Here is a 140,045-nt window from a genome sequence, read left to right as displayed (position 1 = left end):
AAGTAGATGACATATATGAGCTGAATGTGTAGGCTGATTCCTGTTGTGTAGGTGATGAAACATGTCCTAAATCTCTAATAATCCTACCTGATTAGGTGTGATACATGTGAGCTTTGGTGTGTATAAATGACCATATAATGCATAACATCACATTCTGCCTCCCTGCCCATACCAAGCTTATCTTGACACTCTCCCAACACATCATTTTCCAATACGTCTAGTCTAGTTTTGACCCAAATACATTTTATTGCCTGTTCACACTATTCTGACTTTCTTGCAGAGAAAGTGCAACTGCATTTTGTGAAAGTGCAAGTCGTACTTTGTTTCCATTACAACATCAGACATGCAGCATTTTGTTTCCATCATAAAATAGACATAGGTTACATGAACAAATTGTAGACACACGCGTGCATGTTGCATGTACCACTGGTTTTGCTTTTTGTATTTTGTTTGGCAAGGAGAAGACTTGCTTGCACTTGCTTTGGCAATGGAGGCAAATGGAGCCAGAGGCGGGGCTAGAGGCAACCTGGCAGCTGCCTACATAGCATGAAAGCTCACTATCCTATTCATTGTGGTTGGTCGGGTCACAAAAAATGTGGTGTCTCTCCTGAATTTTCCTCAGCTTTAAAGCACTCCACTATGCCTAAAAGGAAGCGAGGTGCTTTCCATCTGCCTTAAGACCATCTCCCATAAATTTAACAACAAAACAGGTATGCTAACAAAATATGGTGTCCACATGTCGTTATTAACATGTTGTGTTGAAGAGCAACACAAATGTGTCTGAAAATAACACTTTTTCAACAGTGCAGAACCAGCAGCAGATTTCAAGATATATCTATTCCCCTGGTGACTCCTGCATCTGTTGGTATGCAGCATAATGTGTGTCCTGTCCCCACAACTGTACATAATTATATACCAATGCCTACAAGAATCACCATCTGTTTGTGTAAGGGTGTTTTTATCATTTTCTTTTTATTAAATGTTTCAACTCCAATGAATTTTAGTAGAGCATCACAACCACCCTCTTAAATAATGAATGAAAGGTGATGGAGTTTCGTTGACACATATGTTGGCTATATTAATGTGTAGTTATTAATCAGCTGAACTTTGAGAGATCAGCAGATCAGCAGTACAGATCAGCAGTACAATGCACAACAGACTTGTAGTTCTATTCGTGTAGTGCATTTTCCATGAATGTCTGAATATGATGAAGACATCGTGTATTCCTGATGAGTACCAGTTGTACCAGTTGGAGGTAATAGCTGTTTAATGGTTGTTTTCTGTCATGCTGTGATCTGTGTGCGACACTGGAGGTGTATTCAGAAGACATTCAGCGCTTACAATTACTCTCTGTTTAATGAAGTGTGGAAATTTGCCTTAGTGTCTAGGAGTCACCGAGCAAATGTCTCAACAGAACAGAACTGAGGCAGAGAGAGAAAGAGAGAGAGAGAGAGAGAGAGAGAGAGAGAGAGAGACAGAGAGCGAGAGAGAGGGTGCAGGTGTATGTGTTGGCACTCATGCTGGTGTGTGTGTGTGTGTGTGTACCTTTCGGTGCGGTTGGACTGGCGCCTGCAGGGCACCGTGTTGCGGACGCAGGTGCCGGTGCCCGGGTCCACGTTCTCCACGATGACGAAGGGCCGCTCCTCCAGCGTGGCCACAGTCAGGTGTCGGTCGTCCGACACCTGCTCCAGGAAGCTGCCGTAGCGCGGCCACACCGGGTAGCGGACCTGGAGGATCCCCCGCGCGTACGTACCCACCTGGAGAGGGAGGGTGGGGGTGGCGGGAGACAAAGAAATTAGCATGCGCCGGGTGTCCGGGTGACTCGGCGGGTCAAGGCGGGTACCGTGTGCTTGTTGTGGGTGTGAATCTCGCCTGTGACCTTTGCTGCGTGTCTTTCCATCTCTTTCTCTCTCTCTCTCTCTCTCCCCACCTGTCTTGTCTTTTCCCACTTCATAGGATAAATTATTCTTTCTTTTAGAAAGGAGAATTAGCATGTGCCAACTTGGAGGGAATGGTGAGAAGATGAAAGAAGAATAGAGTTCATTAACGCATACTAAGGAGACTTAGAAGTCTTTGAGTAAAAAGTTTTTGAAAGAAAAAGGCAGAAACAGAGACAAGAGAGCAAACCAGCCACATTAAGTTAATAATACATCCCAGCATGTTTAGCACTCATTACATGTTGCGCTCCTGTTCTTTTTGGTGATTGATTATTCAATTATTTATTGACTTTTTACAACTGAATACTCATATTGAAATGTCACTGTTTCTTAAATGGAAAAAGTTCAATTGATTACTTATATTTAAAGAATTCTAAAGACCTATTATCTATGTTTTGCTGTATATATATTTTTTTTAGATATTTGCTGTTCTTGTATAACTGCTTTAGCAACGGAAGGAACATCTCACTGTGCCAATAAAGCTCATTGAACTGAATTGAATTGAATTGAATTGAATTGAATTGAACTGAGAAATACAGAGCCAGAGAGCCAGACTCTTTTCAGCTAAGCATAAGAGGAAGCTGTGAGCATCAGTGGGAACCACTTCGGACCTGAATCCCTGTATATTGTCACATCCGAGTTCAAAGGCACAATGAGTAATCCCCTCTGTGTCAGTGCTAAGCTCTGTGAAACCCCCTGTCTGAGAGCCTTAACAGGACTCTGCTTGTCACATCAACCCGTCCTACTGAACCGCACTGAGCTCAACCAGCGCTGAGTTATGTGAAACTCTCTGTCTTAGATCCTTAACGAGCCCGTTGTTTTCGTACCAACCCCTGATCTGTTCCTAGAGCTCACTACTGCCTTTATCACACATGGCTGATTTACAAACCTCCGCTGATGTATGATGTGCATTGCTGTGCAGCGTTTCTCTGCGCTGCCTGTGAATGATAGCTGAGTGGATAACACGGATGACAGTTGTGGAGATCAATCATTTCTATCTCTCTTTTACAGCCTTCCTGTATTTCTCGCCTTCTCATTTAGCACCTTCAATAGAACCTCTTGTCATCTACCTGTCATTCTCACCGTCTTAGCACCCTATATTCTATAGGGTACAAGGTTAAAATAGCATATTAATATCTTAGAACTTCCCCAATACTTCATGTAGGAAATAAAAGTAAGCCTTGATTTTCTGTTGTTTTGGTTTTTTTCACACATGGACCTTATTCCCAGGCAGCTATGTTGAAATTCACTCGGGGAGTGAAACTCTACCTGGAAGAGCAAGTACAGTGCAGCTCTGTCCTACTGCTGTGTACCGAGATGCAATATCATACAAAACACTGGGAACTGGGAAAACATTTATCATTTCACAGATCCCCCGCTGAAAAACGTATTAGAAACAAATGGATCTCAAGAATCTGAAGGGATATAGGTGCGCAGTTGGAGGTGATATATTTCGCCCAGTATAGCTACAGTATTGAATCTAGCCTAGGTAGCATGTATGTTCCTATCTACAAAATCAATAGGAAAACCTTACCATACAAAGCCTTTGTACAGCTGGCGGCAAACACCATCGCCTTTGTCTTATTTGCATTTAAAAGTAACAGAATAAGGTCAGTAGAGGGATGGTAGATCTCTGTAATAGAGAAAAAATGGCTAATATCTCGACCATTTGTGGCCAGTGACCCAAAACAAATAGTCTAAGTCTCAGTAAATGGCTTGGAGCAATGCAAGTTTGCAAGTTTAGTACTCAACATCACAGTGAGAAAGTGGTACTCGCACTATTCCATTTTCTATACATTTAAGTTTCCCACTTTCCTCCTTTTCTCTGTGCAGATTCTACAGGTGGAAAACTAGAGGAGGGAACAGGAAAAGGAGGGAAAAGGCAGAAAAGGAAGGGAGGAGGAGGAGAGGGGCCAAGGAGAGACAAGGAGACCTTCCCCGCCCCAGCCTCCCTCAGATTGCGATAAGGAACAACAGCATGTTGAGCTGTCAGGGTGTCACTGGAGGAGAGGGGCTTGAAAAGAGCATGCCACGCCGCAACCTGTCGCCGTAATGGATGAGCTACATGACATGAGCAGGAGGGGAGAAGGAGAGAAAGAGGAGGAGGGAATAAGGAAAGGAGGGTAGAGGGGACCGAGGAAATGGAAGAGGGGGTGGAGGGAAAGAACAGGTAGTGAGAGATCAGGTTGTAATGAGGAAGGAATGAAACGGAGAGAGGAAGGGGAGTAGATCTACTGATTTTAGACGTGTGTGTGTGTGTGTGTGTGTGTGTGTGTGTGTGTATGGTAGTATTATAGGTGGCAGGTGGCTGCTGATAGTGTGAGAACAGCAGTACTACATAAAGATACACACACACACACACACACGTGCATGCACAAACATAATCACATCCAAAACATTTAGACATATGCACACTCACACACACACACACACACACACACACAAACACACCACATGTGTGTACACACAGGCCACACTTAAACACAATTACACGTCCATGTTCATACACACACACACACACACACACACACACACACACACACACACACCACACACATATATACATACACAGCAGCCAGGAGGTGACATTGATAAACTAGGTTGGTCTTTCCAGGGCAGGAATAAATGAGTTCAACTGTAGCTGTGAGATTACACTCTGGACTCTCTGTTTAGTCTCACTTTTTCAATACGCCCTTGGGAAGTGTGTGTGCATGTGTGTGCATGTGTGTGTGTGTGTGTGTGTGTGTGTGTGTGTGTGTGCTTGTGTGTGTGTGTGTAAAGAGAGAGAAAACCCTTGAGAAAAGGGTGAGGCACAAGAAACAGTTTGGTGTCCACCAGGAGAAAGATACCACTTCACACACAGACACACATCTTTGTGTTATTACACATTTTTTGACTTACATTTTCTTCCTGACCCCTGACCCTAACTTAAGCCCCGACCAATACACATCTAATTGTTACCTGTAGGCCAACCTTAAAGGCAAAATCCACCCTTACACTGTTATATACCATCGATCTGTGATATTCAATACATTCCAGGTAGGTAGGGAGGTAGTGGTAGAGGTAGTGATGCAGTTTTCATCTACTTCTGCTTCCGTTTTCCGATTTCCTACATTTTCCAAAATGCCTTTCGACAAATAGTTGCATCCAGCTATTGATTTTACCTGTAGGCGGAGAGAGCGATAGCGATAGTGTAGTAAGAGCAAGAGAGCAGCTTCCAGTTGAGAAAAAGCAAGTCGCATCTCTGACTCTTTTCTTAATTAGGTCCTCTACAAAACACTCCTGACAAATATCCACTTTTCACTGTTAGTATCAGATTTCATGCCTATACTCCACAATGCTCATAACATATTTCATGCATTTCATCCTTCTCAGTATAACTATCCCATGGTGCACTGTTCCAACGCACTGCTGAACTCTCACCACCCCTTTGTACAGCTGCAACCATAATATATGCAATGCTGACTTTGAGTATGTGATTGAATGCTGAATCTATGTGAATGTATTTGATGAATGTATTTAAAATGTATAATGTTATGTATTTGTAGAGTGATAGATTGTATGTCTTGCTCTGTCCCTTGTGCTGTATTTGAGGTTCTGTTGCCCCAGTATCATGGGTGCCAGTATGTATTTGTAATTCAGATTCGGGTGCCCAGTACCTTGTCCCAGAGCCTCTCTCGGTCCAGAGCGATGATGACCATGGAAGGGTTGGTGAGAAAGCCTTGGCTGTTGAACGACAGGTCCTTCTTGTCCCACGTCACATTCAGCATGTGCCTGCAACCCACGTAAACACACACACACACACACACACACACACACACACACATACAGCGAAAGTAAATAATATACAATCAAGAAACTTTGATTCTACATGCAAGCACACAGGAATTTGCATACTCACGTACACAGATGCACACACACACACACACACACACACAGACACACACATGCACACACACACACCTACAACGAGCACCTCCTAATTAAACCTAAAGCTCCCCTGGGAGGGCTTAATCTAATGTGGGAGAATGGAAGTAGCTCATTAGGGGATGATAGAGTTAGCTGATTGGTGGAGGGCAGGATGTGCCTGCTGAGACGCTTCTCTGTCTGTTAGGAGATTCAGCCATGACAGACTGAGCTCTGAATAATGAATCCAGGTCAATTTACATTTCAGACCACATGGAATAGAGGGGCAAAATACTTAAGTAGTTTCACTTCTCGCCGCGTGCTTGTAAGCTCACGTGAAAAGTGTGTGTGAGTGTCTTTGTGGGTGTACATGTGTCTTCTAAAGCTCTCCTGTCTTTATATTAATAAGACAGCAACAGTCTATATCAATATCAATTTGTCATATAATTGGTCTGTGGCTGTACCTCTGTTAGCCTATACCTGTATATATTAATTACACGCCATACATGTTCCCTCTCACCTGAACAGAGTGTAGTTGTCAGACTGTTTAGCCGGCGTGTTGCAGTCGCTGTGTCCCTCAGGAACAAACCCTTGCTGCTTCTTGAAGCTCTCTGCCCCTTTAGCCACAATGGCGACGCCCTCCCTCACCCTCTGCCGCAGGCTCTTTCTCCAGTGGTCCGTTATCACGCCGATCACGCCGACGGGGAAGCTGATGGGCGGAGGGCTGTCGGGGTTTCCCACAGCCATGCTGGGCAGGATCCAGATGTAGCCCGGCCCCAGCAGGCCACACTCAGCCGCCTGACGGAACAAATACTGCGCCTCCTCATGGGAGCAGTAGGCTAGCAGGACCTGAGAGTCCACCTACAGACAGAAATGACTGTATCTATCAATGGAAACCCAGAGGACAGAATCAAATCAGCCAGCAACATTAACCCTCAGTATGACTCAATGTGGAAAAGGTACAGGGCCAATTCATGAGAACAATAAGCTAGCAAGACCTGAGAGACCGAATCAGAATTGGAAAGCAAACTACAGACACCAAGATCAAACCCTTAATGCAGCCCAATACATAAGAGACAAAGGAGTGATTTGTTAAAGCAGTAGGGTTATACAATGAAAATGACCTACAAAGATAGAGATAATTGACACTTAGACTACTTGAAACCTGATACTATGACTAAGTCCAAGGGGAAATTAAAGGGAAATTGAGGAATGACTCATAGCAATTACAGAAAAACACTGGCAGTGAAGTATGATCACACAGGCTTTTCATTTTTTTTTTCTTGATTTTACATCATTGATTTTTTCTTTTCTTTTCCTTTCAGCAATAACATGCAGTATATACAGTATATTTCGTCCTACCTGCTGCAGCATGCGTTTGGTCCTCACATCATTAGCCCCAACGGACATTTCCAGAGACAGGACGTCCTGTAGATTCCACAGGAAGTAGGAAGTGTCTGTATAGGAGTGGACTATATCCACAAAGGTGTCATATCCTGGCAAAAAGCTGGTGATCACCACAAACTCGCCCCAGTCGTACTCCTCCATAAGCTGAAACAGGGACATATTAAAATAAAGAAATAAAATAAATATAATAGTAATTATAATGAGTCGCTGAGATGTGATTCAATCAAATGTAGTTATACAGAATCATTGCAACCATAAAAATTGGGATGGAGTGCCAGCCCAGATAGTGTCAGGTCCATTGTCAATCACAGATTTGACCCTCCACCCATCAGGGTGGAGGGTGACAAGCTGTTTAAAATTAAAAAGAAACTAAACTACTAAATTAAAAAGAAGAATAGTATTTGTAAATTGTGAGCGATGGTGACCGTAGAAACACAAAGCACTGCTGTACCTTGAACATGCAGACGATCTGCTGCTCCAGAGAGGCTCCCATCTGCAGGAAGGTGGATCCCTCAGCCTATGAAGGGGAAGAGAGTCTCACTGAGAGAGTATCACTCCTGTCAAACACAAACCTTGTTGTGAAAGCACAGTAATAAGCAGGGTGAACTCCGTAATGATCCTGAGGTTGAAGGGCCAACCTGCTGCCTGTGTTCCCATGCATGTTGAAGAGGCGTTTTCAAATATTTAGAAAAACAGCCTTATTTCACTTTCAGACTGACAAACATGCATCTACGAAATAAAAAATAATGAGCCACGTACAAGTTAAAAATGTGAAAATCAGCAAAGTTTTTCCACGACAGCATGACTTTCTGTCTTTCTGTCATAACAAAAGAGAGAATCAGTGGGCTGTCAGCTAAACCAAAGAGGATACAACAGAGGCTTATCAAAATACACTGTAGGTCTTGCACTTGTCATATCACTTGTCTGTCACTCCTCATTGTAGCAGCACCTCTGCTCATTTCACCAATACTTGGGTAATGCATGTTGATCACTTATTCTCTTGAGAGTCTGATCAGTATCCATAACTGTCATTCAATCAATATTTTCTCGCATAACCATTACTGTTAACCATCTTGCCACTAAAGCCCACTGAATTGAACTGAAAGGAGAGATGGGAAAAGAGAAAGGACAAAATGGAGAGTGAGCGGTGCTTGGACAATGTTCTCTACCTGGCAGTTGAATTCGCTTTTATGAAATGTCATAAAACCCTCATAAATATCCACCATGACGTATAAAAGGTCAGGAGAAGTTTACAAATGCCCTCAGTGACAAAACATATGCCATAGCAGTTTTTGACATTTCTGACAGCAGATTTGACATCAAAAATGTTTATGATCTATGAAGCACTAAAACCCATTTTGATTGGGAGTGATAGAGATGCAGCTGTCAAAGACACACTCGCACCCTATAGCAATGAAGCTGCAGATGCAGAGTGACGTGTCGCCGGGACCGGCTACCATGAATACTCATCTTACGGCCTGCACCTTTATAGACGCTCACATTTCATGGCAGGGCTTTGATTGTCCAAATTGAGGTTCTTCTGGTGCATGTTTCTTTGGAGTTGCACTCAAACGCTCAGTCCTGCTGCTCTCTTTCTGTCACAAAGGGGCGGGCCCAAAGCTAGTTAGAGCCCAGAATGGATAGTGCATTTGCATACCTATGTGTGTGTGTGTGTGTTGACACATGAGATGGAGAGTTATTAGAGCTCACTGAACCTGCGTCCTTCAAATAACATTCTGGATCAGACAAAGTAGGCTATGGGGAGAGGCTGAGCAATGCAAAGAGGAAGGACATGGAGAATGTAAGAGTGTTAGAGAGGCTGGATATGGACCGAAAGGAGCAGAAAACATCAATGGACAGAGAAGAAACCATTTTTTAACCTTTCATTTTAACCTTTAACCTTTAAGGTGATGCCCTGCTTCACCTCCATACAGTTGCATGCAGTTACACACCAGTGCTGCCCAGTACATCCACAGTCTACTACTGGGGCCACTGGAGCATTTAGGGGTTAAGTGCCTTGCTCAAGGGCCACTTGACAGTAGTTGCTGAGGGAGGGGAGAGCATCATTCACCCATTCACCCATTTACCCACATACACACACACACATTTTCCTAGGGGATTCAAACCAGCGACCTTCCAGTCATATGTATGGAGATGGAGGAATCTTTAGTCATACATGGGAGAGAGAGGGAATAAGAGAGAGAGAGAGAGAGAGAGAGAGAGACAGTAGATGAGAGACTAGTGTTAAACTGTCAAGTGCCATATGGGACCAGGTCTCAGATCTCCTCAGTCTGTGAGTTGACAACTGTCATCTCTCCTTCCTGTTCCTGTTCTTCTCTCGTACAGCTCAGAGGCTCGGCAAAGCCCCAGGGAGCTGTGAGCCAGAGGAATACCACAGGAATATCACAGCTACACTCTCTCTCCTTCACTCAGTTTACCAGCTTTATCTGTCTGGGGCTGTTTGAGCCGCGCTCGCGGAGGCTGAAGCTCCATTAGACCACTGCCTGTGCTACACACCAAACTAGCTGTAAGGCCTGTCACCTTGTGTTGACCTGTAATTGTAGCGCCCCCCTTGGGCCAAACAGTGTAATTCTGAAAATGCGGTGAGCGGAGCGGTGAGATGCATCATTTCAAGACGTTTCATCAAAATCCAATCAGTCGTGTCTGAGCTATCGAACAAATAAACAAATAATGCAGCGCCCCCCTTTGGGCCAATCAGTGTAATTTTGCAAATACCACAACATAGTGGTGAGATGCATCATTGCCCCGAGTTTCGTCAAAATCCAATTAGCGGTGTCTTAGATATTGAACGAACAAACGTACGTAAGGAGATTCCACATTCCCCCTCACAGTGAAATCAAATGAGGATTACTACAAATTACCTTTCTCTCTCTCTCTCTCTCTCTCTCACACACACACACACACACTGTTTACCACTCTCTCTCTTTCTCTCTTTCTCTCTCCCCCTCTCTGTCCCCGTCCATTCTCTCTCCTGTCCACACCACCCTCCCCCCTCCCCAACTGTCTCGTTCTCACCGCTTTGGCAGTGCGGCTGTCACACACAGACATAATTAGCGGCCCTACTGCAGGAGCGTATGGTAATGTGACAGGAAGATGGTGGACATGGTGGTTGCTCACACACTCCTCTCCTCCCCCGGGAAGAACTGTGCACCTCCCCTCAGCGGAAAGACTGGCACGGGTCAAACCGTAAGCAGGTCACACACACACACACACACACACACAGGCAGGCTCACTCACACACTCACATACGTACACCGCTGAATCTGACACATATCATGTCATCCTACACTTCAGCCCTTCCCATAAAGTTTGTACATATGTTGGCTGTCGCGTCCGTCTCAACCACATCTTGACATACAGTGAAATGGATCTAGAAACCGATTGATGATGCACACACACACAAGCACAACCGTAAGAACATCCTGAACCAGATGTTCCCGTTTATAACCCTCTCAGTGTTTTCAATGCAGCGACATAGAGAGGCAGGCTTAATCTGTATTACGTGATTGCAGACAGTGCTACGGTTAGATACAGTGGCAGCCTCTGCGTGTGAGTTGTACATTAGTGATAGGTTAGCTATAGGGTCACCCTGCCGCAACACTCCCACAAGCTCAGCAACTCACACGAAATCACATTATCTTAAATCTGAAACAATCCCTTTGCTCTTTTTTTATTGATAGAAAATGTATACTTTACACGTCAGCAATTTGTTTTAACAGATAATCACACGGTAATCACAAATTAGAGATGCATATAGCTAGTAAGCACGCAAATGGCAAAGTGAATGTGGATGTCCTCAGTATTATGCAGGTGGGTAACCTTTTGAATTTTCAGCTCTGGAGGGAAGTTTTCCTGCCTTTCCAGCCGCCTGGATAGCTTATCAACAACTCCCACTTTTTGAATTTCTAAGTAAAGCCAACTGCTAATTCAGGAGTGCCAGGCACAAAAAAAAAATCAGCCACCAAAGAAGCGTAGAATGCAGTTTCCTTCAATTTTGACCCTATTCTCGGGTGCCACCGCGTTGGTAGTTTGACTGGCTGTCTTATTGAAATGGGCCATGCTGTGAAGCTTTGCGGTGGCATGGTCATTAACATGGTATCTGGCAAGGTTTCATTCCCAGCGCTGGAAACCAGTTTCCAATGGGAATACTGAGTAGCGGCTCTGGGCTTCTGGTGACCTGGTTATGGAATTCTGAGTGCGGTTTCTGGACCACGAGAGAGAGAGAGAGAGAGAGAGAGAGAGGGAGAGAGACAGAGAGAGAGAGAGAAGTACAGAAGGACAGAGAGAGACACAGAGAAAGCGGGTCAGTCTGGCCACAGAACCAAACCCAAATATAAACTACAGTGTGATCTATGGAGAGAGAGGTTTGGCTCGTTGCATCACTCTAGTCCAACATCACAACGAACAGCAGAGTCTGACCAGAGACTGCAGCCAGGACTGGGACTTTAACTCTCAAGTTATAATCGCTACTCACAGCTTCAAATTGTAATAAATAATGTTATCCACTGGAATAATCAAACTCAGCAATGCAGTCTTATTATGTTCAGGTACTTTGCCTCAAAAATCCATAAGATTCATGGTTAATACGCAATTTTATTCCCATTTACTGACAAACACACAAAGAGGTCTTAGCTTTGTTTAGTCGAGATTAGAATAGGCTTGGCCCTTAAGACCGCTGCTGTGACTTGCTATCAGAGCACTTTGCTTGCTTTTGTACATTTTTGTATGTTGTCTGTCTGCAACTTTTATGTTCATTTTGATGCTGCTTTCTAGGCAAGGTCGCCCTCGAAAAAGAGATTCTTAATTTCTCTGGCGGTACCTGGTTAAATAAAGGTTCAATAAACAAATACAGATTTAATTTGAATGCCGTTATTATCACTATGTACAACCGCTATCACTCATTATTTCAAGTTAATAACTGTAATCAACTTAAAAGTTTGTCTCCCTTCAAACTAGTTTCTGTGTAATCAAACAAGTTAACACATATTTTCTCAAAAATACCTGTCAGATTTCAGTGTTTTTAAATGTAACAGATGAGAGTTGTCGTCAAAATTGCTATAATCTGTTATTTCTCAAACTTAATTATAGTGCATCTCAACAGTGGAACAAAACAAAAAAGTTTTGCTCAAATATATTCCAATGTCATTAAACAAGTAGTAAATGTGACTCCATTGTTTTTACAAAAGCAATTACGTTCTTTTTCATAGCATAACTACATACTGTATGTAATTTGTCAAAGGCAACATATAGTGTAAACCAGTCTACACCAACAAAGAGCAGAGTTTTGATGACAACGGTGGCAATGTCATCATCATCATCATCATCATCAGAATACTGATTTATCAGACAGTAGAATATTGTACCAAATAAACTCCACAGTTTTGTTGTTGTCACTGAAGTTTCACATTCTCTAATAATTTATTTCAGCAGAGACCTCCTGGAGTAGCGAATGGTGCTGATCTATCCTCCTGGGGAACGTGTCTTCACACACACACTACACACACACTACACACACACCACACACACACCACACACACACACACACCCTTTCTGTTAGTGTTTGTTGTAGCCTCTTGGGCTCTGTTCCTCCCTGTTGTCTCCTGCTCTACCAGTCCCATGACTCGACATCTGGATGCAGCACCCTCTAATGATCACTCAGCACACTGCAATGAGTCATAGCCAGCCAGCCAAGCACACACACACACACACACACACACACACACACACACACATACAAACACACACGCACACATACACAAAGCACACTCAACCTCTGATTTCCAACTCCTCGGAGAGACGCGTTGCGATATTTTGCTCTTATTCTCGCAGGCCCTATTGAACAGTTTTTCTGTCTTTCTCACCCGCTCCTCCTTCCCCCTCGCTCGCGCTCTCTCATTTCCTCCTTTTCTCATTTGCTTGATATATGTGCCATCTGACAAAAGACACACTTCCTCTCCTCCCTTCAATCTTTTCATCTTTGTCTCGTTCCCTCCTTCCTTGTTGTTTGCCGTGGAGAGATCACTGAGACAGGAACCATAAATAGGCGGCCCGGGCGCGTGCTTCTTTTTAAACCCGCCATCAAAGATACTCATCATCATCAGGCTATTGATAATCAAGCGCTATTGAGGTGCTTTTATCCCCTAATAGAAACACGCACACATATGTTTTTCTCCAGTCCAATCCACCTGCCCCATTGTGTCAGACACCTCTGACAAGCTGTTTTTTCTCCTTGCTGACAACAAAGGCGTCTATAAGAGAGAGAGAAAGAGATAGAGGGAGGGAGAGAGAGGAGTAGGAGGGGCGCTGAATGAGGCCTTCGACAGGCAGACCTCAGAGGAGAGTGCTTTACTCTTTGTACTATATAGAGAACTGTCACTCAACACTTTGGGCTCGTCAGACAAACGACCGCTCGGTGCGATAGATAACATCCCATCTGCACGTCTGTCTTTGTGAAGGCTCATCGACTCTTGCCTCCGTCAAGCAGAGAGGTTAAATAACCCAGATTGAATCAGCCGTGATCAGGTTCACCAATTGCGAACCAGAGATTGTGGATAACTGACAAAGTTTCCTACAGCTATTTTTGGATAGTCGGAGACGCTTTAACTTTCCGCAGTGGAAGTACTGCGTGAGAGGAGTATCAAAAGCACATCTGGTGTAAATACGAACTCCTCCGTGCCATTTTAAGGTGCAGCGGGAAGGCGTATAGGGGAGAGCGAGGTTGCGAAAGGAAGAGGAAGATGGAGAATGAGGGAGAGAGTGAATGGTTAGAGTTTAGCGGTTGAGTGATAAGTGCTGCGGGGAGCATCGCCCTCCTGAAGGGTCTAATTAACGGTTTAATGGGGTCCTGGGGCTCAGAGAGAGCACACCGGGCCATTGGAGAGAGGAGCACAGGCCTCTCCCTCCTAGCCACTGCCTTAATGGATTCAGCCAGCACACAACAGGACTAAAAAACTGAATTCAAATGTGTCAAAGAGTATAGGGTGATAGAGGGGAAGATGGTAAAAGTGCAGGGAAAGAGACAGTGAGGGAAATATGGAGAGGAGGGATGGCAATTTTCAGAAGAAAAAGACTCAAGGTGAAAAGTGGAGAGAGAGAGACATAAAAAAAAACCTGGTAGATGACAGTAAGATGGAGAAAAAAGCAGGATGAGAAAACAGAGAAGAAAAGGACAGGAAAAGAGAGGAGTGGAGAAAGACAGGGAATAAGAACAGAAAGAAAAAAGAGGGAAGGGAGACTTATCTGTGGGAAGTTAGCAGTCAAACACTGCCTTCAGGCTGCTGTCAGCCAAGCTTCATCTAAGCATCTCTCTCCTTCTCTCCGTCTCTTTCTGTCTCACTCACTCTGCCTTTCCCTTTCTCCCATCACAATACTGCAAATCAATCACTCCCCTGCAGCTACAACTCCTTCTGTTTAATACCCCTCCATGACGCGCCATCCACAGATACCTCCGATTAACAGGCGACTGGTAAATACAGGCTATGATTTTACAAATCCAGCCTGAGGGTGTGATCCACCGCTCGCAAACACCAAGCTACACTCTTCAGCCGGGTTTGGAAGCTTCTCATGCCTGGCTAGGTGTGGGAATGAGCCCATTTGGCTGTGTGAGTGTGTGTGTGTGTGTGCATTCATCTGTGAGGGTGCGCATTTGCATGTGTGTTTGCATGTGTGAGAGAGAAAAAGAGAAAGTCAGAGCCGGTTCTATAAATACAAGGTGTTGATGATGGCAGTGAAGTGAGTAAAGGAAAGAAGGAAGGAACGACGAGGGGAAGGGATGGAGGAACCAGTCACAACTCAAAAGTGGGGAAAAAGTAGAGATAAAGAGTCTGTCTAATATCATCAATCACCTCATTACAATCTAACTAAACAGCTCAGCGCTCTCCGTCTCCATTCATCAATGATATACATGCTAAATCATAGCGGGGAAAACCTGCCGCTCCTCAAGTGTGCGGGGATGATTGATTGAGGCCCAGATTGCCCGTAGCACTTGTCTTTCCTCCCAAAGTTTCCCCTAGCACATCAGCTCAGACTTTCCCAGCCAGGGATTATAGAAGTTGATGAGGGTCGATGGCTGCAGTCATCGCTGACGTTCACCCATCCCTATTGCTCATATCCAAATATTTGCATGCAGCGCGTTGCTTGCCAGAGTAGGTATCACAACTCTGACCTACTTAAGTAGTTTTATGCTGAATGACGCTGGTGTGGAAGAGTTATGACTAAGGCAGGCTGCTGTGAAGGGCTGCTGCTGTTGCTGTCAGGGTTTACCTTACAGGTTGATGTTAGGGTTGTACTAGGTGCTGTATTATGGTTTGTGAATGTTATTACTTTAAATTTGTGGGTTCTGTCTTAAAGACCCCATGAAATGGCATCCTTACTTCCTTGATTTGATGTATTTCTTGTTGAAATAGGATGTTGGGGCAGGATATAATGCAGTGAGGGATCATTCAAAAGTCTAAACCAATGGAATATGAGTCAGGGAGAAAAGGGAAGTTTGATTTGATGGGAGGGGCAGAGGGGCAGGATTGTTAAAAAATGTGTGATGGTTTTATTGGTTGGAATTTAAATTTACGCCTACTAGTGCAGCATGAGGTCACCATGAAAGATTCTCTGTTTTCCAGGAAGTAAAAGTAATGGGTCATTAAGATCATTAATTGTTAACTCCAGCGTAGTTATGGGTCAAAAGATCAAAACGACGATTAGGGTTTGCAGGCTACACAGTACCTTGTGTGGTATGACCACTGCAGAGCCGCCACTGATGCCCACGATGGGCAGAGCTGTCTGAGTGGAGAGGAAGTCCAGAATCTGAGCCACTTCTGCCACCTGAGGAAACAACAGACAGATTCCCCATTTGTATACATGAAGTGGGAAAATACTGCTCCAGCATTAATCATGTCAGTTTGATAGTATGATTCTTATATTCACCGTGAGGGTGTTTTGTTAACAAAACCAAACTGGGTCGAGAAGGGAGACAATTTAGATCAAGTTGGAAAGTTATTCAGCCCAGAACCCAAAGTTATATTTAACTTTTAGATGAAACTTTAATGATCGCCATGGTGAAACTGGAAAACTGAGTCATGGTCTGGGACCCAGGCTCGTCAAACCATAACAGCACTCATTCACTGTTGGGACTCAGCATTAGCAAATAATGTTTATATCATTATTACTTTAAACTCTTTCTTTATTGCACTGTCGCCTCGTTTTGCATGTTGGTGAAAGGTAACTGTTTGAATTTTGATGACTTCAATGCCGTATCATCATGCATTCCTCACACCTAAACTCCCTCTTAGTAGCTGGTGGGGGTGGAGGCAGTGAAGAAGTTCATCCATCGTTGATGAGTCCAGCTTTCTCTGGACGGAGTGTTGCTGTTTAGGAGACAGTTTTGTATTTTGTTCTTAAGTTTTGATTCGTCACTTCTTGGGCAAATAGGGCGAATTTAGAGTCTCACTTGGGGGATGTGAAGTTTTTCTCTGTTGCAGCCCCATTTCGCAATTTAAGCTGATAAGAGGGCTTTATTTTTACATAGAAATGTTGCCTTGTGCAGCTTTAAGAAACACTGATTTGGGTAATTGAACAGCATGACTCTGGAAAGGATGTTTTATCTGGAAAGCCAAAACTAAATCGTTTTTCCTGCGTTTTCACCTGAGCGCCGGCACCCGAGCCCACGTCATCCTCAAACACCACGCCGTGCAGCCTCTCCGTCGCCATGGTGTCGCAGAGGCGCGTGAGAAGGTCGCGGGGGTTGGTGTCGTTGACCAGCACGGTGACGGGGTTGACCACCACGGGCAGGTCGGCGAAGTTCTCCCCGCTGAGGCGACCCCTGACCTCGTTCTGGTAGCTGGAGCCGCTGAACACCACCGCCACGTTGATGGACGGGTGGACGACGAGCGGCCGGGCCCGCAGAGGGGGCGGGCAGGAGGAGAGGAGGAGGAGGAGGAAGAGGAGGAGGAGGAGAGGAGGCCGAGGAGAGGGAGGAGGCTGTCCCCGAGGAACGGCCATGTTGGCACCCTACTGCCTGGAGAGAGGAAGGGAGGGAGGAGGTAGAGAGAGAGAGAGAGAGAGAGAGAGAGAGGGAGGGGAGGGGAGAATGGAAGGAAAGAGAGCAACAGTCAAACATGCAAGCTGCTTTACTTTTATGATATTTTTGACATAATGCCTCATAATCCGTCAGTACATATCCAGCCCTTATTTCTCTCTCTCCCTGTCTGTCTCTCTGTCTCTCTCTCTCCCTCTCTCTGACCCTTTTGTATGACAGTATTAGCCCTGCATTTAGAATCTTGTCTCATGAGGGATACTGTGTGTGTGTGTGTGTGTGTGTGTGTGTGTGTGTGTGTGTGTGTGTGTGTGCGTGCGTGTGCGCGACTGTGTGTGTATGTGTGTGTGCATGTAATCCTCCATAATCCAGCCCCGTGTCATGACTGTAATCACCTTTTCATCTCTATACACCACTACTTCGGCAACACACACACACACACACACACACACACAGAGCTAGCGGAATGCCAAAAACTGTAACCCATGTCCTCGACCCTCATCATCAGGATTACATTACTTCAGCCAGTTCCTCTCCACATGGTGTGATGTCATCAGGCTCTCCACAGAAATAAAGGAAGTAAAACAGCTAGAGCACCAATTGCTGCTCAAATCAGTATATTTCCACACTTCCCAAAAAAAAAAACCACGCTGGGTTGTTTTTTCAAACCAAATGCTGGGTTAAGCCTGCTGGGTCATTTTTCTGGGTTGTTTCAATGTTGTTGGTTTAACCCCGCAGGCTGGGTCAGCAGCTGGGTCAGCCTCGATGCAGCTGCCAAAAATACCCTTATGTGGCCTGTCAAGTTGTCTAATCAAATTCACAAACTCAACACAACATAGTAATTGATTTTCATAATTGATGGAGACATCCAATTACAAAAACAAGGATGCCATTGACAGACGGGTGTTCCAGCGTTCTACACCATCATCTACCCAGCCGCTGGTTTACCTCAACCCAATTTTGATGATTTTTTATGTTTTATTTTAATTGAAGGATTATTACATTACATGCTCTTCTATGGGTTGAGAAAGTTCCCTGCCTTCTTGGGCTTATGAAACCAAAAATGCATTGATTGATATTTTGGAGATACAAGATTTTTACCTGACAATATATGTTGAGCTGAGCTGAGTTTACTATATTCTTGCTCACAATTACTAATAGAATCAAAGCAGAATTTACATGCAAATGAGGGGCCTATATAAAATATATGTAAAACCTTTAAAAAAAAACCCACAACATACACATCAAGAAATAAATATACCATTGCTTTTGGATCAAACCACTATTTGATGTTTGAAGATCTTTCCTTGTTTTTGTGAGCATTTAATCAATACCTTTGAACCTTTCATAAGGACAGGTGGTCTTATGGCAAAATATGTTCCGTACACACACACACACACACACACACACACACAGACAGACAGTTAGTTGATATGCGCTTCCTGGAGTGTGGGTTGGTTGATCTCCATCTCTGTGGTCATCAGAGACATCTTGATAATTAACAGCACCTCCTAGCTTTGGATCAAAGCAACGTTCAAAGCAACGCTGGCTTGAATGCGTCCCACCCCGTCTCCCTGTTCATGCTCCTGGCATATCAATCATTCACCTTATTAAGGTTTTAAGCTCCCAGGCTTGAAGTGCCTACAGCAATAGAAAAACAGTTGAACCTATGAAAGACAATCCATCCCTGTTATTACATGTTTGATGACAGATTAACGCTCAGTCAATACAGGGTCAGATATGAGGCAGGCATGACAGACAGGGAGCAGGTAATAGCATAGCGGATTAGGTTTTGCATGTATTTGTGTATATTACTTATTATATTATTATGTGTATGATGTTTGGTTCTGGTTATTCAAGCATTTTACTCACAGGGTCTCTGATTCCTTAAACTCAAATGGTTTTTCAAACGTTTAGGTATTATTATTTCAGATTTCAATTGTGATTTTCAATTCTTCATGTAAAAGGTCGATGTTTGCTCATGTTGTCAGAAAGAAATCCTCGACCTGTGATGAAAGCTTACAATGGATTATGGATCAGATAAATATTGAGCAATGTCATCTCTGTGCAATGATGTTTCATACATTTGCTCTTTGGCCCTCATATCTATTATCCTATCCATATCACTGGTTTTACATGCTGGGAGTTGCAATGTTAGATTAATAATTGGAAATAGAGGGCCTTGCTTGGTACCCGAAAGGTTAATAGGTGGTGTTGTTGAACATTATGAAAGCCCATGGATCTGAATAGATTCATATTCTGGGATGGATTTATCAACTGTGTGAGCTGCAAATGTGTGCAGAGACAGTAATTCCACCGTATCGCTAGTATGGAGGATGCTTATCAGACCAGAGTCACTAGACACAATTTGAAAGTCAAGCTGATGTGGAGATGGCAGCCAAACAGCACTGCATGGCTAGTGTTCAGTATATTTAGTTCCCATCCTTGTTTTGTTCACTGGCGTACAATATGGTGTACAATAGGTATGTGTTCACTTGATTTGATGCACTGTGGAGGTTCTGGAGGAAATGTTTTTGGAGTTCATATACCGCTCACTTTTCAGCCACCAGAAAGGAAAGAAAATTCACTGCTCGTTTTCTACTCTACCTGGTAGTTAATTACATTCACCTGGTGTAATCATCAGGGGCTGGATGAGACTTGGGACACCTGGTGAATGTAATCAACTGCCAGGTAAAATAGAAAACCAGCAGGACTCTGGCTCCCGAGGACCAGGATTGAGAACCATATGTTTACAATGCCCCTATTAAGTTTTACTAGACATGTTAAGAATTAAAATTCACAGGATCTAACCCTTTCTACACTGTACACAGTTACGCAGTCACAAGCAGTGGTCAGGAACAGCAAAAGTAATCTTCAAATAGCCTATGTTGTAATTTTGAAAGAGCAATAATATACCTGAAAACACAAAGCTGGAGAAGTTAGTGGTGGAGACAGAAAGAGATTAGAGAAACAGAGGTAGGAAAGACTGGAAAATGTAGAAACGGAGCGAGAAAGAGAAAAGAAGTGAGAGAGTGTCAGAATGCTGACTGGGTAGATTATATGACTGGAGAGCAGAGGGCCTGGTGTCCAGTTAACACTGTAATCTCTGGCAAAAGGCAGCGTAATGGAAGCTCAGATTAGCAGCGTGTGTGTGTGTGTGTGTGTGTGTGTGTGTGTGTGTGTGTGTGTGTGTGTGTGTGTGCGGGAGTGGTAGTTAGGGGGTTGGATGAGTGGGTTTGTCTGCTCCAGATTAGCAGCAATATAACAGAGTGCGATTATAAAAGTAAGGATATGAACACAAAGGATGGATCACAGTAACATGTAAAATTTGAGTCTCACACACACACACACACACGCACACACACTCACAGACACACACACAGCACACAGCAATCAGCTAACTATGGTCTATTTAAAAGAACAAAAAATATTAATGCCATGAAAAAACTGAGAGATTTCAGACAAGAATGGCAGCCAGCTTTGGACAGAGGTTAATAGGAAAATACCAGCCATCAGATTATCAACAATGATGTAATCAGACTATCCTTAAATTCTGTTATGTTTGTGAGCTTGTTTTCAAAATTGATATTCACGTGCGCACACCAAGTGAGTGAGCACAGACATTCACACACAGGATTTCTATCATCATGAAGATCTCCAGATGGAGAGAGGGATGAAGGCCCTCGTCCCTCACTGGGACCCCAGGTAGGGACATATCTGCGTCAGCATAGACATGAATACACACACGCATGCACCCTGGAACTGCACCCAGCTCTGTGGAAACAGAATTGGAATTGAATTGGAATGACAGGAAACAAAATAGAATTCCATGAAATTCCATGAAATTCAAGAAATTCCACGTCTAAGAGAGGTTGTGGTTAAACATTATGAATCAAACATTAAGGATCAAATAAAAGACAGTTAAACAAATCAAATACATTCAATCATAATGTATGTATTACGATTACATGCTGTGCATCAAATCCCACCCGAAAGGAACCTTTAACATTTTATGATATTCAGTATTGATAACATATAACACTATGTGTATGTGGTAAGAAAAAACAAAAAAACATGGAATTTCACAGAATTTCAGTGAATTAAATAAAATTTCCTGAAATTCCAATTTAATTTCATTCCTGTTTCCTGGTGTTTTTTTTGTTTTTTTTCAAATTCCATTTTGAATTGGAATTGATGAGTTTGTTCATGAATTGACCCCGACCCGGCTCTAATACAGTGTACCATTAATGAAAATTGACCATACAGCTGTAGTGATAGCCATGGTAAAGAAATGGAAAGCAGGATTACTGTGTGGTAGCAATGGTAAAAGAGTGGAGCAAAGGCATGAAAACAAATCCTGGAAAAATCTGTGTAAACAGTACAAGGATCTGCTCGTCCACAGCTAACCACCCTCCCTCCATTCAGCTATCTATCCTAGATTAGTGCTGCAGGTACCTTCAGCACTCTAAAGTAGAACTGGAAAAGCATATATTAACACAAACTCCTGTCTCTATCAGCTGGTTTCCATCCCAACTACTGCACCTTCAGGAGGCAAAAAAGAGAATAAGAATTTGACTTTTCCAAGCAATTCCTCTAAAGGAATGGAAAACAAGTCCAACAGTGATTCATTATTGTATTCAGAGCATGCAGCAAAATGTTCCAAAATGAACAATAGAATCATGTAGGCTACATCATGAGAAAACCTGCTGGACCAAATGTTGGACCAAATGTTCAGCTAATACGCTAATGTTCAAGCCTGTCCTCCGCTAATGTACCATACCCCCAGGGGTATATACAGTAGGGAACGTTCAGTGATTTAATTACTTAGCTGGGTTATGCTGGAGTCCCTTCCCTATACTGAATCCCCAGGGGGTGTTGAGGAAATTAGCAGAGGATCTAGTTGATGGGATGAGCATCATCACCAGAGCATTATCAACGTGTCCGTCATGAACTTTGTTTTCACTGTGCCTCCAAAACTGATTTGACTGCATTAGTTGGGAACAATTTGAATAACTAGGCTAGAGCTAGCATAGTAGACCATCTTCCTCTCTTAAACGTAGGCATGGCACTCTAACAGCTGGATGAAACATCAGCATTCTGTAGTTCCTTGTTTATGCAGACTTCAGACTTGAGACACAGCCTAACAACTGCCAATGTGAAAATACATTCTACTCATTTTGCAGCACTTATATTGGAATTTCCTAATACTGATACTGGAAATTCCTGATTGATGTTTGTGACTTGAAGAATTTTAACTGTACGAAGGTCTTCACAATGCAAATGCATCCATGTTTCAAAATTCAAATTACATTACATTCAAATTACAGTCAAACGAATGACTTCCATCATAGCTCCATCTTATTCACAGTTTGGATAAACGAGGCTCTAGTCAACAAAGTGCCTTCATCACCACAACCCTGAAGTCAGTTTTAAAACGGCTCCATATATGACAGATATGACAGTGTAAACACCGCCATAAAGAACTGGGAACTGGGAGCAATCACTTTGTCACTGTCAACCAGCTCAACTCCTCCACCCTTCCTCTCCTCTTTCCATCCCTCCATCCTTCCATCTCTCTCCCTAATCATGGATGACTTGAAGGAGGCAGGTTGATTTGTGACTGTTGCACACACACACGCACACAAGTCTATGTTAATGTAAGCACACTCACACATATGCTTGCACACACACAGCAAAAGCGACACCGACACACACACACACACACACACAGCCCATAAGCCTCACGCACACAAATTACACATACAATATGAATAAATGAGCGTGTCACGTATAACCCCTGAGCTTATTATGAAACATATCACATAGTTTCTGGCATATCGTTTATCATAATTAAGGCTTTAACTGCTGCTTTCCTCCGCCTGTACATGGCAACCCTAGCTCTCTGGGGGGTCCATGCGCTCACACATAAATATTTGACAGCTTTACAGTAAATCGTTACAGGCCGGACGTATCGGCCGGGATGAGTGGCGTTGAGGGGGGGACACACTCGGAGATCGGCTTGGCCCCCTGCCACTCAACTGTACAGTAATCAAAATCTCAGTGATACTCAATCTGCTGCCACACCTGCTTAAAGCGGACGTGGACACACACACACACACACACACACACACTATAGGAACATGATATGTGTACTGGAGCTGAGGCAGTTCATAACCCCTAAAGCTTCTTTTACTAATGGAGACATATGAGAGCTGTTACATACAGCAAATCAATGAACATTACCAGATAACTGATACCACAGTAAAATAACCACAATAACATCAATAATCCATAAATAAATGAGTCACACTGAGCTAATGGCAGGCACACAGGAATTGTGCACACACACACACACACACACACACACTCTCTGACTTTCTTTCTCACACACACACACACAACCAACTAACACCCCCAAACCTGAGAATCGGCACCGAAACATGCTAATTTGTCCTCTTATAGCGATTCCTGTTATAGTAACAACTGGCTGTCCTGTTTCTGCCAGCAACAGCAGACTGGAGCTTTCTCTCGAGGAAGCCCTTCACTTATGAAAACTGAAAGTACGACTGCACTAATCTATGCATACTCATACACTCTTTCCCATTCCCCCCTCTGCTTCTGTCTTGTTATCTCTCTCTCTGTCTCCCTATCTCTACCTGTCTACACTATCTACCTGTGCCTCTCTCCCGTGTAAAAACTGACTTAGTCATGGCTCACAGACAGCGGATGAGATAAAGTGACAGGGAAAGAGTGTGTGAGTGTGTGTGTGTGTGTGTGTGTGTGAGTGAGAGAGAGACACTTACCTGTGCCCTCTGTTGTCATCCGACTTCGGCTCCCGCTGCTCCATCGTTCTCCAGGCGCTTTCCCCCTCGTTCCTCCTTACTCTTGATTCCTCTCTTTCTATTTCTGTTTCTCTCTTTTCACCTGGCTTTCACCTCCCTCTCTCCCCTCTCAGCACCTGTAGGAGTACGCATTTAGAGCAAGTGTCTGTGTGAGAGGAAGTACGTATGAATATTACTGTGTGTGTGTGAGTGTGTGTGTTCAGTTGCTTGGATGTCAGCACACTCCCTGGAAGACATCACAACATGACAGCAAGCATATTTGATCTCTCCGTCTCTCCTTTTTTCCTCTCTCTCCCCTTTCTAACTCCGTCTCACTTTCTCCCCGTCTTCTCTCTTTCTCTCTTTCTGTGTGTGTGTGTGTGTGTGTGTGTCAGTGTGAAAGCATCCACATTCACAAGCGGTCGTGGAGGTGAAGACAGGACAGCAAAATGGAAAAGGAGAGTGATGAAGAGAGTGAGAGAACGAGGGGGGGAAAGCAGGGTGACAGAGGGAGAGAAGTGTGTGAGCCCGAGAAGAGCAGCCAGACAGTTTGTGCGCGCGCGCGTGTGTGTGTGTGTGTATGTGAGTAAACCCACGGTGTTTAGCTCTCTGTCTCACTCTGTCAGTATCCCTCTGGCTCCCCGCTGGTCAGAGGAGAAGAAGAGGAGTGAAGGGGAGGGGGAGAGAGAGAGTGATAAAATACCCGTTCAAACAGCGGTTAACAGTTCAGCAGCAGCAGCACCTCCTCCTCCTCCCTGCCGTCTCCTCCTTTCTCCCCTTGTCCCTCTCCTCCCTCTCCTCCGCCTTCTCCTCCCTCTCCCTCCTCAGAAGCGAGGGACGCCACGGATCCATAGGAAGTTAACCGGAGCAAAAAAAAAAAAAAAAAAACAACTTAAGTTTCACACAGGAGAAAAAGCAGGTTCCAGCGCGCACCTCTGCATCTTTCAAGCAAAAGCAAAGTTCTTTTTTTGTCCCCTCCTTTTTGTGTTCCAGTTACATACGATGCTGGTACTCCGCAGTTAGGGATCCCTCTATTCTCCTCAGGTACTGGACAACCAAGAAGGAGAGGACAGGGGGAGCGTTGTTGCTTTTTTCCCCCATATGGATGCGAGGCGATCCAGATGTCTGGTTGATGGTGGGAGCGTCGGGAACACAGAGAGAACAGCGGGACAGATGGCAGGTCTGCAGGGTCGGCTGGCTGTGCACTAGCAGGTCCTCATCCTGTTGCACTGATTTGTTTTTTTCGCTGGAGTTCCTCTCTTTCTCTCGCTCGCTCGCACTCTCTCTCTCTCTCTCTCCCCCGGCCGCTGCTCCACTCATCTGCCGGTGCTGTCACACCAGTAATCCTGCTTTCCATTTCCTCTCCAACTCCATGGTTTCTTTATCTCTCTCTATCTTCTCTCTCTCTCTCACTCCATCACAGGAGGGGCTGCATGTGAGTCCTGATAATAATGGTGTGAGGATTTAGCCTGCTTCCCTCCCTCTCTCTCTCTCTCTGTCTCTCTCTGTCTCTCTCTCTCTCTGTGTCTCTGTCTCTCTCTCTCTCTCTCACTCTGTCTCACTTCAACACCCCCCCTACCACTCTCCCACCTCTCTTTGCTCCTGTTTTCTCTCTGTATCCTCAGTATTATTCACCCGCTCTCCTGGCATCATCCCGTCACGCAGCCTGTCTTCTTTTCCTTAAATCATCTCTCTGTCTTTCATTCTCTCTCCCTTTTTCTCTCTGTCTGCCTCTCTCTCTCTCTCTCTCCCTCTCTCTCTCTCTCTCTCTCCCCCTTTCTTTCCCTTGCCATCAACAGGTCCAAATGAGTCCCATTGATAATATTGTCTTTCCAATCGGGACCTCCGGCCAGTGTCTGTTATATATCAGCATATGTGTGTATGCCTCTATCTTGTTTTGGGTTTTTTTTCTCATGAGTCAATAAGCCTATAAACGTCTTTTTTACCGAGGAATATCGACAAGGAAAACACACAAAGCCAGTACAACCAAAGAGACAAAGAAAATATGACAATGAACTTGAAAGTGCTACGCCCATACAAATGTGTTTTGGAGTGTTGTATGCTGCCCGTCTCTTCCTGATCAAAGAGCCGCTTGTGAAGGCAATGATCTCCCTGCAAGCCAGCTGAAAAGCAGGAGAGAGAAAAAAAAATCAATCCCTCATAATTTCTCACTGCTTTCGTTCCGCGGAAAGAAATACATATTTTTTAAGTTGTGTTGACTGGAATCTTGTTGACATGCGCATGTGTGTGTCTGTCTGTGTGTGTGTGTGTGTGTGCTCAGAGGGGAGCGAGAGAGAGAGAGAGAGAGAGAGAGAGAAAGTAGTGAGCAACGCTGAGTGCAGAGCGAAAGAGAGAGATTTGGGAAAACATTGTCTGATTGCCTCCCACTTTTTTCCTCTTTTCACGCTTTAGTTGTGACAGTCATTTCGCGGAGGAGAAATAAACACAATTTTACTGTGTTCTCCTCCCCTCTCTCACTCACATTGTTGGACAGGCATTTCATAGTTTTAAAGAGTGCTGTCTCTGCAGGTTAACATCACTCCTAATAAATGCCTTCTTCTTCTCCCTTTTTCCTCAGTAGGCAGCTTGGTCAGGTGACAGGCCTTTTAACACAGCTCTATAAATACAACCGAGTGTTAAAATAGAGTGTGAAAGATGTGAGACTTGTGACTGAGGCATCTATAGCAGGATGGGATGTGTGTAGTAGACACAGTGACACTGCTGGTGGATTGAAATGTACAATAGAAGACAGCTGTTTCAATCTATGAGCTCTCAGCAGCTGGACTGTGTGTAAACCAGCCGGCAGAGAACATATGTTCTCCGGCCAGCAGCCTGATCAAATCCACAGATTAACTCAGACTGATTCTGTGAGTAACAAAATTATGTTTATCGGGCTTTGTGTGAGCCATGATAGAGAAAGGCTGGCTGACAGAGGAAGAATTAATTCTCCAATTTAGTGTGTTTATACGTTGTGCAGAAAGTGTGCGTGTGTGTGTGTGTGCGTGTGTGTGTGTGTGTGTGTGTGCATGGTCTACATATGTTCGGTTGTACTTGTGAGTATATGGATATAGTTGGATTTTCATCATTATCCTAGAGAATCAGTACCTGTGTTTGTGCTACACCTGACAAACGTTAATGCATTAAAGACATCAGAGGCTGTCAACACTTTGATAGTTTTCTCCTTTGAAATGTCTGACATCTGCATGTGTAAACAACTGCCGACAAGATTCAGCAGCATGGACAGCGCTTTTTACGCTCAAAAGGCCTCGGTCCAGACATCCAAAACTGTCCTTAGGGTCTTAAGCTTGGTGAACCATTCTCAAATGAATTTGACAATGCTGCTGCTGAGCCAGGGGTCAGGCATTTTTCAAGGCAGGTGTTTACATGTGCAGACATGCAGACATTACTGAAGAGATAGGTAACTAACAAAGTGGTAATATTCTCTAAAATGTAAATATTAATGTGTACAAAACAGCAGATTGGAGTTTTAATTATGCAGACATTTCTCTGAGGCAGAGCTGTTCTGGAGTCAGGGATAATCTCACTAGTTGAGTTAAACCTCAATAGACACAGAGCCAAAGAACCACAGGTTTTCTGGCAAGTAATATTGGACTGAACCCCAGTTAACAAGGCAAAAGAGAGGATGTAGCTAAACCTTACTGCTCTAGCTACTAACTGAAAAAATGCAATCTAGCCAGCCACACAACTTATCTAAATTAGCTAGTTAGCCTAGCTAGCTGACTTGTAAATTCACACTAGCCACTATAGCTATTTAGGTAAGCTAGTTAGCTAGCTTGCTTACCTTCCAACATCATGAATGCCATGGCCATGAAAGAATAAAAAAAAAAATTACAAAAATATATATTTTTATAGGCTGTATAGTTTGACCAGAGTTCCTTCTATGCCATTCAAGTTTGCCAGTTAGCTAACTTGCGCTCCGAAAAACTGCGGCTCTTTGGCTCCGCCCACTGAACTTCAACCAATCAGATTACTTCCTCCAGCGCAGCTCTGCCTCCCAGAAATGTTAACTCAAGTAAATCTATAGTAGCCTATTTACACTGTAAACCAATGCTACATGAAACATACATGTACACCACACCTAAATTAAAGTTTTATGCCAATGCTACAGCTAAGCTACATATGTCTAATGTCTGTGTAAGTCTATGTAAATTATTATGTAATATTAGAGGTTTGGTCAGATTTTAAAGATCTCAGTCTGACACTAGGTAGGCGCTGACGCATCACTGGTTTTCTACGATATCGAAGGCCATGGAAATTGTGTGTGTGTGTGTGTGTGTGTGTGTGTGTGTGTGTGTGTGTGTGTGTGTGTAGAGCTGTGTACACAGGTGAGGGCAGTTGTTTAAACAGGCAATCATCACTCAATGAGTAAACAGCTCTGGAGATTGGGAGTAATGTGTGGAGATGAATACTAAGAGAGAGAGAGAATGAAAAGAGAGAGGCAGAGAGTGGGAGAATAAACTTGATCAACTCATATTAGAAAGCAACAACCGGTGCTGCATGCATATTTATTATAGCCCACATTTGTGGTATTTTTATCACCCAATGCGAGTCTCTTTTGTCAGAGAAGTGGGAAATATCCCGAGGCGCAGGTACCACAAGATTGGGTTAAATTAAGGAGTCCTCAGGGCCGCAGCGCTCATCTCTCAAATATTCCACTGGAACGTAGCCATTGGCCCGCACACCCGGCTCAGCGCTCGGCCAGTCTGTCTATCTGTGTCTTCATCTCCGTCTTGCCTCTTCCTCCTAAAGACAGACTTTGAAAGCAAAAATAGCTTGAGAGCAGAAAGACATGAAACGTGTCAGATGCATAAATAAACCGCGACTTTGTGCGCTTCCTCTGAGATCGGCTGACATTTCAGAGCCTGCTGGGTATTAATACCACTTCTCGTGAGACAAAGATTGTATGCGTGGGCGTGCATAAATGCATGCGCGTGTGTGCATGTATGTGCATATGTGCAGGTATGTGTGCATGTCTGCGCATATTTGCACGTGTGTGCTTGTGTGCGTGTGTGTGTGTGAGTGAGAGAGAGAGGAGAGAGAGAGAGAGAGAGAGAGAGAGAGAGAGAGAGAGAGAGAGATGGTTGGTTGTTATTCTAGTGAAACTGTACCCCAAGGCACAGCTGACAGAGATTTTACAGTTTTACTCTGCCTCCACTTCACCTGACATCCTGACTTGGTCATGACCGAGTACTCACTCTCTCTCTCTCTCTCTCTCTCTCTCTCTCTCTCTCTCTCTCTCTCAACGTCTGTATATCTCTTTGCTCTCTCTCGAAACAAAAAGTCTTATGTTAATCTGTTAATCAGTCTGCTAATCTGATCACAAATTGGTTGTTAAATGAAAAATCAGTTCAAGTTAATTTCTTACTGTTTTTTGAATGAGTAATATCATCAGGCTCAAGTGCTTTTTGGGTTTGCATGCCGAAAATGTTACGTGACGATGTTTGAGTGTTGAATAGAGTCGATTCAGCAGAGTATCGCTCAGAATGATCAAAGCCTTTGAGGCAAGGAAGAAGACAGGGAAGGAGGGAGAGGGGGAATTAAAGGAGGTAGAAAGAAAGGAAGAAAAGGGAGGAGGTGAGGAGAGGAGAGGAAAGGCAAAAAAGGTGACCCAAATATAGCTGCCCCTTTCAAGGTTATCTCTCCATCCTTTAGTCCATCCTGTGGCTTCCAACCTCCCACTCACTTTCCCTCCTTGGTGACTTTACGAGGTGGGGTTCACTGGTAATTATGTGGTCCTGTCAAACCTAGGAGACTCAGCAAGGCGCCGGGTCACCTGTGGTCCTGATTGAGGTCTTGGACACACACACATACACACACCATACATAGGGAAGGAGCGGCAGCAGGCGGAGGGCTCGGCAATGTGCGGCGTTTCATTACGCTTCTGATTTGGTCATTCATCATGTGACAGGGAGGTCACATACAGCGGCAGGCACGTGTTTGTGTTTGCCTATATGTGTGCCTGTGGGTGTGTGTGTGTGTGTGTATCGCTGAGCATGTGTATGTGTACAGTGTGTGTTTGTGCATGCGTGTGTGTGTGTGTTTGTGTCTGTTTCCATAGTCATTTTCAGCACCAGTTTACTCATTGCCACTCGTCTTCCCATGAGTGACAAGGGACATTCACACACAAGGGACAAGGGACAAGGGACATTCACACACAAGGGACAAGGGACAAGGGACATTCACACACACACACACACACACACACACACACAAAATATCAGATTTTTTAATACATTTTGTGTTTTGGGGCACACATCTCATCTTTTGATGGGTGCCTAAACTAGAATGTAGGACACAGAATCTGATATTTCCCCGTTTTGGCAGCAGTTGTAACATCAGATCTGTGCCATGATGAATAGTTAAAAATCTGATTTAGTTTGTTCCTGTGTAAATGCAGCCTGATAAATCAAGCCCATGAGTAACTAAGATATCTTGTACAGAGTTGTACATCAGGAGATAGATAATGGACAAATCTTACAAACTAAGGTACTGGTACAGAAAAACATTGGTGTCTAAAAAAGAATAATTAAGGCACGATAAGGATTTATGTGGTTTGCGAGAGCCTCATTCTGATGTAACACCAAACACCAAGGGCTTCATTAGAAGGTGCCTCCACAGAAATGTATTGTAATATATGCACACCTCAGACGAATGTTAAGTGCGTTGCATAAATTCTTTCCTCCTTGGTAAGCTAATAAATGAATGGACCATGTGTGGACGTCCCTTTGTGGGCAGTGGGAGATAGCAGTAGGATGTTCAGCTCCGAGGTGCCAAAAACACACAGATCAAAGCTCTGCCTCAGATCACTAACCTTTGTGATAGTAGTTTTATCTAGCTCAGTCAGTGAGATGCATGGACTTAAAGCTGTGAGACAGCTCTTGACAACAAGCATGCACACACTTGGCGGACTGGCAAGGTGTGGCACTTTCTAGTCTGTACCTTATCCTAAAGTCCTAATTTGGCCATGTCATTTTTATTATTATGATGGAGAGGAGAGATCAAGGCAAAGATCCCCAGAATTTTATTTGGAAGCCGTATCTAAAGAAATCACATCAAAGGAGCAGGGGCAATGTTCCCTCTAAGCTGTGTATGTCTGTGCAAGATATTTTAGTGATCTGTCTAATAATTTATCACATTGGCCAAATATCATCTTTCCAGTGGTCAGTCATTGCTTCACCTCTCTCCAGAAATGTAATCGTTACAAATATTTTGGTGGCAAATGCAGATACCTTGCCATTCTTTAGGTTTAAGTGAATTAACACTCTGGATCTCCAATTCTCATCCACCACTAGTGCTGATGGTACCATGATGGAATTGCCATTCCTATATCACCACCTAGTGGTCAATCAATATCATCACCACTAACTGTGCAAATAATGTGACACCACATTAGAAAAACTTCAGCTATTTCAATTGAATATTAAAAAAAATACACTTAACATGCATCAGTCCCTTATCAATGAAGTGAACCTTTTTGTTAAGACAGTCATTTATTGAGGCACTTGACACAAGCCATGGAATGTATAAATCAAACACAACAATTTTTTTTACTTAAGGTATTTTTCACATTCTTGCATCTGTAAACATGGTAAAGATAATACATTCTGACAGTTAATTCACATTGTACTGTCCCTCTTGGAAAGACACGTGGGAAAAATATCAACATCACCTCGCCCTCGGCGGTCTACAGTGTACGACAGCTATACAAAGTGTACAAAACAGCAGAAGAGCCAAATACAAAACTATTACCCAACCCCTCTTAACCCATCCTTCTCCTCAAACATTACAGACAGGACTGGATCAGCAATAAAGCGACATGTAAACAAACTGTGCATGTGCTCTCGTATTACGTACAATGCGTCTATCCAATCATTTCACATAATGTGTATAAGAGGTAAGTAGATCGGGGGTTAGGCATCTAAACTCTAGTTAGCAGCACAAGAACAGACCTCACACTCCTCTTGACTTCAGAAAACTGAACATTATTCAACTTGCTAAATATATAAATACATAATCTATACTTCTTAGTAGGCGTGTGCACAGGCAGTGTCCAAAGGAGGCTCAGGCCCAATCTGCTTTGGCCTATCACTCACTAGGATATGAACACTGATGTAGTTTTCTGTACAATAACTTTGGGTGATCATCATTTTCATTTAATAAAACAGGCTAAGATAGCCATGAGAAAATGAAGTACCCTCGTGAAAAAAGGTGCTCCTTGCCCCAGCGCAAAAATAATGTCAGGTGTGAGATTGCCCTTTTTTTTGCTTGTGCCCCTTCCCCCCAAAATAGTATATCCGTACATGCTTGCTTCATAGACATTTCTGAGGAACAAAAAAGTCTGAGGTGTTGAGAAAAATGAAATGTTGGCATGTGATGACAAAGTGGTCACTATTGGTCGGCACTACTGTTAGAGTACCTAAAGGCAGAACATCTGTGGAGTTCGGGTAAGGCTGCTGTTGGGCTACAGGTCAATATTAATAGATACAGGATGAGGTTTGAATGTGATAGCTACAGTTCAGGTGTGAAAGCTCGTGGACGTACCGACACCCCGCTGTTCTCTAGTGGATCTGGGCCTGACCAAACTGAACCTCCGGCCTGGACTGTGCAGCTGGTGCTCGCGTCAGTAAGGGCTGCTTACAATAAGGCTATGGTTAAGGGGTTGTGATCTGGACACAGTAAGTTGATGCTCCATCTACAGCAGACCGACAGCCATCGCTCGCCAGTATAGAGCTTGGTACAGATGGCCTGGCCTGGTGGTGAGACTATGGCCGCATTTACACAGGAACAATAAACACTTCTTTGTGCTCCGTATTAGATGTTTTTATCTCTGTCTGAACAAGGGAACATCAGATCAACCGTGTGGTTTCTCCCTGCATCTGTGCCACAAAGAGTTAAAAATCCCATCCTTTGCGCCTGTGTAAATCCAGCCTGCGGGATTAGCCTGTCCCGTTGTGAGGGGTCTGGCTCTCCCAGGGGCAGATGATCTCCTTGGTGCCCCCGCCTCCCCGGGATGCCTCCTCGTCCTCATCCTCAGAGTCGATGGGGTAGATACGGCACTCTGGAGGAATATCCACTTTGATCTGGAAAAAACTGGGAGAGACAGCAGAGAGGACTGTGACACCACTGCTGTATATACTAACTGTTAAAATGAGTGTGAGGATCGTCTTCTAGCTTTCACACGCATAAATGTGTGTGTGTGTGTGTGTGTGTGTGTGTGTGTGCATGTAAGTGTTGGGAAGAAGTTTCACTACATGTAATTATATTTTGGAGTAGCTTGGTGGTAGTTAAACTAAATTCAATTTTATGAAGTGTTTTTAGTAGCTGATTACTTTTCATTGATTTCATTTCATTTTGAGGAATAGTTAACTACTGCAACTACCAGCTATTATTACCAACTACTAACTATTGGGTGTTAAAGAAAAGAATGGAATTGCTTTTTTTACCCCAAATTCGCTGACTCTAGTTTCTGGCAGGTATCTGTCAGAGTGTGGGCATTATAAACACTGTGAACATTACTTGCTCTTTATTTCAAATGAAATACAATTTTTGTTAACATCCTTATCTGTGGTATTTTTGCAGTCATGTGACTTTGTATTATATGACATTGCAGATGTAGATATGGTCATTTTAAAAGTAACCTCAGTTAAGAAAACTGCATTTCTCTTGTAACTACACTTCCAAAGTACCTTCCCCGACACTGTGTGTACAGGTGTGTAGGTCCTTGAGTAAGTGCTTAGAAGTATTTTTATATTTATGAGTGTATTTCTAGGCTGCTACTCACTTGGCAATCCGTCTGGGCGGACCCTGGCTGGGCTGATCCGCGCTGATTGGCTGAATCCGGCTACTCGTCCCAGCAGCAGCAGGACATTTAGGCGACAGGCTGGCGAACACGGTGGAAGGGGTGCAGCCTCGCCTCAGCAGACGGCCCAGAGAGAGAGCCATACGGGACTTTGACCCGCCTCCTCCTCCTCCTCCTGGGGCTCTGGCCTCAGCGTTGGCCTCTCCCTCTCCCTCCCCCGCCTCCCCCCGCCGCTCAGAGGCTGAGGTGCTGTCTATGGCCACGCTGATGGGGGAGGGACAGGTCGGGGTGTGGGCAAGGAAAGGAAGCGGGGGTGAGGTGTTGGCAGAGGGGGGGTCACTGATGCCAGAGTAGACGGCCAGGTGGGGGACAGGAGCGGTGAAGCGACACAGCTGTGAGGTCAAAGGGCAACAAACTCAAGTCAGAGGGCGTCCTAAATAGGTTTCACTCCAGAATGATTCATGTACATTTGATTCTATGATTCTATCCTCAAAACATAACTATTTTGTAAGCAAAAGTCTTAACGTAGCTCATAAGTTTTAATAGTTACTGATAATGTTCTTTACTTTCATGCATTTTAATTTCAGCAGTCATTTTGTAGGAGCAGATATCACTTGATATGATAATGATACTGTTCAAATATATAATAATAGTCCTCCTTTTTATCACATGTACTGTCTCTATCTATAATTATCTGTCTGTCAAAGGGAAATTGTATCTCAGCATTATATCATGGCATATAATCAAAAATCGAATCACGTGCATCCAATGTGTCAGAACTGAGAATTGTCCAATATCATCAGAAATGGTTGTCAATCATTTCAAACAGATGAGGATGACAGCTTGAGAAAAGGAATGTGCTGCACATGATGAATAAATGGAAACACCGAATGACGACCAAAGACAAACAGAGAGACATGAGGTGGTTCGTGAGTGTTTTATTGACTTATGACCGATGGCAAAGCAAACATACAGCACGTTCTATGAGTGACGATGGACATTACAACACATACAACATGAGAAACAACTCAAGAGACGACAGTTACAGTATGAACTGATCAAACTATGGGAAATTGAAAGCAAAACAGACAGTGATGTATGAAAATGCTATGAGAGTTCAGTGTCCCAGTATGGCCATTTGTCTTCTGCCTATTGTCAGTACTGAAGATGACACTAACTCCACACTCCTGCATCCTAATATCAGAGCTATGGTCTGTGTGATTTAGACTTCAATACATTCAGTCACAGAATTCAGTACCTCTGTTTAGCTTTCTAGTACTTCCACCTACATATCCAACACCGGCTTTAATACCAGGAAACTCAATTAAGATTGCACTTTTAGTATTGCACGTCTCTTTCCAAAACTGCCTGGGGGTGCGCAATGCAATAAGGTGCTACATTCACTTTTCCTCCCACATCAGCCGCTCTCCCTCCTCACACAGCAAGCAGTCAATCTTTGTTAGACCTTGCAGCAAAATTACTACTTCATCACTGTAGCACTAGTAAGTGGACATACTGTATGTCTTTGGTCATTTACCAACACTGCAGTGGTCAGCAGGGTTGGGGTTAATTCTCTTTCAGTTCATTCAGTTTGGGAAGTAGATCTTTCTTGAGGCATGTGAAGATGTGAAGATTTTGTTTCCACACATTGGAAATAGGTCTTTTTAATACTCTCACATGTTATCTTCTGGGTATTGATATGCATATGTATAGATATTGCATTACCAAACCAAATCAAAAAAGAAGTCACATGTCATCGTTAGCAAATGAACTACAGTTTCTATCCAAATGACTGAATCAAATGAATTTGCTAAAATTAAAGTGAACTGATCCCAACCTTGACTGTTAGTACGCAAAACCCACACATCATTTAACATTATGCAGCGGGTTCACTTCTTAGGCGGAGGAGGGGGTATCTCCTTGCCCTGCTTGCTGAGTTTGGTCATGACCTGTGTGATGTCGACGGGCCCGCTGGCGGCCAGCTTGGCCTTCTGCTCCTGCTCCTGCTGCCGCAGCGTGATGGGGCTCACGCTGGGCCGCCGCTTCCTCGCATTCTGCTCCAACTGGGTGCCACTGAGAGGAGGGGCGGAGAGACCGAGAGGGGAGGGGAGAGAGGTGAGAGACGGGGGGAAGAAAGACAAAGACAGAGAACCAGCAGAGAGAGGAGGAGGGAGAGAAAGGGAAGGCGCGAGGTAAGAAATGGAGAGTGATGGATGAGCTAGTTACAGGGAGCTACAGGGACGCTAATATCAGCCCATCGCAGATAGAGAGTCTGAGACAAAGATCGATGCATGAGATGAGGCCAGAGTGAACTTTTGCTCTCCAGACCCACTTGACTCTTAACTCGTCCTTTTGCTGCTAAAAAGCCTTTTCTTTTCTTTTTCTTAGAATGGTATTTCTGTCCTGTGCAATTGTTCTTTACCAGCCTGCTTGAGATTATAGACTTTTTCAACTGCTGCATTGTTTTTTTAATAAAAGCAATGCAATGATTAGTTAAATGCAAAAACATGTGAATTGTGAATTGACACCTACGTGAACTTGTGCTCCTCAGGACAGATGGCCTTCTTCAAGGTGTCCTTAAACACTGGGGACTTCATGTACCGGCCGTACGAGTCCTGTTAGGACAAATACACACACACACACACTTATCGCAAATCAGTCCCGACAAACATACCCAATCAGTCCTAGTATCTACACCATTACTGTGTGTAGTTACTGACCTTCTTCATGAGCATGTAGATGTGAGTCTGGGCGGCGTCCAGCACGTATCTGTGTGGGTGTTTCAGGCCCTTCACCGTCACTTCCATCGTCTTTCCGTCTATGTTGATCCAGCGGGGGGCGCCACGTGCCAGGAACGTCCTGGGATCAGGAGGGTGAGGGAAACACAGAAAAACACTGCAACACCACTGTGCACAAAGTGACTCCAAGTAGCTGCTGAGGAGCATCAATAACACTGTTTACATAATGTTTCTCCTGTATTCACTGAGCAGTGCTGGGCTGTATGGCAAGAACATTCCCACCGCTGCTTAAAAAACATGAAATATTTTGGTGCTACAACCTGCAGTAGAGCCCAGACTTGGACCTAAACTGTGAAGCCAAACTATTACTAACTTATTCCCAAACTCTACTGCCACAGAAAGTCATGGTAGAAACACTGATATATTCTACACAGAGGTAAAATAAAGACATTACTTGTAGATATGCTGGGCTTTCTCTTTCATAGTCTCTGCAGTGCCCCACTTCAGATCCTCACACCCCTCCCAGAACGCCAGGTTCTCACCTAATAGAGGTTCAGAAGAGAAGAGAAGAGAAGAGAAGAGAAGAGAAGAGAAGAGGAGAGAAGAGAAGAGAAGAGAAGAGGAGAGGAGAGAAGAGGAGAGGAGAGGAGAGGAGAGAAGAGAAGAGAAGAGAAGAGAAGAGAAGAGAAGAGAAGAGAAGAGAAGAGAAGAGAAGAAAAGAGAAGAGAAGAGAAGAGAAGAGAAGAGAAGAAAAGAGAAGAGAAGAGAATTTTAGATCATATATCAATACAATCAAGTGTGAAAGGACTTTGTATATAGGAGGAACAACCTGTTATCATACTAGTACTCATGACACAAAGTTGTTGTTTTTTTTACTTTTTTACTTTTTTACTTTTACTTTCATTGTATTCCTTCTTTTAGATGGTGTTTTCTATTTTTCCTTCATCTCATATGATTTTTTACTGACTTTGTAAACTCAATTTTTTTTTGTTGTAAAGCACTTTGTAACTCGGTTTTGAAAAGTGCTATATAAATAACGTTTATTATTATTAAAGTATTAATAAAGGTACATCATTCACCTTCTATGACTTCTAAATGCCTCCCCAAAAATGAATCAACATTGCAGCAAGCTTTAAGTAACACTTCTACAGTCAGTGCTGCTGTGTTCTTACTGGTTTTGTGACTGATCTAATAAAAACGACTACAACGCACCGCTGAACTCTTTCTTCAGGAAGAGTCGGAAGTCATCTCGTCCTCGAGGGTCTGAGAGCAGCTCTCCAAAGCTGAAGGTCCACCTCTCCACACGCATCTTAGTTGGGATTTCCACACTGGAGCACACACACACGCACACGCACGCACACACACACACACACACACACACACACACACACACACGCACACACACACACACACACACAAACAAATAAAAAGTTTTGTTCCAAAATGAGACATCCATTTCAAAAAATGACACCCACTCTCCCATATTGATGGCTGGCATGAAAGTTTAGCACATTATAGGTTAATATTGAAGTCATCTTAAGACATTTGCTTATAAAATAGTTGGGGGGGGTTTTCATGGACAGAGTCATCTGTTTTTCAAATATTGTCTGATGAATTTCAGGTAGCAAATTGTTTCCAAAATGCATATACAGCAATTATGAGGGTTTTTTTCAGCATTCAATTAAATCACCAATACTTCAGTTTACTGTTACTATTAGATGAATGATATATCCTCCTGTGAGGGCTCGCTGCCGGCTGGACTCACTTGGCCGTGTTCAAGCTCCAGTAGGAGACATCATCAGTGACCCAGGGGTTGCTGGGAAGACACTGGGCAAGGAAGGGGTCATGGCTCTTATAGGTGGTGGTGTACTTCACCAGCCTGCAAGGGAGCGGGGAAGAAATGACTGTCGTTACACAAGAGGAGAGGGAACTTCAGGACTTCAGTCTCTGATACAGCAGAGCTATGGAGACTCCTGTCCTCCATACCATTTCTAAAAGTATATATACAAATGCATGCATCAATACAGTCAGGTGCACATTATTCACATGGTTGGCATTATAGAAATCCCCCACCTACTGAGAATATAGAATTGATTATGTATTTTAACACAAACCTCATTCCTTGCACACTCTGGTGGCTGAGTAGTGAACTTTATATCATTTTACACTAATCCACCTTAAAAAACTGCGGCAGGCTGATAACATTTCCATCTCAGGTCACACTATCTGTATCGGTTTTACTCATCTTATCTCACGTACGCATGACTTTCACCTGTCCTACATGTGTGTGCAGGTCAGTGGAGATACAGTAAAGGTTTTTGCATGGATGCTATTTTGAGAGACCGGACTGGCCCAGATATAGTTGGATAGGAAAACTGATGGGCTGGCTTACGCTCCAATGGACACAGATGACTTCACCCTGGGCCTCATGATGGACTGCTGGGTAAAGATCATCTACAGGAAGCAGAGGAGAGATAACAGACATAAAAATGTCAGGAAAAATAGATCAATTTCTATGGATCGTTGCTAATGGCTAACACACGGCTATGGGTTCAGTTGAAAGAGTGTAATGGAAAACACGTTGGGTAAATCATTATGAGTGGATTGTAAAATCTCATAGCATACAGACTTACGATTCTCTCGAAGAAGTCAGGCGTTTTCGTCTGGGGAAGAAAATGTTAGATTATAGATTATGTGTCATATAGATTAAACATATATGTTTGAGGTCTACAGAAATTAAGTGGAATATTGTGCTGTGTGTGTGTGTGTGTGTGTGTGTGTGTGTGTGTTCTTGACCAGTTTTAAAAGTCTGGGCATTATGGGGAAAAGCCTGCAGAGAAAGACAGAGGAGAAGAGAAGAGAAGAGAAGAGAAGAGAAGAGAAGAGAAGAGAAGAGAAGAGAAGAGAAGAGAAGAGAAGAGAAGAGAAGAGAAGAGAGCAACAGAAGATAAATAAATCAGAAGAGAATGTCACAACACCCTCCATTCACACTTATCCATGAATAGATCCGTTTCAGTGAATCTATCAGTTGAACTCAGCAAGAGGAAAGTGAGAGTAAGTATCCTATAACTCCACCTGGATCTGTGGATTAAAGCCTCTTATTAAATATAAGCTGATTGACTGGAGTCATGCCCATAGAGGTCATGCCTCTCTCTCTCTCGCTCTCTCTCTCTCTCTAACTCATATAAGATATGCATGTGCAAATGAACAAGCACACACACACACACACACACACACACACACAGAAACACAGGGACTCACCTGTTACCTCGTCTGCATTAGGATCTATAAGTCGATCTAGTCCATAGTCCATGGCACTGACTGTCCCTGGCTACACACACACACACACACACACACAAACAAAAAGATACACAGAAAGTCTGTTTACCAAAAGGCCTTTGTCATTAAAGCAGATGGCTGTTTTATAATGCTAATCATAAATTGCTAATTTGTCACACATTTCCTGGCCATATGGGACAACAAGAGGCCTGTCAGCAGTCATAAGATCTCATGTTTGTCTGTGATTTTGAGAATTGACTATGATGCAGACAAGTGACACTTAGATCCGTTTGTTCATTTGCAGCAGGGCCTTGAAAAAGGAGAAAAGGAGAACATAAGGAGAAGAGGAGAAACCTTCAGTGAAGTGGAACCATGTTTACAGGTACACAGGATCTGATCTTTCCATAAACAGGAATACAAGTTTAGGTAGAAACCTGACTTGGATGTTTGAGTCTTGGCATGTTCCTGGAGTTATCAAGTGGCCATAAGTGCATCTTACTTCATGAAAAAAAAAAAAAAAAAACATTTGTAATAGGCGAAAACCATGTCTTCCTTTTCTTTTTGATGACATGAGCTACTGGCATGTCGCTGTACACTGGCATGCACGACTGAGGATTCATAAAACTTCTTAAGGACTTTTTTTTTTTTTAATTGATAATTATTTACTTTCTTTTTTAACTTTCTGTTTTGTTTCCTAAGAAAAAAAACCATAAACAAACATAAATAAATGGGATTCTTGAGAGCAAACTTCTGAAATTTGAATTTGAGTTAAGATAACCTTCCACTTGCCTTAAAATTGATGCAGGGAAAAAGTAAGCCTCTAAATTATTAATTTAAACACACATTTTAGACAATTAAATAGTTATTTTAAAGTATTAATAGTTTTACTTTACTATTATTATCAAGTGGGTTTATTCTCCATCTTATTTTACATCAATTATGGCATTCTATCCCTGTTTTTATGCTCATTCTATGTCTATTTTCACGTGCAGTCTATGTATTCTATTCTCATCTTTATCTTATTTTCACTATTATTATCAAGTTTTATGTGAAGCACTTGGTGCATGTAATTTCTTTGTTGTAAAGCACTTTGAGCTGCATTTCTTGTATGAAAGGTGCTATACAAATAAAGTTTATTAGTATTATTATTATTATTATTATTATTATTATTATTACTTACTGTATCTTACATTTTAAGTGTTTATTGTTATGCTTAGTAAGTTAGCTATTAGACTGCTGGTTGGCTTGCATTAGCTGATGCTGTTTATACCACTAACATTTTCTTTGCATTAATGTCTTCAAACATGTTGTTTTAAATGACTGAAAATACATATTCGGTCCTTTTATGCTTCTTACATCGCGGTTCTAGACAGGCCCTATTTGAGAAGTCAGTAAGTAAGATCCAGTCCAGTTTTATGTTCCATGTGTTCTGACAAGTTGTTACTTGAGAGAAGATGACAAGCGACAAACGGTGAGACTCAAACTCACGACGCCAGCAGCACGAGGCCCGCGGCCCGAACCACTGCTCCACGTTGTGAAATATTAATCAGCCGTGCCCTTTTCCTCTGACTGGACATGTAATGCTAATGAGGCATCATGGGTAGAAATAATGAGGTGTCCTGGGAAGTGTACAGGTGGGGTGTTTCATTCAATACAAAAGTACAGAGGCTATTTTCAGACTTCTCTGTCTGCTGGCAATCCATTGATATCTGCATGAAGCTGTATCCTGTGTTTAACGTACAAGTCTGACAACAGTCTGTGTGTGTGTGTGCATGTGTGTGTGTGTGTGCGTGTGTGCTCTCACCGGAGGTTTGTGAACCACCCAGTAGGCTCTCTCCTGGCAGTCAAACACCACACGATCCGGTTTCTTCCTCTCCTTGCCCGCCCTAGAATCAAACACACACACACACACACACACAACACATACACATAGAATTGCAACATATTCTTGAGCCTAAATTGAGTGATGTGATGTTACTGAGTTGTTTCTCTCACACCTACCTGTACTGTTCTTTAGCCTGCATCACTATGAAATCCCATTTATGGTTCATCCACTTGTGAATACGGTTATACTGCTCCTGACAACATAAAGCAACACCTTGTTACAGGCCAGACAATTTAGTATTATGTTTGAGTCTCTCTCTCTCTCTCTCTCTCTCTCTCTCTCTCTCTCTCTCTCTCTCTCTCTCTCTCTCTCTCTCTCTCTCTCTCGCTCTCTCTCTCTCTCTCTCTCTCACCTGCTCGTACAGCTCCAGGATCCCTTTTTTGCGTATGTTTCTCTTCGCCAGGTAGATTGCTTCAATAAAACAGTAACATCATATTGAGAGGGTGTAAACTGCAAACTGAGTGCTGATGACACAACATGGGATAGAAAATGTGTACAATCCCAGTCAAACTCACCATAATCTGTATCCTCAACAGGCCACTGCTGTGCAGGCCAGAAATACGGCGTCTGGGAAAGGACAAAGGACAGAATAAACAGCCAGTCAAAGGTGTTTTTCTGTGGGAGTTAGTTTCGATTGGATTTATTTTCTTATAGTCCGGGACCAAAATTGGGTATATTTCTTTGTTGCTCTGGGAAACAGACAGCCCATTTCAGGTCCCTGTCCATGGTTTAATAAACACTAGTTTGATTTGAATTTCACATCAGGAAATAAAGATGTGGAAAAAGTACATACTATTTGTCCTTGAATCTGCCTGTTTTCACCCTCTCATGTTAAACTCTCTTATGTTAAAACGTGATGTTATATTTGCATGTTTGAGCTGGTTGGCACAGCAATCATTCAGAAATGAAAGAGGCAAACCTCAGACGACCTCGACTCTTCAAAGAAGCTAAAAGGATGAAGTCAAGTGGGTCAAGCATTGCCTCATTCCCCATTTGCAAGATACAGGACTAGCTGGATAAATACAAGAGGAGTGAGTGAACATGTATCAGCTCTACTGAGTCGCCCTTCAGCAAGACACTTAACCACAGAGGAAGACTGTGACTGAACTGAGCACCTTCCACATGGGACGAGTGTGGAGGAAGGTGCAGATGAAAATCAGAGGTGGAAAGTAACTAATGCATTTACTCAAGTACTGCACTTCAGTACAATTTTGAGGTTCTGGCACTTTACTTGAGTATTTCCATTTTGTGAGACTTTATATTTTTCCTCCACTACATTTATTCGATGGCTATAGTTACTAGTTACTTTGCAGAATATGGTTTTACGTGCAAAACATACGATAAGCTCATAAAATATGATGCATTGTTTAAAAAATACCCAACAGTATATGGAGTAGTCAGACCTACAACATTCAAATATTTCTTACAGGTTAATGCATCAATAATTTAACACTCTGAAAAGGACTGTTCTTCAGAATGAGTACTTTTAGTTTTGATACTTAAGTACATTTTACTGCTAACTCTTTTATACTTTTACTTAAGTAAAATTTTGAATGCAGGACTTTTACTTTTAATGGAGTATTTTTCCATTGTGGTATTGCTAGAATTTGAGTACTTTTTCCACCACTGTGCAAAAAATGCAAGTGAGCTGAAATGTGAAAATGTTTTGAAATGGGTTGTGTTTACCTGGAAACGGTAGAGCGATGCATCTGGTTTGATGACTAAGCGTTTGTGGTCTTGTAGAGCGTAGATGTATCCGAACGCCACCAGCATAGTACCAAAACTCCTCGCCTCTGAAGGGAAAACAGTCATTTCAACAGTGATTTCCATTTGAATTAAAGGTTCATGTGGAACTTTATGGCTTAAGCAAGTTTCATGATCTTAGGGAACATAAAACCCATTCAAGCAGATTGTGCAATAAACAGATTTCTTAATTCATGAAACGCTTTTGGAAAAACAAGGCTTCCATCCGACATAATGACGCACTGTACAGTATGTGTCATGCACAATATGTATGCATGGACGGCCATCTGCTGCCTCATCTCTCACCTTGTGCGTCTATGTTGAATCTGTCTGCTAACCATGCAACTATGTCTTCACCTGAGGAGAAAGGAGGCAAGCAGTCAGTCTGAGGTACAGAAGTATCTGAGGTTTCTATGAAAGCAATGATACACAAGACATGATCGGATCTGACAGGAAAAAAAGAAACAAGTGATCTACGTGTGTGTGTGTGAGTGCCTCTAAATGCCAGACCCCTCTCTGATATGGCACTACTGGCTGTGTCAATAGTCTGTGAGTCTCTCTAGCTAATGGGGGGAGGCAGATGGAAGGAGAGGGAGGAGGAGAGGAGGAGAGAGGAAGCACAGCAAGAAAATAGAGGAAAGAGGGAGAAGAAGATGTTTACGAGGAGAGGAGAGGAGAGGAGAGGAGAATTACTCATCCCACTCCTCCTGTATAAACCACAGAGATAAACAGCTGCTTCCGCTTACTTTCATTCATTTTGTAAGCGGCTGGTTTTACCAAACACACATGACGTAGGAGTCCGGGTTCCCTCTCCCTCTCCTCCTCTCTTCTCCTCCTCCGCCTCTCTCTCTTTCTCTCTCTCTCCTCTCGTTTCTATCTCTGCTTCTCGCTCTCTTCCTCTCGCTCCCTCCTCTCACCCGCTCAATCATCCTCCTCCTTCGCCTCCTACTTTTTCCCTCTCTCTGACACCGAGACCATGGGGGTTGTCATGGAGATGGGATCTGTAGCTCTTGAGTTTGATACCACAGCTCCAGTATCCTCCAGTGAGACTATGCAGGCACTCTCTGAATAACATCAAGTGTGTATAGTACGTGCATTTGTGTGTGTGTGTGTGTGTGTGTGCCCTCCTCTCACCCGTAATAGCGTGGGGTATAGTTGTGATAACCAATCTCTGAGGCTGTGACTTAACTCCGGTTTTAGGATCCTGCATCTCCAGCAGCACCGCCTCCGCCTAAGAAAAAGAAAAAAAAAAACAGGAATACGAAGGGGTGAGAAGAGGTTACCACGACAACTGGCTGGTTGTGGGGGGCCACGGGTCACCATGACAACGGGTTGCTTGGACAACAGGTTGGTGGAGGCCGTCTTGATGGAGGGCAAGACGGGGCACGCACATCGCCGGAGGATAAAATGCAGGTTATATGGAGAAATGGAAAGCTGACTGTGGAATCTGATCCAAGATGATGATGATGATGATGATGATGATGATGATGATGATGATGATGATGGACTGACCTTACCCTTACACTTTACTCTATGTATTGACAGGTTTGGATAATTTGCATCTAATTGCATATTATTGTCTTTTTTATCTTACATCTATGAGACAAACTGTGTTCAGTCACTCTTTACCATTCCAAAAACTGCTGAGAAGTCAAACTGCAAGTCTGAATCTGAATGCAATGGTGTAGAAAATGCGGCCAGTTGATGAAAAGGTTCGGTTCATGCCCTGATCATGGCTGATGTGTGGCTTGTGTGGGAGGTTTGGCGGTGACTCATTGCCCTAAACAGTTTCTTGGTTATATCACGTCCTCCTAAGTAAGGTGTGTACTGGAAAGCATACACATGTGCAGGCTACTTGTGATCATCCAGGTCATTAATTCAATTCATTCTGCTGCACTCTTTATCCCGTGTGTGTGTGCGTGTGTGTGTGTGTGTGTGTGTGTGTGTGTGTGGCTGACTGACTCTCGGGTCTGTTTGAAGTGGCTTTGTGCTTTGAAGTCATCCTGGAGAGGCCCTCTAAGCCCCAGGCTGAGCTGGACCAAAGTGGGCTTTCATTGGGCTTCCAAAACACGAGGTGGTCCTGAAAATGAGTTCGCTGTGAGCATTCCCCCAGAGAGCAGGATCAATAGCCCGTCAATTCACTCAATCCAAAACGCAGATAGACACTGCAAATTGTTTGCTAATGAAAGAGCCTTCATTCTCAATTGCTTTGCAACGTGCCAGGCAGACTTCTCATGCCGAAAAGCTATTTTAATATTTGAATTTTGAGGGAAATCAGCTTCCCGACTCGAATGAATGGAAAGTGACTTGAATGTAGCTCTGTTCTAGACAGGTGGGGCCGTTGTTTTCCAATGCATTGTGCCTGGATTAGCTTGTTGCCAGTGGCTGGTTAGTGTAGATGGAGGCACTGATACTGATCCAGGCTTAATGCTTATTAAACTGAATGACCTTATCACTGTGGAGCAGTTGCAGCAGAATGCAGTCTAACGTTTTGTATGACAGCTGTACAGGGGGAAATCATCACTTCATTTTGATGCCATGTTGCTCAGTTACATGCATTTCTGAATGCTTTGTTGTTATTGCCCAATGTTGTTTTTTGTTGATTGTAATAAATCAGGTGACTAAAATTCAGGCTTGAATGCAAAACAGAGACAAAGGTTGCTCATGATCTGTTTGTTTTGTTGCAGTTTCCTCAAAGCATAAACCAAGGCAACCTGTGGGCTTCACACTATGTTGCTTTCCAACAAAATGTCTAGCCTGAGTATCTCAAGTCAGATAGACTACAGGCATCAGGAGAGCAGGATTTCTGTGAGGAACTATATAGAATACATGTTATTTTACTGGCTAATACAGTTTGTGAGAACAAATACCAATACAGACATGGGTTTTGGAGACAAACAGCCAATCTATACTGCATTGTGTTAGAGAATCCACATAGGAGTGAACTATATATAGATAGGTGCGTCTGCAGGTAGCCTATAGTCTATAAGCAGTGAGCAGGGTTATCACCATCAGCGATATAAAAGCACAGCCTACCTTCTTGAGACATGCCATCCGAGGCCGGTACCGCTGCCCGTGATCCCGGAGAGTGTTTCTAATTGTCATGGTGGTTAGTGCTTTCCACTCACACACGCACAACCGTACAGCCGCCTGTGTGCACTGTGTCGAGTGGGGATGCTGGAAGATAGATGCAACCAGGCAGCTCTCATAATCGATACAGATGCTGCCTTCACGTGCTCCTCGTAAGCTGCTACTTCCGAGCTCCAGAGTTCTAAATGCGACCTCCCCACATTCAGTGCGAAATAGACCAAATAACATTTTTTGGTGGCTGCTGTTTTATTTTATAAATCAAGCGGCATAGAGCAAATATGTGCTGCAGAGTCAGAATGAAGTGGAGAAAATGCACATCAAGCATGTGACTGATGTTTTAATTAATTTATTAAAAACAAAAATGTGTGACAGCTAATAATTAACAGTGAGAATGGAAATGTGCAATATTAATAAGTTACTTAGCATGACAAATAATAACATATAACAATAAAATGCATATTCTTTTTTACCATCAGTTGTTGACACAGCTTCCATGCTCTCGGCTACTCGGGTGTCAAAGAAAAAGTTCGACTTTCTCAGTCGGATTTACGACGTTGTTGGGTGGTTCATGGCGGTTAATGTGCGTTGAGATCCAAATTCCAATATTTCCGACAGCACTTGAAGGCAACATAACAAGCGCAGGGAAGGGGGGAATCCACCAATCACAGCGCGGTTTTATTGTAGCAGACAAAACGTGTTACGCAATTACCCAACTGAGCCGCCAGATGGCGACAGTGTCTCATGGCGCTGCTATCAGTTAGTCAAGCCATGTTTCAAAAAGATTTTCCAAAGTTATTTCATATATAAAATATTGTTTGTCCAGAACAAAAAGAAACTAAAGAAGGTATACATTTAATTACAAATGCCGATGACATACAGATACACAGTTTTGAATTTTGAAATTGTTTAAGAATGTTGATATTTACCAACATAATCCATGCATATGTTAATCTCAAGTACAACAAAATAGCATACATACATAGAAAAATACATACATACATATATAAATGTATGTCAGGACATAAATCAGGACGTGCTGACGAAACAAAAGATAGATATGGTAAATATTCACCATCACTTCCTGAGTTTAGGGAAGGGGCTTGGTTCCGCGCTCGCCTCTGCGCCCCGCGAACGCGCACCAAATCAGCATCGATGAAGTTTGTGCGAACATGGCGGATTTCCTGCCGTCCAGGTCCGTGTTAAAAGTTTGTCTGCCCGTCTGTCTCCTCAACAACAGCGAGGTGGAGCAGCTCAGAAAGTCCAAGGAGATCGACAAATGTATTTCCAAGGAGAAAACCTACGTGAAACGGCTGGTGAAGATCCTGCTGCTGGGCGCTGGCGAGAGCGGCAAGTCGACTTTCCTCAAACAAATGCGGATCATCCACGGCCAGGACTTCGACCATCAAGCCAGAGAGGAGTTCAGAGCCACTATTTACAGCAATGTTATCAAAGGTAACCTCCGAGCTAATGGGTGGTACATTTCGACGAGGAATAAAGTGCGAAAGGGTCAACTTTGCTCCGGTAGAAAGGCCTTTAAAATGGGAAAGTTTCCACATCTGTTTAGCAGTGCTGGGTTGGGTAGGCTACGAAGACACACATAAACAGTCTCCATCTGCTGTCGGCACACCCATATGAACCCATGTTTCTGCTTAAATCTCCCCCAAAAGTGTTAGCTAGCTGTGTAGCAATACCATAACGTATATCTGCCTTCATAAACAGCACACAGGCTAGCAGTTTTATTACCCTTAGGCTAGTTTTGTTGTTGCTCAACCAGGGATGTAATGGAGGCTAAACCCACTTAAAGTCAGTTTACCCACCTTTTGTTTTTGCGGAGTGGAGTACTCGCCTTTTTAGACTGACGAGAATCATGAGGTAAATTCACATTATATATCATAAGACGTAGTTTTAATTTGATGTAAGATATATGAGGATATGTCCTTTTAAGGGCTAAATGAATTAATTCTCTTCTGATAGTATAAGTGATTTGTATTTATCTTGCTGGTTGTGATGCCATATAAGTAGTATAGTAGTTTACCCTTTTTATCTAACCACTACAATACTGCTGTTAGTTCACAGTCACTGACTCTTGCCAGACAATATAATAGGTTTGAGGAGTGGCAGTATCAAGTTGTAGTTGGATAGGAAGCTGTTCATGTGTTCTTCTCCGCCGCCACCCAAACCTGGGCTTCATTTTGACATCCGGGCTGCCTGATGTAGAGATATTAGCAGTGCAAGTGCGTGTGTGTCTCTCCTAATGTTGTCCCTCCATCTCCTCTCCAGGTATACGTGTGCTGGTGGACGCCCGGGAGAAGCTGCACATCCCGTGGGGTTGCCCGGACAACCATGAGCACGGGGACAGCTTGATGGCGTTCGACACACGGTCGGCCATGATGGCTCACGGCCAGGTGGAGACATCCGTCTTCCTGCAGTACCTGCCCTCCATCAAAGCCCTGTGGGCAGACTCGGGGATACAGAACGCCTACGACCGCCGCAGGGAGTTTCAGCTGGTAAGTGGCCCTTCACACATACGCCCACACACACACACACACACACACACACACACAATCATACACACACTTGCACACACTATGCCGGTCTGAGAGGCCAAGGAGCCAGACAGAAATGCACATGTCAAAGGTGTTTTCCACATCGGTGCTCATAGTGACTTCATGTGCCAACAAGGCCTTCATTAATCCACCAGTCATTATAAACCATTATAAGCCATTATCCACTAGCAGTTAAAGGCCCAGTCTGTAGACACTCTTCCATCAGTGTCTGGAAGTGGACTGTAGTCTGAAACGTGACTTTTGGTGAGTGTTTACACAGCTCTGCAACATCATTTGGATTGAAAACAAACACCAAAACTAGCAGTGGGGTAAAGAGTTTGGGTTTTCTCTGGTTCCAACTTGGTCTTATGCTAAGGGCGTAGTTAGTGACTCCCAAGGCCAGGACAACAGCAAAGTAAATAGAAAGTGAAAGTGATTTTCCTCTTCCTCCGCATCTGTCCTCCCTTTTCTTTCTCTCTCTCTCAGTCTCTCTCCCTCCCACTCTTTGTCTTTCTGACTCTCTCTCTCTCTCTCTCTCTCTCTCTCTCTCTCTCTCACCCTCTCTCTCTCTCTCTCTCGGAGCACTCAGACATGTGATTTAGTCAGCTTCCTGTTTACACCTCCCCTCTCCTTATGTCTGGGCTGTCAGCAGGCATCTCTTAGCACACTGACTTTTCCCCTAGAATAACAGCGGTGGTCGACAGTATGTTCATGTAGGTTCTGGGATCTTGCTTTGCTTCCACTCTTATTCTTGGTATCAGTTCCAGCACCTGCTGTGATTTTATAAATGCCTCTTCTTCGGATACTTTCATCTTGACTTAATGACTAATCGTGCTGCATTCGACTCAGATTTGCTTATTTTAGGCAGGCAGTCGGGCCAGAGCATGAACTTTTTACATTTCCCAGCCGTTGGGAGGCCGCCACTGCAGAGTGAACAGGGGAAACACTGCTCAAAGTTACATTCAGTCAAGAGAGAAAGGAGAATATACAGTTTTTGTCTGTTGCATAAGCCTGAACTGTTCTCAATGGCGTTTTGTTAGCCTCTCACAGTTTGTTGTGCAGACAGAATGGGGAATAAGTGCGATCAGAGCTGGAATGTTGATCTGTAGTTAAACAGCTTTATGCTTACAAACACAACCCTGGCTCTCCCACACACTGTTATTTGCACACAAACACACTAACAGTTTCACACACCCGAGCATAAGTACAAGCACACACACACACACACATGCAAATGCACTATGACCCCCCACAACCTGTCATCCTTTTGGCGTTATCAGGGATGTAACTCTGAATTTGCATATTATGTTGGACACACAACCCCCTTCTGTTTCTGCTGGGAGATTCCTCTTCTCCTACCTTTTCCTGCGTTTTTGTCTTCTTGATTTCGCCCCACAACACATTCACAGGAGTACACACACATACAGATTGTGGTCACTCAAAAAATAATATCTTTAAAGGCTTTCTGCTTTCATTGTGGCTCTATAATGGTGCACGATGCTCTATTCAAATGCCATCTCAAACACCATTGGAGGATCCTCCCATAAAACAGCTCAGTGTGAATTACATCTGGTGAATAAACGACCATGGCAATGATTAACATCATTATCATACCAGCGATGATCACTCCCGTTTAGAGAGAAATGTGTTACAGAACAAAGGCGATCACTCAGAGTTGTTCTGTTAGTGGCGATTTTACTTTTCCCTGCTCTTGTTAGGGAAGACTGAGCTTATCCTCTGCCAGTAAATCCACCCCATTGTGTTTTGACCATGCCCTGTACGTATATTTGCATCACAAATCACAGATGCCTTCAGGCTGACTTGTAATTATCATTAAAAACACATGTAGGCAGGCTGAAGCCACACATGGCTCCTCTCTGCTCGGAGTAGTGCAAAGTTCAAGCAAGTGTGCGTCTTTAAAATCAAGCGTACACACTTTCTCTCACTCCCTCTCCCGAGATTTTCTGATCAGTGTAGTGCCACGCACTGACACTGACACAAAACGCATAGTAAATCTGCTGTGAGTATAATGTTGCTACTTTTGGATACTGGCAGTGTTATATAACCTGAAGTTTCAGTTTTGCTTTTACAGGGCGCACACACACACACACAAAGCCATGCCTTACAATGAACAGAAAGAGAGCGTCAGAAGCACTGCTGTTCTTGTTTCTATTCTCCTTTTGATCTGACGGATTTTTGACGATGTCGAAACCAAACTAGTCATCTCAGATCTGAGCTTCTGAACGCAAAAGCGGAGCCAGAATTGTGGCCAGAATAGAATTAGCTGCATGGACAGGTATCTATTTTTTTCTGTGGCTTTAGCTCAGCAGCTACCCATCCTACTCCTCCCCTGTGTAATCTTAGCCTTACACACACACACACACACACACACGCACACACACACACACACGTGCGAACACACAAACACACACAGGTTTTTCAGGTTGGGTGAGTTTTGTAAAGATCAAAAGGTGAGTACAGAAATTTACAGAGAGGGAAAAGTGGCTGCTAACACACAGAGAGACCCAGCCCAAACAGCCAGTAGCACTGAAGTCATTTGAATGTTACAATATGAGCGTTGGGCTGGGTTATTCTGTTATGCATGGGCTGATATTTGCAAAACAATCACCTAAAAAGGTGTGGTGCATTATAGTAGAGGGACACAGGAGAAAGGACATGAGTAAAATTTGTTATTTTGTAGTCATTTTCTGGTGTGTGTGAGTACAGGACACACACACACACACACACACACACAGAGAGATAAAGGAATGCATCCCAGTCTTGGCAGTCTCGTGTCTGGGCATGCACTAATTGTTCAAGAACAGCATCAGAACGGTCTAGAAAAAACACCTCTGAACAGACACACACACACACACCCAGGCACACTTCTTTATACATCAAAGGCACACTGACAAACACGTGTGTACTGTCTGTAACACAAACTACTTCGCATCCTGTTTCACATGCTCAGAGCAGGCTCGGCTCTCAGGCAGACACTCACACTTTTGAAAGAGACAAACCTCTATGAAAACGCACAGATTCCCTCTGTGTCTCGCTGAGGTTGCTGCAGGTAAAGACTTATTCAATCTGCGGTAGTTCCCCATTTCTTCAGAAGCAACAGATTTCTTCTGATTGATGAGTGTGGCACAATGATGTGGCACATGCAAACTCCTGTACATTTATTGTACTTGGTGTTTAAAATGACTGAATCTGATGAATTGTATAGAATTAACATGCAAATTCCCCCCCTTTCTCCTCTCTCTCTCCCCGCTCTCTTTCCGCAGGGCGAGTCAGTGAAGTATTTCTTGGATAATGTGGATAAGCTTGGCGGGCCGGTAAGTTGTTTTTTGCTTACACTGATTGTTATATTCAGTCGTGTAGACGTTATATTTAATATTGCAACATGTCTAGACATTCCAGAGACTTCAGTCTGACAACCCAGATTGTTGTTCAGCAGCCCAGACAGCAGTGTTTAAGGAATACACTGACGTTTTGGCAAAGAAGCTCTTTGATCAACTGACCGCTTTTACGACGAGAACACTGGCAACGGCGTCACCTCTGCCTTGCCGTATGGGAAATGAGAGAAGCAAGGGGCATGCTAATGCTTCAGCACACTGTGTGTACGTGCAGTAGATGTTACATGCATTACCATGTGGAAGTTAAGCCCTATTCCAACTGGATTAATTTTGCTGGGGGAGGTCCTGTAACGTCGTTTTTACGTGCTGTGTGTAACTCCAGAGGACCGTTCTTTCATTAAGAAATCCCTTAAAACATACCTTTTCAAAACTGCTTTTAATCTCTAAATCTCTTTTGACCTCCTGGTCTTTTATTTTAACTGTCTTCTCTTTCTCCCTACTTGCTATGTTCTATTCTCTGTCTTATTCATTGATATTGTCTGTTATGTGTTTTGTTGTTTACTATGTAAAGCGTCTTTGAGTATCAAGAGAAGCGCTATACAAATATAATGTATTATTATTATTATTATTATTATTATTATTATTATACTCTGTGATTTCCCCCAAATTACTTCTCGTAGCTGGGATGTAAAACGTCATGAGTTTATCTTCAGCTTATTACAGCCAATAGGGCTGCAAGTAACAATTATTGTCATTGTCGATTAATCTAAGAAGTTTTTTAGTGCATTTTTGGCTCAAACTTCAAAGTTTTAGCAAAGCAAAGAAATTGATGAATTGTAAAATTTTGATGTTATACAATAAGCTCTAGGGCACCAGTGAATTCAGCAAATTATCCTGTGTGACAGCATTTCATGAAACACAGAGGTTGGGGGTACTTCAGTAATTACATAAGGTCCTCACATATCACCAGTCCCGTGTGAATAGGGCCTTAGTGCACTAAATGTGGAAACTGCTACCAGTCTTACAACAGGAATTTGATGGAAGAGCTTATTTGCCACAACATGTGTTCATCTGTCTCTGTGACTCTGTCTTTCATGTTCATTCAGTCATTCATTCATTGGGTCTCTCCGTCTCTCCACCAGACTTATGTTCCCAGTCAACAGGACATCTTGCTGGCCCGTAAGCCCACCAAGGGCATCCACGAGTATGACTTTGAGATCAAGAACGTGCCCTTCAAGATGGTGGACGTGGGAGGGCAGCGGTCAGAAAGGAGGCGCTGGTTCGAGTGTTTTGACTCGGTCACCTCCATCCTCTTCCTCGTCTCCTCCTCCGAATACGACCAGGTGAAAACACGCTCCTGTCCCACACACACACGCTGTACACACAGCATCTCATTTTCTCTCGCACACAAGCAAGCACACACACTTCAGATAGCATGATAAGTGACACATTAATCAGTTTGCTCTAGTAGATAATGTGCAGTGACTTTTTGATAAGTCATCATTGCACGCTGTGTCTATATGCATACTCTGTTTATTATGTGTATTCAAGTCTCATATGTATTTCCAATTTCCCAGATCCCTTTAACAAAACAAACTTATAAATTGCTGTTCCATATTCATGTTTTTTTCTTTTTATGGGCGTTTGTGTTTCTCTCTTGCTATGCTTTGATACTGCCCCTTATATTTATTGTAAGCATTTAACAAATTCTTCTTCTCCTATTATTATTATCATTATTATTATTATTATTATTATTATCGTTATTATTATTATTATTACTATCATTGTTACTTCTACTACCCCTACAATAACAACAATAGTAGTATTGGTAGTAGTAATTTTGCTCACTCCATGCTGTTCTGTTGTCATGATCAGGTGTTGATGGAGGACAGGCAGACCAACCGGCTGCGCGAGTCGCTCAACATCTTCGAGACCATCGTCAACAACCGCGTCTTCATCAACGTCTCCATCATCCTCTTCCTCAACAAGACGGACCTGCTGGAGGAGAAGGTCAAGAACGTTCCGCTCAAGGACTACTTTGACGACTACACCGGGCCCGAGCACAGCCTGCGGGACGTCCAGGCCTTCATGGTGGAGTGTTTCCGGGGGAAGCGGCGCGACGCCAGCCAGAAGCCCCTGTACCACCACTTCACCACGGCCATCAACACCGAGAACATCAGGCTGGTGTTCCGGGACGTCAAGGACACCATTCTCCACGACAACCTCAAACAGCTCATGCTCCAATGACCCCTCTCTGCCTGTGAAAATAGAGGACCTGAATGGGGACCCCCGCCAGCCCCCCGCTTCCCCCTTAGGAGGGCTTGGGAGAGACCAGCCTCACAGAAGAATCAGATAGAATTTCAGCGTTCTTCTTCTGTCGTTTTTATATTAGTTTTTACTCTCCTCTTTCGAAGAGTTGGCCTTGTAGTTGGTTCAGGGTGAGGTAGGGGCCGGAGCCAGGAGGGCAGCCTGGCTGTGGCAGTCGGGACAGGAGGGGCTGGATGTTGGATAAGACCCGACGCCCGCCGCCTCGCCCTCTGAGACCCGCTCCTCTGACCGAGAGCCGCCTCACAGCACAGGACTCTGACTGTGAGAGAGCCAGGATGAAACCACAATGCTTTTCTACATAACGTCTTAATGGAAACTTAATCACTGTTTAAATCCTGCATTTGTGCCTGTATGCGTGCGCAGCCCCTCTGTATGTGTGCAGAATTTAAGCTAAAGCTCTCTTCAAATGAATAATGAAAATGCCAGTTTCTATGATGTGTCTCACACAATTTACAAATTATGCCTCTGTGTTTGTTGGACATCCACAGGGCAAAACACACACATACAAATGTGCACACACACAGCCACATTAGGCAGGTGTGCCAGTTAGTGAACAGGCAGTCCACTGTTTTCTCAGGGTTGAATGGAAACCACTGTTAGCGATGATGTCATTGTTGTTGAACTATCTGAATAATCTAATCCTAATCTGGGTGGCAGAGCGGCGAGGCTCAGCCAGGCCTCGGTACCGTTAGCTGGTTGGAAGTTGGTACTGTATCCTCCTGGCTTTGACCCCTGAACGTTGGCCCAGGCCCCCCACCCCCCACCCCCCCTCTCTCTCTCTACTCCCTTCCCGTTAGTTGCCTTATAAAGGGACAGACCGACCCTGTTTGCCTGAATGATGAATGTCTGTTAATAGATGTACAGAGATTTGCTCTACTTGTTGTAGATTTTCTGAATATACTGTAACCAATATTGTTATGGTAAGATGTAACCTGTCATGTGAGCGTGTTCCTGTTGGCATTGAGTTGTTATTCCAGGCTTCTCTCAAAAAGTATTCACCCGTATTGGGGTTTTTTGCACACTATCATGTGCATTACCTTGTGCTATTTGGGATTTCCCTTTTTAAAAAAAAAAAAGTATTTTGCATTTTTAGCACAGCAAACTAGAAAAAGTTATTGCAGGTGAATACTTTTTTTGAGCGACTGCATTCTCTAGTGGGCCGATCTTTATTAGAGGACAACTTCCAGGCACTGTGTAAAATCAGTGTTTTTCTGCCAAATCACCCTGTGCCTTCTCTTGAGACTGTTCAGATCGACAGTCTGTAGCTTTCCTCCTAAAATGGAGCTGCTGTGAGCTTCACTGTGCTTCCAATCCTGGCCTTGTACATACTGTAATCTGTTGCCATGTAAATAGTCTTCAAGTTTATCTCCTTATATGTAAATGGTTGTAGAAATGGCATATTTTATTTCCCATTCTGAATGTGTCTCAAATCAATGCCTTTCCAATGAAGATAACTTTTGCTGTAGGCCTAGTTATATTTGGTGTAATTCTTTCATCACTTCTTGAAATTCATTCCTCTGTGTCTCGTGCCACTCTAACCGTATCAATAAAATACACTTTTCTAATGAAATTTGCCACTTCTTCATTCATTACACTGCTGAATATTGTTTATTCATAATAATGTTATGCCATATGGGGAAAAATAAATTTCCCATGTACTTAAGAATATGTCTAGGCTATGTTTCAAAATATTCAAAAAATGGCCCAAATTGTATTTGTACATGTAGATGAGATTCATTTGAAGTATATTTTAAGTGGCCAAATATATAATTTGGATATACTTGCAGATATACATTGTCAGATACGCGTAAGAAGGAAATGTATCTTCAGTGTCCAAAACATTTTTAGAATAAATGTCATCTACATGTACAAATACAGTTTTTGTATATTTTGAAACGTATCCATAAAACCTCTCCTGAAGTTTATGTGAAAGGTGTTTTTGCAGAACAAGATCAAAAGGCAAACTTGGGTCCTGGCCTACAAACAAAACAGTGTAATATTTTCAGACACTTAAATCATAAATTCTCCTTGATCGGATTGAGTAAAAAGTAAAGAAGGCCTGTATTCCTCTTCTCCCAAAGCACTGCCGTAACTATCAAGATAGTTCACATCCTACTCCAGTTTATGGAAAGCTTTGTCTGAACAGCATACAACAGTCTAAAATTATAAGATTAAGAAATATTTGGACAGCAGCTAATTTATGCAAAAACATTAATATTCATTACTGACATCCATCATTTTTAGTACAAAACAGGATCACCTGCTAAACTTTTTTTTTTTACTTTATATTTTAAAGAAATGTCTTGGTCTCACAACGCTACCAGTACATTAATAACCTTACACATTAAGCTGTTGACTAAATCAATTAAGCCTTCCGCAGAAGAAAAGGATATTGGACTGAATATGAGACAGGTTCATTTACTCGCAGCAAAAACAGTAGCAGTCTAGTCTAGTTAATATAGAACCTCCTTGGTCTAGTCTGCCAAACAGGATTTAAGCGAAGACGGAAGTAAGCGGGAGTGAGACCTCTCGCTTCGCCTGGAGTCTTTGGCCAGCGACTGCTCCCAAATCTCGTCACTGACCACACCCACTAAACACAGGAACAGTGCGTATAATAATATAATAATATATCAGACAGCCCCGTTATAACCCAGCAGATCAGGTTTCCAGGTTTAATATCGGACGAGCAATTATATACCTACTTTTTGAACTTAATTTTGGTTTAATTCGGCAATTTACACTCAGGCTCTCTGCGTGCTACCCAAAGGGTCTTTTCATAACTGTACTAATACCTCCATGCCGTACTCAACATAATCGTGTACAGTTCAAGGAGGTTTTATATTACAGTTAGGAAAACTAGCCAAACTACCCTCTAAATGGAAAGTACCAAAATCACCAAGTACCGCTGTGAATGAATCTGAACCCCGAAGATAACTGGCATCAGACGTCTGTAGCGCGAGGACGCGTTTCCAAAATAATGAAGTGCGTTTAGTGTGCGAAGGTTGTATGACGCCAGAGAGAGTATTGCATTTATAAAAGTTTTGGAACATGCTTGACTCTGATTGGCTGTTTTGCAGACCCGTGCAAAATGAGCTCAGGTAAGTGAAAACAATCATATTCCTGTGTCTGTGGTAGATGAGTTTATAATGACCTTTATTGTAAAATTAATTGTAGGATTACATCTGTTTTGTTATGGTATGTACCATAGAATATTAAATTATCATACTGTCTATACTGACAGTCTATACTGATATAAGCTCTTTAATAGGCCCTCTTTTCCTTTGATGCAAAGGTCACAGTTCACATGCTTCTCATAATATATAATGTATTAGTCTGTGTGGATAGGGTCTCTGTTGTAAGGTTTTTGCTCCGCCTAATGTTTGTAGTTGGCAAAGAAAACAAAATGTGCATCAAGCAACATATAATTCATAGATTTCCTATTCAGAAATTCTGGTGGATGCTTTTATCCGAAGTATCCTACAGTTCCATGAGTTCATACATTTTTAGCATGAGTTTCCCCTGGCAGTGTTGGTGCCATGTTCTACCCATTCGAGCTACACAAGACCAGTCTGTTCCTCTGTTCCTTTCTTTACAGAGGTGTGCCCATTCTGCGGGAAACCTTTCAAGAGGTTGAAGAGCCACCTGCCGCACTGCAAGGCAGCAGAGCGCTCCAAGCCTCCTCCAACCCAACATGATGTCACCGTGAGTCAGAGGGCATCGTCTTTACCGCCATTGTCCTCTCAGCCGACCTCAGCATTAGCAGAAAAAACACCAAAAAGCAAGAAAGCCACACCGACGTTATCATCAACAGTAACTCCGCAAACAAAGAAAAGTAAGAAGGTGTCTGCATTACCGTCAGCATCACTACCATTATCAGAGTCATCATCACCAGCGACACCTTTGAAGAGTGCGAATACATCGTCCTCATCGCTGTCACTGTCCTCATCATCATCCCCAAGTTCTACGTCACTTTCAGCATCAACTAAGAAGAAGAAACAGAAGCTGGTCGATCAAATCAAGATGGCCGCTGCGTCCTCCTCTTCCACCATCTCTGTCTCCTCCTCTCCATCTCCATCTCTCTCTCCATCTCCCTCTCCCTCCCTCTCTAAGCCAAAAAAGAAGAGTCTCCGCACCCTGATAGAAGCTGCAAAGTCCAACCCAGTTCCTGAAGGATCACCGAAGGAAACCAAATCTACCTCGCAAGACCTGCTCTCTGTCTCGACCCCCTTTAGCCTGGTGACAGACCCTTTAACCTCCAGAACATCGGCACTGACAGGGACCACAGCTACTCCAGACAAAGATCCAGACACCCAGTCTGCCCTTCTGTCTCCAGACCCCAAACCCAAAGGTTCCCCTAAAAAGAAGGCCTCACAGAGGGAGAAGGCTGCACAATCCCTATCAGCAACCAGAGCTTCTTCTGTCTCTCAGGACTCTAAAGGAGACGCTGTTGGAAATAGTGCAGGACCCAATGGAAGAGACGGCTTCTGGGAGGACGGGGAGGGGAAAACAAGAGAGGACATATCTGGGAAGGAGAGTTTCTGGGGATCGGGAAGTGGTCATCAGGCCAGGATTACCCTCCAGGATGTTAAAGCCACTTTAGGCCGATCTAACAAAACCAAAACTAGAGGACCACTCAGCACCAGTCTGAGTCTAGTTTCAGTTCCAGCACTGAATCAAAATGAACATGGTGTTAGCCGGTTGTTGACACCTGTTGCTCAGTCGGACCGGTCACCCAACACCGGCTCTCAAGATATGGAGCTATCATCGGTCAAGTCCAAAAGAGCATCTTTAATCCCACCGCAAGATGAAGGTTCATCTCAACCCAAACCGACCTCTTCTTTGCTCTCTCCTGTAACTCCCCTCCTCGCACCCTTAAGTACAACCAACACAAACAAGGGGCTGAATATGGACTATCACAAGACGGGACTCCTCTCAGCAGCATCACCATCAATCACTCCGTTCATGGCAGGAGGGACGCCGCCCCGTGCCGCTCCCTCCTCTTGCCTCCCGCGTCCTCTCCTTCTCCCTCCACAGACTCTGCCACTGAGAGTTAATGAGGGGTTGGTGATGGAGGAGATCAGGAAACAAAACGTTGCCGGTAATGGAATTGGGGGTCAGTATTTGAGAGAGGGGTCAGAAACACTAAAACATGTTTTTTGAGATGTGAAATGATATCTAGGTGTTGTTTGAGATAGAATAACACCAGGCATTACCTCCACATATAAGTGCAAATGTTGAATTGCCGATGTAGTGTCTTACTTTAGTTAGACTTTAGGGTAGGTGGAAAGGGACTGAAACTGGGGGTACCGTCACCCTTTAAATAACATGGAAGATAGTGCTGCTCGTGTGTGTGAGTGTATGTAAATATGCTTGATTCTTTCTGGATAACGGTATGACTACGTTCTTTGCAGGTGTCCTGACACAGCGGAGTCTTGGGCAGGTGAGGCTGAGGGAGTTGCCTGGATGGCTGGCCCTCAAAACCCCCAGCCACCCCAGAGAGGCAGCGGAAATACTACACAGAGGTCAGCATACATCACACACTATTATCATACACATACATGGATGCATACAATAAGAACTCATGTGGTCCGCGTGCCCATTATCCTCTCTCCTGAGATTTCTTGACCACACACTGCACACACAGTCATGCCTTATACTAAAGAGGAGATTTCATAGCTGTTCTTGCTTCTATTCTCCTTTTGATCTATTTTTGTCTCCCCTCTTCTCTTCACATAGGCTGGCAGTGGTATTACAGAAGGTACATCGATGTGAGGAAAGGTGGCGTGGGCGGAGTGGCCATGCTGTTGGCAGGATACTGTGTCCTCAGCTACATGTGGAGTTACCCTCATATAAGTGAGTGTGTGTTACGTGTTGAACCCTCTCTGTGATACTTTACATCATGTGTTGCACAGACGGATTCTCTCTCCATTTGGAAATATAACTCTGCGTGTCGATGGTTGCTTCTTGCAGAGCGTGATCGCTGGAGGAAGTACCACTAAGGTCAGAGGAAGGCATGACTCCGCACGAGGAAACAGCCGCTGTGGCAGGAACTGAAAGGGAAGGTTCAGGACTTTTAGACGTCTTTCCTAATTGATCGCTCATCAAATGCTCTTAGAAAGTTTTTCACACATTTTTTTTCTTGTCAGCATTTGTCAGCAGTTCCTCTTCTCTTCTCATCACATGCAAGCCATTCTGTTTTCTTCCAGTATTTGGAAGTCTTGGTACTGTGATAGGAAGATTAGGCAATATAACATTTTGAAAAGACCTGTATGTGATTCGGATAGTAAAGGTTTCATTCCCCACTGACTTGCACTTGCATAGGCTTCTAAAAGTCTTACACGCTTTCAGTTTTGCAGCTCTTCAAATGAAGGCCACCTGTTACAGTGAGCACTGTTGCTGATATAAATGAAGTCTGTTGGCATTATAGAATGTAAAACATGTTTCAGAAGTCTCATGTCAGTTGCTTTATTTATGTACACCACATACTTGTGTTTATCTGAATTATTTACTTGGCTTTGTCGCTTATTTTGTTGATTATGAAAGGGAAGAATACACCTGTGCAAAATAACTTTTGATTCGTTTTTTTAATAGTAATACAAATTTATGTTTCACATTAATAGCCCATAGAAATAGCTTTGGTTCATGATGAAAGAAGAGTCTAAATAGTTTTGTATGTATTTTGGACATATGTAGTGATGGTCCATTAAATTCCCAATATGTTCCCTAGCTGCTCCACTAGGTGTCATTGTTGGGTTGCATTACCTAAACCAAAGGATTAGGCAACTGAATGCTTGCTATGCAGAGTTTTCTTAGTTCCTTTGTGCAGAGGCATTGGTGCTGGGGTCCATGGCAGGATTTAAACAGACTAAAAAAAACAGATTTTTAACTCTGTGGTACAGAGAATCTTACCGTAGTGGCCCAGATGGGGAGACACAATGTAAAATCTGATATTTTCTTGCATCAATATCAATAAAAAGATCCTATCTGTGTAACAGAGGGTTAAAAATCTGTTTTTCTGGCCCTGTGTGTAAATGCTGTCACATGATGTTATTATGCACGCTTAGTTTGTCCCCTGCGTGTGAATGTCTAAACTACTGCCAGTATGTGAACACTAACAGAATAGTAATGGACGGACGCTGAAGTGCTCCTCAGCCGGACTGGACCAGTTTGTGATTGTATTCAAAATGAATTTATTATTGACTCTCCTTGCTGCTGTAGTGAACACACATTAGCTACAAATGAAGAACTGACAGTATTTTTGTAACGATTTCCTGACGCCACTTCTTAGCCAACACAATAAAAAATAACTTCCATTTTCTCAAGTTTTTTTTACATTCTTTTTTCTCCATACAAAAATTATAAATATTTTGTGTTTCACTTTTCATTTTTATACAAAACAACAAACTATACAAATCAAGTGAGACATACCAAAAACAACTCAACAGTGAAAATGGAGGCAGAAAAAAATAAAAAATCTCTCCGCTGAGAACAGGGAAAAAGCACAGTATGTCACTACCAGGCCCTCAGACACCCATGTACATCCAGACAACACAATGTTTCACCGACACTTGACACGTCCCTACCTTGTGCAAGTGTGAAAACATCATTCTTGCAGTTATAAGCGCTAGAGAGGCACAAAATCATATATACCCAGTACTGGAAGGAGCGACTCTGAAATGACGGTGGATTCTCCCGCCTAATGCTGAAATGAAGTGTTCTACAACAGTAAATCACGTCATTTGAGATTCGCTTTCAACGCAGAGAAGCACAAGCAAGTTTTGTCAGTGTGCACCGGCAGATACGAGGGGTCTGTGAGGGCCGAGGCAGAGATACAGGCAGGCTGTGATGGCCACTGGCACTCAAACACAAAACAGAAGAACAGACAGACAGGTGTGTTCTCTCTCTCTCCCTCTATAAAAAGGCCTTCAATCTGCTCCCGTAGCTTGTTGGCGAGCATATTTCACAGATACAAATTTGTAGAAAAAAAAGTTGCGCTATCCAGAATCAACCCCAGGAGCATTTGATAGGTTTGACCAAGACTTTGGTGCTTTTGGTTTGGGAGAATTTGCCCTTGTTTTCTCTAGATTTGCTCGGCTGTTGTCGCAGCAGTTTCATTCCAAATATAGGGACATGTTTAGAATGAATGCTTTTATCATAATTAAATATCCCAATGAGAACAGTTTCAGTGTTACAACCTACATTAGAGTCAAAACTCGCACCAAACCAGGAACATGCATGGAGCCAAAACCATACTAGTGACCAGCTGCCAGTGGAAACACTATGCCTTTTTCAAACCTATGCCATAGAGCTTTTGTCACCAGTACACAGATGTAGGGACTTGAGGTTGATTCTGGACAGCACCACACTCTACTCCTATTCATTTTGGTTGAGCTGCTGAGAAGGGAAAGAGGTGAGTTGTGGGGTAGTGTATGTAATTCAAAGGAGGACTGGAAACTGAGAACAACACATCCTGGGGGACTGAGTGGACATTTGGGAATGAAACAACCAGACCACATGAAAACACTCATACACCAGTGCGTGTATGCAGATTAACACACACACTGACACACATATCAAGGTAGTAACGCATACATATATGATCAATACATCAACATACAGAAGGCAGACAAACGTACAATCAATGACTCTCCAGGGTCATTTGAGCAAATGATGGTATCGTCTTACCATGTTCACAAAGCTGGGGCACACATCACTACGAACAAAATAGTAATCTTTTAAATGTCATTTCTAAAAATGAAGAAATAAAAATCTAAATAAAAAAGATAAACGTATCGTAACATATCTTCCTCAATCTGAGGATTTAGCTCCCCTGACACAAACACACTCTGAAGTGAGAAGGTGGGTGAGAAAGTGTGTGTGTGTGTGTGTGTGTTTTTTGTGTGTGTGTGTGTGTGTGTGTGTGTGTGTGTGTATTGTGAAAAAGCGAGAGATTTGTCCTGTGTCTGTGTAGGGGCTCACATACCTTTAAGGTACAAAAGAAAAATGCCAAATAAAATATGACTTAAAGACAGGGAAAAAAAGCATTGTGGAGTACTGAAAAAACACTACTATGTGTCTGTCTATGTGACTAGTCTGACTGGTCGTTAAAGTGATTAAGAGGTTATCCTTGTTGCGGGCAGCTGTAATCACCTAGCAAGCAAATCGACTTTGGTTATGTTCCAAATGTTCACAGTCTGCTCAACCTAGCATGTATTTATGAGAGCCTTATGGTGTATGCATGTAGTTCCTGTAACATGCAACACTACTTTGAAACAATGTAATTATCTACATGAATGTGTGCATCAGGACCAAAGTCTCTATGGAGCTTGTCTCAGGAAGTGATGGACATATTCCAAGCCTGAACCATAGATTCATCTATGACAAACTTTAACACATTGTACAAAAGTATGTGTGTGCACTGTGCATGTTTGTAATGCCAGGAGCAAAACTGAGAGGATATTTTTTGAACAAGGCTTCTTCATGTAAACGTTTCAAAAGGAAATCATAGAATTTCTCAGGCACAGAGTCATCATTTTGCCCCTCCTCCTTATCCCTGTTCTTCAGCATAGGCAGTGGGGGCAATGGACTGGCACAAATTGTAAGGGTGCGTGTGTGAAGAGAGGATTACCCTTGCATTCTAGGTACTAAAGCGGCTTGATTCTTGATAGACCCACTGACCCTGCCCCTTTAAAATAAGAATGTTTAAAATAAACAAAAAAATATTATCTTCCATCAGTTAGTCCACTGCATTGCACACATTCCTGATTCTTTTTAGGTCATTTTAAGTACCTGGGTTCAACTGGCATCTTGAAGGAGTCACTGACTCCTACTACCTGCCTCAAATCCCCCAATAAACCCAAACACGTGCTACATGGCAGGATATGGTATCACAGATATCATAGAGACCTATCACTTCCCTGAAAGAAGAGTTCCCCTCTCTTCACACAGAGCTGTGGGGGAGACACCAGATATTACTACAAGAGACTTTGACAATAAGTGACAAAGAAAAAGCAAACAAAACACACAAGAGAAGTCTGAACCCAAGGCGGGCGGACGTTGGGGATGATACGAAGCGACATATCGATGGCACATCAGTCTTAACATTCCAGGATGCTGTTGACTGCTGCCTCTAGAACAGAGTCTGTGTCGGGGGGAGGGGGCGAGGCGAGCTCAGGGGGGTAGTGGGGCTGGGTGGGGTGGGAGGACAGGTGGTGAGACACCTGGTAGTGCGTCTGTCCTCCCGGCGTTGCCGCGAACGACGGGAGGTTACCTTGGGGATAATTGCTGGCGGCGATGAGGCTGTTGTTGCTAGCGTTGCTGGCCCCGTAGCGTTGCTGGGTCTTCTTCAGGTCCAGGACGCTCTTGCTTTCTAAGTGTGGAGGTTGGAGCCCACCCCCTACGCTTGCATCTCCTCCCCCACCCCCTCCAGGGTCTCCAAACCCGGGCTGGGAGTCTGTCCTGTAGGGCGGCTCTGAGGAGTCCCCCCCTGTCTGTCCCCAAGTAGGGCTGGACACAGATTGAGAAAGGAGAGGATCCGGGACAGAGCCGGATTTCATCCCACAACAGAAGTCCTCCAGGAAACCGTCTAATGACAGACAGAGAGAGAAGAGAGAAAGAATCAAATAAGACTAACTCTGGGGGAAAATATTTGCTCCTACCCATCCTTGTTCTTTATTCCTTTCTTACCTGGATCTACTAGTACCATGCGTTTGTCCTGTGTCAGGTTGGTGCGCTCCTCTTGGTTGAAGGTCCTGTCAATCATCACCATTTCTGATGATGGGCTGGAGCGCTGCAGGGAGGGGAGGGGCATCCTGTTAACCTTTTGCATGCCATAACATGGAGCGTATGTACTATATGTGTGCGTGCAAGTGTTCGTTCATGTGCGTGCGTGTTTGTGCCCACCTCAGCTTCCACCATCAGTAGTCGTCTGTATTTGTTCACCATGGCCTGTGTTCTCTTCAGCACCTGAGTTGCCACAAACTCAAATTCCTCATCCACTGTAAACAAAAGGACACAATACACTATTTATTTAAAACCACTCACATTCTGTCTTAAATAAATTTGACTTTCACACACAAGCATAAGCATAGTAGACTTTGGAGGCACAGTTCCCTGCCTTGCTTGCAGATCTCGGGTCGAGCTAATAAATTCAAGAAGTTCAAAAGAGGCCTGACCATTTTATGGATTTACACAATTTTCACAGATCTGAAAACATCAAAGGAGTGGCTTGGTAAGAGATGTTCTCTCGCAAGACATGCCAGTTTACCCTGTGAGAACTCTTCGTGGCTGGGCGGAGCCCCCTGGAACACGTGGTAGGGGAGGAGTTTGTGCAATGCATCGTCGAATGAGGTGAATCGGCTGCGATCTGGGGTCTGAACTCCAGCATGATCCTTCCTCAACTTCTGCAAAATCCTGGAGATGATAGGAAGAAAGAGACAAGAGGCTTCAATGGCTGATGCTAAGCTACACTGGCACAAGTATGACTTCACCTGAACAATGAAAAAAAACAAAAAAACACACAAAGTGTGTCAATAACTCACATTCCTCCTCTGGTAAGTGGTGGAAGGGCTGGCCTCTTCTGTGCACTGACCTATAGAGTGAAAAATGCAAATACCATAATTATCATAGCACCATCAATACCCCCTGTCAGTATAATTCACCTTCAAATATATACAGACATTTGTACGAAACAAACGAAACGTAGACTATAACATACCTGCGAGTTTAGCGTTGAATCTTGGCTGACAGCTGTCATGGTTTTCACAGCTGAGAGAGACCACACAAACAACAGCTTCATTAGGACAAAGTGATCCAAATTACATTCAAACACATCATACATAAAAAAACCCATCATGCAACACCTGCCTTTGTTACCATGGAGGTTGCTGAGCTGTGCCTGTCGGCTGTCCTGTTTGAGGGCAGGCGATGGAGAATTCTGGAAAAAAAAAGTGGAGGTTGAGGTCAGTCAGATGACAACCAAAATAACAGATCCAAGGAAAGAGACAGGTGTGCAAGAAAAAAATGAGGTGATGGATTCATAGCATTAAAGGAGGGGAAAGTGGGATGAAAACACCATCAGTAGATAGTTAGTTTTTCATTATACCTGTCTGTAGTCTTGTTGTTCCTGCGCCGCTGTAGCAACACCAGGCAAAGGGGATAGAGAAGTGCAGTTCTGATTCTGGGTCACTAGGAGGCGCTGCACAGGGCTAGCTGACACTTGGCCTCGACTCACGACCCCCGCAGTCGCTGGGCCAACCAGAGTCAGTCGCCCGGCAGCGGATGACGTCTGGACAGGGGCGGGGTTTGCACCAGAAAAACCTGTCCATGTTTGGGTCACAGCCCCTCCAACCTGACCGCCACTGACCACACCCGGATTCACAATCAGCTGGCCTCCTGGTGTTGCCGTGAAGTTCTGCCCCGCAACAATCTGCACTGCGTTCTGATTGGTAATGAGGGCATTAGAGTTGGGGTCAGCCGGGCCGTTGTGGATGGTGCTGGCAGGAGTGAGTGCCAGAGAGCTGGGCAGCAAGAACTGTCCAGGTGGTATATTTGTCTGGCCCTGCGCTTGTTGCTGCCCCAGGGGCGAGTGCACTACGATGGATCCATTGGCTGTGTATTGTCCCCCAGGACTAGCGGTGTTAGCATTAGCTACATTAGCCATGGTGGAGGGAGTGGGCTGAAGGCCCAGGCTGTAGACAGTCTGAGCCCCAGCCTGAAGGGGTTTAGGCTGGATAGGTCGGACAAGAGTCTGGGTCCCACCGGGGCCTCTCTGGATGATGATGTTCTGAAGGGGGATATTTTTGAAAGGTAAGCCAACTTGGCCTACCTGCCCTTGGGAAGGGGCAAACACCTGCCCCCCTGTTGCTGCCCCTGCTGCAGTTACGGGCACCCCCGGCCTCAGCACAATCTGAGGAGTTCTCTCCAGGCTGCTCAGAGTCATCACCCCGCCACCCGCCCCAAATGAACCCAACACCTGGATGTGCTGGGCCGAGCCATTGGGCAGCTGGGAGACCCCTTGGAGGAACTGGCCTGCGGGGAACGCAGCTGTTGCCGTTGTAACCACACCCACCCCCCCTCCATAACCCCCAGAGACCAGCTGGGAGGGGAAGGGAACGGGTGCCTGCACCGGGGTGGGAGCAGGCTGGGAGTCTAGTAAGGCCTCCTGGGCCAGCGTCTGCTCTGTGATGTCTGCCTCCAGGAGAGACTTCTGTAGGATGTCGAAGGGCTGGTCCTCTCCCCCAAGATCCACCCCTCCAGGGGAGCCCCCGGCCCCCAATTCATCCTCAATGAACGAAAGGCTGTTGGAGAGCTGGAGGCCTGCCCCTGCTGAATCCTCGCCAAATTCACCCATTGTAGAGGAACCATCTTTGAGGCCAGTGTTGGAGCCAGCCTATAAAGGCGTTTAGGGAAAGAGAGAAGAAAGAGGAAAAAAAATGTTTTGATTGTGGATAGGATATAACAGCTTTCCCTTCATTCCAATGTCTTATGTGACCCACCCATGCGTTGTAGTTTTCTGAGTGGGAACTAGGGATTAGGAACTAGGAACTATACTATGTATTCTTTTAATCTGTAAATGAGATCCACTAGAGCATTTTCCTCGATTGGGGCCAACTAGATTCATATAGCTTTGTATTTGTTCCTAAACATCCGTTCTTGAATATGCCATCTCCATGCAAAACGAACCACACTGGCGACATTACTACTTAAATCACTCTAACAGCCTGGGAAAACCCTGAAAAAAAACATAGTCCAACATCAACAACTAAATCTCTAATCATAGAGTAACGTCTAATCTTATTTTGGGTGGATCAAGTTGTCTCAGGTAATCATGGGAACACTCACAGTGTTGCCGGCAAAGAAGGATCCATCAGACCCATAAGCTGCATTTGTCACGTCATCCTCCCCAATCTGCAGGGAGAGAATAGGCTGTCAAAACCCTCAACAGAGAATGAGTCAACTCAATAATCTTCCTTTGTACATGGAACACAGACTTAAGTAACTAAATTAACAACACAGTGCAACACACTAAACTTGAATGAGTTCTACAAGAGTCACTCACAGACTTGCTGTTGGAGCCGTGGAGGTAGTCATTCAATGCATCCACATCTCTGAAAAAGGTACAAAAAAAAAAAGATTAGAGAAAAAGGGCCTAGGTACTTAAAAAAAACAGGTCAAATACAACATATGATATCATTATTTTTATTTGCTGGTTAACTGTGGTTTATAAAGCTGCAACTGGCTTTACTTGTTCACAATAGTGACAGAAAAATGTTTTAAAATTAAAGTATATTCAAGTATTTCCTTGCACAGAACATTCCTTGCAAGAACTCTTGTGAATGGGCCGTTAGGAATTGGTTATTTCTCTTTACCACATTGGTCATTCAGTTTTCCCTAAAATGGGCAGGGGATAAAAAAGGGGCTTGCAGCTAGTTGAGGCCCTTGGGTTCAATGAGGAATACTAACTTTCTTAGCCGTTTTAGTGAAATTTAAGGACAAATGTAGAAACAGCTGCCCACAATGTGAAGTATCTGGAGAATGGAAATGTCAATGTGTCAATTTATGTAGTGATCCATAACAGAAATGCCAGCTTTACCCTATAATATCCAGAAGACGGCGATCGTCCTCATCATCCATGACACCTGAAAGACGATGGATGGAAGGAGATAGAATGGAGAGGGTGAGGAGAAGAGAGAGAGGTCTGATATGGACTAAGGAGGAGATTGTTGAAATTTAAATTATAATATGGACCAACGACGAGTGTTCTACGAACATGAATCGAGCAAACGGCTTCATTAATCAAGGGAGTAAAGCTCAATTGATCACTTGTAGTTTTTATCCTGAGGCAGCAGTGTATGAGCCACAAAGAGTTAACAAATGTCATTTAGTGAGGACAGCCGAGTAATGGGCCTTCTTTATCCGCATGCCAATCTTTGGTGTGGTTGGTGACAGTTTCTGACGCATTCACTCACAGATTTCTGGCAGGGAGCATGGAGCATGGATTCAGTCATTTAACACCCTTTGTTTCCTGTAGTAGAGTGGGGTGCAGGGTGTGAAAATGCAGTTATAAGATAGCAAAATTATATGTGTGAGATATAGGGTGTGAGAGCGTGGGAGGGGGGGAGAGGTGAGGGAGAAAGAAAGGGTGTGTAAAATGGAGGGGGGAGGGAAAGAGAGAGAGAGAGAGAGAGAGAGAGAGAGAGATGTTAAAAGCAGTGGTCCTCAGTATTCAAGTAAGGGCAGGATGGCCCCTATCTCCTCCTACAGACACTAGTCCCTGACACTAAAGTTCCCACCCCTACCCTCCTCTGCTATCCCACATTGGTCATCTCTCCTGTCAGCTACACTCCCATAGAGTGAAAATGGGCTTTTGAGTGTAAATAACTCCACCCTGCACAATTTATCCCATAAAAGGTTGTTTGTTTGAGTTTCTACATTTAAAAAGGCGTTGGCTTTATGTTGTGTCAGCCAGCAAAGGTATGCAGCTATCGTGATATTAAATAATGCAAGGAACAAACAGGAAAAAAACACTGGCATAATTTGATCAAGCAGAGTAATGGTCTGGGAGTTTCTGGACACCAAGTCACGTGTATTTTTATATAATGGTTGTATTTAACTAATGTGTGGCATTTGCTGAGAGCAAATCTCTTTTAAATATATATCCATCTTAATTTAATAATGCCATATTTGAACAAAAGTGTCTCTCAACTAGAATACATGTTGTAGCCTGTGTCAAAGTTATGGGAAAAGTATCCTTGTGTGCCTGATTATGTGCAAAACGTTACAACTGCAATGCTACAAAATGGCTGTTACCATCCCATAGGCTGTCTTTACTGCTGAAACACGTTCAGCCACCATCTTTGGTTCAGGGAGAACAAAGAACGACAAGGCTGCTGGAGTCAATTTACTGAAATAATCTATATTTGAAAATACAAAGTGAAAAAAATCTGCTTAAGGAAAAACTATTACAGAAAAACAAGGTTTTCAATGCTTACAACAAATAGAAAGCTCCATTTTTATCTTCAAAGTGGATAGGCACAGGCAGTCAGGCTTATTTGTCCTTCAAAAGGACACCATGTTAAAATATGATTTAGAGAAATGTCAACCTTTCATCTATTTCCTCCTAACAAAAAAGGAAGCCAAACGATTAACACAACAAAATTTTATTTCACAGAAAAAGCTTCAAGGGTTGGCCAATATAGGCTTGTTCAGATATAAAAAATAAAATAAAAAAAACACCACCCCGTTTGCCCCAATGTCCATAAGCACAATCAAATTATTAAATGGGTAATCACTCGCTGTAATGAATTATCTGATAATAGCTTAAATAAACGTTAAATATTTTATATCCAACTGTTAGTAGCCTGCATTAGAAAAATGGACAAGGCAAGGCTGCAGTACCTGCTGACTAAACCTTCCCTTGTAATGGTTAAAGAAGCATTTGATTTGCAAATGTTCCGCAAATTCTGATTACGGTTGTTAAAACTGGATTATCTCATCCAAAAAGCCGCAACATTTCGTGTAATTTTGAGATGAAAATAACAACCTCCGAAGCCCGTCCTAGCATGCATGCTACGAGGCAAACCAAGCTAGTCCCTGACCCAGGCAGTCCTGCCACCAGTACTGTACTGTACGGTATCGTCGTTTAGAAAGCCATCTAATGTACAGCTTGCGAATTTTATTTCCAAAAATAGACTGAATCGACAGAATGATAATCGCATTCAAGCAGCACAAAACGCCTGTCCTCCAGCCTGTGGCTGGTCGTCGCTGACGTGCTCTCTTTCTCTGTTGGGGAGGCTTTCATTTGTCTTCTATTTGGCTCATCTGCCAGCATGAAAAACGTCACATTTCTCTCGATTTGCCGAACCGACGCGTTTCAAACGTGGGATTTGTAAGAGCCCGGTGTCTTGGTCGGGTAGCTCTCCAGGTTGGACGCTCCGCAACCCCAACATTTTACTGGTAAACATCGGCCTGTCCAGGTTAGCTAGCTGCGGTGTCGACGTCGCCTATTTTGAAAACGTCGGTTAGAATTCGTCGACAAGGCTAACGGACTAAACCGTGTCAAGCCATAAATATTTATCCCGATTAGCATAACATAAAGACGACTGAAAGAGGCAAACCCTTTACTCCTGTCTCACTCCTCTTGAAACCCAATATCTCCATTTGGCAACTTTTAATTTGCTCCCCCCTCCTTCTCCTCCTCCTCCTTCTCCCTCTCCCACTCATATATTTTTCTCACTGTCCCTGTTCTGTCTCGGATAGATTTTTCTCTCCGCTCAAACTCTCTTCCCTCCCTGAAGGAAGGGAGGAAGGAGGTTGTGTGTGTTTTTTCCTTGAAATTTTTATCACAAAATTATAATACACTCAAAGGGAAACTCACCGTCATGAAAAAGCAGTGCCTTGTCAACGGGGTTTCCTCGCCATCACCGCACGGGTTGTTGGGGTAGTGCACAGAACAAGGCAGCCCAGAGCATCCTACAGTTATTCCATAGCACTTGCATACGACTGTCTAGTTCACATAGGGCGAATTATAATTAACTAAAATCCACACATAAATCCACAAAATATTTTCCATTATTTAAAATAAAATTTAATGTTTCTTTGCCTCCATGAATAGCAGATAGCCTAATGTTATTGGACTTGACCATCACAAACGGTAGGGGGCGGGCCTCTAATCAGTGTGCCACACCTTGACGTTGCACAGGTAAGACTAGAGTTACAAAGTGACAGTTACCTTGATAGACCTAATCCACAACATTCACACTGACACCGATAACCAACATTTTAAGTAATTATTTATTTCATTTCATTTTATGCTGTTCTCTTGCAGTTTCTTCATCTTTTATTGATGTGTGTAAAACGTTGAGTTTGAACTGCCATTGACACTGCATGGGCTTCGCCCCAGCCATATTTCACATTCTATATAGATTTGAATCTCTCTCTCTCTCTCTCTCTCTCTCTCTCTCTCTCTCTCTCTCTCTCTCTCTCTCTCTCTCCATCTCCCTCTCTCTCTCCGTCTCTTTTTGTGTATACCACCTATACCACATGATTATAGATTACATAGTATATTTATATTTTTTCTTATCCAAAGATGAACACTAGCCATCCATAAAACGCGGTATGAAGTTATAGAGGGTGTGCCTTGAAAAGTAACTGTTCCCCTCTTCCACCAGTAACATGGTAGCATAAATACAACCGTTGGAGAATCCCGCCAATGAAAACGCCGTTTGCTGCGGAGTGACGATATCACTTCCATATCACTTCCGCATCACTCCCGCAACAAACACCAGTCAGTGCAACATGGATGTAACGGCTGGAGAGTCCCAGGGAAATGGACATGACGGGGAAGGCAGTGCGGTCAAGATCCCGGAGCGGCTGCTGAAACGGGACCAGGCGAGGACGGAGGATGCCGAGCGGAGGAAGGAAGCTAAAGAGAACCAGTCTGTCACGGAGGAAAAGAGCGAGTTTTTCTCCAGCACTTTCAGCAGGGAGCGGGCGGCCATCGAGGAGCTGCTGTCCGGCTGCAGCGGAGCGGACCGGGCCGCGGCAGCCCAAACGCTGGAGGAGGTGACGGCGAAAACGCAGCAGCTACAGAAGTTCCTCAACGACAGCATGGTGTTTCTCACTCAATACGAGCTAAGACAAGCTCAAGCGTCACTGCAAAAACTACAAACTGGCCTTGCTGAGAAGAGAGATGAGGCTTTGCCCAAGAAGAAATTTGCCTTTCGAGCTCGTAGTAAAGCTAAAGAGGAAGTCGCTGCTGCACCTCCACCTGCTGACACACTTGCTGATGCTGGCACACCGGCAGATCCTGACAGTGCCAAGGTGGATGGAGCGGTGAACTCTGAGCAGTGCGGCTTCTCCAGCATGGACAATATGGTTCTGACTAAGACAGCTGAGGAGATCCAGAGACAGGACATCCTGTTGACTCACCTGACTAACTGTAAGGTCCGTCTGTTTGGCTCGCCCAGCACGCTGCACATAAAGCACGTCAGTGGCTGTGAGATCCTGTGCGGGCCGGTGTCTAGTTCTGTGTTCGTTGACCATTGTAGGGACAGTACGCTGGCCTTCCCCTGCCAGCAGCTGCGGACCCACAACACCACCGACACACGGGTGTACCTGCATGTCACCAGCCGAGCCATCATAGAGGACTGTCACGGGGTGAGCTTTGCCCCGTTCTCCTGGTCTTATCCCACCCTGGATGAGGACTTCAGCTCGTCTGGCCTGGACCGGGACCGAAACAACTGGACCCAGGTGGACGACTTCAACTGGCTCGCTGCGGGAACACCTTCCCCTAACTGGACTGTAATTCCAGATGTAGATAGAAAAACCAGCTGGGAGCCCTAGAGTTCAAGTTTCAAAATCACTAATATGCCAAAGTAGCAGGCTGATGAAACCAACAAATGAAATGTTTTTGTCATTCCCCGTACCCAGACATAGCCTATTGTTTTCCATGTCATTTCATGAAGATCAGTTGGATCAATACGGTTTAATCTTTAGCCAATGACTGTCAGTTTGATTTTTGAGATGCTGTTGTTGGCAGATTCTATCAAGTTCATTCACTAAATTCTGTTGGATCCTACCTGTTTAGAGTGCCAGGAACAGTTACAATCTGCATGACAAAAGTTTAAAGCTACACTAGGAAAGATTTTTTGGTAGTGCTGGAAGTGCCGAATTGAAACTAGAGCAAATACAAACTGTCTCCTGAACAGCAGCGACCTTTCTGTCCAGAGAAAGCTGGACAGTGTTAGATCTTGTGCTTTCTCATCTCTTTGGTATCCTTTGGTGTAAAGTGATTTAGAGTGGCCATGTTTGCAAATATAACCATGCTGTGTGCAGTTTAGTGACATGTTACAGGATTCCTGGGTATAGAAGTTAAACATTTTCAGATGCTTTTCTCTGTGGAGCCGTCAACATGTAAATTTGCCTAGTGTAGCTTTAGTAATGAGGTTGCCTGTTCCTGTGTAACTGCAGCTTAAGTGCTCATATTTGATGCTAATACTGTATTTTATCATACAATTTGGGTCCCATTTTAAGAAACGTATTTCTTTCAGTTAGGAATAGGAAAATGTTATTGGTCCCATGTACAGCAGAGTGATTGTTAGAAGGTAAACGCTATTATGCCATTAGGAATGCTCCAAACTACCTGCATTAGCAGAGTATTCACTCCAAGTGTTAAAGTTGTCAGATTACTGGTGATGGGCATAATCAGATACTCTAGCTGAACGTTTGGGCTGGGCTGCAGGCTCAGCATCAGACATTACCCTGATGTTAAACATTTTGGTGTACATGCATGGAGGCGTGGCTTGTCCAGTGGAGGCGTACCTAGCACATTAACCATACACCAGAATGGCCCATTCATCACAAGGGACACTTAGTCTTGTGTAAAGCAGAAAATGTGAGCATTTTGCACTGTTGGCTACAAAGCACTACTGTCTATAACTTAGTAGTATTTACAAATGATGTTTGTTTGTTTTTTGTCATTTTCTTGGTTCAGCTGCAAAACAACTGAGAAATGTCTGTTATTAAAGACAAAATATTGCTTTTGCAAAAATCTGAAAACTTAATTTAATTAAATAGATTATTAATGAAATAGTTATCATACATTTATTAATAAACAGTGATGGTGAAGCAGACAGTGATGTAACACAGCTACAAAGGCCGTAAATTACTCAGCACTGGTTGAAAAATCTTTTGAGAGTTTGAATAAAGGACAGAGCATAAAGCCTGGGCTGAAAATACGTGCCTTAATGCTGCTTGCATCCACGCACCCTTAATGCCACTTGGATTGTAAGTGGTACACTGATATTATGGAGCGCACTTACATCTAGTCTGGTGTTTTGTAAAGGGGGAATGTAACAGTAACTGTTATTGAAAAGAGATGCAAATAAAGAGTCTGACTGTTCAACGACATGGAGCTGTTGTGGTTTTGTAAGCTAACTATGTTGCCTGACTTCTAATTGTATTATGTAACTATAGAGCTGAGATGTTTGTACTAATCTGAATTGCAGCTCCCAGGGCCAACCACAATGAAGCTTTACGGAGTCAGAATACAAGCTATCCAGAAAAGATCTGATCATTTGGCCAGCATGAGCATGTGTCTTGTGTTCGTGCCAGACAGGCTGTTGATTCTGACAGCCAAGTGCTTGGACTGCAAGTGACAATAAGGTCATTATGGAGTGTGCTTAAATGACATTTATTAGCTCGTTTTATGCAGAATAAAGTTTTCTGTAACTACCATATGTCCATGTTGAGTGTCATGCATCCACGTGTCGTATCCTTATAATTTACGTCTTGGGCTGGTGCTTATTTTTTTATAAATAAATGAATCAAATGTACAGGATGGTTTAATATGTGAGCCTGAAGGTGTTGTTTCTGACTGGGTCAACGGGGCTTCAGTAAGACAGTGTATTTGCTTTACAGTGTAAACATCCTGTTAGTGTTGAACCTGTGGACTTCTACCTGTGAATGGGTACGCTGCATTATTGGCTCCCCTTTCATGTCAAGGTCTTTGCTAACCATTACCTTTGGTCGTTAGGGCTCCCGTTGCATTCGATCAAGGCGACCGTGACCACGTGAACACTCAAACCAATTATGGCCCCTGGCAGCGGCTTACGATCAGGCTCATCTTGTGTAGAGGGATTTTTGCAAATTGGATCAGGCTGCTTACAGGGGCTTAGCATGACGTACTGCAACTTTGAGTTTGATCATGAGGATCCTCGGCAATCCTCCACCTCTCCAAGAGAAAGGAACACCACGATTAGCCTCACCTGCGTGATCATATCGTGTTAAGGAGGGAAACCTTTGGTAAAAGTTGGACAAAAATATAACCTGGTGAAGATAGGAGATTCTGGCACAATGGGAGAGGAGATGGCCTTGAAGAAATAACCGCTCTGCTCCTTCAGGGTCCCCTGGTTTCTTCATCTCTGCTCCTTTGCTGTGGGATGGATTACAGGCTGAGCTGACTCTCCTGTCCTGTTGGACCCGCCAGAGGAGACCCTGATCACAGAGAGACAAGGAAGCGGGAACTGAGGCTGCAGCTTGGAGCATTCAGGAGCACTTCTTTAAACTCTAGGGCCAAACCCTAGAAATCTTGGAGCTCCTGTTGTAGCTTATCTTTGGCTCACTTGTTCATTGGCAAGGACACATCCAAGGTTGAACAATGGCTTTGATGAAGGTCAAGTTTGATCTGAAAAAGCGAGTGAAGCTCGCCCAGATGGTCTGGTTCATGTACTGGTTCTCTGTGATGGCCGGTGTGCTGGTGTTCAGCATGGGCCTGTTCTTTAAGATCGAGCTGCGTAAACGCTCAGAACTCATGGACAACAACGAGAGCCACTTCTTGCCCAACCTGCTCATAGGTGTGGGTCTAATAGCCTGTGGCGTGAACGCCTTTGGAGGCAAAGTCTGCTACGACTCCCTGGACCCTTCCAAGTTTGGAAAGTGGAAACCCATGTTGAAGCCCTTTTTGATGGCCTGTGTGGGGTTCAACGCCTTACTATTTCTGACGGCCCTACTGTGTTTCATGATGAGGATCCCTCTGCAGTTCACCCTGGCTGAGGGGCTGAAGAACAGCATGAAGTTCTACAAGGACACGGACACACCGGGACGCTGCTACATGAAGAGGACCCTGGACCTGATGCAGATGGAGTTCCGTTGCTGCGGAAACGACAACTACAGAGATTGGTTTGAGATTCAGTGGGTTAGCAACCGCTACCTGGACTTCGGCGCAAAGGAGGTCAAAGAGTGAGTGACAGAGCTAAAATCAACTAAATCCCTTACAATAACCATTTTCAGTCAGAGAGCATAAATGCGCAGCAATTATAAAAGAAGCAGTGTGTTCACAGCACCAGCTTTTCATTGGCTATGTCTGCTTGATGTCTGATGTGACTTACTGAGTGAAATTATCCTTTTAGATTTAAAGACATTGTCATTGAGCCTCCATGTATGAAGGTGTCATTGAGGTGGGGTGTTTTAGGGAGGTGTCAACGCAAAGTAAGGGTTCAGTATAAGTGGATTTGAGGTGAGGGAGGGTCAACCCAAGTACATTATTCACTTTCCTCCATTGTAAGGATTAGCAGGTCAGTAGATACCAAGCTTTAGTGATAGTAGCTGATGGATGAGGGTGGTGATGGAGGTGTGGGGTTGAGGTGGGGGGGGGCAGTAGAGGTTACTAGGCAGTTTTATGGATAATGTTGGAAGGAGGGGCTTTGGTGATTAGGGACAAAAAAAGATATAGTGGGTGAAAAGGGTGGGGGGTGGGATTAAAAGTAAATTGTACAGCATCAATTAAGTGATATGTGGCCATTTTATGCATACCTGTTTATGTCTACACTGGTTTTAGCAACAGGTATGGTTATCAATCAGCTGTGTGTGGAGAGTTGTAAGGGAGTTTTAAGTGTAAGCATAAAATGTTTGAAAGACTGCAGTGTGTTCTTAGTGGCTAATCTCCTGGATTACATTTCCATGTCCTTCAAGAATTAATGTCCTGTCCAATCAGCGCAGGTCCTGGCGACGCTCTCGGAATAGCACTGCCTGACTGGCCAATAGGACATTATGGAGGCAGAGATTTCCCAATAACCATAAACACTGATGGCCCAATGACCATAAAATTAACCAATAAGGTTCCATTAGGACAGTAATTGTCAAAGGTTGTATAGCCCCTTGAGACTATATTTGCTCGTAAACCAAATTGGCTTTTTAAATTAAAATACCACAACAGCAATCTTTGTATTTGGTAGTGCATGGATCAGCAGTATTCTGCACTTGTCAGCTTCACAGCTATTTTCCCATAGTATTGACTAAAATGTTATTTGGGGCGTGATTAAGTATCCGTGTTGTTAGGAAGCACTGGTCCTTATCTCCATCACTCTCACATCTTTGTGATCCAATCACACTGGTCTTTCCATTGCCCTACTACTGTCAATCAAAGTTGAGATCCGCTCTTCAGACTGAGCACACACACAACTGTGCCAGTTTGTGTGTCTGCACACTCTCATGTTATCAATAGCCAGGATAACATTTATCTGGTAAACAAAACAGGTTCAGAGAAAAGGATTTGTGTCAAGCCCTTTAATTTAATTTAATTATTGATATCACATTTGCTATACTGTATATACCTTACTGTGTCATAATAATATTGTAAATGACGTGTAACACATAATAGACAATATCATTAGTTATATTGTATATAGTACAGGCTAATAAAAAGTTGGGTTAATGATGCTAATTACACCACCCCATCCATGAGCCTAATCAATGATACTCAGCTGCAGTACAAACTGATTTAAACTGTAAGAGTTGATAAAGATGATGCTTGACTGATAATTGTACACAGTGACAGTGTTGTCAGTTATTGTTGCTCATGTCACTACTGTTGTATTTCAGTGCACTATAGGTGTAGAACAGCAGAAACCCTCTCTGAGATTTTGGTCTTTTTTTATCAATCAACTGTCTTTTCAACCAATCTTTACAACCAAAATACTTATTAACTGAATTTGATTGAATTTATCCAGTAACTTAAAAAAAAGATATATTATGCAATAGTCTGCACCGACTGGTTATAATCATCAGTGGTAGTTGTAGCAGAGAAGTCGCACTTGGACTTAAACTTGACTTTTACCTGTGCTAATTATACTACCAGTAATTTTAGCCCACACAAGTACAGAATGGCAGGGTCCTGACCCTAATCCACCTCACTTTCACCTCTAACCCATCATAACATGACACTAACATGACACTTTGCCTGATCCTCTCAGCCGCATCGGCAGCAACGTGGACGGCCAGTACCTGATGGACGGGGTCCCGTTCAGCTGCTGCAACCCCAGCTCCCCCCGGCCCTGCATCCAGCTCCAGATGACCAACAACTCGGCCCACTACAGCTACGACCACTACACCGAGGAGCTCAACATTTGGAAGAGCGGCTGCCGCGATGCCATGCTGTCTTACTATGGAGGCATGATGAACACCATCGGAGCCCTGGTGCTGCTGGTTACTATGCTGGAGGTCAGGGGCAGACACACATGGACACAGACACAAAGACACAGACAAACACACAAACACTCGATGCTTTACACACATCCCTTGGAAAGAAACTATACGGTAGTGAACAAAGCTGATGTATCAAATTACACCTGAGTATCATTAAATTAGTTAAATGTTCTTTTTTCACCCCCATATTACACCTCACTTTCGACAAATTAGTTAAATATTCCTGTTTACACTACTATATTACACCTCACTTTCAACAAATAAGTTAAATATTCCTATTTACACCACTATATTACACCTCACTTTCAACAAATAAGTTAAATATTAATTTTTACACCACTATATCACACCTCATGTTCAACAAATTAGTTGACTATTCCTATCTACACCACTATATTACATCTCACTTTCAACAAATGAGTTAAATGTTTCTATCTACATCACCTCCATGCCATGAAATGACCCATTTAATGATTCAAATAATTGTTCAGCCTTTTCCCAATAGAATCAGCAAGAACACATAGTGAATTTGTTTGGGAGTAGTGAGTTCAGAGAAGTCTGACAAGTGAGGTGAAGAGTCTGGGTCTAATCATGCAAAGCCTCGACCTAGTTGGCATTACTGTCACCCACCCACCCCTCCTTTCTGTCTTCTCACTCTTTTCCACACTCCACCCACGCTATCAGCAATATCCACTTACTGCATCTTCTTTCCCAACACCTCTATCCTCTTTGCCCGAATATCACCCCTCCCGCCTGACTGTCAGGTCGCCCTGCTGGTATGGAAATGCAGCTTACCTTACCTCACCTGCTACTTTCTACCCAAAGGGTAATCCTATAGCAGACACATGGCATCTCTCCTCTTTTCAACTCTCCCCTCAGCTTCCACTGGCAACGTCTGCTGTTGTTGTTGAGGCCCAAGAGCATGATTACCATACCATAGCAAGGCCGCACACATGTACACACAAATCTGTGAAGTCAGTGATGAGCGACAGTGACCTGAGTGGTACCTAAGGTGGTTCAAGTAGCTTCAAGCAGACAGTAAATGTTACTATATAGATAACCCCTCTGTCCTAGAAATCCTGCAGATAAAACAATTTACCTTGTTCTAAAAACATGGATTTGGGCTAAACCTCCAAAAGCTGATCAGAGACACAGTGGGAGGAGTCCTAGACTTAATAATAGTTATGCAAGCGTCTCTTTGTTGACACAGATAGTGGGCTCAGAGACGGAGTAATGGGTTAATCTAGGGGAGGAGACAAATACAGACCCACTTCCTGGAGCTCTAACTCCTGATCTAAAGTGACCAGTCACAGTCTCAGCTGACCCTGGGGCAGTAAAAAACTAGGGCATTTTATAACAACTTTTCTCAGTGTTAAATCAGTGTTATAATAATGATGATGATACTGATTGATAAGTACTTTTCCTTTACATAAGTTAACATGTTAGATTTGATATGTAACATGTTAGAGCTAAGCTTAATAGTAATATGTTCATTAAGTCAAACAGCATTATTGCATATGATGCATTATATGCATATGCATTTAAATTCAGTTTAATGAGTTTATGGTTAATTTTTTCCACCCAGCTTTTGCAATTTTGGGTCTAGCTGCTCATTTTGTCCCATGATCACATCAGGCTTTGTATTACATTTTACGTTTTATTACATTACAATTAATAATTTGGTGGGCTCTGTAATGTTGTTTTGTTTTGAGTGCTTTAGCATTAAATAGGCTGAGAACCACTGGTTTAATCAGTTTTCCGCTCCAAGCTCTGCGCTCTGGTGCAGGAGTCTTTTCAGTGAGTGATCCCGTTCTTCACAGGATGGTATGATGAATTCTGAGGGCCAGGCTCAGGTTGACCCTCTTAGCCCTGCTGATCTGTGCTCCTGTCCTGCGCAGGTTGCTGTGACGGTGGGCCTGCAGTATGTGAACACCTCCCTGTCCACCCTGGCTAACCCAGAGGACCCAGAGAGTGAGAGCGAGGGCTGGATCCTGGAGAAGACAGTGAAGGAGACATTCAGTGACATCATGGCCAACATGAAGGCCATGGGCAAAGGCAACCAGGTCGATGAGGGGGGTGAGGCGGCAGTTGCCACGGTGAGCTGAGCGAGCCCCTCCTGCAAAAACTGAGACCACTCCTACCTGATGAGGAGAGGAAGAGGAAGTGTGAGATTGCTACTTTTTTCTACCAACATTTAAAATGTAGACACAGTATCTTCACACACATATATTTGGCTTTCAGAAGGACACAAATCTATGACCATATGGACTCCTTACAAACGGACTCCTAACAAACGGACTCCTTGCATAAATAATATATTCATATGTATAGAGATAAGGAATAGGATGAGCTATTAGGCATGCTTTTGAATTCCCCAAAACATTCTCACAAGTCCACTTCAAGTTCCATCTTTGCTTCACAGCATACTATTAACGAGACTCACCGTCTTGGTTTCTGATACTCTGTGGGTTTGCATTGTTCATTAAATTTTCTGTTCCTCCTATTTCCACAAAAAGTGCAAAACAGCACAATGATAAATCAACTAAATGTTGTGATATGAATTCATAAAATGTCAGATGCTTTGTATTCACGAGAGTATATAATTCTTTGTATTGTTGTCAGATAAAGTTTGGCGAGGAGAGCAGGCACTTTTAGTATGGGGATGGTGGTTGCTATGCAACCCCCCCTCCCATGGAGCCAGAGGTACAGTTGAAAGATATTTATAGCCCAAGAAACAGTGTTTTATTTTTGTTGACCCGCCTATAGCGCTTTGGCTTGTAGCTGATATATAGACAAAGAACAAATGAAATCCCTCACTCCCCTATTTTTATACTCCAGTCCTCCATTGTCCAATGAAGACTGGATATGCTCCTGAGATGGAATAGAAGTATGGAGGAGATGTGGTGCCACCATTTCACCCCACGTACAATATGTGTGTGTGAATTTTGAAGCACAGGGTTGGAGGGTGAGGCCAAGCATGGGGAAAGGGGGTGGGCCCAGGAGGGAACCAGGGGCAACTCCAAAACTGTGGAGGACAATTGAGATTGGCAGCTAAATCTTGACTCCTAACCCCTGTACTGTGAACTGAGATCCTCTTTGAGGTTCCTCTTGTGCACTCAGCAGCGTCTGTATATTCCACACTCACACACATATATTCTAACAACTGGGTTGCTGTCTTTGTACATAGTGTAGAAATGATGAAAAAAAAAAAACTTTTTTAAATAATGTAATTAATCTAAATCTTTTATTTCAATCAATGTAAAGTTTGTTTGTTTTGCCATATGAAATATTTTTTTGTCTGTGTGTGTTTGTGTAGAAAGGTGGTGGTGATGATGATGATGGTATACATGAATAAAGGACTCTAGTGATGTGATGCAAGTGTAAAGTAATACTGTTGTGTTGTCTCAACCTCGGGTAGCAGGCAGGAAGATCAGGAAGCAACGCGCCCTGTGAGTGCGGCAGGGTTCCTGATTAAGTCAATAGGATAAGGGCAATTATGGCATTACTGCTTTCACATGGGCATAGGATGACACTTCACATGCCCAGCGTAAGGACAACTGTTGTGTGTGCATGTGTGTGTAAGCCTATACTGTATGCATGCACAAACAAAATTTGTTTGTCACCTTTCTGGTTGTACAGATGTTCTGAAATTGCCTATTTTCACTGAATTCATCCACAATCTGCTGGTTTTTGTGCCCTCAATTTGCTCCTGGATCAGCTTTGACTTCGGAGAATGCAGCTAACTAAATCCCTTGATCCTTTCAGTCCGGATACTGATAAATGACAACCAGTGAGGTAGTGTTTATCCATTATCTCGAAACAATCTCCACTACAAAAGATACCAAGTTAGACCCACATATTCAGCAACGACCCTGGACAGGAGGAATGAGGAACCGTGATATCCAAGCCAATGTGGCTTAGTTAGAGCAGATGGGAGAGAGCTGTGAAGAGTCAGCAGGAATGGTAAAGAGGCCAACTCTGCGCGGTATTTTTGTTGGCCCAAAGCACATAACCAGCGCTGAGTAGATAAGAAGCCTAAGAGGCTTTAGATTAGCATGAGCCCCTCAACCAGGTGAACAGGTGATGTCCTACTGCAGGACTCACGTCACAGAGAGAGAGTGAAAGAGAGAGAGAGAGAGAGAGAGTTGAACAAGAGAAAATAGCGGGCAGAGTAAGATGAAGATATAGATGTTATGGGACAAAATGAGAGGGAAAAAAGTAAGGTTTCTGATACTGATACTGATACTGAATATCAGGCTGATGCCAGGTTAAATAAGGTATCACATCAGAGAATTTCTCCAATACTAAAATCATTTGTAACATGTTAGAAATCCATTTTCCATACATATAAAGATGACAGATCTCATTAATGGAGAAGTATGTCTCAATCAATTTTGTGATTTGGGTCCAGTGATCCCAAAATAATAGTCTGTGAGTATCTTGTTCATTAAAAGTAATGGATTTGATCACTATTTAGTACTGACTGATACTTAAGGTTCAATCCTTGGATTTGGTATCATTGTATCATTGTGTGGAAAGAGATGAGAGTAAAATGTTGGTAAGAAGGTAGTGTAAAAATTGAAATCAGGGCTATAGAATGCAGGCAAATTAAGTCTAGTTTGATGGGCCAGGTTTAGCTGCAAGTTGTTATCTCAGAAGATATAAATCTGAAGTTAAGGCAGTACAGATATAGAGTCCAAAGGTGGCCGGGGTCCTGCCTCTTTTGCCCTGCCACTCTCTAAGTCCCCTACATAGGGATAGCACTGCAACTGAAACACTGAAACTGAACTTGGATGGGATTAGAACTAGGGTTAAGGTTAGTTATCAGTATCAGTGCTTTCAAAAACCCATATTGGTCATATCCAGATTAGAGATATAACGATGACACTTGTTTCTATGCCCAAAACGTCTCATGGCATGACAAAACAAGTCTCTAAACACTCTATTCCCATGGAGCCAACATCTAAACTGTCCTGTAGTCAGAGCACAAACCAGCTTGTCCCATTCACAGACTGTATTCTGCTGCTCTCTGTTGGTGATTGCAGGTATCTTTTTTTTTTTTTTTTAGTAAACCTCTAACAAACTGAGATTGAGACAAAAGCATCCAGACTGTGAGTGAATAAAGAGCTTATATAATGATCTCATACAAGCTGACTGTCAGTAAATCTAGTGAAGTCATCTTATGCAATGATCTCATCTGTGATCTCACCACCCGTCCATTAGTCTCTCTCATGAGGAGCAAGGTTAAACACAGGCCTTACAGCCAACACTGCTATCAACTTTTATATGTCTTTCCAAATGCCATTCATTAGAGTCCAAATTTCTACCAGACTTTCTCAGTGTTCCTTGACAAAATAGCTGGCAGACATTGGGCCACAGTCTCTCACTTCAACAGATCCAGTTGCACTAAAATTCCACAAGAGGGTGTCTCTCCATCAGTGAAAAGGTTTCTCCTGCATTCATTTAGCAGAGGTGGCCTCCCCATTGCTAGACTCCCACTGCTAAAAACATTTAAAGATGAAGAAAATGCATTACTTTGACTTTTTTCCACTAAAAAGAAACACATTTATATCCATATTTCATGATGTAAACATCCAAATAAGGCCCATTTTAAACCCTAGCGCATACTGAAACCCATACTGGGAATAAGCCTTGGAGCAAACTTTACTTCCAGCACCAGAATTATCCCTCTGCCCCAGTGGTACAAAAAAAAAAAACTTCTGGAGGAAACACTGAAAGTGATGAGTGAGCCTATCTCTACAGATGGAGGAATGAATTACTGAGTGTATGAATAGATAAATGGACGGCATAGATAGGAGATTGATAAAAATCAGGTATGCATCCAGATGCATTTGACTAATTAATTGATGTAGACTATTAATAATAGATAAAGTCATTGCATTGATGAATATATGCATTATTTCAGGCATATATTAATTATTTACAGTAATAATGGAAGTGCAAATGCAGTTGGGTCCTTATAGTGAAAGGGTGAACGACCTGTATATTGTAATATTAACAGAGGTTACTGGTTGACCTTGAGTTTTTCAAAGGTCAGAGACACTATGGCCTCCGGTTCATGGCGCCCATACAGGTCTAACAGCTATCACATCTTCAAAACTTTACTATAGCTGAATAAATATGGAGGACAGAAAGAAAAGCAGAGAGGGAGAGAGAGTGAAAGAGAGAGAAAGAGAGAGAGAGAGAGAGAGGGAGAGAGAGGGAGAGAGAGGCCAGTGACTGGTAGATGTGTGGACTGCTCAGAGGGGCATTGTTAGAGCCATGAGAGGACAATGCACTGCCCCCGCCCTGAATACTCGCCATACCAGCTGGCTAGCTATTACCAACACGACTGCCCCATTACAATTCCTGCAGCCACCTCCCCAAACCCTGACACACACACACACACACATACAGACACAGACACACATACAGATACAAACACACAGACACGGACGCACAGCATGCCCACACACCCTCAATCATATGCTTAGTCTTATAAGGCTAAAAACACACACGGTGTGATTGTTTGCGGGAATGCAGTGCGGTGTCTTGCTGGGTAAGGGGGCACAAAGAGGGCGTGGGGTCTCCCATAAACATTCACTGTACTGTCTTGGAGTGGACAGAGTGGGAAGCCAGTGCCTGCTGACAAAGGGCTGAAGTCAAGGCATGCCCGGGCACACGAGTCACACACACACACACACACACACACACTCACACCCGCACATTGTGTCCGCCTGTGTGCGCGTGCAACACAGTGCACACATGTGTGTGATTTACAACAAGTTAAGTATAGACCCTAGCACCTATCTGTCCCTTCAGCAATCCAGTGACATTCAGTCTCCATTGCCCAGCCACCCAGAGAGAACAAACGCAATCTCACACCATCGTATTATTTTAGGATCCTCCTGGTCAAAACCCAAACCCATGACAAAAGTCCTTAAAGTGGAAGGGTGTGAACAGGCAGGATTTGATGTTTGTGTAACACTATGAGAGGGCACCTGCATACACACACACTTCACAGCTCACCCACAATAAGTGATGGACAGTAACTGTTGCAGAACAGGTGTGCATACCTATGTAGGCCTATTATACTGTTATAGTGGTGGTGTGTGTGTGCGCGCGCGCGCGTGTGTGTGAGGGAGGGAGAGAGAGGGAGAGAGAGAGAGAAAGGGTGGGGGTTGGGAGCTGAGGGGCTGCTGAGGGGACGAGTGCAAGCCTCCTCCCCTGTAATGCCGGGAACGCGCAGCGCGCTCCAGAGCCGACTCGTGCTGCTATACTGTAATCATATGATAGGGACTCGATCCCCGCTGCAGAATACCGATACATCGGGCGGATAAACGGAGGATTGGGGCGGAGGAAAGTTGAAGGTAGATTTCAGCCTAAAAAGAAGTGCGTGAAAACTGATAAGCTGTCGCCGCAGTATCGCGTAGGAGAACAGAGCAAACTCCCAAAAAAGGAACTTTCTCAAACTCTGAAGAGAGTCGGATAGAGGGGGAAACCATTTGGAAAGAGGGCATATTCAGCACAGACGAGGTGTTTTCCAAAGGATAGTCGATTGAACTGGTGCTGCCGAGATTTATTTTCTTTGGACTTTTAGAGAGGCGGTCAGCGGGTCGTGGCCGGATCCCGTTGGGTTCTCGCATCTTTTTGCGGGGAGTTGTTTTTCCTCCAGTACCGAAGTTATCCCCCTTTTTGAGTAAAGTTCTACGTTAATTTAGTGCTCCAAAAAAAAGCCATGGTAGGGGAGACAGAGGTGAAGGAGAGACCCAAGTCCAGCCCGGACTATCTAATGCAGCTGATGAACGACAGGAAGGTGATGAGTTCCCTTCCCAACTTCAGCGGCATCTTCACGCATCTGGAGCGGCTCCTGGATGAAGGTAACTCGGCTTCGGTTCGGGGTTTAGCCCCCCTTCACTTCACCCTGCTGGGACTGTGAACAACACTTTATACATTTCAGAGAAGCTACTTTGTCTGTGTGTCTGCACTTGTTTTTCATAGGCAGACACACTGACTTCATAAATCAGTGTTGGGCTCGTTACTCAAAAAAGTAACGTTAGGGATTAACCGTTACTTTGCTGAACAGGCTACTCCTTGGCAGTAGTAATTCGTTATAGTGCTCGTTGCTAGGAAACGTACTGACGATGGTAATGATGTGTTTTTTACAATGGTAGCCTATTGCGTTTAGGCCACTTTGTAATTGAATTAATTCAAACAGCTCCGGTTGTAAATAGCATACCTACTCAATAAATCCACTCAACCGCAAACTTGAATCAAAAAATGATCATGAAACAGGTTGTGTGAATAGAGGTCTATGTGTCAGTCCCCACTGCCTTGAGTCATATGTCTAATTTGTTGTGAGCAGCAGATGAACACACACACACACACACACACACACACACACACACACTATCTCTCTCTCTCTCTCTCTCACACACACACACACACACACACACACACACTGAGGCAGTTGGTGCTGGGAACAAACAGACAGTTGTTAGTCTTTCCCAGTGACCTAATGCGCAGGCTTATGTGAATGTCGCAGCCCATCCCTGGGCAGGAACGAGAACATGTCAATGTGAAAAATATTTGATTTGAGGCTGTTTACAGGCCCAGAGGCTCGCTGTTTGTATAGCTGATCAATGTGTTTTACTTGTCAATAGATAACATTTTACAAGCCGCTCTGAAATGATACCAACACCAATACAAGTAAACAGTAAACAGGCAAGGCAGCACATGAAGAGCTCAGTTCCCTCATTACAATAACTTTACAATAGGATCCAGTGTGTAGAAGTGGTATCATTTTGACAACCAAACTATCATTTAAAGTTATTTAAATTTTGTGCTGTCAAATACTAGGTGTCCCTTTTATTAACTGGTACATATCTCGTCTTCTAGCAGTCGCTACAAGCCACCATACAGCAGTGTGTGTGCTACTGTTGTTGTATGTCAGGATCACAGAGGTCCTGGCTTGCGGGCTGTGACAAGTTGCATGACGCAGCAAGGTTGTTCTTGGACCAGTTGACCTCTACAGTCTGATAAATAGGCCAACTCGCATCTCCAGTTCTGTTTGCGACGAAGACTGAAACTCAAGCACATCCATCTCTCACACAATAATATAACACCCATTTTTAAAGCGAAAGGTGTATGGCACCCTTTTTTTTTTCCAACAAGGCTGCACCTTTTTTTTCTGAGTTGCAGCCTGTATGGATTTCTGTGGACAGTGCACTCAAGTTGTCCCTTTTCAACTTGGCTATTATGGACTCAGTACCCAGAAAGTTTCACATGAGAAAAGAGTAATAAGAAAGCTTGCCAATCTCAAACATTGTCAGGGTGTGTGTTTGCGGCGTATTTGGAAACGCTGCGGTCCAGTCTATATATAAACTCATGACAGGTTGAAGTGTTGAGATAAGGCCTGTTATAGCGCTCCCCTTTATCTTCCTGTCCGTCTACTCTCTTGTTCTTCCTTCAACTTCTCTCACTTCTCGTTTTCCTCCAGCACATTATACCCCCTGTTCAGCTCAAGTGTGACTTTTAAGTCCCGCTTGTGTGTGCGCGCATGTTGTGTTTTTAATAGTCACCTTAGGTCAGAATAGGTTATTAGAGGATCATAGTTGTCATTGTAGCTGTGGCTGTAATTATAGAGTCCTACTGTAGTTATTATGGTCAGACTTATCTCTCACAGAGCAGGGAGACATGCCTGTCAGCCTGCTTAGGTCAGATGATATTTGTGCCTCGAGGCAGCTATTCTGTCTATGTCTGTGTGTGTGTGTGTGTGTGTGTGTGTGTGTGTGTGTGTGTGTGTGTGTGTGTGTGTGTGCGTGTTCAAACCGGGGGCCTGTGCGTATGTGTCGCGTATGTGTGTCGGTGGTGCAGTAGCCAGTTATTATAGTGCTAGCATGCCATTACAAATGCATCATAGGCTAGCATTGGTCATTTGAGCCGGCACTAAACAAACAGACAGGCAGAAAAACACAGTCGGCTGCATTTAAAATAAAGGTTCTTCTGCACACAATTCAAGCTATAGATGTGATTTAATTGATCTTGATACCAAAATCGGTGGCTTAGGTTGATTTATTAATTTTATTAAAATGGAAAAGAAATTTCAGTTTTTTTCTAAGGTATGAATCCAATAAATAGCATATTTCATGTGTTTTTTCATCACATTCTTTGAAGAGATTCTATAATGAAACATTTTTTTATAAATGAAGCCCAGTGTCTTTCTATCCCAGCAGTCCAATGCCTCGTCTGTCTGTGGCTGTTGAATAACTGTCTTCTCTCTGTGTCCTCAACCTGCACTTCATAGTTACAGTAGGTCACTGTGACTCCCAGTAGTACAATTTTTTCATATTATTTACTGAGTGAAAAGGGGAACAGTGTGTGTGTTTATCTGTGTGTGTGTGTGTGTGTGTGTGTGTGTGTGTGTGTGTAAAACCCTGCTGAAGAAAGAGACAGAAAGAGAGAAATTGTCGGTAATAGATCAGGCCTGATTGCTGAGCACTCAGTGGTTAGATTCTACATCGTGGTGCAGAATGCATGTGACTGTCTGCCTGTCTGTCTGCCTGTCTGTCTGTCTGTCTGTCTGTCTGCCTGTCTGTCTGTCTGCCTGTCTGTCTGCCTGTCTGTCTGTCTGTTTGTCTGTCTGTCTGTTTGTCTGTCTGTCTGTTTGTCTGTCTGTATGCAATGACACTCAGAGCCTCCTGCAATTCTAATGATGATGAATCATCATCCAAAGAAGCCGACGGACTGAAGAATTGTGAAAGTTGTTGCCCCCCAGACTTAGATAAGCCCACCCATCTTTATTCATGAACATCCTCAACTCAACTCTATTTACTCAACTTAACTCTCTCTCCCCCTCTCTCCCTCTCTCTCCCTCTCTCTCCCCCTCTCTCCCTCTCTCTCCCTCTCTCTCTCCTTCTCCCTCTCTCTCAGAGATCGGTAGGGTACGCAAGGACATGTACAATGACACAATGAATGGAGGCATGTTGAATGGGCGGGACTTTGAGGAGCTTCCTGAAGGGATCGGTCCCGTGTCTCAGCTGCAGGAGAAGCTCTACGTGCCCGTCAAAGAACACCCAGACGTGAGTGGCCAGATCCGTGACCTTTGACCTTTGGAAGAGCTTTTATTGACTTTCCACTCTTGTCGCTTTATCTCCTCCAGTTAACAAAAACGCTGTCCGAAAGTTGGATTAGTGATTACCGCAGGGACTTTTCGCCTAAAATGTTATCTCAAAGCTGATGATAATGTAATCTAAAACAAAACGTGGGTAAACTATGTCGCTGGTGACCCTAATAAGATGAAAAACTACTAATTTACAAAGATATTTTCTGAGTAGTATTAATTTATGTTTTATTTCCTCAGAAAGGCAACAATTTGACGTAAATCCCACCATTATGACACCACTTACAATGACACATGCCACAATTTTATGTACCTAAATATTTACAACATCTCAAAAAGGCAGATTAACTATTTTCCCATATATAAAGACAAGGTGAAGTGACTTTGCCCTCCAGTCCGTCCCCGCTCACACCTACAGTATGTAAATCTTAAGCACTTCTATATGAGCTGCTTTGGTTTAGATGAATGGCTCACATGATCTCCTCCATTCATCAGCTCCTCTGCTCACCAATCACTAAATACAATGACAGGCTGTCCTCGTTCACATGACAGGAGACTAACAGGACACACACACACACACACACACACACACACAGAGTGGAACGGTTGAGATCAAGGTTAAATATAGAGAGCAGTTCCTCTCTCTAGATGCCTTGTGTGTGTGTGTGTGTGTGTGTGTGTGTGTGTGCGGTCTTTATGTATGTGTCTGTGGTGTTTTGGTGCGAGTCAAGGGTTGTCTTAGAGAATGAGGAGAATGCGTAGCCACCCTTACAGAAGTGAGTGTTAGGTTACGAAACATATTGACACACACAGGGAGACTTCACTGGAGAAATAAAGGGAGGAGGTGGCTGGACATTTGTTAAGAGAGAAGCATATGAAGAGAGACAGAGGGGGGGAGAGAGAGAGAGAGAGAGAGAGACAGAGGCAAAGAAAACAAACACACACACACACATACATACACAGAGAGGGGCAGCTGTCTAGTTAATCACTCAGTCTTAGTGACAGATAAGGTTAAGAGAACGCCGCTGTCCTGCCATGCCACCAGCACCAGCACCAGCCAGCACACATATAATGAGCTATTTTTGTCTCCCTTAGTAACACACACACACACACACACCACAGATGCACAAACACCACATGCACACTCATAGCACATGCAAATGCACAAAGACAGTTTCCCCTCTGTGAATGGCCGTATGATGTATGTCTTGTCTCCATGCCTTACTTCCCCCAGGCCTCTGTGTGACTGTGTTTTGGTCTTGTAGTTCAACTTTGTAGGGAGAATCCTGGGCCCACGTGGACTGACAGCCAAACAACTGGAGGCAGAGACGGGCTGCAAGATCATGGTGCGAGGAAAGGGCTCCATGAGAGACAAGAAGAAGGTACACACACACACACACACAAAATATGTCCTCTCATCCTCCCATTGTCAAGTCAAGTCAACTTCACTTATATAGCGCCTTAAACACCAAACACTTCACAAGGTTAAAAGAAAAAGTGAACGGAGCAAGAAACAATCTAAACAGACATATCTATCTATCTATCTATCTATCTATCTATCTATCTATCTATTTACAGGGTGTCTGCGGGTCTAAAAGATAAATTATCTAAATTTAAGGCCTTTAAGTATTAAAATGTCTTGAACACAGTTATTAGAGGTGTTATTGTTTCACCATGCCATGCCAGGTTTCTTTCTGATGTTCACTCTAAGATTAATACAGAACAGTGTCAGTATCACAATACGAAAAACATGTTTGGTTTTGTATTTTTCTCATATCATATCTGCCTTACTAAACACAATTGGACTTCATGTCCCCTAACACACACAGACAATTTTCTTATGTCATTTTTCTTACACTGCTCATTTATATTTTCAGAACTTCAATCGGAAATAGCCAGGTTTAGCCAGCTTTGTTTTTTTATTTTGGTTTTTAAACTAGTCTTAAATTCAATTCCAGGTAGCATTAAATAGGTGGTAAAAAACCTTCAATTTGGGTAAATCTATCTATCTATCTATCTATCTATCTCGCCCTCTCTTTCTGTCCTTCCTCCTCTCATGATGAGTTTTCGTTGCTCAGTTTTTCCCTCCTGTCCTGGTGTTCGGTCCATCTGTCCTCCCTTCCTCTCCCCTGGTGTCTGGTGTTGGACGGAGCCGGCGTGAGCTTTCCAAACGGCAGGTGGAGCAAGTCCAGCATTCCATCCCCCTCTCTCCAGAACATTCCCTACCCCGCACGCCCCTCAGAGAGAGAGAGAGAGAGAGAGAGAGAGACAGAAAGGAAGGGAAACAGAGACACAGTGGGAGGCAGCAGGGAGGGGAGATAGAGAGATGTTGACTTTTAGTGTTCTTTAAAATGAAACATCCCACTTAAAAAAACATACAGAGAGGATACAAACTCCCAACACGCCGTAATGAGGCGGAAGGCTACCTAGTTTCAATTTTAACAGAGAGAGAGAGAGAGATAGAGGGGAAAACGATAAGATAGAGAGCAGTGGGAAAGAATGGTGGGAGAGGACAAGGTACAAGGGAGGGAGGGGAAGGATTAAAGGAGGTGAGACAGAAAGAGTGCAGGATCTACCCCCCATTAAAATGCAACACGAAAATAGCTTACCCACTGAAGAGCGACATGGTTATTTCATGAGTTTGATAACGCATTGCCTCCCAAGTTGCGCATGACATCACCTTGAACTGTGTGTGTGTGTGTGTTTTCAAGTGTTTTGAGGCCCATCCAAGAGGACGGGCCAAAGAAGAAAAGCGAAATTCTGTCTCTCTCTGCAATAATAGATAGCCAGGCCTTGTGGCGCATTCAAAAAGCATTTCAAACATGTGTGTTTCAGGAGGAGATGAACAGAGGGAAGCCCAACTGGGAGCACCTCAGTGAGGACCTGCACGTCCTGATCACGGTGGAGGACACGCACAACCGCGCCCAGATCAAACTGCAGCGGGCCACCGCCGAGGTCAAGAAACTCCTCATCCCCGCTGTGAGTAACACACCGACCTGCAGCAGCAACCGGTGGAAACTGTGTGGCTGGATGAGAAGTTCGGGGTGTTGGTATGCATGTGTGTGGCTGGAAGGGGGAAGGGGATTGTCGGTCCAAGTGTGTGTGTGTCTTTTTTTTTTGTGTTTTTGTGTGTGTCTTTCGGCCCGTATGGGTGTGTGTGTGTGTGTGTCTCTGTGTGTATGAGAGAGTGTGTGTAAGGGGTTAGGGTAATTAGGGAACACGCATAAAGGGGTTTCCATGGTAACCCCGGGTTGTTTGAAAGGCTGAGGGAATGAATGGAGAGTCTGTTCACTCGTTCTCCCCACTCCATCACTCCTTTCACTCGTTCACAACTCACTTCATTCCCAACTACTGGCTACAGTATTCCTTTTTCTCCCAGGATTTTTTTTGTTGTTGTCCACACAAGAGAACATTTTGATTGCGCTCCTCAACATTTCTCACATTCTCCAGCCCACCTACTCCCGCCCCGCCGCCCCCCCCCACACAAGCGGACACACAAGTGCGCATACGTGAGGACAAGCAAGAAATCAAATCACAAGGCTCCTTCCTTCTTCCCTGACATTATTTGTAACAATGGAAATAGACTGAACAGAGCAGCAGAGGAATGTCTGTGGCAGCAACCGGCCGTCACTCTCCACTCCAATCACAGCACAGTATCAGCCAACCCCAAAGGTTAAAGGGGGAGGAGGTGTCTAGGCCGTCAGGAACACAACACCTGTTAGTCTCAGTGTGTGTGTGTGTGTGTGTGTGTGTGTGTGCATCTCTGTATGTCTGATTCTGTGTGCATGCATGCGTGTAGGTTCAGGTTAATGATATCTATTAGTTTAACCTTGCCGACCTTGCTGTCCAACTGTAAATCAGTCAAGCTGTTCACAGAACTGCAACCCGAGCTTCAGCTAACGTGTTTGACACTGAATATGTCCTGTGTGTGGTGGTGACTTGTGTTCAAGGTCTGGTCAGCTCCATTTCAGACAATGGAAGAATTAAACTGAAAGTCCAGCACAACAACAATGAAAGCAGTCATTTCACCTCCTACTCTTTCAAGAAAAAAAACATTTCAACTGCACTAAGAGCATAATTAGTTTTAGAATATATTCAAATACTTCACACTGACTTTTTGACCAAACAGCAACAATAAGTCTCTCAAAACTTCATTCATTTGCATGTCAAATGGGTGAATGTTGATGGAGTTGAGGGGCTCGCTAAGGAAGCTGATTGTCTTGCTGTGCTTGTGTGTGTGTGTGTGTGTGTGTGTGTGTGTGTGTGTGTGCAGGCTGAGGGGGAGGACAGTCTGAAGAAGATGCAGTTGATGGAGCTGGCCATTCTCAATGGAACCTACAGAGACGCCAATATCAAGACACGTAAGGATGACATCATAGCTATCTTGTGGGTGTGTGTGTGTGGGGGGGGGGATTGACAAAGGAAGGGTCGAGGCTCTTGGTACAGCAGTGTACTGTATATATGAACAATGCCTCTGTTTCTCCTGTTAAATAGACTGTTTGTGTGCTTTTTGTCCTCTCCTCTTCTTCCATGTCTATTGTGTGTGCTTTGTGTGTACATGCGTGTGGGTGTGTGCATATTTGTGTGTGCTTGTGCTTGTGTTTGTGTGTGCATGTACAGCCACCCTGGCCTTCCCTCTAGCATCCCCTCAGGCACCCCGAATCATCACAGGCCCGTCACCCGTCCTGCCTCCCGCCCTGCGGAACCCCGCCCCTGTCACCACGCCAACCCTCATGCCCCTGATTCGTCAGATCCAGAGCTCCGCCCTCATGCCGGGAGGCAGTCCTCACTTGGTGCAGCAAGCGCCAGAATCCGGAATCATCTACGCACCCTACGATTATCCCTACACACTCACGCCCTCCATACTGGAATACCCCATTGACTCAACTGGAGTATTAGGTAAATACATCCAATTTGTTCATCTACACCGCAGCATATTGACCTTATTCACATGGCGGCCATTTTGAATACTTGGGGTGGGAAACTATACCTGGAAGAGCAAGTCCAGCTCGCTCTGTCCTCGTACTGTTGTATACATCATACAAACATTTATCATTTCACAGATTTCCCACTGAAAAACATATCTGAAACAAATGGAGCTCAAGAATCCAGAGTGATATGTTTTTACATTTTAATATATTTAGTTCATTATCGCTAGCTATCAGAGTCTAGTCTAGCTAGCTAGCTAGTAGCTAGTAACTCACTTCCTTGCTAAATTCAAAAGGTCGTGTTGTTGTTCTTGAGATTGCTAACTAATTTGGTAACTGGTAGGTTTATCTGTATTTTACTTAAACACATCTCACTTATGTGTTTAAGTAATGCTACTTTGATATATATTTTAATGTTGTTCAAAATGGCTGCTGTGTGAATAAGGTCCATAAGACGCATGTTAAAGCTCCCTGCTGTGCTAATTGCACCTTCTCTCTTTGTTTTGCAGGTATGGCTTTCCCAACCAAAGGCTAAGCGATAGCAACCCCTCCTAGCACACACATGGACTGGCTCGCAGACCCCTACACATGTGCCCTACACAGCAAACACACAAAGTTTGCTTACACTTAGGATGACAGATTCTTTGACAGTCATACTGTAGTGACTTCACTCATGACTCTGTTGATCTCTTCTCTGTATTAGCAGACTTGCTGACTAGTGTTGTGGTGTGATAGCATAACCTATTTAACGTTTTTTTAATAGCCCAGCTTCAGCTTGTAATTTTAACACATTTTAGTGAACACGTTTTAAACATTTTAGCGCGGCTGTTTGTGATTTAGTGTGTTAAAACTTATTTGGAGCGGAGAGCTATAGAGTGACCTTGACTACAGCCAAGGTTGAATCTTCTAGTCAGCCTTAGCGAGAAATTAGTGGTTTGGACTAATGTTTACTTTTCGGGGATAAAAATAAGAGGAGTATTATAGACCACAAAACGACGACGTTGTGACGTTTTCCTTATTTTCACCCTTAACCTTAAACACTTTGTAAATGCCTGGTTTTACTGATGTTGGTGCCATGGGTGGACTGTTTGATGTCTCTCTGATGAGTAACCTGCTGTGTTCTGTTTTGGCGATGTCATTGCGCTGTTAGCAGGTGCCATGACCACTAAGGTACGACGCCACGACATGAGAATCCATCCTTACCAAAGGGTAGTGACCACAGACAGAGGTTAGTTAGCTCACCAGCCACTCTGTATGTGTGTGTATGTGTGTGTATGTGTGTGTGTGTGTGTGTGCGGACCAATGGACCAATGGACCAATGTCAGTTTACATGTGTGTATAATATGGCATGCCTAAAAAGAAATAACAATATCAGCAAAAAGGTCACACACTGAACCAGTTAGGATGTAAACTGTGAAGCAGTATTTGCCTCAGTGAAAGTGAAATAAGTGAGCAGAATGGGAGAAACCATGTCAGGGGTGACAGCTGCGGCGGTTATCTTCGCCCGCCTGTCCGATAAACTGGAAGGCTTGTAGGCCAGGACCCTCTCAATTAGAATGGACCGCTCCATTCATGTGACTTCAGTCCTCGTGACTCTAGATTTGGAGTCCTCTCTGTCAGAAGCTTCATGTTGTTGTTTATCTCTTCATTACTACTTTTTGACCGACAAATAAGCAGTTTTATTTATACCCAACTTATCATTCCAACAGTTAGATTTCCGCAAACTGTTTTTTTATTAATTAATTACTGTGTTGTGCCCAATGACTATATGACACTTTACAGTGATTGTCTTTTTATGAGGGTCATTCAATTAGAGTGCGATATGATATTTGGTTTTTACTACTAAAACACAGCGTGTGATGACTACTGAAGTCTGTGTTACAAGCTCTTTTGTATGATATACTGTTGTTTGTGGTCTTATCAGTTGCCCACTGGACTTTATCAATGGGGCTGTTTACATCTTTCATATATTTCTTAGCCAGAGTGGTGCTGTTGCCATGTATTTAGCTGCAAAATAAATTTGTATATAGGGATTTTACAGATTTTAAGTGCTTTTTTGAAGCTTATGAAACAAGATTGCTTGGAAATACTTGTAGTATTTTTAGTTTTTTTTAAGTTTTTTTTTTAGTTTTCAAATTTTTGTTTTTGTTTTTACAGTATGCTTTTTATAGGTGAAGTGTCTCCATGTATCCTTGTAAACTTCAAACCTTTTTCAAAGTGTGTAGCTGTTACTGTTTAGTCACAGTGAGGGTGGCAGTGAAGGCAGTATTTTGCTATCTGTATTTAAAATGAGGTGACCCTCTCATTTCACTGGCCTCGTGACTGTTTTATGCAATAGAAATGGACTAGCTAGCTACAATATGTGTGTGTGAGCAGTGGTGCTCTTGTTGTACACAATGGACAAAAAACACTAAAAGGCAATAAAGTTGAATATTGAAAAAAAATCTCCAAAAACAAACAAAGCCTCTAAATTATTGTAGTTAGAAAATGTCTATTTGATAATTGATTTCTTAATTCCCTCTAAAATCACCATCTCTTAACCTCTCATCGCTGTCTCTTACAAGGGGCCTCTTTGCTTACTGTAGTCACTAGGTGCTGCTCTAATACTTCATAGCAGACGGATCAAATCATAATCAATAAACCTTTACTTAATCACAACAGTTAATCATCAAGATCTTACACCTGCTGCTAAACAACAGCTCTAATTGTCAGTAAGTCAAAGCATTCCTGAGGCCCAGACACCTTCTTTAGAGATAAAGGTCACTCTCTCACCCACATGAAACCATGCTGTCTCCTTCTCTGTCCATGGTTTCACTGTCTGTCTGTGCTAGGCGTAGCCCAGCTAGCATGAGTAGTATCACTGTAGCAGCAGTCACACCATGGGAGGGGTATCTCCCAAAACTTAACCTTACAAACACCTTCATAAGCACACATGAGCATCTCTAACTAGCCATTCCTTATGTCAACCCTCCGTGGCTGATGTAAGTCTTTCTGAATGGTTATGCAGCGCTCATGAAGGTGAAGACGTACTGTAGTGCCCCTCTCACTATGTGACTGCACTAGATCTGCCTTGTTGTCATCCTGACGCCACTAGCTGACACTAATCTCTCTTCTATCTTTTTTCTTTTTATGTCCCCCTTTATGTCCCCTTTTTGTTTCCTTCGTTTTTTCCACGTCTGTCCGTCTCTGTCTGTCTGTCTAACTCTAGCTGCCACGGCAACTAACCCATGACCCTTGACCTTCTGACCTTTCCGCCCACTGATGACCCACCCATCTCTGCCCGCTGGCGTGTTCATTGGCCCAAGGCCCCGCCACTCCCCCAGCTCAGCCAACCAGAGACCAGCACATTGGGAACAACCTGGCTGCTTCTGTCTAACCAGCCAACCAGAGGACAGCGATCATGGGAATAAACCTCACAGGACCCGCCCATCACCAAGTCCTAACCAAACGTGCCTTCCTTCCAAAAGTCCAAAGCCAAACTATCACTCTAGAAATCTTTCATTTTCCATCCCACAGTCAAAATCCCAATCCACTCTTAGGCGTTGTCGTTCATAACCAGTCGACTTCCCTGGTGACCTCTCCCAAACCCCCGGCTGTGCCAAACTGTCCTGTCTCTCTGAGCTGCCTGGTCTGATGGCCCAGCTCCAGCCCCTGATCTGCACCCCGCTGCCCTCAGTCCATGTGATGCAATAATAATGACTACATTAATAGCATGGTAACTATACTGATGATAATTGTACTTATCCAGCGCATTGACCCTCCATGAACACTAAACTTAAAGGGATATTTTGATATTTTGTATTTAATTATTTTTCTTCATCAGTCACTTGTCACACACTGTGGGAAACGTTTCTACATTTGTGCTTCAGCTACCTCCAAACATGGCTTGCAGCCATCAGTATCCACTAGTTTGAATGAGGAATGCTAACAAGCCGCTGTTCGGTTAACTGAAATGCCAGCGCAGAACCTTTTTCACCGTAATGTGGCAAGCACTCAATAAGGAAAAATAACAAACTGAAATCCCAAATCCCTTTGAGAGTTTCTAAGTAGGTAAAGCATCACTGCTACACAGATGCAGGCATGTAACCCTCTCATGTTTACCAGATCTTGCTTCCTCTCCTGGATTAGACTTAAAAAAAAAGACTTAACTCTGCCTTTCTGCACAACAGTGAGTCGACATATATACATGCCACGCCTGTGCTCACTTACAGATACGCACACACCCACACACAGAGGGAAGATTGCACTCCTTTTGTCTAAATGTAGAGGACTTCCACAACGATGCCTTTGCCTTTATCGCACTACAGTATTGTATGAGCTTGAACAACAGTGCCTTTATTTATTGAAAGCGACGGAACGATGTTACACCTAAATATGTTTTTAACTACATTATGGCTTCATGCCCAGCATGACAGAGATAATGCCATTAGGTTTTAATGCAGATGAATCAGGTCAGAATGAAATGTGTTGCAGCCTAACTGACATCTACATTATATGGCTTTACATACATAACTCTTCTCAATTCATAGCATAGTGCCAAAAAAGTGGCTCAACTGAATTGGAAGTGCATTGCAGTATTTCAGCAGCTGCCATATCAGTAGGTTTCATTGAGCTCCAGTTACAGCGTCTGATATGTTTATGTGAGGACGGGAGGCCTCATCAGAACAGTGTTATATTTTAGTTCTTTATGTTTGGTTGATTATTTTGTCGTTTTGTTTATGCAGACAGATTTGTCCGTACATATATTTGCATGTGTATCCACTTTTTGAGAACACATACAATCTGGTGGGTGTGTGTTACTTTTGTACGAGAGATCCACCGTTCCTTCAAGTGCACACAAACCAACTGATGCCTTTTATGAAAAATCATGGAGTCATATTCATAACATCTGTAACAAGTTTATAATGTATTTTTATATTCTATTTTGTACGTGAAAATAACATTAAATGACCTTTTCAGATAAGAACATTATGCCTTATTACGGAGAATAATTTGATGAATATAACTATTCTGTATCCTTCATGTTATCAACCATTGTGACGTTCATTAGTAATCTTGTAACATTGCATTCTCAATGTCCTGATATACTGGAGTTTCTGATGTTCTCTGTATTAACTTTGAGCCTTTGAGATCAGCGTTGCTTCCCTTCTGTGCCTTCTGTATATAAGTGTGACAATTAACAGTGTAGTACAACATTAATCTACTCTTCAGTGCCAAGTATAGGCTACTAACTGTCACCACTTCTGTGATTATTAACCACTTTAATGATATCTGTCTCTGCTTTGGATTCTTTTAAGATGCAACATGTGTGTCTAAGAATAAAAAAACAAGATATGTGTTGAACAGTGAACTTTAACTTTTTAAGTATTCTGAGTAGGAATAACTCTTTGTACTGGAAGGCAATTTAGCACACTATTAAACTCATAGTTGTAAAACTAACAAACTTTGTTGCTTTTTCTCTGTAGCACTTAATTATGCAAGTCAGCTTCCTTTCTGCATACTAATCTTCAGACACTCCTTAGATACTGGAGGAAAACTCTCTCAGTGTGGTATGACTCAATCGACCCGTTGGCAACAGTAATACACAAGATACTTCACACTAAATGCAGGCAACACAGCCATAACATGTTTCCTCTCACTTCTCCTTTCTGTGTTTTTGTCTTCCCTCTTTGCTTTCTCTCTGTCTCTCTCTGCTATTTATGTGTAGCGTTACAGAGATGTGTGTAATGAGAGAGAACAAAACACCCCCCGGCTCACCATGGTTTCCTAGAGGCACGCAGCTGTACGGGTGAAAAGGGGGTTTCAGGTTAGGAGCGCTGGACGGCTGGGGAATTGAAGGGAAATCGATTGTGCAAGCTCGCCCTCAAACATCTGCAGAGTAAATATCACACAGGATCACGGTCTCTCCCTGAAGTGTAGTATCTCTCGGAGCCCACAGCTAACGACCTGCACGTGTTGCGTACCAACGACATGCAACCTCTGTTTTAATTTCACTCATTTCTCTCTCCAAGGGTGTTCAAATCAAAACATATAGACTGTTATTAAAATGACCCATGGGCCTCCGCGGGTGATTGGAGCCGCAGTGACACTTAAAAAATAATGCAAATGGGGCATTCCTTTATACCCGCGCTCACATTGGAAGTTTAACAAAAAAAACGTAACATGGGGTTTTCCGTGGTGAATGTAGCAGTGGGTGGTTCATTCGTCCTCTCCCTGCCCTTCCTGCTCTCATTGTGGAGCTGGGGGTGATATTGAACTTCAGGCTTGGAGTTGAGCCCGCTCTCCGGTCGTAACCCCCTAACCCCGAGCGCAGAGTGAGAAAGGACGTTATCCGACTGCTGCTGACAAGCCATTGGACAGGAGGCAGGAGGGTGGAAGTATTGACATTTCTTTCTGATGGCTGGAGAGTAGTCTGAGATAGCACAGGGAGAGGAAAAAAGTATGCATGTGAGTGGATGGGTGGGGGTGCGTGTGTGTGTGTGTGTGTGTGTGTGTGTGTGTGTCTGGGTGGGTGTGTATTCTTGTCTCTGTTTTTCCTGTTTTTGCTCTACTTTCACGGGGCTTCTCCCAGTCCAGCATGAAACACTCCTCAAGCATCTGATAATGTATTCTGCAGCCTCCTCTTGCCATTGCCAACACTGGGGCCCAAAGCTCCCAGCACTTACAATCAAAGTGTGTGTGTTTGTGCGTGCGTGTGTATGGGTGTGTGTGTGTGTGTGAGAAAGAGAGAGAAAGAGAAAGTGCAGGGTGGGTGGGAGAAAGAGAGCAAGGAAAGGACAGGTTGATTTACATTGCTATGTATCTACCACATTCTCCACATAATGAACAGCTCCAGATGTCCTCTGCTTGGTAAATATTTGATGACCGACCAGCAGAATGATTTTAGCTAAATTATGTGGAACTCCTAAGCTGCGGGGTACTACTCAAAAGTTGTATTTCAACCCCTCTCTCTCTCCCTCTCTCCCTCTCTCTCTCTCTTTCTCTCCCACTCTCCCTTGTCCTCTTCCCATGTAAATAAGGCCAACTCCCCCTAACTCCACACACCCCTCTGAGGCCGTTTAAAGACCCAACACTGTCTCCTTGTCTCCTTGACAACCAGCATACACTGGGGTCCTGTCGTGGCCTCTCTGTCTTTTGTGTTTGGGAGCTCAGAGAGAGAGAGAGAGAGAGAGAGAGAGAGAGGGAGAGGGAGAGGGAGAGTGAGAGAGAGAGCGTGGGGAGGAAGAAAAGATGATGATGAAGAAGACGATGATGATAACAAACATGACATCACGGCTATTATATCCCGCAATCGTAATTTTGTTTGTGGCCCGATGGTGATTAGCTGGAGGAGCAAAATGGGTGACAGCTTTGTCTGTGTGTGTCAGAGAGAGAGAGGGAGAGAGAGAGAGAGAGAGAGACAGAGAGAGGGAGAGAGAGAGAGAGACCGAGAGGGGCCTGAGGCTGAATGGGGCATTGTGGGAAGACAGTGGGCACACTGGGCAGTAATACAGAGAACACTAACTCACAGATCATGCCAGAGAGTCTGAAAACACCCACTGGGCAACAATGGCAAACTTCATCGCTCCACTTGGCCCCTTCTGAATACACACATACAATGGCTGAATCCAAATAAGATGCTCTGTTATTTGTGAATTTCAACACACTAAATTCCTTCAGTGCCTCTGTCCCTTTGACCAGCAGCAGATGGCCAGGCTGAGCGTATACGCGCATGTGCATGAGCATGCATGTGTGTGTGTGTATGTGTGCGTGTGTGGTCTCAGCTTGCACTCACTGTTGCATCATGGGTATCCTGTAGGCTTGTAAGGTGGGAAACCCTGCACTTATAGCCCAACAGGTGCCATATGGCAGTTATTTGGTATTTTAGTCATTCAGTTTTCTAAACAGCTCTACTTTAACCCGGCATGGTATTCGAGTAATGCAAATAACATCATGCAAAGTCCACTTCTATCTCTCGTGACTGGAAATAAATCTAACTAAATCAGCCAATTAAATCAAGCCTATTTAGGATGAGGACTGAGGAGGAGTACCGCAGCTAATAAGTTTGACCCTTCCTTACCCTCCTGGTCCTCCTCTACTGGCTCTCTGCTGCCACCCAGTGTACACAGCAGGAAGTCCACCTCATCAGCAAAGATACACCACTGCCGTTTGTCTGCAGTCAGTTTTCTATTTTGCTGCCAGCTACGCAGCATTTGTCCTTGAGTAAAATAAACAGATCCTAGATCTGTGGGCGAAGGCTTGAGGTGTCGCAAAAATAGTTGGGCTTATTAACATCAAGCCAGCCGTTGTATGCATTTGACGCAACCATTATAATTTGTAAAGACGTTATGGTCTTAACCTCGTGAACTTGTAAACGAGGTTAAGACCTGATGTCTTAAGTTAAAAACTGATGTTTATAATGGTATTGTCAGTTTTTCCACTTTACGTGATTAGTGTTGTTTACGTAATTGCTGCTCGACGACAGTCGCTTTACGGCAGAACGTGTTGCTGGAGGTCAGTGGCGTGATGGAAAGGCAAGCTCAGGCGTCTATAACGAAAAGCTGATATTTTCATTTCGAAATCAGACTCAGGAGACAAAATAAACACTGACAGGATAAGACCTATTGCCGGCGGTGTATCCGGTAGCTCGTCTTCGATCAGTTTTGTTGGGGATTTTTCCAACGGTCAGTATTTCGACATAGTTAGCTAGTTTGCTAACGTTAGCCAGATCGGCTAAGCTAGCTGCTCCGGCTCCTCCAAATTTTCGCCAGGTGAATCCTCGGACCTCTTCCAGCCATGGATAACAACGCAGCAGGGTCGGGAGGAATCAAGGCAGGTCTTGGGAATCTGTTTGGAGGCAATGCGCCTGAGTACTCCAACACAGAGCTCGCCGGTGTACCTTGTAAGTGTTATGAAGCTGACGTTACATTGCTTCATTGCTTCAAGTTTCCTCGTTACCTGCAGCTAGCTTCAAAGCTACCGGTGATGGTACATTTTGTGCTGTCAGCCAGTGTCATGATTTGCTGCTCCTGTAACATACACATGTACATTTCCCGGAAACATATCTTTCTAAATATACAGCTCCTGGTTTGATATTTGGTTGGCTGACATTTGTGTTGTAATATCATTGCAGTGACTGGAATGAGCCCTCTTTCACCTTACCTCAATGTCGACCCTCGCTACCTGGTACAGGTAAGCCATGGTTGATTCAAGGCGACACTGAAGACCCTAAAAATGTTTTATTTAATGCGTTTTCCCTGTTGTAACGGTCTTGTATGTTGTGTTCTAGGACACAGATGAGTTCATCCTGCCCACAGGGGCCAATAAGACCAGAGGGAGGTTTGAACTGGCTTTCTTCACCATTGGAGGCTGCTGCATCACAGGTGAGAGACAGTCAACACCTATAACTCCATATGTTACACACTCTTCTTCAAGTCAATGTTTCTGTGACTTGATGCATATTTAATTCACTTAAGTAGGACCTTCCGAGATGTGATCAGGAACACTAAAATTGGGAAAACCATAGAAAGAAATGGGAGTTGTATGTCCAAAATACCTGGGGAAAAACAAAAAACTGAACTGCAATGGCTGAACTTAATTCAATTTCCCAGTTATGAATGACTGACTTCAAGTTAATTTAATTAAGAATGTATCTCACCTAGCCTTCTCCCTCTTTGTTTTGACTGCAGGAGCTGCATTTGGCACATTAAATGGTTTTAGGATGGGCCTGAAGGAGACCAGAGAAATGGCATGGTCCAAACCTCGTAACGTACAGTGAGTATGAAGTCTGTGTGGATTCCTTTGTTAATAAGTATTTCAAGTTAGATGACTTTCCGTCTCCTCTAAACGCCTCCTCGTTCTCTCCAGGATTCTGAACATGGTGACGAGGCAGGGTGCTTCATGGGCCAACACACTGGGTTCTGTTGGTAAGCACTCAGACTCTCTCCATCATAGTGTAACTAAATATAATGTGTACTCATAATGGAATTAAGCGTATTAACCAACACGCAGCAGCATGTGAAATGTTTCTTATTTAAAAATGATGCTATTGAAATGCATTTATGCTTTTTATGTTAGGCATATTGATTCAGTTTCCTTTTGGAATTATGAAGATGACTGACTATTTTTTCTGTCTCTGATGAAACCATGTGCATGTTTCTTTGCCAATGCAGCGTTGTTATATAGTATTTTTGGCGTGGTGATAGAGAAGGCCAGAGGAGCAGAGGATGACATCAACACAGTGGCTGCTGGGACGCTCACTGGGATGCTGTTCAAATCAACCAGTAGGTGTCTTTTCTCCTTTATGTCAATGTGTGTTCATTTTATGTATAATGTTCCCCCGTGTGTGTTCCCCCCCCGACCTCGGCCTAACAGTATTTGCAAATACTTTTTTATGATTTATCTTATCCTACTTAGGTGTCCTGTGGGCATGGTTTCCCACAAATTACAATACGTGCCTGAATGTTGAGATAATCATAGGAAAGTACCTGAAAGTCAAAACAACGTAATTGACGCTATCTAAATTGGTGTGTTGAGCCCCACCCATCTGGTGCTTAAGTTTAGAGGCTGTGGTATATGTTTATCTAATCTGTCGGAAATACGTCTGAGCGCACACACAGCTTTATCATTATTTACATTTTCTTGCTCTTGTGTGTTCCCAGGTGGCCTAAAGGGTGTGGCCCGTGGAGGCCTGGTCGGTTTAGCCATGTCCAGCGCTTACGCTCTCTACAACAACTGGGACCACCTCACTGGCTCTTCCTCATCCTCCAGGCTGTACTAAAGTTTCCCACCCATCAGCTCCAACAATAGGGCCAAATACCTCCAGATGTCCCTCTTCCTACGTGACCAAGTGCACAGCGTTTAACCACAGCACTAAGAGGAATTAGACTCTGGTCAAATGCAGTGTACTTTCCAGGGAATGTGATTTCGTCCCAGATCCCTGGCCCCTCCATAGCCGCTGTCCACTTCCCCGGTGAGGAGCATTCTGGGATGCAGGAGAAATGAAAACGAAGTTGTGAAAATACGGACTGAATTTGACTTGGAATTCCACATCTAGGCCCTCTCTTCCTTCGTCTTTACCCTCGGGGGTATTCCCATCAGTGATCTGATATTTAACATGTTCATTTGGCAGGGTGGGGATGTTTTGTAGGATGTCTTTTAGTATATTATTGTATTAAGAGCAAATGTAAAGTTACCTGGGACACTTATTAGGCTCCTCTAATACTGGTATTAAAATCAATGATGTCACATCGCTGACATTAACCCATGAAGTTTGGGTTAAATGAGCCAATATCAATTTGTAAGATGACTTGTGACATCTGGTGTGTGTGGTTCACCAGCTGAATCACACTGGAGTCCCTCAGTCAGTGTGAGCCACTAGAACCCGTCAGTCATCGTTCCTCTGTCGTCTCCTGACCTTGGACTGCAAGAGCAAAGAGACATTCACCCAGAGACTCGCCAACACACACCAAGGCCTTACAGTCAGTTATACTATTGTAATGTATTTATTGCAACGTATCTACAGTGGGTACTATTTTCCTGTGCGAGTTGGAAGCTCGGCCGGTGTGAACATTACTGTAAAACTGTACTGGAAGTGTGTGCTGTATTTTTGTCCCCATCAAACTCGCTTTACCATGAATTAAAAATAAAAAAAAAATGGGAAAAATTCAATAGGATTTTGCTTTTAACCAATTTTATTGCACAAGTGTAGACTATAGGTGTAAACTAGATGGTCTGGAATAGTGTTTTGAAAGTCCACTCATGAAAGAGAGGAAGGTCAACTTTATGTCAGAGTAGCTGTATACTGTGTAGTACTCTGGTACAATTCTATACTATTCTAAACCAGAGTAGTACATAGTATATTTTGTAATATATAGTGTACATATTGTTAGAACACAATTATGTCACATTAGGAACATGTATTCACACACTTGAAGTGGATTTATCACCCAAGACCAGTGAGGGATAATGCAGAAATGGTGAAAGTGTCATCCAAAAAGAAACCAGGGAACATTCATGAGTGGGGCTGTGAGACTTTCAGACAAACCAATACTTTGGAGTAATATGTAGACATCCAAGAGGTGACAGAGTAGAGAGCAGAGCTTATGTTTGCTGTCCGCACTGGGTGAGGTGGCGTGCTCAGTGCAGGAAGAAGTCCCTGATGCGTGTCGCCTCAATCCAGGGGATGTAGGCGGCGGTGCGGGTGAAAACGCTGGGCTTGTTTTCCACAGTGCAGCCGATGGGACCGAAGCTCACCACGCCGTGCACCTCCCAGCGGTCCCGCCCCAGCTGACACAGCAGAGGACCACCGGAGTCGCCCTGGGACAGGAGGGAGAGGAGGGTTATCACAGTGACGGTGAGCGAGGACCGAGGTGCAAAATGTACATCACAAGATTGTTAATGCAGCCTCTCATCCATCATGTGTCCAGTCATTCATCCATTCATTCATGAAATCAATCTTCAAGCTATCAGCCAAGGTGGGCAACTCCCAGTCCTACCTGGCATGCAGCGGGCGGACCCTCGGTGTCTCTGAATCCAGCGCAGATCATGGAGTCTCGGACGCGGTCGCCCCAGAACTTCTTCTGCCGGCAGGTCTTGAAGTCAATGATAGGCAGCCGTGCTTGATTCAGAGCCTCAGCCAGAGAAACGTTCTCCTTCCCACCTGAAATGTGTTAAAGGACAACATTCAAATAACACAACTGTTGTGGTATCAGATTGATTTCTGTTGCTTCTCCCAGTGTTTCTTCCCCCTCCCATTATCCTTATGCCCCCTCTCCTTCAGTCCTTCTCCCAACACTCTGCTTCTTCACACACACCCCTTCTCCCATCTTTCTAACACCCACTTGCCAGTCCCCCATCCCCCACTCACCCCGGGTGTCTCCCCAGCCAGTCACCCAGCAGTAATGCCCTGGTTTGAGGCTGATCTGCTTGCGCGGCAGGCAGGCGTAGCGGATGAAGTTGGAAGGGACGATATCTGTGGCAGCTTTCACCAGGGCGATGTCGTAGTCCAGCTCGCTGTGTGTGGGGTAACGGAAATGCTCGTGGCGGTAGATTCGCCTCACTGGGAAAATCCTCTCTGGTGTCTCTGAACGCTTCAGTTGGTGCTTCCCCAGGACAATCCTCCAGCTCCCAGCATCCTCGGCTTTACCCCTGACATACACAGGGAATTAAAGAAAAGCCTTGCATCATGATCTTTTTTTTGTTTCTTTTGTTTCTTTGTTATTTGTAGCAACAGCCTATGTTATGCTAACATCATCATCATAACCGATGCTTGAACAATGTGTCTTTTTGTGTGTCTTTTTGTGTGTGTTTATGTGTGGGTTACTTTTGGAAACAGTGAGCAGCAGTAAGGATCCAGTTCTTGTGGATGAGAGTTCCTCCACAGACATGAATGTAGTGTTTGCTGCCCCTGGGACGCACCTAGGAGAGAGAACAATCAGACAACCTCCTCAATGATTACAGTTATTCAAGATTATTTCATTGCCTTTCCTTATATCTCTCCCAGAAACAGATATTGCTCCTTGGGGATTGCCCCAAGTGCAGTGTCTCTGCAGTGTCCCTGACAGTGTTGCTGGACACCTTAGCATTACATCACACCAGCCACCTTCCAGTCACATCTCCCTGCAGGAATACACCCACCTGTTGGTGCTGGAGATCAAACCAGCAGCCTTTCAGTGTTTGATCAGCCTCTCTGCCTCTAGCCTATTGAGTGAGCTGCTATAATGACCATTTCATCAACTGATCGCTCTTTTATTTATCAAATAGTCCAGTGGGTTTCAACTCCAACTTCCAACTCATAAAGGACTACAAGGTCTGTAATGTAGGTAGGGGCCAGATCTACTCATACTTTAAACATGATTAGTAAAATCTTAAAATCAGTTCTATATTCTATTCTAATTGGTCTAATAGGGTCTTTTCGTTTGGCACCAGTTAAAAAGTGATTTTTGACTGAGGCAGGAAATGAAGGAGCTACAGTCGTCTTGAGTCAAAAGCATTGATAACCTTTCCTTCCATCTGCAGAGGATTTAAACAACTTGATTTTTGTCATGTTTCTCAACTATACGAAGCAAGACTGAATTACTCTGTTTACCTGTTCTTCAAAAGTCAAGTCATTGACAAAAATCACTACTAAGTTTCTGGCTACTGGCTGCATATTGGAGGATAGATTATACTAAGATCCTTTAGAACAAGATGTCTGGAGCTAGGATGTTATTTCAGATCTGTTAAAGTTGTGTTGCAAAACATTCTGAGACACCCAACACTTGATGCTTGTAAAGCAGTTTTTAAAATTGTTTATGGAGTTTGGGTCGCTAGGTTTCAACAGAAGCTATGACTGAGTGTCATCACAGTAGCAATGAAAAAGATATTATGTTTACGAATAATGTTGCGAAGTAGGAGCATGTAGAAGGAGAACAGGATGGGGCCTATAATTGAGCCCTGAGGGACCCCACAGACAAGAATAGACAAGAATTACCTGTTATAACAAAGTAAGTTCTACTTGAGAAGTAGAATCTAAGCAACCTCGGTGCTGAGCCAGAGATATCCACCCAGTGCTTAAGGCAGTCAATTAAAATTGCATGATCATCTGCATCAAATGCTGTCCTATGGTCTGAAGTGATAAGTAACAAACATTCTCCACCATCTGCTGTTAGAGGGAAGTAATTCCTTACTTTGAGAAGGGCTGTCTTTGCGCTATATAGTGGTCTAAAACCTGATTGGAATTTCTTAAAAATATTGTTTTTTGTAAAAAAAATAATAATAAAAAAAAAGATAGCAAATGTGTGAACTTTTGATAAAAAATGTCAGTTTAGAGATAGGCCTATAATTGTTAAGGGTTGATGAGGTATAGAAGATTTTTCTTTAGGAGGGAACAGAATTTGGTCTAAGTCCAGCAGTAAATTGTGTTTGCCAGTCTTCTTGTACAGACACAAGTATACCAGGGTCAAGCAATCAATAATTTGATTTTCGATTTGTTGCTGAAGTGTGCCTAAGCACCAAACATTTTAAGAACCACCAATCCACTGAATACTGAGCCACTTCAATAGAAAGACAGATATACCTGTAGTGAGACCTGCCATGGCCAGGAGTGAGGTCTGGCCTCGTTCCCAGACACAATCCTCTCAGCCATGTTGGGCTTGTAGTGGGCCATGCCACAATCCTTAGGCCAGTCTAGGAGGAGAGAGCACACCATACATAGAATAGATACAGTCCCAACAATCACAGGAAACATTCAAATCAAAAATGTCAAGATGCTAGGAAAGTAATTCTCAACAGTAGTCTCTAGGATCCTTGCTGTTTGGAGGCGTGTTTTCTCGTATATTCCAAGTGTGTATTTCCCCTCACCCAGGTGGAGGACTTTGTGCTGTGGCTGGCGTCCGGGGGTCAGTGTGTATGCAGCTGCAGGCAGGGCCGCCTGGCTCAGCAGCAGCAGCAGTAGTGGCGGCAGGAGGAGCGGAGGGGGTCCTGGAACAGCCATCGTCTTCCTCAGAATCGCCGGTCGGCACACATCCCACACTATTTATACCAGGCAGCAAACACACGTAGATGTACATACACAGGTACACATAACACACACTCACACACAACAGCACACCTCCAGGGACAATGGGTGGTGCCACAACAAAGGCCAAGCGCTGGATTGTTCTCCTGTAGCTATGGGTTTCCACTGCCACTGAGATAGTGGATTCGGGGAGTCCCATCAGCACTTTCACATACACATACATACATATATGCTCACTGCTCATATACACCACAACATGTACATATGACAAAGGCAATACAGCATTGTAAACACACAAACAGAGTCACATTCACCTCATCCAGTATCATGGCATCGCGTCACGTGACTTATGCAAATGACATAGTGACCTGCGAATGACCTTAAACTCTGATAACCCAGATCCCCATCTGACTGCATTCACTTCATCCTGTACAAACATGACTCAGTGGAAAAGCTGTGTGATACCTGTGCATTCATCTGACTGAAGATGGTTTATATTAATATTCATACGTAAGAATCAAAGCTGGGAGTAGGAGAAGGAATGAGGAGGTGAATGAGAGAGACAGAGAGATCAACATCCTCAAGTAAGATCCCAGGATATGAATGAATAGATACAAGCAAGAGAGAGCACCCCCACCCTCCACCCCCCACCCACACACACACATATCTGTGTTGTTTGTTCCTAACCGGTGAAATATGACAACAATAACTCCAGTGGAAGCAACTAGTGAGTGGAGCTTTTTACTATGGTGAATGAGAGAGAATGTGCCTGCTCATCTGAACAACAGTGCCTGAATGGTCATACCACCACCATGGTTCACCAAGTTTACACATTACTGGACTTTGTGTATGTTTTTCCACAGTGAATGAGTGAGCAAGGGAGCAGAGTGAGTCTGGTAAGTCAGTGAGGGAGAGAGGGAGGGGGAGGGGGGGGGGGGTGACTGCACAGTGAGCTACAAGATACGCATGAAATTGCAATGGGTTGTTGTCAAACCAAACATTTGAGCTCTGTACATGTGGCTGTCAGGCCAGTCATCTAGATTTTGCGTGGAATTTTATCTGGAATAGTGTAAGTATTACAGCATGAATTCTGTTAGGATCCTTTTCCATTGTGTTTTCCTCATGTGCAAGCATCCATCCATAATCCCCCTAAACAGAAACATGGTGTTGAAACATTTACAGACACACAACAGACACACAAAACTTAACTTTGGGTTTATTGTACATTTATGCTAATCACTGTTGTATCACCTCCTTGTAGTAGTCTCATTAATTTAACTCTTGATCTTCACCTGAACTTCACAAGATGTATTTGTTTCTACCTAACACTAAACAACAGATCGTAATGAGGTGAAGAACCAATGATCCAACATCACATATCTATCCATTTACCAAATTCTTCAGGTGAAAAACAAAAAGTTTAGACCACAACAGGTTTTTATATTTAAAACCACATAGATACAACTTTTGCCAGTGTTTCTCTCAGCTTCATTCAGAGTTCCATTAGTGCAAAACTGAGTACTTGATCAGCTGTGGATCCCTAAGACTCCCAGATCAGTTGTTGGTTTTGTTGGAGCCCCCACACCACCTGGGCCTCAATGACCTTATCACACTCTTCTTCTTCTGGCTGTGTCCACTCCCACCGGCGGATGACTTATGATGTCTTGCAACCTCCTCTCCATATACTTCCTCTTCCTCTCCTTCACCATCTTTTTTCTCTATATCTCCCTCTGCCTTGCTGTTTACACACACAACTTCTGTCGTTTCCCTCTTATTACCTCCCTCTTTCTCCAACTCCCTCTCCCCCTCTGCCTCCGGCCACACCTCACTCTCACTCTCCACCATAGAAGTTGCCATATCAACCATCACTGGGGGCTCTGGGACCACGACCTTCACTAGGTTTGCTATGAGAGGAGTCTCTGCTGCTTTGGTAGAAGTCTTTTTCTTTGACTTGTGTTTTGGTGGTCGGGGGCTGTCTCTGCTCTTGCTGTTCTGGAGTTCCAGATGTTTCTGTATGGCCGTGCTCAGCTCCTCGGGGTCCAGGGATGCTCCGTACACGTCCCACGTCATCCCGTCCTCATCCCACTGCACCTGCTTCATGCTGCTCCTCCTCCCCAGCTCATGCCTCCCTCCGTTCCTCCCCCTCTCCCCCCCCTCGACCTTCAGACAGGACCTCCTCCTCACCAGGGGGTGCAAGGAAGGAGAGCTGACCGTGTACATCGGGCCATCCTCCTCTCCGCTGTCTAGCGGGAACATGCTGGAGGAAGACGACACCAGGTTGGAGTTGGACCCCAGTGAGGACCTCAGGTTCAGCCTTGACCCAGGCGGCGAGCCCAAGATGGACTGGGAGCCCATGTAGGAGGAGGACATGTGGGACATGTTCCTCCTCAGCTTCCACCAGGAGCCACTAGGAGAGGCCGTCTGCACCGCCGCATCGACCAAGTCCAACTGTGACGTCATCGTCCCTTCCTCCAACGTCATGGTCCCCTCCTCCCTGAACACCTTTCCCTTTGGAGCCCTGGGTGATGAGTGGTTGGAGTTGTACCTGCAGCAGTCCTCCAACCACGAGTCGCTCAGGGAAGAGACCAGGGGTGATCTCCATCCTCGGCAAGGGCAGGAACCAGTTGGACAGCTTTGTCCTAGCTGCCATGGCAACTCCAGATGGCAGACAGAGGGTCCTCCCCTTGATCCTCGTCCCTCTGCCTGAGGGTTGGGTGATGGGGATATAAACATTTGGACATCCACAGGGCTTCCTGCACCAACCCCCAGGGACTGTGTGCCTCCAGGGCTGAAAGTCAGGCTGGGCGGCCTTTCTACGGCGGCATCAACAAGGCACCCAGGCTCTGGTGAAACACTCTCAAATCCGCCTTCCTCCTTAAAACTAATGCAAGAGGGGATTGGGGAAGGAAACTGGAAGGTAAGGGCATGTTTTTCCAGGAAGCACTCACCATCTGTACTGGTGAACTGGAGGGGTTCAGGTGAGTATGATGGCAAGGGTGATGGTGGCAGGGGTGACGGCAGGGGTGTGTCTTCCTGTCGATGTGTGTTCAGCGGTAATGTTAGCGGCGAAGGCGAGAACGGGTCTGGCAAAGAGGGTGTTTGCAGGGGTGAGATGAAGGGCGAGGGTGTGATAGCAGGGGATGCTAGTTTGGACATGGGAGAGTCTGGCGCACTAGAGCCAAAGGCGTCCTGGGTCAGACTCCAGGGGCGCACAGTCCCCCCCCTCCACACAACAGTGTCTGGAGTGCTTCTGCCACTGTGTGTGCTGCACACATTCCAGCGCTCCACGTTGGCGATCCAGAGCTCACTGACTGGGAGAGAGCCGTCTGTGTGTGCGTGATGTTGGGCTACGAGTGTGGGCTGGTGGCTGTTTGGTGTGTTGCCGCGCTGCAATATATGAGCGTGCCGCTGCTGGAGTGTGAGCGAGTTTTGCTCAGCGTGTGTGTTGGTGCTGGAGCTGCGTCTCAGGTCCACTCTGGCCCAGACCGGGTCCCGCTTGTGTGGCAGTCCCGCTGACATGAGCACATCCATGGAGCTCTTGGAGAGGGAGAAAATGGGCGCCTGATCTTCCTCCTCCATCTCTGCTCCACTGGAGGAAGTGGCATGGCGGCCACCTGACTGCAAGTGCTCAGACGCGGGGCGCCCAGGCCTCGCCATGGCAACAACACTAAAACGCAAAGAAGGAAAAGACAAGTTTTTGATCGTTGAATTGTTCTTGATCCTACATTTATTCTTTCTCTTTATTCTCTCTCGCCCACTTACACAGCCCGGCCAGTACACATCCACACACACACACACACACACACACACACACACACGCCCATGCATGCCCAGATTAGCCTAATCAGATTACACAATCCAGATTATTAGATTATTAGACAAAAGGTGGATTGAGTAAGACAGATTTAAGAGAGCATTTGGCCTTTGCTTGACACTGAGAGAGAGCCAATAGAGAGAAAGAGAGAGAATGAGAGGAGATAAAGCAGAGGATAAAAATAGGCAGCCAAAAATCAATTTAGAGTTAACTAGCTGTTGCCGCGTCCTCCGACAGAGTCAGTGTGTGTGCTGTGCCTAACTTTATTCCTGTGTGTGTGTTTGTGTGTGTAAAAAGCAGATGATGCCAGTCTTTGGTATGAGAAACTAAAACAGTCGTATGAATACTGACGCACCCATTTGAAATCTATTGAAATCATCTATACTATTGTGCCCGAATATGAGTAGTAAAAAACACATGCATGTAGGCTATATTTGTCTTAAATCACTGTCATGCCCCAAACTTCACCTCTGTCCCAAACGGACCTGGCTTACCTTGTCCTGGTCTTCACTGGAAGAATAAACACTCAATCCCACAGTAGTACGACCGTCCATTGTACACAAACCCATGCTGTGCGATGTCAGAGAAAAGTATAACTTCTTACCTTTCTGTTCACTCTCTGCGTCCTGTCTTGACCTCCTCCATGCCTGAGAGCAGGAACTTCTAAATGGCGTCTTGACTTCCTCTCCTCATTCCTTCCGCTCTTCCTCCCTCGCTCACTCTCTCACTTCTTAAGAAGATCACCTTTCCATCCTCTCTCACGGCCTTGCACACACTCGTTTCTGTCTTTTCTTCAGCTTCATCTTCTACCTCTTCTCTCGTAACCGGACCTTCTCTCTCGTCTGAAGATGGTGCCACTGAATATGTATATTTTCCTGTGAACGTGTGTGTGTGTGTGTGTGTGTGTGTGTGTGTGTGTGCGCGCGCATGAGAGAGTGCCATTACGCTACCTTTAGCTCTAAGGATTAGCCTCCTGTCATCTCATTAGCTCTTGTCCAATCTCTGAACAGAGTTAGTGTGTGTGTGTGTGTGTGTGTGTGTGTGTGTGTGTGTGTGTGTGTGTGTGCGTAAGTGAACCAGAAGGGGGTGGATAAGCAGCTATAATGTGAGCCAGCAGCATTTTGAATCAGAGTTAAGTTCAGGTCATTGATTCTACAGGCTCTGTCAATCATCAGGACAGCCATATTAAATGTATGCACAATTATTTATATGGTAATTATGAGGGAAGGATCCAATGAAACTAATTAGAGCAGTGGATAAGTATAAAGAAAGAGAAGGAATGGGAGGAAAAGACAAAAACTTGAAGGGGTTTGAAAAAAGGGGGGGGTTTTAAAAAAAAAAAGCTAACAAAAAAAGCCAGATAACAGAGTGAAGTGGTGAGAATGAGCCAGCTGTGCCTCAGTCTCATGGCTCTAAAGACACACCACAAACAGCACAGAAAGAACAAACACACACACATGTACTGTATGCATACTATTGTCAAGGAAGTCAACAAGAAAAGACTCTCTCTCTCTCACTTTGATAAACTAAAGGTAAGGAGCAGCTCCAATTGGGGAGAATCAATCTGTCTGAGTGAAAGTTGCTGGGAAGAAAATGGAAAACCATAGATAGTTACCAGTCTGTTAGTGTTGGAGCTGAATAGTCCATCGTTTCTCCATGGCAGGTAAGCAGAAAACTGGATTTGATGATTCCCTGTTTCTCTGCATCTCATTCTTTACCCTTCCTGCTCTCTCCCTCATGCTTTTGGCCTTAATATCATGTATTTCCATCTGTAATTTTTTGTTTCCAGACCAGATGTTAGTGTTGGCTGTGGGTCTGTCTGTGGCTCTCCTGTTGATTCTGCTGATGGGTGTCATGGTTTACTATCTGTGGAGGAGGAAGGGCCAGCGGCAATACCAGGAGCTGGTCTCCATAGTGCCGCCAGTCCCAGCATGCACTGCTCCAGTCATCCTGGTTTCTCAGGGTTCCTGGTCCAGGTTAGTGCCTCATCACCAAACATGTATATAGCAGTTCAGCATGAAACTAGGCATCATCTTGAAGCTCCAATCCAGAATCGCCTCGCTATTTATTAACATATTTCCCTGAAAAGTTTGACTTGCACCTTTAATAATGTTCCTTTCTGTGTCTCTCTGTAAAAGGCCAGATGAGATCCCTTTCACCCTGCCGCCCCGCTTTACATCACGAAACCAAGGCAGTGTGAAGAATGAGGAGAGGGAGAAGGAGGAGGAGGAGGAGGAGGAGGGTGTGAAGGTGAAGGTGGAGGTGGAGGTGGAGGGCCAGAGAGACATACTGGCCCATCGTGGATCACTTTCAGTAAGGAGTAGGTCAACTAAGGCTCCTCCTTTCCCTTCCTTCATTGCATCATTGCAGTATGTTACCAGGGGCTGCCCTTGTTGAACAGTATCCTAGGCTGATTATAGTCACTTTATTTTTGTAAGCTGACAGTAAAATTCAAGGATGATACTTACAGTTACCAACCAACATGATCTATAGATGGACTATTTTCTCTATGGAGTGTAGAAAAGAGATATTTCAGCTCCTGTCACTGTGATATGCTAGTATCCATACAAAAAATCCTATGAATGAGCTGTAGTAGAATATCCAAAGTCCTATCATATGCATATTATTGGAATTATGTAAAATGTAAATGTAAAATCCAAGAAGATTCCTATACAAATCCTATGATATTTGGTACTATGTGTTTACTTACCATGCACCTACACTATCTGTCAAAAGTTTGGACACACCTGATTGAATGTACTATGTTTTTCATTATCTTAAAGGCATTTTGATCTAAAGGCTTATGCTTAAATGCTTGAAATTTGTTTCTTAGACAAATATAAATAGTGAAGTTGATCCTATGTATGAATTTCTTTCCAAAGCCTTTGCCTTTCCATCAAGGCAAAGGGCGGCTACTTTAAAGAATCTAAAATATAAGATAGTTTTGATTTGTTTAACACTTTTTTGGTCACTGCATAATTCCATTTGTGTTATTTCATAGTTTTGATGTCTTTACTATTATTCTAAAATGTGGAAAATAAAGAAAAATGTGTGTCCAAACTTTTGACTGGTAGTGTATAATTACTCTATACCTGTATCCAATAGGCTGGTACCCGGTGGGGACGCTGCTGGCTGGTCTGTACTGTGTTCCCACTCTGAATGAGGTGGTGGCCCCTCCTCCCGGCATGGCCACGCGCCTCTGCTTTGCTGTGGAGTATCGACATACCCGGGAACAGCTCATGGTCTCGCTGCTCCGCCTCGGCAACCTCCCGCCCCGTTTCCACGGCAACGTCACGCTGGTGGAGCTCCGGCTCCTCCCTGACGACCGCCGGCCTCGCCAGGCCAAGGCCAGGGGTACGGGACCCGACCCCGAGTTCAACGACTGCTTCGTTTTCCAGGTGAGGAGGCACGAGTTTCCACAACACACATCCTTGAAGTCCAAAGTGACAAGAGGAAAAACAAGATTCACATTCTCTCATACATGTTCTCTCCCCAGGTGTCAGGCGTGTGTGTGTCTCAGAGCACCCTGAGTGTGTGTGTGCTGAGCGTGGAGCAGGACGGCAAGCGGCATGCAGTGGGCAGGGTGCTGTTTCCTCTGGAGGGAGAGCTGGGTCAGGCTGGCAGGGTGCTGTGGAGAGACCTGGAGACAGAGGAGGACACACAGGTACAACCAGACAGAAACACACACACACACACGACATGTGCATATAACTACTGGCACACAACCTCCTCATCCCTCTGCCCCCCACACCTCTCTCTCTCTCTCTCTCTCTCTCAGTGTTCAGAGCTGGGTGATGTGCAGGTTTCTCTCAACTACAGTCCGTCTCTGCAGCGCCTCACTGTGGTGGCACTGAGGGCACGAGGCCTGCAGCTGCTCACAGATGCAGGTATAAGATCTGTGGATGAGTGTGTACAACATGCTTTTACATGTAAATGACTGAATGGTACGCTAGTCAGCTGGTTACATTCAGGCCTGTGTGCAGCTGTGACATCCTCGTAAGAAGAGAAAGACGAGGAAAATCTGTGTGTGTGTGTGTGTGTGTGTGTGTGTGGCTCCCAGGTGTGTGTGTCCAGGTGAGCCTGCAGATACACACTCAGGTGGTGAGGACCAAGCGAAGCTCTGTGGTGAAGGGTGAGGTCGAGCCCTACTTCAACCACAGGATGACGTTTAAAGTGCGAGCGCAGCAGCTGGACGAGGCCTGTGTGAGGCTGGAGCTGCAGCAGCCGCACGCCATCCGCTCAGGTGATACAATAGGGATTAATATGCTGCATATATACACTTCATATATAACACAGTCTTAACGCGTCACAATCTTCATAGGATCTTACATACAGTGTGTGGAGGACAAGAGGGCAGCTGCAGCATGGTGCACATATTTGCTCCTGCCTTAGTAGTCTTTCTCACTTCCAGATCTTAATCAGTTTTGATTTAATCCACATGCTTCCTACTCTATTTCTATTCCCAGAGGCAGCCTGGAGTGCAAAAGCTTCAATTTGGTTTAATTGTGCCAGGCGACAAAAATAAATCCAAGAAAAGCAACTGAATTCATTTTATATCTCTGTTTGTTGTCATGTGAAAACCTTGTGACTCCAATTTTGTTGATTTTAACATTTTAACTTCACTTGAAGGATAAGGATACACAAGGATTACTCTATGGGTTGAAACACTGTCAAAACCGATTGAATAAACTCAAAAATGCCTGGTGGTCAAGCTAAAAAACAAGGTTGTTTTTCTCAGTTCCTGAAAAGCTGACATTTTGGAAATTTCACCCATTTTAACCCGACAGTGACAATGTAGTAATCTGACTAACAGCTGCTCACTACCAAACCTGAAGAAAGGCTAGAACAAAAGTTATCACTTTATAACCCTCGCTCTTAGCCTTTCCTCTGTCGAGTTAGGACCTGAAGGGTTGAGACCATCTTCATCTTCACCTTCTTCATCTTCCTCAGAGCCTCCTGCCCTGCTGGGAGTGGTGGTGCTGGGTCCCTTCATGTACGCCAGGGGCCCTCAGCTGCAACACTGGATGGACATGGTCAACACACCACAGGAGCTGGTCAAACAGTGGCACGGACTGGGCAGGGGCACTTAACACACACACACACACACACACACACACACAAGCATGCAAGCACACACACTCACATGGGCAAACACATGTATTTACACACAGATGCAAATTTTGAAATAAAAAAAATCTGTCAAAATGTGTTAATTATTTGCAAAAAATACTGGTGTGCGTGTGTGTATGAGGTAGAGGGTTTTGGTGAAGGAGCATTACTGAATCAGGAATTGGTGTAACTTGTTGAAACCAAGAGGGGCTACAATAAAATTGCTTTAAAAAATGTCCCCTTTTTTTGGTATGAAGAATGTTAAATCTACATATAGCTTTTTAATACAAGTAAATGTCTGCCGTCCACTTTGTTCAGCATGGTAAACAGGTCTGTAGTGTGGCTTAAACAAAACTTTGACCTCAGACTTTGACCTGCCCCCCTCTGCAGCACTTCCCATCTCGTCCAGTAGGTGGCGACGTGCGCCTTTGTGCCAACCAGCGCAGCTGCAGCTTGAACCAACGAGTGCGAAATCAGGAAGTGCCGTTCAGTTCTGTTATTCCATGTTGTTTGGCATCATGAGGATCAATGAGAATACTTTACTGGAAGGAGAGAAAGTCGTGTTGGTTCCTTACAATGCAGACCACGTGCCCAGGTAATATCACACAGTACGGGGTTTCCCAGCTTAGCTGGCTGCACCGTGGACTCGCTTGCCTTATTTTATGCAAGGTAAACTAATCGCTGGATTTAATGATAGTCCACTCACACCAGTCCAGCTGCAGCCAGATATAACTGGATGTAGTGTGTGGGGCATCTCTGTCCAGCTTGCCTGCATGTCTGTTACCTTTCATACATCCATCCTGCTTGTCTCGGAGTCTCTGCTTTACCTTCAGACCCCACAGTCTGGTTCAACATCAGCATCCCTGTATCTGTCAGGTTCTCCATTCCTCTCTGTTTGTCACTGTAAGGTATCATGAATGGATGAAGTCTCCTGAGCTGCAGCAGCTGACGTCCTCAGAGCCGCTGACCCTGGACCAGGAGTATGACATGCAGACGAGCTGGAGGGAGGACAGTGACAGTAAGCTGGAAATAAGAAGAAATTGGAGGCCAATGGATGCTCTAAAAAAAACCCACCAAACCGCCTGTTTCAGCAGAAAGCTCTCATCAGGGTTACATGATAAAGAGACATTGGGCCTCATTCACGAAACTTTTCTTAAATTGTTCTTACTTTTGTTCTTAAGAAACATGCCTACGCAAAACCAACGTGGGATTCATGAAGCATGCGCAGAGTCTCGATTTTTGCGTATTCCAGGTGTATCTGATGGTGAATGCCACTTGTTCCTTAATTGGATGCGCGTGACTGTTGATGCTGATTAGCATAGGTAGGCGCCCTGGCAACTCCATAAAAGGCCTGCTGTCTGAAGGGTCGTGCGCAAATGGAAAGCATTACTGGAGTGGTGGAGAATGACAAACAGAAGAAGAAAAATTCAAACTCTGAAATAGTGTTGTCAGGAGTGAGAGGAAAAAAAAAAACTTTTTAAAAGTGTAAGCGGTGGAGTGACAGCAACTGAGAAAAAAAGAACATGGCAAGAAATTACTGATGCTGTAAATGATGCAAAACATCCTGAAACACACCTTGAATTCAATGAAAAAGAAACAGTTTGACATAGGCCTACAGTTAGAATCTAAAAAGCGTCGGCCACAGTCTAACTCCAAATAGATGCAGTTTATTAGCTTCAGGCGGAGGGCAGGGCGCTGTCAAAAGGATTGGGGGAATAATATGGAGACTGCTGTCAGGTGTCCAGTCATCAGCGGAGTTGGACACTGGTTTAATTCAAGCAGCATCTCCATCTGATGGTAAGCTCAGACTTTAGGCTATATAATAATATTGTTGGTTTTGACTGTAGCCGTTGTTGACAGGAGCTTTCTGCCTGCAGTGTCCAAACTCATCACAGCCTTCCAGCTCAGCATGCTGCGCTCGCTCTGTGGCGGAGCGAGTGGCCGTATGATAATTATATGATCGCTGCTGAGGGGTCTGAAGGTTTATCAGGTGTGGCTTTAGCAATGTGGTTAAGGCATAACCTCTATCACCTAGAGACACACTAGTTAGTCTTGAGACTCAGGTTAATTTAACTTAACCTATATGCGCCGTGCATCTCCAGCAGCACCTGCTCGAGACGCACGACACCCTGCTGTTCTGCAGCACCGAGTCGCGGCTCCTCCTGGACAGGGGAAACCACATGTAGGAGGTTTAGGTTGGCGTCACAAATTAATTGAATGTTTATGGTGTGTTATTGTTTGCGATTTAAATAGGGAAATACGTTTGGACATGGTACTTTGATGCGCACATCTATTGCTCCCGTGGTAAGATAAGATAGAACTTTATTGATCAATAAATAATATAATATATGTATGATAATATACGATACTAATTAATCACTTTAATCACTCATGTTTCCAATTGAATAGAATTGCCTATGAATTTGTTCATATCGGCCTATAGCTTTGTTAATATGGTTATTATCACTAGGCTTACAAATGGCCTGAAACACATTTTGTTGTTGATAATGAGGTCCGGGACTGCTTTAATAGATTTCCCTTAAAGAATAAGGCATTCTAAGTAGAAACCACTTTATGCGTAATGCCCCCACGCATGTTTCCAAACACACGTAGATTTTGATCGTACCAAAGAACAAATTCAGGTAAGAAAAAAAATGATGAATGCCGAAATGTTCGTGGAAACGTTCGTAAGTACACTTTAAGATCAAATCTGATCGTATGCACGTTTCGTGAATGAGGCCCATTGATTTTAAATACCTTTCCTTCACCCTTGGAAATGTATTTAAAATCCACCTTTCCATGTGTCTTGTCATGTAACCCTGATGAGGGCTATTTACCAAAACGTGTTATTTTGTTCTGCACCAATAGAGATGTTTTTAGGACATCTATCGGCCTTGAAGAGTAGCTGAATCTGTCCTTCCTTTATACTTTTTCTAATTCATCCACTTTAGTTGTAAGGTCACAGTTTTGTTTTTCTTACACACTAGAAGCAGACAGATCTGGCTTCATACAAACTTTGTAAACAATCTGTAATCAGTGCTTATGAGTGCTGATCATTTGAGCTCACATGCTGAGGTTGTACACAAGGGAAATATTTCAACCTCCATTTAATGAAAAGGTTTTCCATCCTCTTGGCATCTCCAGGAACAAAACTGCCAACGTTCTCTTTTTTTTCCCCTCATTGGTTCGTTTCTTGTTTCCTGTAAAAACCTTTGCCTTGCCAGAGTGCACCTTCATCATCTTGGACAAGCAGCGGTGGACAAACCCCGAGGTGCAAGAAGAGCAGTGCATGGTGGGAGATGTCAACATCTTCCTGACTGACCCCAGTGACCCCTCCCTGGCTGAGCTGGAGATCATGATCGCTGGTGACACACAACATGTTTCTCTTACAAACACATCGAACGCAAAGGCCTTCTGCATCTGACCTATTTATAATTTACTTAGTAGTTTTTTCGGCAAGAGAAAGTTGTGCATTGGTTGACATTTGTTTAGTTTTCAGTGTGGCCTTTGTATATTCTCATTTCTTGAATATATCTTGGTGAGCATCAACACTAAATAACAATAACGGTGCCAAAGCTTCATGCTATTGTCGACGTGTGTGAAAAATCCACTCATCCAAGTTTCAAAAAAACGAAAATAGACTCTATTTTCCTTCAGGATACAGCGTTGATGTTTTATTTCACCGCAGCAGGTAGTGATGTGGTTTCTTGTCTTCAACAGAGCCGAGCTACAGGGGCAAAGGCATCGGGAAGGAGGTGACATACATGATGATGTGCTACGGTGAGCAGACTGCACAATCCTTCAGAATATTTTCTTAACCTTTATTTAACCAGGCGAACTGACCGAGCATGTGTTGTTATTGACAGCAGCGGTGTGGTGGAGTTGCTGCAGGGGGAGGAGGGGGGGTTACACACAGCGTTAGACACAGCTACACCAGGGAGACACTGAGTGCTGCCGCAGCCTTGTTGTCAGGGTTCCCACAGGCCTTGAAAACTTGAGAAAAATAAAACAAGGCCTTAAAGGTTTGAAAACGAATGGATATTCTCTGATTGGATGAATTTAGCTCCCGAATTCACCAGTATGCCTCAGCTCTCTCCATCTTGGCATCAACACTTCACATCCTGAGGAAAACCCTGCGATGAATATTTGTATTGATACAGCAGCAGTTTTAAAATGATTGATTTCAACATCATGCCAGTTTTGAGTCCTTGAACTTCACCAAACAAGACCGTGAAAATCATTGAAAGTTCTTGAATTTGTGGGAACTGGGCAGTGTGGGAACCTTGTGTTCACTGAGCAGCTTCACTGGATCAGTTGGGCGTTCAGTGTCTTGCTCAAGGGAACTTCGGCAGTAATTGCTGAGGGAGAGGAAAACGTTACTCATTCACTTCCCCCCCTCTACTTCTCTAAGTTTCAGGCAACAGCCACCACTGGAATATACTGTAGAGATTTAGATCTCTGAGCATGTGGAGGTGGAATGCAGTGACCGTAACATTTAGGTAACTGCTGTGGTGTTGATGAATGTGCTTCCCCTTCACCAGGAGTCACCAAGCTGGGGATCCAGAAGTTCGAGGCGAAGATCGGGCTGGCCAACAAAGTCAGCATCGCCATGTTCAAGAAGCTCCACTTCCACGAGGTAAAGAGGGCAAACAGTCCCGTCGTATGAAGTAGACAAAGAAGGGCATGAGTGACATCAGTGAGTCTAACCGCCATCCCCCTGTGCGCTGCAGCTGTCGGTGTGTAAGGTGTTCAGGGAGGTGACCCTCGGGGTGACGGTGGACGAGTCCATCCGGACCAGACTCCTGGGCGACACGGCCTACATGAAGGAGAGAGACTACAGACTGACCTGCAGCAACAGACAGGGACTGACCGCGCAGTGAAGCGACACGCTGCTCCGCGTAGGCGCTTCCCGAGGACTCTCGACTGGGAAGCGGTGCATTCTGGGTGCTTCCAGATCCACGGACATGTCTGTTGTGATTGGTCAAAGGAACTCTGGCCTAATGCTGCCAAGAGGCTGTAGTGAAACCTAGCTGAAAACCGGTCTGTTATTTATGATTATGCATGCACACACACAGGTGTCTCCTATATCTGTCTTCCTATATTCTGCTGTCTCTTAGTTGTAAAACCAGGATGTTATTTGTAATGTTTTATTCCTGAAAATGTACTGTAGAAAAGACAGTTTTCACAAAAATGCATCCTGTTTTTGAAACACATTGGAGCCTTTTAATCTCAGATGAAACTTTAATGATCCCTGTGGGGTAATTGGTTTCCATGAGGCCTTTCTGAGGCTGTGATGGTAAGTAAATATTGCCTGCATACCGCACCCATTGCACAAAAATAAAACATCCAAGGTCGATGCTGCTCAGACAGAAGGATGATGGGATGGGCCTGAGTGGAAAAAAAAGTTTTTACTAAAAAGGAACAAGTTGTTAGAGGATCATAGATAAGCAATACTCCGGCACACTGAAATACATGAAGACACATGCACACAAAAACATTTTATTTACTGCTGTCTGATCTACAAACACACATTTGCGTTCATGCACACACACAGACTCCTGCTCGATGGGAGCACAATATCAAAATAATGGCTGTCGTCTTTATAGCCCCTTTAGGTTTTGTCATGTTGCACCAATTCTCAATTCACTAATGCTCCTTGACCGACGCCCTCTCCCCTCCCTCATGCACACACACACACACACACTATTTAATGCCCATTAAGTAACATTAAATTAGCTTTTCTCAGTATGACAGTATTCATGGGGGAAATATGAGGGAACCTTGGATTACCTCTGTATGGAAGGCCAGTCTGATCGCTTTTCTCTGATGCATGTGTGGCAGTTTCTTAAGTCGGAAGGGAGAGGGAAGAGAGAGAGGAGGGAAGATGGAGACGTCCTGAGGTTCAGGATGTGTTTTAGCGATGCATTTGTGGCGGTTTCTGGTGTGAGGGGGAGAGAGAAATGAGAGAGAGAAAGAGCGGGATATTGTTTAGTGGTTCATTCATTCTTTCTGATGTGTGTGCAGAGTCTTACAGATGCGGATATGGAACATTTGATCTCTTTGCATATATGATGATACTGAAGGGGTTTTGCCTTCATGATGCCAGACTAGATAAAACTTTTTCATCTGACCAGGAACCAAGATGATGATGATGATGCCAAGAAGTAACACTTCTGCTTTATTCAAAGTAAAAGTGCAGAAATTGACACTTTTTAAAAGACATTTTAATGAGGCTGTCTGTGTATTCAGCACAACAGTAATATTTCACATCTGTTAAGCAGGATGAGAAATCAGAAATCATTATAGCAAACATATTTGTGATTATTTGTCTCACGTTCCTCCTAATTGCCTCATTAGTCCGTTGCAGTTCTCATGATTTTTTCTTGGAGAATGGTTGTCCAGACCTTTATCTAAATGCCAATTGCACAAACTTTATTGATCTTGTGCTTTTCATTTTCATATCTGACATTGAGGCATATCAGATATGTTGTTGTATCATTCCAAACCCAAGTCTCTTCAGTTTTTTCCATTAATGAATGGAAGTGTTAATATCAAGCGATTTCAAATGTTTGGTAGATCTGGAGGAAGATGTTGATTGTGGGCATGCAGCATACAGTTGGTGATGGTTTGTCAGTTTTTTTAAGGTTCAGTTTAGTTTCATGGGCTGAACCTGGACGTCTTATTCATTGATAATCTTACCTCATGACATTCTATTTCTACTGAATCAATATTCTCTTTGACTGTTGTCATCTATCAGTGCATTTAAATTCCAACTAACAATTAACTCCCATTTGGTAACAGAGAGAGCCAAACAGAATTATTTAATGTCTCTTAATTTACTATTTCCCTTGTTCTCCCTCTGTTTTGAAGGATTAACTCAAACTCATTCAAGGAGAAAATCTTCTTTGCTGCGTATTGTTCAGGAAACATAAAACAGTTCCACACTAATGGGAACCTTCATAGCCGCAGGCGGTTTCCTGGCATTTTGTTCTTCACTTTCAAAGCTCAACTTTCCCAGACTTCATCTGGCCATCAAGTGAGCTTGAGTACTGGACAGCTGGACTTCTTCATCACCGTAGCTTTCCTCCGCTGGTTCTTCAGGCTAATGGCGTCTGTGGTGGTTTACCCTCCCAGTCTGCTCCCTGGGCCTGAACATCACATTAAGTGGTTTATGGCGTCTTCTTGTCATATGAGCCAGTTCACATTATTGTTGTGAGGTGGTATTGTCCACCACCAGCTCACTCTGCTGGTCATGTATACATCTAAGATAAACAATTACTGTGTTGATCAGGAAATGGGAAGTAAATCTTTCATCCCAGGCAAATACATTTACTTGCAGCTTCTCTGCATCTGTATTTGACCTGTGTAGTTTGCAGCAAGTATATAAATTCAGTTATCAAAACTAGTGCTAACAAGTTGCTTGTGTACAATAATCATTTGTCTTTCTCACTGATAATTTATCTTTGTATAAAAGCAGAAGAAAATGGTAATTTTATCACCTGTAAGTCATATCAGCAAGCTATAACTCTTTAAATGTTTCTATCCACACAAGGATTTATGCATGTATAATAAATTAATAAATACTTGGCCTTTTCTCTCTTATAGCCTCCTCCTTATGGCTATCAGAAAGATTAAAGGGGACAACTTTTACTGTAGCATTGAAAAACCAAACTACTATAACTGCTTATATATGCGTGCTGTCTAGCGGAGGCAGCCATTTGTAAATCTACTTTGTTTGCACGGCTGAAAACACAGACGCAAACAATTTAAGTTTGATCAAAGCTCAATGAGATCAACTGATGCTCTCAGGTTTCTGATCTTTCCCATATATAGAATTGTCCTAAATCTACCAGTGCCACCCTTACTAACTAAATATGCATATATTCTTATCAAAACAGCAGGTTTTTCTTTGCCAGCTCACCTTAGGTAAACACACATTTTAACAGGTGTTTAATCTGGCCTTCATTCAGCCACTTTGGGTCCCAAGTCCTAGTCCCTAGTTAAAGAAATCTATAGTATTTTCCAGTTGGCAAGGTGCATTAAACAAATGGCATCATTCTGCTTCTTTCACATAAACACACGATGTTCAAACATCCCTGCAGTGCGTAGCCATTTATTGATGCTGACAATTCTTGAGCATGGACAAAGCTTTACAAAAACAAGTGCAGTGGACTGCCTGAGCAGCTTTTTACACAAAGACACCTTGACAGCAGAAAATAAGTTGCACTTGCACAAATCCTGTCGATCTACACAGGGAGAGAATGCTACAATAATTTGCAGGTTAGCTTTCATCTCTCCAGAATTAACACTGTAGTTGACAGAAGTGAGGAAAAGACTTAGGACAGCTAGTTCGATTTAAACACTTGGTCCTTATTCATGAGAGGATCAGGGGATTGTGGGTATAGCTGGTGTCTGTGGAAGTTAATGTAAAGGTAGTACAGCCTAAAGCATGGTGTGACCATTGAACCCTTTTAAACTTTTGATGATCTGGGCATTGAGAAGAGTGTGTATGCCAAGTGTATTAGGTGTGAGACTTAACCGGTTTAACTGATGTAAGACTAGAAAGAAGGAAGACGCACAGGTGAACTTTAACATTCACTCAGCCTTTACAGCACATGCTCAGACTGCCACATCTAACATCGGCCGATACATAATCCTGATTGGCAGTTACACTTGATTTAAGACTTCAATGCAGCACAGACAGGGCCACCTGACACAACATTTCACTGGACTCTCTCAAACACAACCCATCCTCCATGTAATGCACTGAGTAGCAAACCATAAGGCGTTGGTCGTAGGAAGTGCACAACATGGTCAATAGGGTGTCGTTTGAGACGATGCCATTTTAAAAAACAGACTGTAGTACAAAGAGGACAAAAGAGCAACGACAATTCCATAGGAATTTAAGCTGATCTTTAGGCATCTGTCCATCCCCCTCCATCTATCTCTCCAGACTCTTCACATCCCCAACACAGCAAAACAGGGTGAGGGGATGCAGCGGTTCCCATCTTAAAGAGATTCACAATCTCAGCATATTTTTAAAAACAAAATAGCATTTTTTTTTTTTTTTTACTGATTAGTGAGCATTCCCAGTATTCACAGATAAGAGTGGGAACCCAGCGGCCCTAAAGTGATGAGGGAGGCAGACGGCTGTTTAGTTCTTCGACGCCTGTGTGGATTCGAGAAGCTCCTTGGCCATGGACGACAGGTTCTGCACCAGCTGCCTGACCACGCCCTCCTGCTCCCTGGCCCAGGACAGGCCGTCGTCCACGGCCACGTTGATTGGCACACAGACGGCTTCCTTCCGCAGGTCCGTCAGCTGGCAGGCGGCGGCAGCGCCGGCCAATCCCAGCAGCAGGAGGAGGAGGAGCTTGAACAGTAGGCCAATGAGAGAGCGTCTAGGTTTGGGGGCCGATTCCACAACGGCCTTTTTATCTGGAGAGATGAAATGAGAGTGGCTGCATTAGAACAATAAAAAAAAAAGCCTCTTAATGTAGATATCAATTTCATACATAGGAAGTTGGGTAAATGACCGCAGAGGGAAGAGGTGTGGTATCGGAATACTTTCTCCCTCACATAAAGTGATAATTAAGGTTTTAAGAAGCCTGTTTTATTATTAAAGAACTGAGAGTATTTGAATTCCATCCAAAAAGCACTTGCATCAGTGTTTTTGTTTTTTAGATACTACAAGCAGAAGTTGTTCTTGCATCTGTTTGCAATTTTGAGCAATGATCTTTGGAAAACCATGTTCCTCTTGTAAATGAGGAATTAGTTTGTGATTTTTCAGAGTTTTCACCCTATTGACTAGTGCTAGCATTACTAATATGACAACATCTGCCTTCAATATTTCAAAAACCAAGGATGGACTGAATGGGCTCTCAGTGGATGATAAACCAGACAGTCTTCTTAAAAACTTGAGCTCTGAAATTCCCTTTAAGAGGCATCACATCCAGAAGCATGGGCCTACCTGCTGCCTGTCCATTCCTCTTCTTCTTCTCCTCTTTCCTCTTCTTCTGCTGCTCCTGTGCAGCCAAAGCTGCCATCTGGGCATTGTACTCTTTCCTCCTCTTCTCCTTCTCCTCTGCCTTCTCCCGTTTACGAGCCTCCTTCTCTTTGGCCTCCCGCTCCCTCTGCTTGGCCTCCTTCTTCTTCTCCAGTTCTGATGTGATCGACGGATGATGAGAAATATGATTAGAGGAGATGCAATCATAACAGTTGACACTTTGTTGCCCTTTTTTCTTATCTCGACTGCATTTCAGATGGCTTGTGCCTGCTTTGTGTTCCTAAAAAAACATACATAAACATCCCGAGCTCCACACTTCAGTTGAATGTGACGTTCCAGATGAAACTCCTATGAGACTGGAAATGCAGAATCATTACTAGTTCAGCCTTTTTCCTCACCAACATATTAGGAAAGCATCAGCAGAGAAATGGGCACGCGGCATGTATAAAAACTAAAGCATCTTTGGCTATGACACTGTGAGGAGATGTCTGCTTTTGCTCAAGGCCTGCGGTTGTGTATGACTCCTCTGTAAACAATGCAGAAAGAAGAAATTCAGGATGGCAGTGGAATGTGTGGGACACTACCCTCCAATTAGACTGTGACTCAACTGGGCAGGTCAAAGCATCAGCTCTTTTCTATCCACAGTCTCCACAACGGCAGGGAAGTGGGAGGACGATGACTTGAATCAGGCAACCAATATCAGGTTTGGGTCAACATATCGGGCCGATTTTGGCCTTTCAATAAAAACAGGATCTCGGCCAATCAATGTTGCTCACCCTCGATATGGAAAAGAGAAGTTTTAGTGTCACATGATGGTCTAAATGCCATATCGGTCAGACCCTACCCAAGATCTATTACCCTGACTGGGCTATTTTCATTAGAACAACCTAGAAAAAAGGTTTATTGTTTACGTCAAAACTGATTATTAAGGGGGAAGGAAAAAGATATGTTTAAATGTATTAGAGAATCAAATTATATATAATAATAAACAAGAAATAAAATAGAGAAGTAACAGATGGAATGAGAGAGGTGGCAGATTATATATTGAATAGAGGTAAAGTAAGATGAGAAAGGACCAGGGAACAGATCAGGTTTGTTTTTGCCAGTGAAAGGAAGATTATACTACTTATGTTTTATGATCAAAACGCAGTAGGTCAGTTCACTCAACAGAACTCTTTAAAACTCGATTGATTTACTATGGCACCCACCTCTTTCCCTCAGGAGGCGCTTCTCTCTCGTGCGATCCGCCTCTTCCTGAATAGCCCTCATGTGCTGCAGAACCTACAACAAAACACATACAATGTCCTTTACAGCGTAGCCAAGGTTTTAGCCATTGAAATTATATATACTGTCTGCAAATGTCTTGATCGATCACTCCATTCCTCATTTATTCATTCATTTGTTTGTGCTCTGATCTCCCCTTGCCGTGCCCCTCTCACTCTCTTACCCTGGAGGCACACTGTTTGCACTGTTTCTCATCCAGACAGTCTCCTGCAGCCTTGGCCAAGCCGGCCTCCAGTGGGTTATCCTTTAGATCCAGCCACTTCAGACTCTGAGAACACACACACACACACACACACACACACAGTAAGTGAAACAGTAAAAAACAGTTGGACATCAGAACAAAGCCAGAAAAACAACCTCAGACACACACACCAATTTTTCACAGCTGATACAAGAACCGATCCAATCCTACTTATTTCAGTCATTCATGTCACCTAGTACTTGTCCTATTATAGGACAATTCCAGTAACAAGTACATCAATTGCGTTCACTGATAGGACAGGAGACACAAAAGTGTTATACTGTCATTAAAGTATTGATATCAGGACAGCTTCATTTGCTGATCCAAGTACTAGTATTTGGGGGTTGGATCGGCACACTTCTATTTTACCAGGAACATACTATAGGGAAAAATATGCTATGTACCTTGTATCACCAAAATGTTCACTTTTCAGGAACTAGGAAAAACAACTTCATTTTTAACTTGATGACTACGCATTTTTGACATTATCCAGTGGACTTTAAAATGATCACCAAAATTGTGTGTGGGACCTACCCTGAGCTGAGAGAAGCTGACCGGCAGGACGCTCAGCTTGTTGTTGTACAGGTCCAGGTGCTGAAGGCTGGTCAAGTTCCCCAGCTCATCTGGCAGACTGGTCAGCTGGTTTTTACTCAGGTCCACCTTGACCAAGTGGGTCAGGTTGCAGAATTCTGGCTGCATTAAAGAAACCCAACCAAATAAAATGTATATCAATCTGACTATCGAGTCCGTTCACCACAGTAACAATGCTGGGAAATGTGCAGAAACACTGACAGGCTAAGTGACAAAACTGCCAGGCAGCCAACAGTGCCAGAGAAGGTCAAGGCAAGTAAATACAAAGTAAATACAGGATATTGGCAGTAGCTAGGCAACCGTACAGTTTCCAGTGTTTGCTGTACATTGCTGGAAGTAACATATGTAGTGTGAGACATTTTGCAGCATAGGTTCACCGCCTGGTCAGTATTTATGTGTTCATACTCACAGGAAGGGAGGTAATATTGTTGCAAGACAAGTCCAGAACTGTTGCTTTGGGGAACGCAGCCTGTTGGGATAAAACATAATATAGTTATAATATGAGCTGCAATAATATCCTTAAGTATATTATTAACTTTAACTAAGAAGCATCATGGGAAATCTACTGAAACCACACCATGACAACCTCAAGTTCACAGTACACCGACTTCACTAAAAGTTGTAGTTCTATCAAATGATCAAAGTATTGAATGTGTGATTTTACGTCATTTAGACACTATGGATGATCATTTATAGGAGGCGCCCCTAGGGGGATCACCAGCACAGACAGTTTGGATAAATCTGTGTTAACAGATGACACCAGCTAAACCACAGCACGCCGACAGAGGCAGGGAGTAACTTACCAGCTCTTTGACTGGCACCTCGGTGAGGTTACACAGGCTCAGGTCCAGTTCATTGCCATTGATCTTATCCTTCAGATTCAGCACTTTGCCTTTACTCATCCTGGTGTCCGTTGGCTGTGGAGGGGAAATGATCCACCCAGTGAGAAAACACATGCGATAAATAACGGCTGACATGACATAATGGTTTGTATTTTCGTGTAAAACTTATAGTAGCTAACTCAGAGCCCGGCAAAGCTAACGTAGCCGATACTTTGACAGCAGCGAAGTAACGTTTCACATGATGTACTCACCTGTTAAAAAGCTGTGGAAAAATAATATTCAGGTGTGACAAACGAAGGAAGAGTGAAGCGGTCCGACACCTTAATCTACACAAAGTTAGGGGAAGAGCTTTGCGACACCATAAACGCACTGATAAGTCTGTTTTTTGTTGTTGTTGTTGATATTTTTTGATAGCACTGACTGCCTCAATGAAAATCCACGTCACTGATTGAACTCCAGCAGAACAGTTGGCAGTGAGGAAGCGACGCTGCAGGGACTTTAGAGAGAACAGCGCCACCTACAGCACCGGAGGAACCGACACATTTCTCTTCCTCTCCATGTACAACAATTATTCTGGTGACACGCACACACACACACACACACACACACACACACACACAAATGGGAAATATAACACGGCATTGCTTAATTTTTTTTTTTTTATTCTTTATTTCCACATCAACTCAGCATGTAGGCTAGAACAGTTCATAGGACACTCATTCCATTAAATTTATACATTATGTTGGCTATATGCATATGTATATGTTTGTATAAGAATATGTAGATGCAGATGTAGATGTAGATGAACATCATAAGCAGACAAAGATAAAGTACTGAAACATATGTAGAAATCATATTCAATGATTTTTTTTGTGGTTTGTTTTTCATTTGCTGGATGGAAAGAAAATTAATTCTCCATAAATTATTCAAAAAGTGGCCTAATCTTCATGCTGTGAATAGAGAATGACAAACAAGAAAGCTTAAAACAAACAAAGTACTTTTATGAATCCAAAAGCCATTAATAACACTGCATTGCATTTCCACAGAGGAGAACAATTCCTCCCATACTACAAAAATCTTGAAGGAACTTCAAAAAGTTCCTGCAGGAATATAAGGAACCTGTGAGAACATTTGCATATACAGTATATACCAGCATGCTATGACTACATGTTTTTAATAGGAGCCCTCCTTGTATGCAAGGATTGTGCACATTACATATTAAAGACACATTAATGTAGGACTAGATATCAGTATACTAGAAGTGACCAATACAGCCAGTGCCATAATATTGGGTATTTCAATGCAAATAACAGATGTGTATATTTGCAATACTACTGAAAGACTAAAATAGGATTAAGGCTATAGGTTCCTACACAGTTTTGCTTTCAAAATTCCTTATTTTTTCCAGACCTGAATTTCTTAAATGGTTTCAAGATTTTTTCCAGTGTTCTATATGATTTATGCTGACAGTCATGTTTCCCAGCCCCTATTAGCTACGCCTGTAAACCGTTTTTTCCATACTACAACATTTCAAGACCTAGAAATTACTCAATTCTTTTTGCGTATACTTGACCAAATTATTTTCGTATACATGACCACATACAAGATCAGTGCAGCTATGCTTTTTAGAGTGCAATTCTTCCAGTGGAACAAAACACACACAAAAAAAAAAAAAAAACACGAAACACTGTTACTGCCCTGAGTCACATCAGAATAAATAAACAGTAATTCAGTTCAGTTCAGTGAAGTTGTAAAGCTTTTAAATCATGCTTATTTAATATTTAGCCATTCATTCATTCACTCATTCATTGCAGCACCCCATTTTTCAAAGATGCGGGATAAAAACAGACTGACTACTGTGACATAGAAAATGAAGAAAGCTGTGTTGATTCTTCTGGCCGCTCTGGTCCAGTAGCCGGTCTTCCCTGCTTCCTGCTTGCTGCTGAGGAGCGGAGCCAGGCTTTTCTGCAGCTCCCTCAGCTCCTCCAGGATCAGCAGTAACACACCAGACTCACCTGACTGTCTGCTGTTACCAACCTGCACAGAATGGATTTGGTAGAAAAACGTTGAAGTTAGAGATGGAACGATATGTCGAAATTCAATCTACTGCAATACAAAACTGTGACAATACGTATCGTGGGGCAAAAAAATTAATTGTGATATTAGCTCCATTTTATTATGCTGTAGTAATCACAAATGAGATGGCTCACCCATCACAATTTCACAAGCTCTCCATCCAAATTATATTATTTTCACTTTGTAATAACATTTTTAAATTGTTGTTTACATTCTAGCGAGACAATGCCATTGCTGGAAAGATTTGCGTCTCAGAAATAAGCATAATTCTACACAGTCAGACTTTATCGTGGTTGTATCAAATCATGAACCCCATATCGCGTATCGTATCGTGAGATAAGCGTATCGTCCCATCCCTAGTTGAAGCGCATATTCTCCTGCTAAAACTGATGATACTGTATTTGACACTTATTTTTTGGAACAAGTATAACAAAACGTAAGTAGTATAATTAGTATAATTGAACAGTAACATAATCCTAACCTCTTCAGCCACAGGCAGTAGTTCACATGATGCGTCGCCACCAGACACATCACAGATGCAGGCACAGAGAGTCTGTCTTTTCTCCTCTGAAAACATAGGTTTGACACATGAATGATAACACAAGCAATATGATTCATCATCATATATTAAAGCCATATGTATTAGAACTATTAACACCAGAAAGAGTAACAGGAAAAGCTCTAAAGCCCACAATTTATAAAACAGAATTGATGTAATCCTCTGCAAACATTGATCCAGTTACTGTCTATTTCTGTATACAGGCTTGTGTCAGCTTTCCTCTTGCCAGTGTTGAGGAAGAAACAGAAAAGTCCCTATACTAAGCAACATATACTCACTTAATATGTAACCTTTGACCCATATTTACACCTTAAGTGCCTAAGACTCAAGAATAGTGAATCGGCTTCATCATTATAAGATTACACTGGAGACACATTTTGTCTGCAGTGTAGAATCTTCAGTGTTTATCTCAGCTTGGTTCAGTAGAGCACCTTTTGTTGGGATCTAGCAGCACTTGGTGAGCTATTTGTTTGTTACTGTGCTATCTTCCTGTTTTAGTTAAATCTGTGTTTAATTTGAAAGTGTTTGGTTTGGTGCTGAGTTGTTTAGCTGAAACTAGTTTAGGTGAAACCATTTAAATTTCAAAGTGCTTGGCTGGGGAAGGCCAATTGGTGTTCAAGTAGTTGTTAATTGCTGGGAGTGGCTTGAACTCCACTGGTGAACCGGTACTTTTTGGGCACAGTCATTCTAGTGTCATTCTAGTGTCAGCTGCAGCGTCAGCCTCTTGTTGTCAGGCCAGAGAATAGGGACACACGGCTAGGGTTGGCTAGGGTTTCTTGTAACTACCTTTCCTACTTCTGCTTTCCTGTCTGCTACACTACGTGTCTCTCTCCCATCCCTGTTGTAACATCAGCTCATAGGCCCTGTAGACATGGCACTATTTTCAGGTGTAGGAACTCATGTAATTGTATTTACCCAATTCGCACCAACAGTCCTTCTCTTGCTATTGCTGGAGGACTCTGGAACTGCCAGTAGGCAGTTAAAGGATAAGGCCGGTGTTTTTTAATGCATTGCTTACCGTCAACAAATCCTATGAAAATAACAAAATCAACAATGCGTTTGCTCTACTCCCGTTACTTTCTGACTTCCCACGTATCGTTTTTAGCCGTCAACCCGGAAGTCATTGGCTCCAATTGTAAGCTAAAAACCTTGAAATACAGCTCACAAAGACATAGTTTCAATTTTAAAAATCGTTACCACGAAAAGTCAGACTGTTGTAGTTATTACCAAATCAAATTCAAATGGGAACAAATTCTTCATTACGCTGGGGACTATTTTCGGTGCTACGGAACTACTTTCCTGAGATCGCAAACGTGTCTACAGCCGGCTTATTAAGTTGTTTGAGGAAAAAGTCGGCCGGCCCGGTGCATCGTGATGATGAAATATGTTGCCCAGAGCAACGGCATGGCTCTTTGACGTGTTTTTAATCGTTTTTTTAATACAATGGAGTTCTATGGCTGGTGGGACATAGCTTCATTGGGCACCGGCTACATGGACGAGACTTGTTGGCAAAACAAAATCATTGCTGATTTTGTTATTTATTTGTTATTTGTTGACGGTAAGAAATGCATTAAAAAACACCAGCCTTATTCTTTAAGAAAACTGAGACCATCTCAGCACATGCTTTATCTCAATCCCTCCACTTTCTGGCCCTCACTGAGACCTGGATCATACCTGAAAATTATTTTTCTCACCCCCCCCCCCCCAGAGCCTCTGGCTGTGGGGGAGGCACTGGACTCATTCACTCATTTCACAAGTAGACTTACACTGTCATTCCTCTTTCACACCTCTCAATATCCTCTTTTGAATTCCATGCTGTTTATGTATCTCTACCTATCAAGCTCAGCATTATGGTATCGCCCCCCTGGTCAGGTTGGTGACTTGTTTGATGAGATGGATGTCCTCCTCCACTCATTCTTCTGGGTGACTTCAACATCCAGCCAGAGAAATTGCAATCTCTGGCCTTCCTTAACTTTTTCTCATCTTTTGACCTTACCCTTTCTCAATCTCCTCCGACTCACAAGGCAGGGAACCTGTTTGACCTCATCTTCATCAGATCCTGCTGCACCTCCAACTTTACTGTTACCCCTCTTCCTGTATCTTGACCATCACTTTATAACCTTCTCCCTTCCCATCTCACCCCCCACCTCCCACTCATCATCCACTCACACTGTCACCACTTGACGCAACCTAAAAACTCTCTCACCTACCTCGCTCTCTTCTGCTGTCCTTTCCTCGCTTCCCTCAGCCGAGCAGTTCTCTCTCCTGTCCACTGAGGAGGCCTCCGCTACTCTTTTCTCCTCTCTCTCCTCCTCTCTAGACTCTCTGCACTCACCACTAAACCAGCTCGATTCGTTCCACCCGTTCCTTGGCTGTATGAATCTCTGCAAACTAGTGTTGTAGTACTCGAGATCGGTCTTGGTCTCGAGACCGGTCTCGAGACCACATTTTGAAGGTATCGGTCTCGTCTCGGAATCGACTGCATTTTTACTCGGTCTTGACTCGGTCTCGGACAAGCAGGAGTCGGAATTTTATTTCAAGACCAATCGAGACCACAACCGCAGTGACATCATTACCTGCCTGTGTATTGTCTGATTTTTTATTTTTTTATTTTTACTGTGATTGGATGTAAAACTCCCCCCTTCAATTGCAACCAATAACTTTGCTTATTTTAAGTTTGAACATTTTACCGCTCTGCCACCCTGACACCCCCCCCCCCCCCCCCCCCCCTCACGTGCCAAGGAAGAGAACACAAGGAGACAAGGGAGAGAGCAGTGCGCCATCTATGGCTGCAGAGATGTCGTCCAAATCGTCAATCATACCATTTGCTTATACAAAACACAAAGAGTTTCTTTGCAAAACAAGTGGTAAGAAAAAACACTCAGCAGAATGTAAGATCTGTAAAGTAACCTTCACTGAGACGGCTGGGACCACATCCAACTTTTATCGTCATCTTGAACGAAAACATAAGGAAAGGTAAGTGTCAAGCTAGCAAAGCTAGCTAGCAACACAACGTTAATGTAGTTATTATTTATTAATTAACGTTATATAGCATTATGTGCCCTGTCTCTTCTTTGTTTACCACAAGCAAAAACTTAACACATGACCAACAATTTCTCAGCGCTTGCCCTCTTTTGTCAGAAGCTACGTTACATCCCACTAGTAGTTAACGTTAGCTTGCAAATAACCTAACTTAGCTAACATTATGACAACTCTCCCCCGCATCCCCATGACTCCAATAACTAAGAGATTCGGCGAATGTGTATATTGTATATAATATATATTACCAATGTATATTCAATCATAGTTTTATCCACAACAGACAACGGTGAGAGGTGAATAGCTGTCTCGTTTTAGCTCAGAAGCAGATCGCCGACAGAATAGCAGCAAAAAACTACATAGGCATTGATTTCTAGTGATGTTAAGTCACATAGATAAAATGCCAGTCAATTTTTATTATCAACGGTAGATTACGCTCCTCTGGCAAGTTCTGTGTGCTTGTGGTTTAATTTGGTGTGGCAGTTTTCAGGCATGTATTGCTGCCTTTTGCCATGTCTCACCGCGCTCTCACTTGGGCGAGAGACCTAACGTTAGAGGTTTGAATGCACAAAGAGAGGAGAGCGTATAATGCACCTCCGCTTTTATGAAAAGTTTCCTTATTAACCCTACCCTACTTCACCTGGTATACATACAAGGCACGTTACTTTAGCAGTGATAATTTTGATTTTGAATACACAGTTACAGATCGAATATTTAACATTTTACCTAGTCAAAAGATGACAGCCCTTTTGCTTGTGTTGTGTGTTTTGAGAGTCGCAAGCTCCTCTCTCCCTCGCTCACTCACTCAGTCTTTGGCTGTTCAAGGTGCGCAGTGTATGAGACACTTTAAAAATCCAGCGATCTATCAAATATAATCTCAAGAAAACTGAAATTAATTCAATATTTTTTAAGATGATAATTAAAATGGTGCTACCAAATCATATGCTCGTGCAACTATCTGAAACACTTAGTTGCACCAGTGGGTTAGATGGTATCAGGAGCCTTGCTGTGTATGTATTATTGTGTCCATATTGTGTTCCAATTAAATACGGTACAGATTTTACATACATT

General features: G+C 43.6%; 13 protein-coding genes across 20 annotated transcripts in view; 8 read left to right on the top strand and 5 right to left on the bottom strand.

Annotated features, from left to right (window-relative positions):
* Positions 1 to 17,264, bottom strand: part of LOC139912752 (glutamate receptor ionotropic, NMDA 2C-like) — a 30,714-nt gene extending 13,450 nt beyond the window's left edge. The window contains exons 1-7 of the mRNA XM_071900647.2: positions 16,908 to 17,264; positions 15,990 to 16,088; positions 7,702 to 7,767; positions 7,206 to 7,394; positions 6,364 to 6,704; positions 5,597 to 5,711; positions 1,546 to 1,757 (exon numbers count right to left, since the gene is read on the bottom strand). Of these exons, the coding sequence (XP_071756748.1) occupies positions 1,546 to 1,757; positions 5,597 to 5,711; positions 6,364 to 6,704; positions 7,206 to 7,394; positions 7,702 to 7,767; positions 15,990 to 16,088; positions 16,908 to 17,264 (1,379 nt within the window). The remainder of the gene's footprint in view (positions 1 to 1,545; positions 1,758 to 5,596; positions 5,712 to 6,363; positions 6,705 to 7,205; positions 7,395 to 7,701; positions 7,768 to 15,989; positions 16,089 to 16,907) is intronic.
* Positions 17,265 to 35,776: 18,512 nt separating this feature from the next.
* LOC139912804 (regulator of G-protein signaling 9-like) lies at positions 35,777 to 46,689 on the bottom strand. The gene is made up of 17 exons (XM_071900718.2): positions 46,621 to 46,689; positions 44,719 to 44,815; positions 43,891 to 43,941; positions 43,528 to 43,634; positions 42,357 to 42,408; positions 42,194 to 42,252; positions 41,958 to 42,034; positions 41,761 to 41,842; positions 39,946 to 40,008; positions 39,311 to 39,340; positions 39,070 to 39,131; positions 38,443 to 38,556; positions 37,890 to 38,005; positions 37,132 to 37,219; positions 36,660 to 36,798; positions 36,472 to 36,554; positions 35,777 to 36,012 (listed from the first exon to the last, which is right to left on the bottom strand). Exons 1-17 carry the CDS (start codon positions 46,687 to 46,689, stop codon positions 35,829 to 35,831), a joined length of 1,473 nt encoding a protein of 490 aa, XP_071756819.1. The 3' UTR covers positions 35,777 to 35,828.
* A 1,141-nt stretch (positions 46,690 to 47,830) lies between these two features.
* LOC139912805 (guanine nucleotide-binding protein subunit alpha-13-like) lies at positions 47,831 to 56,488 on the top strand. The gene is made up of 5 exons (XM_071900719.2): positions 47,831 to 48,126; positions 48,955 to 49,181; positions 52,505 to 52,555; positions 53,719 to 53,919; positions 54,452 to 56,488. The coding sequence occupies exons 1-5, from the start codon at positions 47,844 to 47,846 to the stop codon at positions 54,821 to 54,823; spliced, it is 1,134 nt and encodes a 377-aa protein (XP_071756820.1). The 5' UTR covers positions 47,831 to 47,843; the 3' UTR covers positions 54,824 to 56,488.
* Positions 56,489 to 57,657: 1,169 nt separating this feature from the next.
* Positions 57,658 to 61,896, top strand: LOC139912772 (uncharacterized). 2 transcript variants are annotated; one of them, XM_078290714.1, is made up of 5 exons: positions 57,658 to 58,002; positions 58,500 to 60,002; positions 60,316 to 60,426; positions 60,641 to 60,757; positions 60,875 to 61,896. In XM_078290714.1, the coding sequence occupies exons 1-5, from the start codon at positions 57,993 to 57,995 to the stop codon at positions 60,901 to 60,903; spliced, it is 1,770 nt and encodes a 589-aa protein (XP_078146840.1). In that variant the 5' UTR covers positions 57,658 to 57,992; the 3' UTR covers positions 60,904 to 61,896. The 2 variants fall into 2 exon arrangements, with proteins under 2 accessions (XP_078146840.1, XP_071756776.2); XM_071900675.2 differs by having other exon boundaries at positions 58,500 to 60,017.
* A 373-nt stretch (positions 61,897 to 62,269) lies between these two features.
* bicral (BICRA like chromatin remodeling complex associated protein) lies at positions 62,270 to 72,087 on the bottom strand. 3 transcript variants are annotated; one of them, XM_078290712.1, is made up of 13 exons: positions 70,897 to 72,087; positions 69,874 to 69,929; positions 69,498 to 69,543; positions 68,964 to 69,012; positions 68,747 to 68,812; positions 67,008 to 68,294; positions 66,770 to 66,839; positions 66,621 to 66,670; positions 66,445 to 66,494; positions 66,171 to 66,316; positions 65,807 to 65,901; positions 65,591 to 65,693; positions 62,270 to 65,489 (listed from the first exon to the last, which is right to left on the bottom strand). In XM_078290712.1, exons 3-13 carry the CDS (start codon positions 69,536 to 69,538, stop codon positions 65,002 to 65,004), a joined length of 2,445 nt encoding a protein of 814 aa, XP_078146838.1. In that variant the 5' UTR covers positions 69,539 to 69,543; positions 69,874 to 69,929; positions 70,897 to 72,087; the 3' UTR covers positions 62,270 to 65,001. The 3 variants fall into 3 exon arrangements, with proteins under 3 accessions (XP_078146838.1, XP_071756774.1, XP_078146839.1); XM_071900673.2 differs by having other exon boundaries at positions 66,779 to 66,839; XM_078290713.1 differs by lacking the exons at positions 69,874 to 69,929; positions 70,897 to 72,087 and having other exon boundaries at positions 69,498 to 69,614.
* A 905-nt stretch (positions 72,088 to 72,992) lies between these two features.
* tbcc (tubulin folding cofactor C) lies at positions 72,993 to 74,358 on the top strand. Its single transcript, XM_071900681.2, has one exon. The coding sequence runs from the start codon at positions 73,202 to 73,204 to the stop codon at positions 74,246 to 74,248; it is 1,047 nt and encodes a 348-aa protein (XP_071756782.2). The 5' UTR covers positions 72,993 to 73,201; the 3' UTR covers positions 74,249 to 74,358.
* Positions 74,359 to 77,063: 2,705 nt separating this feature from the next.
* On the top strand, positions 77,064 to 83,210 carry prph2a (peripherin 2a (retinal degeneration, slow)). The gene is made up of 3 exons (XM_071900683.2): positions 77,064 to 77,644; positions 79,657 to 79,903; positions 81,787 to 83,210. Exons 1-3 carry the CDS (start codon positions 77,064 to 77,066, stop codon positions 81,991 to 81,993), a joined length of 1,035 nt encoding a protein of 344 aa, XP_071756784.1. The 3' UTR covers positions 81,994 to 83,210.
* A 3,970-nt stretch (positions 83,211 to 87,180) lies between these two features.
* qki2 (QKI, KH domain containing, RNA binding 2) lies at positions 87,181 to 101,333 on the top strand. Of its 5 annotated transcripts, none has more exons than XR_011784681.2 (8): positions 87,181 to 87,768; positions 90,821 to 90,969; positions 92,276 to 92,392; positions 93,846 to 93,989; positions 95,284 to 95,371; positions 95,631 to 95,909; positions 96,448 to 97,166; positions 99,147 to 99,211. XR_011784681.2 is itself a non-coding variant. In XM_071900651.2 (8 exons), the coding sequence occupies exons 1-8, from the start codon at positions 87,627 to 87,629 to the stop codon at positions 99,167 to 99,169; spliced, it is 1,017 nt and encodes a 338-aa protein (XP_071756752.1). In that variant the 5' UTR covers positions 87,181 to 87,626; the 3' UTR covers positions 99,170 to 101,333. The 5 variants fall into 5 exon arrangements, 4 of the variants coding, with proteins under 4 accessions (XP_071756752.1, XP_071756751.1, XP_071756753.1 ...); XM_071900651.2 differs by having other exon boundaries at positions 97,092 to 97,166; positions 99,147 to 101,333; XM_071900650.2 differs by having other exon boundaries at positions 97,089 to 97,166; positions 99,147 to 101,333.
* A 3,092-nt stretch (positions 101,334 to 104,425) lies between these two features.
* timm23a (translocase of inner mitochondrial membrane 23 homolog a (yeast)) lies at positions 104,426 to 107,587 on the top strand. The gene is made up of 7 exons (XM_071900664.2): positions 104,426 to 104,819; positions 105,051 to 105,109; positions 105,207 to 105,300; positions 105,607 to 105,691; positions 105,785 to 105,843; positions 106,090 to 106,200; positions 106,579 to 107,587. The coding sequence occupies exons 1-7, from the start codon at positions 104,714 to 104,716 to the stop codon at positions 106,695 to 106,697; spliced, it is 633 nt and encodes a 210-aa protein (XP_071756765.1). The 5' UTR covers positions 104,426 to 104,713; the 3' UTR covers positions 106,698 to 107,587.
* Positions 107,588 to 108,055: 468 nt separating this feature from the next.
* LOC139912821 (elastase-1) lies at positions 108,056 to 111,392 on the bottom strand. Its single transcript, XM_071900736.2, has 6 exons — positions 111,260 to 111,392; positions 110,976 to 111,085; positions 109,242 to 109,336; positions 108,786 to 109,066; positions 108,415 to 108,578; positions 108,056 to 108,235 (listed from the first exon to the last, which is right to left on the bottom strand). The coding sequence occupies exons 1-6, from the start codon at positions 111,390 to 111,392 to the stop codon at positions 108,056 to 108,058; spliced, it is 963 nt and encodes a 320-aa protein (XP_071756837.1).
* A 5,632-nt stretch (positions 111,393 to 117,024) lies between these two features.
* Positions 117,025 to 120,320, top strand: syt15 (synaptotagmin XV). Its single transcript, XM_071900735.1, has 7 exons — positions 117,025 to 117,206; positions 117,369 to 117,550; positions 118,336 to 118,628; positions 118,727 to 118,894; positions 119,009 to 119,117; positions 119,291 to 119,473; positions 120,181 to 120,320. Exons 1-7 carry the CDS (start codon positions 117,025 to 117,027, stop codon positions 120,318 to 120,320), a joined length of 1,257 nt encoding a protein of 418 aa, XP_071756836.1.
* Positions 120,321 to 120,810: 490 nt separating this feature from the next.
* nat9 (N-acetyltransferase 9) lies at positions 120,811 to 125,589 on the top strand. Its single transcript, XM_071900685.2, has 6 exons — positions 120,811 to 120,934; positions 121,248 to 121,357; positions 123,564 to 123,704; positions 124,060 to 124,119; positions 124,881 to 124,975; positions 125,070 to 125,589. Exons 1-6 carry the CDS (start codon positions 120,843 to 120,845, stop codon positions 125,217 to 125,219), a joined length of 648 nt encoding a protein of 215 aa, XP_071756786.1. The 5' UTR covers positions 120,811 to 120,842; the 3' UTR covers positions 125,220 to 125,589.
* A 2,752-nt stretch (positions 125,590 to 128,341) lies between these two features.
* lrrc59 (leucine rich repeat containing 59) lies at positions 128,342 to 133,748 on the bottom strand. Its single transcript, XM_071904322.2, has 8 exons — positions 133,552 to 133,748; positions 133,262 to 133,375; positions 132,868 to 132,927; positions 132,402 to 132,560; positions 131,790 to 131,894; positions 131,551 to 131,623; positions 130,307 to 130,498; positions 128,342 to 129,774 (listed from the first exon to the last, which is right to left on the bottom strand). The coding sequence occupies exons 2-8, from the start codon at positions 133,358 to 133,360 to the stop codon at positions 129,494 to 129,496; spliced, it is 969 nt and encodes a 322-aa protein (XP_071760423.1). The 5' UTR covers positions 133,361 to 133,375; positions 133,552 to 133,748; the 3' UTR covers positions 128,342 to 129,493.
* Between the last annotated feature and the right edge of the window lie 6,297 nt (positions 133,749 to 140,045).

The sequence above is a fragment of the Centroberyx gerrardi genome, chromosome 20 (genome assembly GCF_048128805.1).
Source record: "Centroberyx gerrardi isolate f3 chromosome 20, fCenGer3.hap1.cur.20231027, whole genome shotgun sequence".
In the NCBI taxonomy this organism is placed as follows: domain Eukaryota; kingdom Metazoa; phylum Chordata; class Actinopteri; order Beryciformes; family Berycidae; genus Centroberyx; species Centroberyx gerrardi.
Note: the sequence above shows the minus strand (reverse complement) of the source record. Positions and strands in the feature narration are given on the sequence as shown.

Coding starts and splice junctions, on each gene's coding strand:
- LOC139912804 (XM_071900718.2), bottom strand. CDS start 46,689: ATGACAATTAGAAACACTCTCCGGGATCACGGGCAGCGGTACCGGCCT. Junction 44,816..46,620: donor GGATGGCATGTCTCAAGAAG/GTAGGCTGTGCT, acceptor TCTTTTTCTTAG/GCGGAGGCGGTGCTGCTGGA. Junction 38,557..39,069: donor TCATCTGTGTCCATTGGAGC/GTAAGCCAGCCC, acceptor GCTCCCTTGCAG/GCTGGTGAAGTACACCACCA.
- LOC139912805 (XM_071900719.2), top strand. CDS start 47,844: ATGGCGGATTTCCTGCCGTCCAGGTCCGTGTTAAAAGTTTGTCTGCCC. Junction 48,127..48,954: donor TTACAGCAATGTTATCAAAG/GTAACCTCCGAG, acceptor TCTCCTCTCCAG/GTATACGTGTGCTGGTGGAC. Junction 53,920..54,451: donor CCTCCTCCGAATACGACCAG/GTGAAAACACGC, acceptor TGTCATGATCAG/GTGTTGATGGAGGACAGGCA.
- LOC139912772 (XM_071900675.2), top strand. Junction 60,018..60,315: donor TGCCGGTAATGGAATTGGGG/GTCAGTATTTGA, acceptor CGTTCTTTGCAG/GTGTCCTGACACAGCGGAGT. Junction 60,758..60,874: donor GTGGAGTTACCCTCATATAA/GTGAGTGTGTGT, acceptor TGCTTCTTGCAG/AGCGTGATCGCTGGAGGAAG.
- bicral (XM_078290712.1), bottom strand. CDS start 69,538: ATGGATGATGAGGACGATCGCCGTCTTCTGGATATTATAGG. Junction 66,840..67,007: donor AACAACAAGACTACAGACAG/GTATAATGAAAA, acceptor TTTTTTTTCCAG/AATTCTCCATCGCCTGCCCT. Junction 66,495..66,620: donor ATTCAACGCTAAACTCGCAG/GTATGTTATAGT, acceptor TTCACTCTATAG/GTCAGTGCACAGAAGAGGCC.
- tbcc (XM_071900681.2), top strand. CDS start 73,202: ATGGATGTAACGGCTGGAGAGTCCCAGGGAAATGGACATGACGGGGAA.
- prph2a (XM_071900683.2), top strand. CDS start 77,064: ATGGCTTTGATGAAGGTCAAGTTTGATCTGAAAAAGCGAGTGAAGCTC. Junction 77,645..79,656: donor GGCGCAAAGGAGGTCAAAGA/GTGAGTGACAGA, acceptor TGATCCTCTCAG/CCGCATCGGCAGCAACGTGG. Junction 79,904..81,786: donor TGCTGGTTACTATGCTGGAG/GTCAGGGGCAGA, acceptor TGTCCTGCGCAG/GTTGCTGTGACGGTGGGCCT.
- qki2 (XM_071900650.2), top strand. CDS start 87,627: ATGGTAGGGGAGACAGAGGTGAAGGAGAGACCCAAGTCCAGCCCGGAC. Junction 93,990..95,283: donor AGAAACTCCTCATCCCCGCT/GTGAGTAACACA, acceptor GTGTGTGTGCAG/GCTGAGGGGGAGGACAGTCT. Junction 95,372..95,630: donor AGACGCCAATATCAAGACAC/GTAAGGATGACA, acceptor GTGCATGTACAG/CCACCCTGGCCTTCCCTCTA.
- timm23a (XM_071900664.2), top strand. CDS start 104,714: ATGGATAACAACGCAGCAGGGTCGGGAGGAATCAAGGCAGGTCTTGGG. Junction 105,301..105,606: donor TGGAGGCTGCTGCATCACAG/GTGAGAGACAGT, acceptor TTTTGACTGCAG/GAGCTGCATTTGGCACATTA. Junction 105,844..106,089: donor CAACACACTGGGTTCTGTTG/GTAAGCACTCAG, acceptor TTGCCAATGCAG/CGTTGTTATATAGTATTTTT.
- LOC139912821 (XM_071900736.2), bottom strand. CDS start 111,392: ATGGCTGTTCCAGGACCCCCTCCGCTCCTCCTGCCGCCACTACTGCTG. Junction 109,337..110,975: donor CATGGCAGGTCTCACTACAG/GTATATCTGTCT, acceptor TCTCTCTCCTAG/GTGCGTCCCAGGGGCAGCAA. Junction 108,236..108,414: donor GTCCGCCCGCTGCATGCCAG/GTAGGACTGGGA, acceptor CTCCTGTCCCAG/GGCGACTCCGGTGGTCCTCT.
- syt15 (XM_071900735.1), top strand. CDS start 117,025: ATGTTAGTGTTGGCTGTGGGTCTGTCTGTGGCTCTCCTGTTGATTCTG. Junction 117,207..117,368: donor TCTCAGGGTTCCTGGTCCAG/GTTAGTGCCTCA, acceptor TCTCTGTAAAAG/GCCAGATGAGATCCCTTTCA. Junction 118,629..118,726: donor ACGACTGCTTCGTTTTCCAG/GTGAGGAGGCAC, acceptor TTCTCTCCCCAG/GTGTCAGGCGTGTGTGTGTC.
- nat9 (XM_071900685.2), top strand. CDS start 120,843: ATGTTGTTTGGCATCATGAGGATCAATGAGAATACTTTACTGGAAGGA. Junction 120,935..121,247: donor AATGCAGACCACGTGCCCAG/GTAATATCACAC, acceptor TGTCACTGTAAG/GTATCATGAATGGATGAAGT. Junction 123,705..124,059: donor GCTGGAGATCATGATCGCTG/GTGACACACAAC, acceptor TGTCTTCAACAG/AGCCGAGCTACAGGGGCAAA.
- lrrc59 (XM_071904322.2), bottom strand. CDS start 133,360: ATGAGTAAAGGCAAAGTGCTGAATCTGAAGGATAAGATCAATGGCAAT. Junction 132,561..132,867: donor ACAATATTACCTCCCTTCCT/GTGAGTATGAAC, acceptor TCTTTAATGCAG/CCAGAATTCTGCAACCTGAC. Junction 131,895..132,401: donor TCAGCTTCTCTCAGCTCAGG/GTAGGTCCCACA, acceptor GTGTGTTCTCAG/AGTCTGAAGTGGCTGGATCT.